This window comes from Triturus cristatus, chromosome 1_2, assembly GCF_964204655.1.
Source record: "Triturus cristatus chromosome 1_2, aTriCri1.1, whole genome shotgun sequence".
In the NCBI taxonomy this organism is placed as follows: domain Eukaryota; kingdom Metazoa; phylum Chordata; class Amphibia; order Caudata; family Salamandridae; genus Triturus; species Triturus cristatus.
The window spans coordinates 1073573695-1073717873 of NC_140580.1; the positions used below are offsets into that span (position 1 = coordinate 1073573695).

General features: G+C 45.8%; 1 protein-coding gene across 1 annotated transcript; it reads left to right on the forward strand.

The window, feature by feature from the left end:
- Positions 1-10668: 10668 nt before the first annotated feature.
- PIERCE1 (piercer of microtubule wall 1) lies at positions 10669-87618 on the forward strand. The gene is made up of 3 exons (XM_085612846.1): positions 10669-10963; positions 71325-71403; positions 87064-87618. The coding sequence occupies exons 1-3, from the start codon at positions 10827-10829 to the stop codon at positions 87250-87252; spliced, it is 405 nt and encodes a 134-aa protein (XP_085468972.1). The 5' UTR covers positions 10669-10826; the 3' UTR covers positions 87253-87618.
- The last annotated feature ends 56561 nt before the right edge of the window (positions 87619-144179 follow it).

Here is a 144179-nt window from a genome sequence, read left to right on the forward strand (position 1 = left end):
GTCAAATTATTGTGTGGTGCACATGGATTTTTCTTGTATCTAGATGTCATTGTGACTGTGCAGTCAGTATTCACGCTAAATAACCGATGTAGTGTGCTGAGAGACAGCGCATCTTAACCAGCTGCTAACACGGTGCCTGATTTTATATTCGCTGTAGGAAGTGTGCTTCGTATTCAAGGCACACAGCGACAAGATGATGAGCTGTGCACAATATTTACATGCCTTTACTTATCTCAGTAATTTCAGCATCGCATCGATAATATCGGCGAGTGACCTCAACATAGAAGAGGGCATTGCATTGAAACACAGACATAGGCAAGTCAAAGGTGGCAGCTGCTTTTCTTTAAAGATGGTGTTTATTTTAGGGCCACACCCTTGCATTCTCCTCTCGCTACCATTATGGGGATACATTAAATAAAAACAGTACTAGACAAATCACATCTCTCGGGAGAGCAGCATTTTATTAAAGCACTCCAAAGTGTGCCCCTCGTGCACGTTCTTATTAATAAAGTTTTCACCAACTAATGCGAACAGAATTTGAAGCTAGCCTACAAGAAGTGTCTTATGGGCTCCAGGATCATTCCAGGAAAGGTATTACTTCTTTGTCAAGATGAAACCAATTGCTATTGGATACTTCTCCAAGTAACCGGGATCGCGCACTTCTATACGGTGCAGCTTTTTATGCGGCTGTACATTCTGAAGCAGCGCATTGATTCAACAAGATAATCTGCGACCTCCCCCAAAACAGTGGCTTCTATTTCCGCGCTGTGTTCTTTATCTCGCAAGTACTGCTACCTCGCTGAGGCCGGCAATCAAATATGTAATCACACAAATATGCGAAATCTATAGCAATTTTACACTGATTCACTTCCTGTGGCCTGCCACTACAAAATGATATAAATAGAACATCATGCTGCAGTAAGGAGAAGAGCCTGAGGCCAGATCACATTCATCACTTAAGAGGCATTGATTGGCACAGGTACCGTACAGTAGCAGAAATCACGCAGTCTCGTAGAAATAACACCGGCCTTCCGCATTGAAGTTTCTACCTAACTTTTCAAAACATTCCCATTACAGTTTGCATTGCATTGCCTGCTCAACAATCTTGTTGCTATCTCTGAATAATTGTAATACTGATCTGTTGAGAATGGGACCAGATTTACCATACCACACTAAATGTCCACCACTGTGACCCCTCATCCCCCATGGCACAAGATCACTAAATTGTACTGATAAAGGAGATAATTGTATGTTATGGTTACAAGGCCAGTGTCATATGTTGAAATCCCCCAGTGACGCAATTAAAGCCAGGAAATGCTGGAGAGGAGGGAAAGGAAAGGGGGGAATAATGGAAATTTGGGGGGAGAAACTTGGAGGAGATAACGAGAAAGACGTCCTGTTCACTCATAAGCTTGATAAAGGATCCATTTTGCCCTTTAGGAGCAGGTCCATGTACACCATAGTACCCCCTAGTAATGGTTGCTCACTGCGCTTGCTCGATACACACCATGTGGGGGCTGGTCTCACTTTTACTTCTCTCTGATTTTCTACTTGTGCCTATTTTTGGTGCTCTCTGAAAGAATGTCTATGGGTACATATGACTGGGTGGGTAACCTGGTGCTCTTGAAGGTCATCATCTACTATTTACTGTGGTTTGAAAGTTGATACAATTGATTATGTAATGAAAAATGTGCTGTAAAATTCACAATTTTGGTCAGTTGTTTTTCAAAAATTTATTGGGGGGAGAACCCCCCCAAAACCCCCCTAATAGCGGTCGGGCTCGCTCACTGCGCTCGCTCACTGCGAGCTGGACGGGGGCTGGTCTGCCAAATTTGACGGGGGCTGGTCTGCCAAATTTTGCCAGGGCTGATTTCAGTTCCCAGTCCGGCCCTGGGAGGGAGTGAAGTAGATGAGGATAAGATGTCACAATTGACCATCTCTACATATCTGTTTGTGTCTTTGCACTGGGGGTATTGAGTGATGAGTATGGACTGTCAGTCCTGATGTAAATATTACAACGCAGTTATTTTTGGCATTTTGTAGCCCTGAGGAAGTCGTAAGGGACACACTTCCGCTGGCAGAAGGCTATGAAGAAATAAAAGAGCAAAGAGAAGAACAAGTATTACAGCATTGTTTTTTTGTTTATAAGATAACTACAAACTACAGTTTTGATTGTGCTATGCGTGTGCCTTGAATTGGGTCTATTGTTGTTTCATTCATTTGATTGATAATCGGGAAGGGCGGGGTGTATCTCCCCCTCAAGAGCACCGCACGAATTGAGTGATCAGATAATAAGTGGTGTATTCTACGTACAGCGCCAGAAAACTTGTACACCCACAACAGTAGTATATAGATGAGGATAAGGACAGCGGAGGTCAGAGGTCCGATTAAGGACCACAGTATTTGCAGAGGAGGTGCAGTTTAAGGTCTTTTTTTAAGGCAAGGTAGGAGGGGTTGCAACTCCTTTGGGAGGGCATTCTAGACGATCGGCGCGTATCCAGAAAAGGAGCGAGATTGAGTGATTTCTTTTTGAGTAAGGGGGGATGAGGAGGAAAGTGTTAGTGCTCCTCATCGTTCTGGATCTGCCCACTTTTTTACGTTTGTTTGTGAGGTACAGCAGGGCATTCTGGTGTAGGGCTTTATGTGCGATGTCTACAAAATCTTGGGGGTCATTGAAAAATTGAGTAGTTGTTCATTGGTTTTCAGCAAATACCCACTGTAATATTAGAATCCTCACCCAGGAAAATATTATGCTGAGAAGAGTGAGTTGGGTGGGTAAAATAGTGAAAGCTTGTGAAGGTGACTGTATTGTTGTAAACTTCTGCACCCCCAAAGTGGTAGGTTCCATTTTAGAAGAAATATCAGTAAAAGATACATGGCCATCCGACCGTTTGGGAGAGAGAGTTATTGCAGTCCCCCTTGGTTATTTCTATAGACCAAGAATGGAGCCTCCTTATCCAAGTGGTAGATCTAACCCTAGCATTTCGACACAGATGTTACCCACCACCCGAAATAGATTTGGCCCCTTGGGAAGCTGCAGTGAGGTTGATTGACTGGAGAAAGTTGTGCAACCAATTGAAATTATTAATGTTACCCCCTTAAATAATATTCCTGGTACTAATTTAATTGGCAGTAGCAGTATGTTATATGGTTCATTAAAATGTATGTTCTGGAACATTGCAGGGGTTAAAAACAAGTTACACGAAACAGATTGGCTTAATAGCATTCAAGACTGTACATTGATTTTATTACAAGAAACTTGGCTCACTGAATGTTTTTTTATAAATGTTTTTTAAACTATTTTCACAGAAGCAACTCCTTGGAAGGCGGGGAGAGCTCGAGGAGGCCTAGCAGTATTATCTGCTGGACCTACCCCCGGATTCTAAAGAAGTTCTATACGAAATTACAGGTTTTTCAGTTCTTACTGTTTTCTGTTAATGGGAAGCTGCACGCTATTGTGGTGATTAACTTTTACAATAATATTTTTGATAAAACAAAACATGGGGTGATTGTTAAAATGGAAGAGGAGCTGGATGTTTTCCTGAAGGGGGTAAGGGGGCAGGGCCGGACTGTCTAGCGGGCGTTTTGGCATGCTGCCGAGCTGGGGGCTGATTTTGTTGATTGGGACCTGCGTGTGCTGAACGAAATTCATTTTGTTTTGTTTATTTCGAAGCACACGCAGGTCTCCATCAACGAAATTAGCCCCCACTGCAGTGACATCAGCCTCCAGCTCGGCAGCATGCCAAAACGCCCGGTAGGCAGTCCAGCCCTGTAAGGGGGGTTTACATATTGATCTGGGCAGGGGATTCCAATAGCGAGGTATGTAGTTTTTCAATAGTGGACCAATGTGGACATGGAGAGACCCATAGTGATTGTATCTCCAATTTCCCCCATCACCCCTATGGTGAGGCAATTAACCATGTTATGTACAAACATAACTTGGAAATTATGGAGCTTGTTGAGCACGGGGGCGAATATGTAAACCACTCCTATGAGGGGCTAGATCATCATCATGCACCACATCTTGGTATCAAGGAACTGTAGGCCCTGCGTGGAAAAGTGTTACATACAGGCTAGTTTATATAGTGATCATCATCCTCTGCTTCTAATGTTGACCCTGAATTTATATCATATTGAGAAGGTGTCTGTCACAATTGGAGAAATTAAAACACAAGGCGAAAATGGGATCTCTATTAAGTGGTCAGGTGTGAATCCAACAGCCTTTATGGAGAACATAGTTCTAAATAATAATCACTTTATTAATACATGCTTGGATAAGCCATCCACCAACACAGGGATAGTAAGTGCTTTCCAAAACATTGCTGCTGAAATTTCCAATAATTTGAAATTTAGGAATAAGAACATAAGGACCACCATCCTAGATGATTCAACAAGCAGTGTTCCAAATTAAATGAAGACTTAAAGGAGGCATTAAAGGTAAGACCTAGAAACGCTGACAGCATCTGTACATGCAGAAAACGTTACAAAGAAGCATTGAAATTAAGGAAATTAGAGATTAGGGAGTCCGCTTGGGATAGCCTGATCCAAGCGGCAGAGACTAAGGACTCTGCCCTTTTCTGGAAAACAATTGATCAACCATTATTTAAGGACATTACATCCACTAAAGTTGAAACAGTAGTGAGTCCAGAAGACTGGCTGTCCCATTTTGAGAACATTTTAACCCCATACATGAGAATATTGAGATAGATTAAAACTGCAATATCATATCCCTAAGTGTTGCTAAAATAGAACCCATTATCATCGAGGAGATTAAAACCGCCTTAAAGAATAGTGCCAGCGGTAAAGCCGCAGGCCCAAATGGGGCCTCAATTGATATTTTTAAGTATAATGTTGATTTCTGGTCTCCGATTTTAGTTAACTTTTTTAATGCTATAATTAATGGGATACTGCATATAACGTGGGCAGAAAGTACGATCGTCCCTATTTTTTTTTTTAAACGACAGAGGAAGCGCAAAATGCTACCAACCAATATCCCTTCTGGACTCTGCGTCTAAACTAATGGGTAGAATTATGTTGAATAGATTGGAAGGTTGGGCCGAGGAGAAAAATATTTTAACAGCAGCCCAATTTGGTTTTAAAAGGGGTATTGGCACGGTTGAGCAATGTATCAATCTTGGGATGCTAATTGGGAAATACACAATAGTTAAGGAAGGTCAGCTTCACTTATGTTTTGTTGACCTAACCAGCGCTTTTGATTTGGTGAATCATGCCAAGCTTTGGCAAACGCTGGATGGGATGGGCACCCCACACGATATAATAAGCCTTTTATCACAGCTATATGCCCACTTAACATCAAGGATACGTTACAGCTCGAACAGGGAATGTACCACACATTTTAAAGTTACCCGTGGAATTAGACAAGGCTGCGTCCTAGCGCCTCTTTTATTCTCACTATATATAAATGGTATTGACTCTTTATTACGGAATGTAAGGGCTGATGCCCCAGTTGTTGGTAAACGTATAACCCCACTTTTACTATACGCAGACGATGCAGTCCTAATCTCAAACGGCCTACAAAGTCTGATAGACAACTTTACAGACTTCATGACTGTAAAATACCTAAAAATTTACTTGAGTATAACACTAGTCATGACCTGTGGGAAAAGCAAAACTAAGAATAGAAGACATTATGTTGATGGAGTACCCATCGAACGAACATCTACTTTCTCATATCTGGGGCTTCTTTTTAATAGTAACGGATCATGGAGCGCACATATTAATTCATGCAAACTAAAATTTATAAGATCGAGTGAGGCAATTTTGAGATTTTCTCAAAAAATAGGCAGTAAGCCAGTGTGTGAATTCCTCAAGCTATACGGAAGTAAATGTATAACTGGGGCTTGTTATGGTGGAGCACTATGGGGTAGGACCGACACCACTGTATTACAAACCCATGAAAACTAATTTTTAAGGAGGGTACTAGCAGTACCAAACACAACGGCTACCCTCATTGCTCACAAGGAATTAAACGTTCCTTACATTACTGATCTGATCAGTATGGCTGCGCTCACACTGTGGTTCAGAATACAGTCCAAAGATGAGACGTATTTTACTAAAGAGATAATAAAGGATTGCCTTAATATAGGAAGATACCATGGTTAAAGTACATTTATAGCCTTTTATCAGAGTGTAATGTGGTAATCGATCCTCGCGACCCCAACAATGTTTTGAACTATACTAAAGGGGAGTTAAAAAAGAGATTATTGGAATCCAGAGAATCTGTAAGAGAGGTGGAATCAAGGAAAAAAACACTTGATAGATCTTATTGTGAAGGTCCGATTTCAGCAGGCAGGCAGTGGAGTTTTAACCTACCCAAATGCCCATGTGACGGTAAAACGCCCCAGTCCACTTTGCACTTTTTACTTTTTTGTAAATTTTATAGGGACATCAGAAAAGCAATTTTACGACCTCTTTTTATTGATAACAGATTGTTTACATTTAAATCTGCCTTTTATCATATATGTAATTTGGAAAATGTAACAACATGCAATATGGTTATCATCTTTGTTCAACTGGCTATAAAGCGAAGAAAGGCCCTTGAATATTTGGAATTGTTGAGTTATGAAACTGAATAGTTACTCATTTCGTTGAAATTGTTATGCATTCTCCAATTACTTTATCTTTTGATAGTTCTGTGATGTCAAGTTATGACAATAACTTTGTCTTGTCTGAATTTCTCTTTAAATATTTGTGTACGGAATGCCCTATTTTTAAACATGAAATTAATTTTATGAATCGTTTATTATGATGAATTGTTTTTATGTAGTATGCTTTTATGGATATATTGTATATATTCTGAATAAAGCTGATTTGATTTGATTTTAGTACCAGTGTTTGGCCATGTGTGGTGCTGGACAGACCACAGCTCTGAGCTGGAGTAATTTCCTACTGTTTTAGGTCCTTTTTTGGCTGCAGTAGCTTTAGAAGTGCAGTTTGTGCATAACAATGAACTTACTCTTTTGCGGGTGGGTGTATGTCCCTCTCTAAAGACCTCTATAAGCCTCCATAAACCCCTCTTCACTACCCCTACTGTTAGAATTTGGCCTTTCTGCAGGGTCATCCCCAAACTTTTTGCTTTTCATCCTCCTTTTTTCTGACTTTGTTTTTGTGGTTTAGGGACTCTACGCACTTTACCACTGTTGACCAGAAACTGCTGCGGAATTCCTACAGACAGAGTAAGATAAAAACTCAGCTAGATTCTGTGGAGTTCCGCGAGTGGGCAGAATTCAGCACGTCACTCTGCTCGAACTGAGTTGTAGCGCTGGGAGCTTGCTGCACTCTGTGAAATCAGTGCAAATGGCACACCACGGCGCACCAGAGGGCACGGCTTCTTTCTGCCGCTTGACTAGGTTTTATACTCAAGCTGCCGCTTTTTTAATGCGAATGGCCACGACCAGGGCACAAGTCCTAAAAAAAGAAGTGGGGGGACGCTGTCACCGGAAGTGACGTCACAACAGGAATCTCATGGGTATTCATATGCCTTTAGATGAAAGGTGGTCTGCACCCTACCTCGCGGAGGCTGCGTTTAATCCCGCTGCAGTGAATGCAGGTAGACAGACGTTCTGAATAAACTCTGATCTCGCTCCAGAGAGGCCAAAGAGTGAAGTCCAGCTTTTGGGCAGGGGGGACGGCATCCACCCGGTAAAAACCTGGTAAAATAAGTGGGGGGACGCCGTCCACCTGCGTGGTACCCCGACTCGAGCCCTGGCCACGACCTGCCACGATTGCCTGCGTTTAGAAATCTTGCTGGGAGGCATTCTAGCATCCGAAAATTGCGCTGGGGATGCAAATTCTCATCCGCACTTGACCCAAACACGAGAAAAAATTGCACCCCGCAGTGGTTGGAGTTTTGCCAGAACTCTGCATCCCAAGCAGAATACGGAGTGGGCGAATCTCCGCTGGGGGAGTGTAATTTTTCACCCTCCCCAAGTTATAAATCCCTACCCCCGTCCTCCCCCCCACCCTCCTCTGCCACACTACCTCCCTGAAACTCTTACGGTGCATAGGGGTGCACTTAGCTCAGTTTGCAGCATCCTAGACGGACGGACTCCAGGACACCGGTGGTAAATGGCCCCAACCACCCAGATTAAAGCCCAGTAGCTCCTGCTTGCCCTATGGCACCCTGGAGAGGCAATGACAATGTTGAACAACAAACATCCTGAACAAATCCAATGTGGTTTTCATGTTTGAAGCAATCGTTTAATCAGTCGTTCACAGCACTGTCGAGAGCAGCTTCCAACACCTAATGATTGGTCTAGTGCCCACGGATAGATCGTGCCAATGAACATGGAGGTAGTGCATAGCGAACTGTTGCAAAGAATATATCCTTCAATGCTCTACACGCAAAGCTGTTATTTCACCCTGGAGTCTTGCACTGGTTCTGAGGGGAGGGGAGGGGTGTTTGTCTCGCGCCTACACTGATGCACCGGGGAGGCCCACGCCCCAGAACTACAGGGCGTAGTGTGCACTTTCAGCAAGTCCCAGAAGCACGAGCCGGGTGACGTCACTGACGACTCAGGCTCCTTGGCAAGTTCTTTACCCACCACCCTCCCGCCATTGCAGGGAGAGCATCGCAGGACAGGAAGGGCGGTTTTAAAAGTGACGTCACTCACAATACCAGAGGCCTGTAAGCATGCAAGATATTTAAAACTGCATAACATGTAAATGTGTGAGGTTTGTTCCAATCCTTCGCGTGCGATTTAAAAGAACGTATTACCACGACATAATGGGGCCAAGTGAACTTTCCGTCCTTCTTCCCAAGGTCGGCACATTTGGCACTAATACACCGTGTCATGTTATCAACGGTTATTTTCAGTGCTTGCATACTAAATAGAAGGGCTATGTGAAAATTCCAGTTATTATTATGGGTTTGTTGTTTACTGCTAGGATACAGTAGATACACTGTGTGAGTTTCAGTATAGCGCATTGACACTTGCTGCTGGTAGAGATGTGCTACCTAAATACATTAAAATCTGCAGGTCGCGATTTTGGGTACCTGCAAGGCCAATACAGCCTTCCATCCTTCTGAGGTTGGTAAATTACGTAACATTAGTTTGATTAGCAGTAACCCTTGTTATGTACAGCACTTAGCATTTTTAAAAGTCCAGCATGAAGCGCTATTAGAAGTATGCTACTTAATATAAGAGAAACATGCAGTATTGTCACGTTTCTTCAAAGATTACATCACTAAACTGTTGATTCTCAGTTTTTGAAGAAACAGTAACATGGTGCTGCCCAATAACTGCCACTTTTCATCCATGCGACCACATTAGTTTCGCCCCTACTACTAATTCGACTGTCATTAGCTAGTCGTAAAGGTTTATGCAAACTACGACTAACCAGGTAAATAGCAAATATTTACATTTTAATTAAAAAGTAAAACCAAATTCTAAGGCTCTGGAATTCTTAATTAGTTCGTGTTAATGTGTAACATGTAGTGCTTGCTCTCAATTTAACTTTCGTGTACAATTATGGTGACGTGACCGGTTCCTCTGTTTGGTCCTATTTCTTTAATTTCTTTATTGTATTTTATAATAAATTAATTCATCCCTTTTAAGGGTTTTGGTTATTATTTAGCCTACGGTTCCAATGAAAAATGGAATTAAAATACAAATTAGTTATTCCATTAATTTAAACGCAGAAAGTAGTTTTGCATTAAAATAGTGTTATGTCTATGGTTTACATTTTACAACTTTCAACATTTCATACTATTCAGTTAAAAGTTGCTCGAATAAAGTGAGAACCAGTTGGATTCTGATTCTGGCAGCTATTCTTGAGCCGGAACCAGGATCCCGGCTGGCCCCAGTAAATGTTCCCGACGGTGTGAAGACTTCAGCGATCAGGGAACACATTGTTCGAGGTCTCGCACAATTGGTTCTCCTTTCCATCCAGAGCCGCTGCTTGCAGTGAGAAGAGAGCTCGTATGCTGGTATTTTTCTTCCGGCACAGCGCCAACCCGGCAGTAAATGACCCTCGCTCATTCTTTTTGTATCAGTTAGGTTTCCTACTGGAGTTGGGATTTTGACCCAGCACAGCTGAAACATTTCTCCAAATTCAACAAAATACAAAGGTACGCTGGAGTGTGACTTCACAAGTTCCCAAGAGACAAAAAGAGATGTTTGTTGTAACGTGCAACGTAGATGCCGGATCTGACCTAAAATGTAGTCTATTTGTTGTCAATTTGACAAAAAAGAATAACACTTCTCTATTACCACTTTTTCGTGTTGCAAGTATCTTTGGATGTAAAGGAAAAAAAATTAAAACACATGTAATTAAAAAAACTCATCATGACTCGCCCCCCCCCCCCTTATTTGCCGCCACCCCGTGTCCCAAAATTGCGAGTTCCCAAGTTAGATATTTGCCATTTCCACTACTGACTAAAATATTTAATATCACAAGTAACTCATTCTAGTTTGAGTGTCTGACGTGTCCTTCTTGAACTAAGTAGAATTTCCAAACGTAAGCTGTCTGTCGAAATATATTCATATATCTCATTTAAACCAGTCGTGGACTTAGAAACAGGAATATGTCGACGATGCAAGCTTTTTTGTGGCTGCTGGCGACCGCGCTGTTGCGAGTCTAATGGCTGGATCCCAGCACGTGACTGTGAAACACAAAGAGCGCCCTGCGGTGAAGTTTACCTAGGCGGAAGTGACATTGTTGCAGGATGTGGTTGCTTAGTAACCGTTGCCAGGCTTCCGTGGGCCCAACACACAGGGCTCCTGCTAGCTGCACATGGGCGCTCCCTGACCCTCATAAAGGAGGTTTAACATTTTGCACGTTCCTCTCTCTCCATACCTGGCACAATGTGCGACGCCGAGGAGCCGGGCCAGTGCACAAACCCCAGGGCCGAGCCAGCCCTGCTAAAAACAAGCGACTGCTACCGCGTTAGCGAAGACCTGCCGGAAAGGTTCAACTACCCCAGCAGCTTCAAGGGTTACAGGTGAGGACAGGGTGAGCAGGCGTCCAGGATCTCCTGGGGGGGGGGGGGGGGTAGCAGCGGTTTTTTCAGCTGTATTGGCAAATTTCAATAAAGTTACCTTATGTCCTGACTTCCAGAGAGGGTCGCCTGAGCTGAAAGGAAGACACGTTTCCGTGTGTCCCAATGAATAATTAGTTAGCAGTCTGTAGAACAAAACAATGTAGTCGATAAGGATGATATTGTGCACAACATGTGCATTTAATTTCCTTAAGTGCCACTGCTAAGTCATTAATTATTAATAATTAATAATGATCTTTATTCGGCATAAACATATAGCCATAAAAGAGACCGGTTAAAAAGAAGCATACGACAAATGTATGTATTAACTACAAACAACCCAATGTACAAAATTAGCAAAGGAGTCCATTCTGTCTTATTATCACAGTTAATTTCTTCGGTTCACTAAACTACCAGAAAACATTTATTATGTTAAAACAGGATGAATCAAACCCTGGTCAACGTTTATTAAGCGTAAGAGAACACAGACAATCCTAAAAATCACCGCCAGTTTTGTTAAGGAATACACCGCTCCCGATCCGGTTTCTGGAGGACATTGGGAGAGAAATGTTCTACTGTAAGTAAGTAAGTAATAATAGCTTTATTCGATTTATCTAAAAATCATAAAAGCATACAGATACAATTTATGCAGACAGTTAAAAAACATTTTCCATATAAACAAATTACCAAAATGGATAAAAAACATTACTCGCAAGGGTTAAAAAAAAAGTACAACAGTGATTTGAATTAATCAGTCAAGATTGACATGTGTTAGTTAACTCATAGAGTTTCTAAATTTCATCACAGACATTAAAAAGCGAGAAACAACCCAAATAACATCCACATCTTCTAAAAGCAACATTTTTAGGTATGCCGATTTACATGTTCTTATCCCCCAGCGTTTGAGAAGAGGTAAGAGGAATAATTTCCTCGGACTGGTGTACAAATTACAAAAGAACATGATGTGAATGTTACTTTGTGTGGAATGGTCATCGCATGGACATATTAATTTCAATGAGGCCCAGTCATTCTGTTTCGGGAAAGCAACCAAGCGGAAGAAATTCCCTAGGCGCAGCCTAGTTAGGAGCATGCGGGCATAGGGTGCCTTTTCAGTTCCAAGATAAAATTGTAGGCCTTCAGTAGGGGTAATTTGCTGATAGTTCAGGGTTGTGCCTTTGAGTTTCTCGGTATCCCATCTAGCGCTCTCTAGGTGTGTAAATAATAGCTTTTTGAGGGCCGGTCTAGTCAAGTATTGTAGGGTCTCTGGCTCGTTGTAAAATTCAGGGTGTCCAATGTTAGTAAACATCGCTTGTACGTGTCGCAGCCACTTCATTTTTGCAACACCGTCCAAACCCATGCAGTCTTCTATGAGATTTCTATTCAGATAGCACTCCTCTGTGGTCCAGATCTTATACCAAAGCAGACAAGGTGATATTTTTATAATGTCGCTGAGGTATTTGACGCCGGTCTCAATGTGAGTCATAAAAGTCGACGTGGTTTTGGGCACACCTAGTAAGTAACAAATGAAGATGTTCTCACAGGTTTGTAATACGGACACATTCTCAAAACCCCAGAGACCTGCGCCATATGTGGCCGTTGCTATACACTTTGCGCGGTAGACCTGTAGCATTTCTCTTTTTTTTTTTTTTTTTTTTTTTTTTTTTTTTTTTTAAAAACCTTTATTTGTGCATAGTAAAATAACAAATACGGGCCTACAACCATCCGGCCGGCCACAATACGGTTAAGCACTGAGTCAAACATTACATCCCTTGTGCATTGATGATCAAGCTTAGCTACGATTGACGAGGTATACACTGGAGAGATCTTTGACACCAGGGGAAGGAGAAGTGAAGGTTAATTTTAAGGTTTTTAAAATAATTTTTTCGAGAAAAAAGTCAGTAAAGGATAGAACCAAGGAGATTCGAGTCCGCAAGAGGGCTTCACCACACAGGAGAGCAGCAGCATCATTAAAACGACCATAGAAAATCTCAGACAGTGAGGCGGTGCAGTTAGATAACAGGATAGTCACTTGAGTAAATACGCACCCCTCCAAAGCCGCCCCCACTCAATCCACCCCACACCCGGACCCCGAATCGAAACAAGTATAGCGCAGAGACATAGAAGAAAAAGGCCCATAGAACTAAAAAACAGTGAATTACCCCCCCACCCTACACCAATGCGGAGGCTACGGCCTGCCCCCCCCCAGCATAGTGCCTGTCGCCCAATGAACCCGAAATATAGACAAGAGAGAAAGTAGGAATAGAATGAAGAAAATAAGAAAACAAAGAAGAAAGAAAGCGGGGAGGAGCCCCACGTAACCTCGGAGCGCCCGGGACCACCGGCCAGCCACGCCTCCACATACTGAAAACCCACTATACCCAAAAGCGATCGTGTGAAGATAACGTGTCACAGCAATTTAAATGAAGGCAGACAATTCGCGACGAGTGCGCACAACATATGCAAACAGTTCCAGTCCGAGTCCAGTCCAGCCGTGAAACCATGGTGATATAACTCAACCTAGCCCTGGCCCGATCGCGGGCTTAAGATTAGACCAGCCCCCACATGAAGGCCCCGCATCCCGTGCAGACAAAGACAATATGGCCGCTGGGGAGAAGATGGAGAAGTAGAGTCACAAAATGGCCGCCGATCGGCTATTGAGGTCCCCTTGTGCACCATATAAAATCCAGACCTGGCCTGTAAAGTACACGAGTTCCACATAAAAGAAGCCGTAGGCCACCGTGAACGATTCCTCGAGGACGTCAGGTGTCGCTCAGCTGGATACTCTTGCGGGCGCGGTGGGGCAGGCAACAACAAGGCAGGCCGCGATGAACGGGGAAACAAAGTATCCGCAATTGAGCAGGAGAGCGATTGATCCTGGATGCCGGGAAAGCCAGTTGCAGACACCAGCGTAGCACGGTTATACACAGTCATTGCGGCCCCGCAAGAGGACAGAAGCACCGGCCGACCCATGTCTTGTTGATAACAAACGGGGCGCTCACGACCCGCAGCCGACAGTATGGAGTCGAACCGCTCACTCAGTGTTTGCAAGCCAGCACACAATTGCAGACGAAAGTCCCGCAGGGCAGCCAGAACGGAGCCGCATGTCAGCGGAAGCTGCGCCCCCACATCGGCAGCAATCCGGGACGGCACTGTGGAGCTAGAGTCTGGTAGAGGGAGGGCGAGGCGGGTAGCGGGCGAGACCGGAGCATCCCCCCCCAGCAGCAGGCAGGCAATCAACGCCATGTTTTACCGCTGAACGGTGCAGTGGCCAGGGGGGGGTCGTTACAAGGAGGCAATTCCCATCAGGTCTGCGCCGCAACAGGAGCCAACAGTCGCTTCCCCTCCCTCGGGCTCTCTGTGCCGCCAACTAGGCGATAGAAGAAGGGGGTCTGCAGCCTCCCACAGCGCAGTCCACAGAGCGGGCCAGAAGACCCGCCACACCGGGGCCTACCCTATAGCTCCAGCCCGTCAGGTGCAGGGTGCAGGAGGTGTCCGGGCTTCTCTCCCCCGGCTCATCTGGCGACAGTCCGTGGTGTGAGGCGGGATCGGGACCGCGGGGCTCAGGTTTGCGCCAGCGGGTCCGGTGAATGCGGAGCTTCCAGGGGGCCGGCCAAGGCCACAATAGAGCAGGGGTCCAGTGCGAAGAACAAAGGCACCAAGAACTCCGGCATCCGGGCGGGCTAAGACTCCGGGAAAGCGGCGGCGCGGTCAGCGCATCGTCGCACACGGTGCACCTCGAAAATCGGCGAGGATAGGAATCAGGATGATAGTCCGAGGCCAAGGGCCGACGGAGCCGGGCGCTCAAGCGTCTGCTCCGGTCGCCATCCTGGCTCCTCCCCCCCTGTAGCATTTCTTGAATGGGTTTACCCCCAATTTTAGCTGCAAAGGTTCTTAAAGCACCTATGGCACGGCTAAAGGCGAGTTTCCTAGCTGACACTGCGTGTTTCCATCTTCCCCACCTGTCAAACACAATGCCCAAATAGCAAAAGGTGTCTGTAATAGCAATCTTTTGCTGATCTAAGTATATTGAGCATGATGGTCTATTGTTCTTTTGAGAGCAGGGCATGGAGAAAGTTTTGGAAATATTCACCTTTAAATTTCTTTTATGCATGTAGGATGAAAATTCATTTACTGCTCTCTGCAAACCTATTTTTGTCCTAGACATGATTGCCGCGTCGTCAGCATATAAAAGGATGGGTACAGGGCTACCCTTAACAGCCGGATAATCGCTTGCCAATGTTATTAAGCTTTCCGCGATATAATTTATGTAAAATGAGAAGAGCAAGGGTGCAAGTATGCATCCTTGCCTCACCCCTCTGTTTATAGCAAATTTTTGTGAGCATTGCCCCTGGGTCCCAAATCTTACTCTGGCCCCCGCTTCTCTATATAATTCTTTAATAAATATAAGGATAGCTGTGTCCACCCCGATATCTTCCAGTGTCGACCAGAGCATCGCATGATCCACACAATCAAATGCGGAGCTGAGGTCGACAAAGGTGACAAATAGATCCCCTTTTTTGGCCTGTGTATATTTGGAGACTAATAGGGACAAATTTAAAGATTGCTCCAATGTCCCTAGTCTCTTTCGAAACCCATATTGGAACTCCGAGATAACCTTCTTCTCTTTTTCCCAGTATTGTATCCTCTTGAGGACGATCCTGCCAGCGACTTTCATGAGACCGTCCAATAACGATATAGGACGGTAACAAGCAGGGTCGTCCCTATTTCCTTTTTTAAAAATGGGGACTACAATTGCATCCGACCAGGTGGTGATAAAACCGCATTTATTTCCCATGTTAAGTACGTTGGTTAACAAGGGAACCCAGAAGTCCGGTTCTGATTTATAGAGGTCCACTGGGGTGTGGTCAGGGCCGGGAGCTTTGCCTAAGGGACTTTCTCTAAGGGCATCTTCCACTTCTAGTGTGGTGAATACCAGTTCAATAGGGTAGGGAGGTGCTGGGGAAACAGTAAGATTGCTATCCTGAGTAATGCCATCTGGTGGTAAATTCACATTGCCTGGGTTCGAGGCATTACCCTGTATGTTGCTGGAATAGAGGTTACCAAAATGTTCTGCCCAGAGCTCAGCCGTTATGGCCACTTCTACAGAGAGTTATCTCTGTCTTTTAAGTTATAAACAGACCTTATAACTTTCCAAAAGGCATTACTGTCCTTATTCCCAGCAGCTTCCCCCAGGGCTTCCCAGGCCTCTTGCTTCAATTTCGCCCTCCGCTGTTTAATTGCCAGCTTATAATCATGTCTCGCTCGACGAATTTGAACTCTATCTTTAGGGTCGGCAGACAAAGCTTTCTTTAAGGTTTTCAATGTTGATGTACATCTAGAGTCAAACCAGCCCCGAGTATGCCTCCCCTGGTCTTTGGAGTTCCTAGTCAGTGCATTTTTTATGTGGCACTGAATATTGGAAAAAGCTACCATGATGCTCTTTGGATCAGTATCTTCCTCTAAGCAGGCAAGTATATCCGTGGAGCAGGAGGATAAAAAGTTTTGAAAAAAAGATGTTGCATTTATTTTCTCCCATTTAATTACATACCCGTTGGTCTTAGATAGGGTAACCTCAAATGGATATAAAGCCCTACTAGGTTCCTTTACTTTGCCCTCCATGAGATTTACCCCGAAGATAATAGGGTAATGATCGCTCGTGGGGTCATCACCCGTTTCCCAGAATGTTATAAAATCAGGATAGGTGGGTGATATCAAGGCGAAATCAATTGTAGATTTACAACCTCTTCCATGGTACGTTGGGGCAAAGGGAACCGGGGGCGAGCATACCTGGTTAATAAAGGTGAGGTCAAAGGTAAATATAACATTGTTAAGGAGAGACCCCATATTGGTGTGGGAAAAGTGCAGGGGCCCGTCCTCCCCGGGATCTGCAAGGCCGCACAAACCTAACTCAGAAGACGGACAGACGGGGCAATTGAAGTCACCCACCCACAGCACTATGAGATCCCCCAAGGCTTGATCTCTCAACTTGTGAATGTGATGGATCATAACGTTCAAAGTTGGTTCCACCTCACCAATTAGTAAATTATTGTAAAAATTCACAAGAATCACCTTTTGCGAAGTGCCCCATTTAAATGATATAATTTGGAAGTACTGATTAGATTGAAAATCGTAAACTTTTACGTCCCCTACATTGGATATATATGTACACAAACCCCCCTTGTTGCGACCCTTGGCTGATGGCGCCGCTGGGGTATGCAAGGTTCGATAGCCCAACATATGCGCTTCCTCTATAAGCCAAGTTTCTTGTAGGCATAGGATGCCATACTTCTGCACAATCTCCAACCAAGGCTTGTGGGTGATCTTACTATCGAGGCCTGCGACATTCCAAGAAAGGAGAGAATGCATTGAATTACTAATTTCCTGTGGATGACGGCCCGCGTTCCCAGTAATGCCTATCCGAGCTTGCAGATGTACAGAGTCTGCCGGTAGTTTGCCCTGTGGTACAAGAGGGCGCTGTACAGGGGGGTTTAGATCTATCCCAATATGAGTTGGGACTAGGGGTGTGGACATTGATTTTTCTCTCGGAGCGGTTTCCATTAGGGGATTTTTAGGGTTGGTAGGGATCATAGCAGCACTAATTCCCAGTCAATCCACCTGATCCAGACATTCGAACCTGTTCATGGTGGATGCTCCTTCCCACCAGTTATTAAAAGGTTGCCAACCGTCCCCATGTCCTTTCCGTCTGCGATTATGGACTATTGACCAGGCCCCAGGTAACTCAACCGTCTGTTTTGGGGGATAGAAAAAGGTAAGGGGTCTGGTGACAATAAATTGGGTAGTGTCCTGTAAATCCCAGGTAGTGATATACTGGGCTGTATGAGGGTCTGCAAATGAGACCACTATGCAGTCACCTGGGATAGATTTATGGGTACGCCCCACCCAAGGCACTCTCCTGACCATTAGAACCCTCGTCCTGACGGTGTTGGGGAGCTGCCTGTTGGTATTAAGCCAGTGGATCACCTTATTCTTTAGGGACCATTGGGTCTCCCTAGAAGGTGGGTCAAGTGGTGGTACACCAGCCAGTATAACGACGTAAGGCCCGGCATCAGGAGGAAGATCAATGTAACCCCCACGAAAATTCTGGCGGCCATGGTACTGATTAGTTATGCACGCAGTAGGGGGAACATTAGTCTTATTGGGCTTATATACGGCCTTAGGGATAGGGTTGGATAAGGGCTGATTCTCAGAGCCTGTTACCACTGATATTGGGGTTTTTGGTAATGGGGGAAAGGGAACAGTTGGCTTAAAACAGGGTTTGGATATTGTGATTGGCTTTGGTAGGGGTGGGGACAAGGCCGAAGCTGGAATTTCAGGAGCAAGGGAACTAGCATTAGCATTAGTTTCTGGTACCGGGTGAATGGCATCGTCATTCTCCTGAGAAGTACTCTCAGCAATATGAGGATAAATTGCTTCCAGTTGTTTTAGGCTAAGAGTGGCCAGGGAGACTAAGGTCTTGTCCATCTCGAGGAGATTGTTCTCTATACGAGAAAGCCTAAGTTCCGGAGGTGACAGTAGTTGTTTTAATGTACCCCAGACTATCTTAAAGTCTTCGTCGTCACCCCCCTTGTCTCTGTCCCTCCCTAACTCACTTTGCCCTCCCTGAATAGGATTCTCACCATATGTGGGAAAAGGCCCTTGGATAGGGTCAAGGACTGCGTTAAGGTTGCTATGTTCGCTATCCACCCCTGTTAATTGATTAACCAAATTTGGGGCTTGTGTGATCCCCCCAGTGGTGGGTAGTGTACGCCTATTATTAAAAAACTGTGACCTTGCAATTTTTTGTTTTTTGCGGGCATAGGCAGATCTTGCATTATTTTTCTTTTTAAGAGTTAAACCAATTTTGTTTTTGTTTTGTGCTGCTGGGGGAGAGGGGTCAGGGTGGTGAGGACTATCCGCCAAAACCATGACGGTTCCAGGTCCAATGGGAGTAACTCCCTCGAGAGTTTTTGAGAGGCCAGTTGTTGATGTTGTAGATATTGCGTCCAATGGAAGGGAAGATGGTGGGGAAGCATGATGAACATCTGCCAAAATTATCAATGGGGAAGGACAAGAAGCATGTTGTGGAGATGCAGCAAACGCTATTTTCCCTAGGGAAGATTTTTTAGAGTTAGCAAAAGTCTGGGAAAGCCTACGTGCCGCATCAAGCTCGTCTGACACCCTCTTTTGCATTTTGGTGATTTCAGCATCAATTGCTAAGTTGGTCTTAACAAGGAACTCATCTAGTGTCCCGGTGGGCTTGCTCAGCCCCATTGCAGTTTTACTGCGACTGCCCCGTGTGCTCATAATATGTCAATTACAATGCCCACAATGTACTTACTGATGAAGAAGGGACGAAACAATAAGCGGGAACCAAAAAAGGGGGGGTGGGCCAGGCCAGTCCTCTATGTCCTCGAACGGCCCGCTCTTTGTCCGGTCTTCGTCCCGGACTGCGCCCCGCACGCGTCCCGCGATACGCGTTACAGGGATTGCCTTTATGCTGTGGTTTGTAAATAGGGGCGTGGCACTGGGAGGGGGCGCGACTCGCACGGGAAGAGGACCAGCTGGAGCTGTTGTGTGCTGGTCCTCGCAGTCCCGGGGCCAGTGCCTCTCCCTCCTCTGCGGCTGCGGGATGTCCTGGGGCTTCCTAGCCGGACAGCGGTGCTAATTAGCCTCGAGAGGCTGCTCCTGTGCTTGAAGACTGCTCCGGTCGTGCTCGGAATGAGCTGAGGCTCTTGGCGAGTGTCCGTAGAAAGAGGTAGAGAGCGAGTAGGGAGCGGGAGAAAGGAAACGTCAGGAAGAACGGCAGACTCCGGCCGCTCGTGGTAATTCTCTCACCCGATTTACCTCGCAGCGTCTCTCACCGAGGATGCGGGCCGGGAATGAGAGCGAAAGCTTGTGCTGCAGTATGTCACCCCCGTTGTCCCCACCGCAGCTCACCTCGGTCCGCTATGTGGGGTGGATGCCTCGGATGTCAGGGCCCCTGAGGCAGCGAGTTGCAGCACGTTATGGCAGCAAGCGGTGGATGGCACCTGTCAGCGGCAGCAGCGGTTGACGGGGTGAGCTATGGATCCCCCGCGGCAGCTTTCGCCTCCAGAGCACGGCGCAAAGGTAGGACAAGCGTTTATTCTCCGCATTGATTTTCTCCAAAAGGTAGGAAAAATGTTCATTCCCCGCATTGAGTTTCTCCAACCACTCTTGGTGAGAAGCCTAGAGCTCCCAGAGGCAATGATGTCCAATCCTCGTGCCACTGCCGTCAGCATCCGTGCAAACCAACAAAAGCCAGAAGTAGCATGGCCCTAGGGCAGGGAGAATCTTGTCTTGCGTTAACACCCGCGCCAGTACCAGAGTTTTCTGTTCCTACTATTCTGGCCTGTCCTGTGGTGCTAATGGCGCTATTGACTCCTCGTACTGGTCCCTGGTACTTTCTCAGGCCAGGAGCGGAAGAGGAGAAAAAAAAAAAAGGGAGTGGGCCTGCAGATAGGGAAAAATATAAATCCCTTCCCTCTTTGAAGAATTTTAAGGAACCGCCGGTTGCCGGTTGTCTGCCCGCCTGCTGGAGTGTCAAAAAGAAAAGACCCCGGCTTCTGAGGCTCCGCAGCTCCAGAGCTTCGGCGCTGATGGCACTGCTAAGTCATTCTACGACCTGCTGTCCATGGAAAACAATAGTCCCATTTTCTAGATTGTGGAACGTCTTGTATTTTTGGGGTTTCAAAATCTGCTCGCCCTAGGTGAGGACAATGTAGGGTAAAGAGATGGGGCAATTTCCTCGGAGAATATTTGTATGAAGTAGTGACATGTTGCACTGTTGACACACTATGTGACCTTGTGCATCACAGGGCCTCATTTATTGGAAATGAAGGTGTATGATGGTGGTGATTGCTACAGGATGGCTCAGTGATTTGGGTACTCTCTTCTGGCATCTCCTCTGACCTGATCATTATGAGTTTGAATCCGGGTGGAACCAACTCAGCTTTCCATCCTTCTAAGGGCGATACATTGGATAACTGAGACACTTGTTATCCGAAGTATATCGAAACGGCAACACTTGCCATATTTACACATTATAAACGTGTTATTACGTAGATTTTGTCCTACGTGTTGTCTTGTCCACATTTCAGTGTCGCCTCGTCCTAACTGGCAGATCACCCATCCAAACTGCAGATCTTATGTGCCAAGTCTTTTTGTTATCAAAAGTGTTCCAGTTCATAAAGGTATGGCCTCATAGGTTCATTGGCAGTTTCAACACTTTAAGGGCAAAACTGACTATGTTGCAGTATTGTCAGGTGTTGCTCTAGGGAGGGAGGAATGTTAAACACAGTGCTTTAAATGGAAATATAATCGTGCAGGTACTCACTCTTTAGAGTACCTGTTTTTTCCTGAGAAGTGCCTGCACTCTCATATTGAATGTACTGACAGGTACTCTCCCTTCCAAATGATAGAAGTGCAGGTACTCGGTACCGGACAGTACCTGTCGAAATAAAGCGCTGGTTAAGCATTTGTATTCTGACGTTTCAGCACTCCACACATGAGTAGCTCATCCCAGGTAGGATTTTGTCTTTGATTTTGTAGTGAGATAAACATGACTACAAGCCCCAGAATGCAAAGCGAAAGCACCTGGAAGAGCCACTCTCAAGTGGAATCAAGGGCTCCGTACCCCATGAAAGAACTGAAATTCTAATTTTCATTAAGCGTAAACCATGGGTTAAATGATCTCGCGCAATGTGGACTTTATTGTCTACAAATTGTATAAATTAAGAGTGGTATCGAGTAGTGTCTTCAATTGAAGTGCAAAGTCTGGTAGTCTTTTCAATGTGGTCCAGATTACCTGACATTCAGTCTCTTTCTGTCTGAACATTTGTGCCAAGTTCTACACATGGCTATATTTTTCCATAAACTAATTGAGCCTTTCCATTTGGTCCTCCTAATGTTTGTTATTTTCTCTTGCACATTCATTTTCGTGCAGCTTTTGTAAATATTTGCACACGGCTGGTGACACTAACACATCAGGGTGGCTTGATGGCAGGAATTTATTAACTGTCTATGATAAAATGGTAAAACCAGTTGCATTCTGTCCTCAGAGGAGAGGAGACGGGGGTGAAGGGGGGAGTGTAGTCAAAGGAGGTCAGAGATTCAGCATGATAGAACTGAAAAGTGCAACCACCAAACCAGCTGTTGTATTGTTCTCAGATTTTTGATGGACAATCTTTGATGTGGAAGTGTCTGAGAAGGCTTAACGGTAGACCCAAATGTATTGTTCTGGCTGAACATGTGCCCTGAGGACTGTGACCATTTGAGTTAAGGGTGAATAAGGCAACTCTTCCAGCACAATCACTTAATAATAAAAGCCAACTTTCCATGAGGCTTGAAGGTTCCTCAGATAAGGAAAGGTTTAGTGCAGGCCCCAAAAGCCTAATTCGAAGAAAACAAGAACTCAGTAGAATCTGCGCAGGTTTTGCGGGAGGCTTACAAGACAGTCATAAAAGGGGAAGGACTTTCCCTCATGGTAGGATATAAAAGGGACAAGAGGGTGGCCATGGAGGAGTTGGAGTGAGACATATTGAACCTAGAGAATCAACTGACCGGAAACCACACTGAAGAGCTGCTTCAGGCACTACAGCTCAAGAGACAGGAATATAGAGAATTAGCCCTGGAGGCCGCCAGAGCCAAACTGTCGGCAACAAGAGTTAGAATTTATGAGTATGGCGATAAAGCAGGGAAATTGCTGGCCTGGCTCGAATGGCGTAAAAGGGCAAATAGGTGGGTGCATAAAATTACCCCAGTTCGGGAGTTGCACTTAGCGACCCTCAAGAGATAGCGGAGTCATCAGCGCACTGCTATGCCACGGTATATACAGAAATACCTACCGCCACAGCGGAAGCCTCAAAAGCCATCTTGGCAGACCTGTCCCTACCAGTACTCAAGAAAAAAATGATGACAAAGCTGTTCCTAGGGGAAGGACGCACCATGTAAGGGGAGAACTGTTATGGATATTGGAGCCCTCACACAGCCATCAGGATATTGTGAATCACATACCCTTCAGGATGTAATGTAACATCATCGGGCTGCTCCTACGTCGAGTCGGCTGGTGCAATACCCGACGGGCTCTGGTTTAGAGAGCACTCTTATGGAGATCTTTAATATCCAAGATAGCCGATAGTTCAAATTGAAGGGTGAGGCTCGATGAAAGTGTAGATGAATGTATAAAATAGGGGAGGGAGTACGATCTCAACAATTTTATTATGATGTCTCCTCACCTAATTAAAATATGAGGTAAAAGTGTTAGTGACTCAGATTAATGTTCTGGGTTGCCTACACTGCCTCGTTATGGTCAACATGTTTCTCACTATAACTGAGATGTACTCAAGTGATTCATCAGGACCTTAAAATTCTATATACAAATACATGTACCGATTGGGTAGTTTTGATAGACAATAAGCATTTCATATATATAGCTGGTATTATTACCTGTGACTCGGTCTACCCTATTAACTCCATAGGATAAACCACAGCAGTTCCTGGTAGGCTGCGCAAGGAGTTCCTTGCGTATGACACGCCGAGTCCGTGTCGCCCGTAGACCTACCCCGCACTACCAGTACTCACCCACTAAGCCACCTCCGGCATGGAGAGATATCACAGTTAAAGAAGTAACCTCGGCCAATTGCAGTCTGCAGTCCGGGAAGGCTCTGGTACCAAACTGCCTCCCGATCAAACTATACAAAGCCGTGGCCCCCCAAAGTGGTGCCATATTTGCTTCAAATGTTTTCAGAGTGTAAGGGTTGTGGAGCTGCCTGAGGATCAACGTTTGGTTTCGACAGTGGTTATCCATAAACCTGGTAAACTGGCAGATCATAGCGCCTCATAAACGCCCTATCTCACTCCTTAGCGAAGAAATCAAAATATTGGCCAAGCTTCTTGCCACCAGACTTGTACATCACGTCTCTTACCTGATACACCTGGATCAACCAGGTTTCATGCTGGAGGGAGAAACACAAAACTCAATCTGCGCCGCATCCATGCGATAATGGGCAGGAAAGATACCATACGAGAAGACGCAGTAGTGATGTTGCTGGATGTGCGCATGGCATTCGCTACTGTGGAATGGCTATACTTGTTCGCAGTCCTGGAGAAAATGGGTTTTGTCCCCATGTTCCAGGCATGGATTAGGCTTCTCTACACAGGGCCCACGGTGCAGGTTGTAGTGAATAGGCGTGTCTCAGCCGCGTTTCAGTTGCGGAGAGGGACTCATCAGGGTTGTCCCCTGTCGCCACTCTTATTTGCATTGGTTCTCGAACCACTGGTGGTGTGGATCAGGGGAGACCAGCTGATCAGAGGTCTTAATTGGACAGAAGAATAGGAAGATCGTATTTCACTCTATGCCGATTACGTCCTGCTAGATCTGGCCTCCACTCGACACTCAATAGCCAGAATCATGATTATCCTAGCAAACCTGGGAGAGCAATCAGGATACTCCATCAACTGGTCAAAATCCACAATTTATGTATTAAGTGGCCCAGCCTGGGTCCTACCGACAGGCTGCGAGGCGACGGTGGTATATTCGGGACAGCTGTCCCAGATCTGTTCTATACCCAAAACATACAGGCCCCAGTGACTTGTCTCTGCAGTGATATTTAGCTGTGGAGGAAACTGCAGTTATCATTGTTGGGACGCGCAGCGCTCCTCAAAATGATGACATTGCCTCGTTTTTATATGCTCTACAAAATACCCCGTTCGTAATCCCCTAACCTTTTTTCAGGCTGTTGAGTGTGAGGGACATGATCTATTATGGGATGGGAAGCCCAGAGAATAGCCGTGCAGAAGTTAATACTGGGGTGGTTTGATGGGGGCATTGCACTGCCACATATTGAAAGATATTACTGGGCGGCCCAGCTGGCAGTGATTTATCAATGGGTGCATCGTCCTCATGACAAAGCGGCCTACAGAATGGACAGGTTTCTGATGGGCAAGGGAGGGTACATGAGAGCCTTGTATACCAAACCGGGAGGGAAAGAACTAACAACACCCACTACACATACAATCACCCACCTGGCACAAGGTAACCCAAAGGTTAGGTGGCACGGCATTTCAACTCAAAACACTCCACTCTGGGACAGTGAGATGCTAGGCAGGCTTCACACATGTAAAGGATTCAACAAATGGGACCTTATTGGTATCTCGACAGTGGGAGATTTATATGGAGAAGGGGGAGGTGGTTCACTTTGCGCATTTACAGTCGAAGTTTACACTGGCCCCTACTGAAACCTTCAGGTACTTTCAAGTCAGACACGCCTTATTGGCAGTCTTCCCCAGGGAAGTAGACTCCCTGAAGCCTCACCGCTAGAGGACAGGCTTCTTACAAACTTTATGAAATGTAAGGCAATCTCCCTGACTTATCAAAAATTAATACATAACTCCTCTGATCCCTTGCAAAAACTCCGGGGCCACTGGCACTGTGATTTAGGTGTGCTGGAGGAAGAGGACTAGCAGGAGGCCCTCGGCTCCCCTAGGGAAGTAGCCATATCCATTAAATTATGGCTCATTCACCTTAAAATACTACACAGAGCCTACCTCCCCACAGCTACACTGGTCAAAATGGGTAGCCAGACCACGGTATATTGCCAGCGAGCATGCGGACAGGAAGGTACATTTTATCAACTATTACGGGAATGCCCAGCGATCAGGCAATATTGGAGAGATGTAGTAAACACAATGACCAGTGTCTGCGGGGGAGATTTAGACCTAGAACCGAAACAGTGCCTCCTTATTGTCTGGGACGGGACAGATCTGAGCTGTAAGGACCAGATATGGGTGACAATGGTAATGGTAATAGCAAAACGTAATATAGCTAGGCACTGGTGGGCCCAAGCAGATTTGGGGGAAAGTGGAATGCCCATAGAGGGGGAATATGTACCAGCCCCTCAGAGAGGCAGAGTGAAACAGAGACAATATATAAAAATAGGGGAAATGTGATTGAGGAGGAACTGGAGACAGGCTAAAAAGATAGGGAAGTGTTTGGCATGGAACTTTGAATTGAATGTGAAATGTACGTTGGCTAAGTTGTAACTGTTTGTATTCAAATGAATGTTACTCACAAATAAAAAGATAATTAAAATAAATAAAAGCCAACTTTGACTTTTCTTATTTTGTGTGATCAGTAATAGAATTTAATCAGAAAATACTTTCATATTTCTTAGCGGATGCAGGAATAGTGAGTAGTTCTGGAGCATCAAGCCATAAGCTGGCGTTCGAGGGAGACCGAGGAAAGCCAATGTGTAAGCCCAGTTGTTTGAGCAAAAAAACGATGGATTTAGGCCCAGATCTCTGTACTGGGGTGAATGTATGACATTGTTCTGCATTCTGTCCATCAACTGTTTTTGCATTTGTCACCCCGAGCGGGACGGGTATGCTCAGATGTGGGTCCCGTACTCTCCATGCCACTGGAATCAAGCTATCCTGGTTGAAGAGGGGTGAAACCCCGAAACCGGTCCTAGGATGCTTGTTTCCAGTCCAGGGAGGACCTGGCTTGGCAGTTCGGGCTGGACTGTTCCCATGAGACACAGGGTCAAGACTGATTTGCATATGGCTGGGTTCAAACTGGAATGGCATGGTGAACAAAAAAACTATGGATTTAGGCCCAGATCTCTGTACTGGGGTGAATGTATGACATTGTTCTGCATTCTGTCCATCATATGTTTTTGCATTTGTCACCTCGAGTGGGACGGGTATGCCCAGATGTGGGTCCCGTGCTCTCCATGCCACAGGAATCAAGCTATCCTGGCTGAAGAGGGGTGAAACCCCGAAACTGGTCCTAGGATGCTAGTTTCCAGTCCAGGGAGGACCTGGCTTGGCAGTTCGGGCTGGACTTTTCCCATGAGGCACAGGGTCAAGTCTGATTTGCATATGGCTGTGTTCAAACTGGAATGGCATGGTGAGAAAAAAAAACGATGGATTTAGGCCCGGATCTCTGTACTGGGGTGAATGTATAACATTGTTCTGTATTCTGTCCATCAACTGTTGTTTTTGCAGTTGTTAGACCTGGCACCATTGGCGCGGGTCTCCCTTCCATTTTTTGCTGTTGCCTCCTGTATTTTTGCTATATGTTTTGCTGGTCTAGATGCTTTGGGCACAGTGCCACTGCTATTCAGTGCCACAGTGCAAGTGCTCCTTATTGTAAAGTATTGTATTGGTTTAGTGACTCCATGATTGGCTTATTTGATTTTACTTGTCCGACCCTAGTACAGTTCACCATGTGTGCCCAGGGCCAGTAAATCAAATGCTGCTGGTGGGCTTGCAGCACTGGTTGTGCCACCCACAGAAGCAGCTTGTAAAGTGTGTCTCAGGCCTGCCATTGCAGAGCCTACGTGCAGCCTGGGTCTGCCATGTCGACTTGGCAAGTGCACCCACATGCTAGTCCCTAAACCTTCCTTTTCTACGTATCAGTCACCCCTAAGGTAGGCTCAAGGGCAGGGTGCATTGTATGTAAAAGTTAGGACATGCCCTGATGTGTGTGACATGTGCTGATAGTGAATTACAGCCAATTTCGTTTTTAACTTTGCAAGGCTACCTGCTCCCATAGGCCAGAATTGGCAGTTTGATTATAACATCTTATCATCCTAACTGACCCAGGGAACATGGTAGAAAAACTAATTTAGTATGCATGAATGATAAAATACACCTTTTAGTAAAGTTGGTTTTAACATTCTGTGTTTGAAAATATCACTTTTAGAAGGTAGGTATTTTTTTTGCCTAACCATCCAAACCTGCCTCTGCTAGGTTGTGTATTCCATGTCTGGTTTGTGAGTGACGGGGCTGGGGTTGCTCTAGGAGACGGGGTGAGTCAGCACAAGGCTGAATAGACCTAGCTGTATGAGGGGTGGTGGGAGGAGTAGCACCTGGGCCTGAATAGGGCTGTGCCTGCCTTCCACAATGCTGGCTCCACCTCCTCTGGTGCATCTGATGACCCTGCCCCACACTGGCAAAGGAAGAACTTGAGCACTGGCAGAATGCACCCAGAACTGGTTTGGACTAGGTACAGACACTCTCTGCCTTCAGAGACAAAGGATTTTGGTGTATAAAAGGGGGTACACAGACCCCAGAACTTTAGATCACTTCTGGGAATCAAGACGACCCTTTGCCAAGGGGAGGAACCAAGGAAACTGAAGGAGGAGACTGCCCCTGTGCTGTGCTGTTGGGGTTGGCCTGCAGTGGTTACTTTATTGCCAAGGAAAGGAGAAGAGGAACTTTGTGTGTACTTTTGCAATCTTGCAGAAGAATCTCCAAGGGCTTGAACTTTGCATGCCTCCTGCCTGAAGTATCAGGGATAGAAGACTTCACCACCAGCTCCCCTGAATTCCCTTGCTGTGGAATTCTGCCTGCAGAGAGGTGCCTACTGTTGTTTGGGCCCTCTGAGAAGACTGCGAGACGCTGGGAGCTGGAAGTGCGACGCAACGAAGAGAAGCTTGTCGCCGCCGCAGCAGTTGCCGTCGCATCGCCGAAGAAGCGTGCCGCCGCTGCAGCTGTTCGTCATCGCATCATCAACGAAGCGTGTCGCATCACCGGAGACACGTGTCGCCGCCGTAGAGGGCGCCTTCGCATCACCGGAGAAGCGCGTCACAGGGCCTGTTGCGGCTCAGAAGTTACTGAGTTCGCCACACGGGCGTGCACGCATCTCATCCACGTTGTCGCATCGCATCAAGACGCAATTTACTCGCATCGCACCGGATCATCGCATCGAGGCGCCATCTTGTTGCATCGCACCGGATCACAGTAAGAAACCGACGCATCACCTCCCCTGCACTGCAGTAAGGAACCGACGCATCACTTCCCCCGAAGCAAGGAACCGACACATCACCTTCCCAATGACCCTTTTGTTTGTATTGCGTGACACATGCAAGGTACTTTGAAAGTAAAGTGTCGCATTTTACCACCTACATTGAACTACGCTAGTTCTACCATTTTAAAGTCTATTTTTGATTACAGTATTGTGGATTTTTGTTGTTTGGTCTGGTGTTAAGTCTAGTAACGATTACTTATTTCTCTAAACTGGTGTGGTGTCCATTTGTAGTGTTTTCACTGTATTACTGTATGTGTTCACAAATGTTTTACACACTGCCTCTGAGATAAGCCTGTCTGCTCGTGCCAGGCTACCAAGGGGGTGAGCAGGGGTTATTTTAGAAGTGTACCCCCTTACCCTGACTAGAAGCAAGGGTCCCTATTTGGTCAAAGGTACCTACCTCTGCCAACTAGAGACCCCCAGTTCTAACATTGGTGGTCAGCGGTGAGGATTTGGACTTGCATTTGTGACTCATATACAGTGATTGGTGTACACTACTAATGAGTGCAGACCATAACGTAACCACATACTTGTTGGTAGAATTTTCCTTGGAACTTCTTTTTGCTTTTTGAGAACTGCCAAGTGGTTTTCAGCATGAGCAAAGCAGCATCCAATGCATCTATGGATCTACAGTTTGAAGAAGATAGGGTTGATACCCACACTGTGCCACAGCTTAAAACCTTCTGTAAAAAATGTAAAATCCCTGTGAAAGGCATTGACAAGAAGGAAGAGTTTCAAAAGGCGGTGAGGGGCTGGTTGGAATCTAGAAATGCTTCTGAGCATCTTGAAGAGCCTAGGAATGAGGCAGAGAATGCAGATGGGCAGCTGGAAGGGCCATTGGGCCTGACCGGGGAGAAAGTACCTTCAAGGCCAGGCAGTAGTGTTTCTTCAAAGGGCCTGTCACCAGAGGAGCTGGAGGACAGGGAGGTGGATAAAATGCATAGGATGGAGCTAGCCAAGCTCAAGATGGGTGGTCAGATGGAGTTAGAGAATAAGAAGTTAGCCTTAGAGGAAAAGAGGATGCATTTAGAGCATGAAAGGATGTTGAGGGAGTTGGAATTGAAAGCCAAGAGTTTAGAAATTACTCCCTCTGGTGGCAGCACACCATCCATGCCTGTAGAAACAAGAGTGTTTATTCCCAAGGATGTTATTAAGGAGTTTGATAAGAATGAAGATATTGGGCAATGGTTCAAGGCCTATGAGGTAGCTATGTCCTCCCACTGGGTCCCTGAGAAGGATTGGGGAGCGGGGTTGTGGGGGCGGTTCCTCAGGGATGGGTGGGGCACTTTATTAGATTTGCCTTCTGAAGATCAGAATTCTTATGTACACATGAAAGAGGCCTTAATGTCCAGGTATGGGTTGACCCTTGAGCTTTATAGACAAAGGTTTAGGAATTGTAAGAAACTGGAGTCTTGCATATGTTTCTTCCTTTGGCAGAGCATTGGATGGTTGGGTGAAGGGTAGCAAAGTGAATGATTTTGAAGCGCTCTATAATTTGATGATTGCATGGGAGCACTTTTCAAATAATTGTTTTCCAGAGCTACGCCAGCACCTTATTGATAGCAAGCTGGCTAACCCTAGGAAGCTTGCTGAGGAGGCGGACAGCTGAGTGAATATCCAGGTCCACAAGGGTCATGTGGGAGACTCTTCCATAGGTGGGCAGGGTCCCCAGCAGAAGAGTGGGGGGGACAAGGGTAAACAGAGGGAGTTCCAGAAGGGGCCCCAAAGTAATCCCTAAGGGAACCAAGGGAAGGGTTCCCAGCCTCCCCCTGAGAAGAAGCCCGGGGCCCGACAGGTAAACCTGTCATAGGGGACCCATGAAATGTTTTCAGTGCAGTGAAGTGGGCCACCGGTACTATGATCCCCAGTGCCCACAGAGTGGCAAAACAGCACCCACTGATATCCTTTTGTCCTGGGGACCCCTGCTTCGTAGGCTAACCTGGCTGGAGCTTTGTGACAGCCAGCGTTTGCAGCACTTAGTGAGGCCACCCGGCTGACGGCGTCCTTGGACCTTATCTGCAGACACTGCACCCATTGTGTGGGGTCCCGGGGGGTCGGACCCCTGGAGGGGACTCATCGGACCTTGTGTCGCTGCGCTTGCAACTAGCCCAGCCTCATTCAGCCTTGCGGGAGGACCCCAGGGGCAGCCATGACGAGAGACAAGGGCAGTGGGTCTACTAGACATGGCCCCATTGATAAATTCACTGGTCCAGGAGCGGCGGCTGGTGCTTCCGGGGGTCCGCCGGAGGCCATCCCGGACAACGCGTCCCTCATGGCAGCCATCACCCAATCCAGGGACATGCTTGATGCTAAAATCGGGGCGGTTGGGTCAGATGTCACGCTGCTGTGACAAGATCTACGCAACGCTGTGTCTCGTATCACAGAAGCCGAGACCCGGATCTCTGGAGTGGAGGACGATGTCACCATACTGAAGCAAAAAATGGCGAGCAAGGAAACGATCCAGAAGGGATTGGCGCTCCGTGTGGAGGATGCAGAAGGGCGGGCGCGACGTAACAACCTGCGATTCGCGGGTTTTCCGGAGGGCTGTGAGGCAGGCAACATGGAACGCTTCCTCACGCAGTGGTTGGAAAGCTTGCTCCCGCCGGACGCTATGTCACGATGCTTCGTCGTGGAGCGGGCCTACCGGGCACTTATGCAGAAACCGCCGCCGGGGGCTCGCCCACGGCCAATAATAGCAAAGCTCCTGAACTATCTGGACCGTGATGCCATCTTGAAACAGGCCCAGGCCAAGGAACCTCTGATATATGAAAATGCGCGCATCTTAATTTTTCCCGATTATTCACGACTAGTACAGCAACAGCGCCAATCGTTCAAGGCTGCGAAGGCCCGACTGAGAGACCTTAAACTCCAGTATGCCCTTTTGTTCCCTGCTCGTCTACGAGTGGTGTACCAATCCCGCACATACTTGCGGGAGGAGGTCTTTAAGTGGACTGATGAAACGGTGCGGGTGAGGGTGCACACACCGCCCGGCAGGGAATCAGACTCCTCTTCCGGAGAGATGGCCCAGAAGGGTCCCGAGGGCCAGCAACAGAGGGGTGATAGGCGGTCACGATCCGGAGGCGCTCCTTGTCTAGCGGAGCTTCTGCTGGGGGGGGGGCCCTACGTATGGACGCCGAACTTTGGAACCTTGAAGTTTGGGGCTGGCTTAGCGCTGGGGTAGTCTCTTCTGTTCATTATGTTCTTTGATATATAATTGTCGGGGGAATCTCTGTGTGGGCTGGTTCTCTGCCGGTCTCGTGCTGGTCGAGACCCCGCCCGAGGAACATGGGCTGTAAGTTGGGGATCCATTGGATGGGGCAGTGACTATTCCCCCGTTGGGGTTCGGGTACTCGCCCCGCCGCGACAGATGCTTCAGCCTTTTTGAGGTATGGGGTGGGGGGTTTGTTCTGGGGGAGTTGTTTTAGGTACCGAGTCGCACTTCCGCTCTGGGTCCATTGCACTATTCACACACATGGCCGTGGTGCCCTGTCGGTGATGTGGGTGGGTTCCCTCCCCTATGGCTGCAAGGGATCCGTGAGCCCTGGGTACTCTCCGTATTATAAGCTGGAATGTGCGAGGGGCCCTGGACAAAATTAAGCGGGGAGCAATATTGCATCAGGCAAAGAGGGCTAGATCCGATATCCTCATGTTGCAGGAAAGACACCTCATGGGAACGAAGACACCCTGCTTACAGCGATATGGATATCAACAAATCTTCCGTGCAGGATTTGCATGGGGCTTCAGAGGGGTGGCAATTTTGGTTCATCGTAGGGTCCCGTATATACATGCGCAGCAGTGGGTTGACACTCAGGGACGGTATCTATTTATTCGGGGCATGATTGGGGAGGTCCCCTTGGTTTTCGGCAGTGTATATGCCCCTTCCAGTGGTCTCTTGTAGAGAAGCTACTAGCCCTTTGGGCAGATATACCTGATGTGCTCTCTGTAGTGGGCGGGGACTGGAACAATGTCATGGATTTGGCCAGGGACAGGAGCGGGGGGGAGGGTGGCTTGGGGAGGGGTTGTCCCACGAAATTAAATTCACTTGTGACTAGCCTTGACTGGATCGAGATCTGGCGGTGGGCTCACGGAGACAGGCGGGAGTATACATACCTCTCGGCAGTTCACAAAACTTTCTCAAGGCTCGACTACAGACTAGGGCTGGTAAAGTGGCGCTGACTGAGATCCTACCCTGTGGCCTTTCCGATCACTCCCCAGTGTCCCTTGAGATGCATATGGGCCGGGGGCGACAATCCTTTCGGTGGCGCCTCTCAACATGGCACCCGCAGAATGATGATTACAATACGCATATGAGGGAGGCCATCGCTCAATACTTCACCTCCAACGAGGGGTCGGTGTCTAGCGTTGAGACTTTGTGGGAGGCCTTGAAGCCTACTTTACGAGGCGTGGATATATCTTGGTGTGCGGCAGCTCGCAGTAAGCGCATGGAGGAGTTGACGCGGGCAGAGGCCACCATTTAGGCACTTGAACGCCGGGCTCGGGAGGAAGGGGGAGGGCAGTTGGTGAGGCAATTACTGCAGGCTCAACAGTCTTGTGCTGCCCTCCTAATGGACGAAGCCCTCCAGATTTGGTTGGCGACGCGTAGCAGGATATACCAGTGGCGGGACAAGTCCGGCAAGATGCTCCATCGGCTTTGCCAGGGCGCCTTCCATGCCCAGGCCCTCCCGGGCATCTTGGACGAAGAGGGGGTGCCGATCACCGACCCGCTCGTTATAGCGGAGAGCTTTGCTGCCTATTATGCAGACCTTTATGCCCCCCGGGAATGCCTGCCAGCGGCTACCGTCGATAAATTCTTAGCCGATCTGCCGCCTAAAGCGGTGTCAGATGAAGTGCGTGACCGGCTGGAGCTTCCCTTAACTGATGAGGAGTTGGGTACGGCCCTGGGAGAGCTCAATTCTGGGAAGGCTCCCGGGCCCAATGGGTATTATCGGGTGGTAGTGGAGGAGTCCCGGGAGAAGGACTTGCTCCCCCCAGATTGGAGGCACGCGGAGATGGTGGTGTTTCTTAAGCCCGGCCGGCCACCGGATCAACAGGCCTCGTACCGCCCCATCTCTCTCCTCAACGTGGAGGCTAAGATCTTGGCCAAGGCGTTGGCTAATCTCCTTCTTCCACACATATCGACTCTTATACACCCTGACCAGGCTGGGTTCATGCCCGGAGGGCAACTAGACATAATATACGGCGGGCACATGTGGCAGTGGCGGCTGTTCGACAAACTGGGGAGCAGGCGGCGCTCCTTTTAGCGGACATGGACAGGGCGTTTGACTCCCTGAGCTGGGTATATTTGTTTGCATTACTACACAGACTCAACGTGGGCCCACGCTTCCTCTCCTATCTTATGCTCCTCTATACAGACTTGACAGCGACGGTACGGGTGGCGGGTGCGGCCTCTTCAATCTTTCCGATTCAGAGGGGTACGCAGCAGGGATGTCTCATGTCTCCATATGTATTCGCACTAGCTATGGAGCCATTGGCGGCGTGGGTGCGCATGGATGCACAAGTCCGAGGCTTTGAGTGGGCTCCAGAGTTATCCGTCAGAATCGCGTTATATGCGGATGACGTTCTGTTTTTCCTTACGGCTTTGGATATGTAGGGGCCGCGACTCCTACGGATCATGCAGATCTTTGGGGAGACGTCAGGCCTGTTTATGAACCTTCGCAAATCTACACTGTGGGTTCTGGGAGACCGCTCGAAGATAGGCGCGTGGGTGAACGCAATCCGGTTGGCTACTGGTGGGCTGAAATATCTGGGAGTGTTCCGGTCGGACGTGCCGGCTGTTTCCTGGGAACGTAACCTTGCACCGGTATTTGTGCGGGTCCGCACAGATCTCAAGACCTGGTCTCGTATGCCTTTGACGCTGTATGGCAGATCAGCAATTTTTAAGATGGTGGCGCTTCCTAGGCTGCTCTACCAGCTTCAGAATCACCCGTACCCGATCCCACCTCGATGGTTCCGGCTGGTGAATTCTGTGCTGGGGCAGTTTCTGTGGGAGGGGGGTAAAGTATGCGTGGCCCTTCGAACATGCTTCCTATCCCCTTACTGCGGAGGACTTGCGTCCTCGGATATCCTGTCTTAATACCAGGCCTCGCATCTCCTTGTCCTTAATGAGTGGTGGTATGGCGATAGGAGGTATCCAGCGTACGCATTGGAACGACTGCTTATGGGGTCTAATACATTGCAAACCATCTTGTATTTGACGCCCTTGCGCAGCGGGATGCCGTCGGCCACACAGGTAGTTTTCCTGATATGGCGGCAGGCGTTGCGCCGCATGGGTTGGTGGAAAACCTTGACTGGGGAGACCCCCTTTTGGAACAATGGGCGCTTACCAGAACTGGCTGCCTTAAAGGGCTTCCGAGGATGGGATGATATCGGCATCTCGACCCTGGGGGATGTTATGAGAGGCACGACACTTAAGTCATTCCAGGACCTACAGAGGGAATTTTCTACGCCCCAGTCACAATTTTATAGGTATCTCCAGTTTCGCCATGCCTTGTCCCCTAGCCTGGAAGGCCTGGCATCCTTCCCCGAGTTCAGTCCGCTGGAAGCAAGAGTTTTCATGGGAGACTTAGAGACCAAGAAGATCTCCAGGATCTATCAATCCCTAGTTATACACTGTTCCACAACGCTTCGGAAGCTGCGGGGGGACTGGGAGACCGATGTGGGCGCATTGGAAGAGGAGGACTGGAGGGAGGCCCTGGCGGCTCCTAGAGAAGCGGCCATAGCGATGGACCTGCGCCTCATACAATTTAAATATCTGCATAGGGTCTATTTTACCCAGGTTCGATTGTACCAAGCGGGCTTGATCGCCACTCCGGATTGCCTTAGATGTGGCCGGGAGGAAGGTACATTTATACATACTACCTGGAATTGCCTCTCCCTAGATCGGTTTTGGAGGGGGGTGTTTACCTGTCTGTCGGAGGTTCTGGGTTGGGAGCTTCGGCGAACACCACGGCTGGCGCTGCTACATGTCATGGAGGGCATTGGGGGCAATATTTACAAGCGACACCTCATGCGACTTGGCTTTACACTTGCAAAGCGGTACATCGCCAGGGCATGGAAGGCACCGCAAGCCCTATCGGTAACCACATGGAAAAACGGCCTAGATTTCTGTATGGGGCTGGAACAGCCTATTTTTGTGGCCAGGGGCTGCCCACGCAAACATTATAAAATATGGAAAAGATGGCCAGATTACCGTGGGATATGGCTAGAGCCGCCAGTAGCTGTAGAGGCTCATCCACTGGGATAATTCTTGAGGTTTGCCGAGATGGGGAGCCGCCGGGCGGGAGGGGATCCGGGGGTGTGTGTGTTATTGTGCTAAGACTTTGTTGCAGAGGATTAAGGCTGTGGCAGGGACCGTGTGGATATTGTGCGACGGGCGGGAGAGTGAGGGGGGTGTTGGGGGGGGGGGGGGTTTATTCTGTTCTGCATTTTTACCACTTTCTCGGATGACACATATAAAAGTTGATTGCTTCTGTAACATTGTGCAATATGTTTAAAAAAAAAAAATAGCACCCACTGGTGCACCACCCAAACAGATGGCTAGTGTAGGACTGGGGGAGGAGCTGGGTGCCGAAGGTGGGTGGGGACCCACAGAGATATCCCTTGTCTCTTTAGGAGACTGTGAGGTGGTCCCCAGGACCCAGCTGCCTGATAACACTGAAAAGTACAGGCAGTGGGTGACCATCAATGGCCATAGAGGGGAGGCTCTTAGAGACCCCGGAGCCAGTGTGACAGCTGTCAGTTGTCGCCTGGTGTCTGAAGAGCAGGTGGTCCCCAATGCATTTTACCCAGTTGTTGCACTAACAACACAGAGAGCCACTGCAAGGTGGCTCAGGTTCCCTTTGAGTTGGGGGGGGGGTCTCTGGTACTCTTCAAGTAGCTGTGAGGCCAGCAATACCTGTTGACTGTCTGTTGGGTAACGATTTAGAGAGCTCCCCTTGGGCTAAGGTGGAGCGAAGTGCTCATTTGGAGATGTTGGGTGTGCCTGAGTGGGCGTGTGTGACCACACAGTCCATGGCAGCCAGTAAGGGTGTTAATGAGGACCTGGAGCCTGAAAGAGTGGCCCAGGTACCTGCCTTAAAGAGAAGAGGCAGAGGGTGTGGGAAACCCGCCCCCACAGTTCCCACAGTCCAGGAGGAGGCAGACATTGAAGGGGATGCCCTGGAACCTACAGGGGAGCAGGTAGCTGAACTGGGGGACCTGCCTGAGCTGACCCATTGGCAGCAGGAAGGAGAACCCTCCAGGGAAGAGTTCTGCGAGGAGACGAAGAAGTGCCCTTCTCTTGTGGGTTTGCGGCAACAGGCTGTAAACCAGGCAGCAAGTGATCACTCTGGATCACATTGGATCTACTGGGAGAATGGTCTCCTGTATAGTGAGCCTAAGGTTGCTGAGCCTGGGTCAGCCCGTGTGCTGGTGGTACCCCAGCGCTTCAAAGCCTTCCTACTGGGGCTGGCTCATGATGTGCCTTTAGCAGGACATTTGGGGCAGGACACGACCTTTGAAAGGCTTGTCACCCACTTTTATTGTCCCCAAATGCGCAAGAGTTCAGACACTCATTGCAGGACCTGTCAGACTTGCCAGGAAAGTGGAAAGAGAAGGGAGGAAGCACAAGGCTCCTCTCCAGCAATTCCCTGTGGTCAGCACCCCCTTTGAAAGGGTGGGCATTGACATTTTGGGGCCTCTGGATCCCAAGACAGCCATGGGCAACAGGTTCATCCTGGTCTTGGTGGACCATGCCACCCAGTATCCGGAAGCCATCCCTCTCAGGACAGTGACGGCCCCCATGGTGGGATGTGCACTGATGGGGATTTTCTCCCATGTGGGGTTCCCCAGAGAGGTGGTGTCAGACCGTGATACAAACTTCATTTCCACGTATATGAAGTCCATGTGGCAGGAGTGTGGGGTAACTTATAAGCTCACCACTCCTTACCACCCCCAAGGCAATGGGCTGGTTGAGAGATTCAACCAGACCCTCACAGGCATGATTCTGGGTCTTGAGGAACCCATGAGGCATATGTGCTTACAGAGAGGTGCCACAGAAGTTCTTAGGGTTCAACCCCTTTGAACTGCTCAATGGTCACCCTGTAAGAGGACCTCCGAGTTTGGTAAAGGAAGGCTGGGAGAAAGCTCCCAGGAAACCTCCCCAGTATGTTTATAGTTACATGCTGGCCTTCAGAAACCAAACCCGGCGTTTCAGGCAACTCGCCCAGGCGAATCTGGAAGCCAGCCAGGAAGAGATGAAGCATTGGTATGATCAGAATGCCACTCTGATTGAGCTTCAGCCTTGTCAGAAAGTTTGGGTCATGGCCCCCGTGGAGCCCTGTGTACTCCAGGATAAGTGGACCGGACCATTTGAGGTGGTGGAGCGCAAGAGTGATGTCACCTCCTTGGTGGACTTGCGGTTTCCAAGGAACCCTTTGCGGGTCCTACATGTCAACCGCCTGAAGCCCCACTTAGAAAGGTCCGAAGTGGGCATGCTCCTAGCGACAGATGATGGAATGGAGGAGGAGTCTGAGCCTCTTTCCAACCTCCTGTCTGCAACAGAGCAAGATGGGTCAGTGGATGGTGTTAACCTCTCTTCCACCCTGACCCCTGAGCAGCAGAATGACTGTTGCCAGTTGTTGGGACAGTTTTCTGATTTGTTCTCCCTGATTCCCAGTGTCACTGATTGGTGTGTCCATGATGTAGGCACTGGTGTGTCCATGATGTAGACACTGGAGGCAGAACTCCTGTTAAGCACAAAACTTACAGAGTGACTGACCGGGTGAGAGCTTGCATCAAGGAGGAGGTCTCCAAGATGCTTGCCTTATGGGTGATTGAGTTCTCTAACAGTCCTTGGGCCAGCCCAGTGATCCCTAGCGCCGGGACACCTCTGTTTGAGGCAGCAGTTCGCGCTCTCATAAATGCCGTTATTATTATTAGTTCCAAAGGCTGCCGCACCGGGTGCCACACCAGAACTCCGGTTCTGTGTGGACCACCGAAGGCTCAATTCAGTCACCAGGACGGATGCGCACCCCATCCCCAGAGCTGATGAGCTCATTGATCGGTTAGGGGCTGCCCGGTACCTCAGCACGTTTGATCTAACGTCTCGGTACTGGCAGATCGCCTTAACTGATGAGGCAAGAGAGAGGTCAGCATTCTCCACACCAGATGGGCACTACCAATTCCGGGTTATGCTCTTTGGGATGAAGAATGCCCCTGTCACCTTTCAGAGGTTGGTCAACCAGGTGTTGGCTGGACTGGAAGATTTCAGTGCCGCCTACCTGGATGACATTGCAGTGTTCAGCGCCAGTTGGGAAGAACATCTGCGCCACCTCTGGGAAGTGTTGATGGCGCTGCGGAGAGCAGGCCTCACAATCAAGACGAGTAAGGACCAGATCGGGCAGGGATCTGTGGTGTACTTGGGACACCAGGTTGGGAGCGGCCAGGCGGTGCCCCTACAGCCAATGATTGAGACCATCCTAGCTTGGGAACCCCCAAGACCCTGACAGAGGTGAGAGACTTTTTTTAGGACTCACTGGGTACTACAGGAGGTTTGTCAAGGGGTATGGCAGCATTGTTGCACCCTTGACAGAGCTGACTTCCAGAAAGCAGCCCCAGAAAAAGAACTGGACTGACAACTGTCAGAAAGCTTTTGATGCCCTGAAGACTGCCATGTGCACGGCGCCCATGCTCCTGCCACCCTACTTCTCAAAAGAGTTTATTGTGCAAACAGATGCTTCAGAGCATGGTGTGGGGGCTGTTCTTTCACAGATAAATGAGGAGGGCCTAGACCAACCTGTAACCTTCATCAGTAGAAGGTTACTTCCATGGTAACAGAGGTGGAGTGCAATTGAGCGTGAGTCATTTGCTGTGGTCTGGGCACTGAAGAAGTTGAGACGATACTTGTTTGGGACTCCCTTACGGGTTCAGACAGACCACAGGCCCCTCAGATGGTTGATGCTAATGAGGGGTGAGAATCCAAAGCTGTTGAGGTGGTCCATTTCCCTACAGGGGGTGGACTTCATGGTGGAACACTGCCCTGGTACAGAACACGCCAATGCTGATGGTCTGTCCAGATTTTTCTGCCATAGTGAAGAGAACTCCCAAGGGGTGGGTAGTTCTCCCCACATTTCAGCTGGAGGGGACACGTGTTAGACCTGGCACCATTGGCGTGGGTCTCCCTTCCATTTTTTGCTGTTGCCTCCTGTATTTTTGCTATATGCTTTGCTGGTCTAGATGCTTTGGGCATTGTGCCACTGCTATTCAGTGCCACAGTGCAAGTGCTCCCTATTGTAAAGTATTGTATTGGATTAGTGACTCTATGATTGGCTTATTTGATTTACTTGTCAGACCCTAGCACAGTGCACCATGTGTGCCCAGGGCCTGTAAATCAAATGCTGCTGGTGGGTTTGCAGCACTGGTTGTGCCACCCACAGAAGCAGCTTGTAAAGTGTGTCTCAGGCCTGCCATTGCAGAGCCAGTGTGCAGCCTGCGGCTGCCATGTCGACTTGGCAAGTGCACCCACTTGCCTGTCCCTAAACCTTCCCTTTTCTACATATCAGTCCCCCGTAAGGTAGGCCCAGGGCAGGGTGCATTGTATGTAAAAGGTAGGACATGCCCTGATGTGTGTGGCATGTCCTGATAGTGAATTATAGCCAATTTAGTTATTCGCTATTGCAAGGCTACATGCTCCCATAGGCCAGAATGGGCAGTTTGATTATAACATCTTCTAATCCTAACTGACCCCGGGAACATGGTAGAAAAATGAATTTAGTATGCCTGAACTCAGAATGATAAAATACATCTTTTAGTAAAGTTGGTTTTAACATTCTGTGTTTGAAAATACCACTTTTAGAAAGTAGGTATTTTCTTGCCTAACCCTCCAAGCCTGCCTCTGCTAGGTTGTGTATTCCAAGTCTGGTTTGTGAATGACGTGGGCTGGGGTTGCTCCAGGAGACAGGGTGAGTCAGCACAAGGCTGAATAGACCTATCTGCATGAGGAGTGGTGGGAGGAGTAGCACCTGGGCCTGAATAGGGCTGTGCCTGCCTTCCACAATGCTGGCTCCACCTCCTGTGGCCCACACTGACAAAGGAAGAACTTGTGCATTGGCAGAATGCACCCAGAACCGGTTTGGACTAGGTACAGACACTCTTTGCCTTCAGAGAAAAAGATTTTGGATCACTTCTGGGAATCAAGACGACCCTTTTCCAAGGAGAAGAACCACGGAAGCTGAAGGAGGAGACTGCCCCTGTGCTGTTGGGGTTGGCCTGCAGTGGTTACTTTATTGCCAAGGAAAGGATAAAAGGAACTTTGTGTGTACTTTTGCAATCTGAAAGAAGAATCTCCAAGGGCTTGAACTTTACTTGCCTCCTGCCTGAAGTCTCAGGGATACAAGACTTCACCACCAGCTCCCCTGAATTCCCCTTGCTGTGGAATGCTGCCTACAGAGAGGTGCCGACTGTAGTTTGGGCCCTCTGAAAAGACTGCGAATCGCTGGGAGCTGGAAGCGCAACGCAACGAGGAGAAGTGTGTCGCCGCCACAGCAGTTGCCATCGCATCGCCGAAGAAGCGTGCCGCCACTGCAGCGGTTTGCCATCGCATCATCGACGAAGCGCGTCGCATCACCGATGAAGCGCGTTGCATCACAGGAGAAGCGTCTCGCCACCGCAGAGGTCGGCGTCGCATCGCCGGAGAAGCGTGTCGCAAAGCTTGTCGTGGCTCAGAAGTTACCGAGTTCGCTGCACGGTCGTCGGGCGTGCACGCATCACATCCATGTTGTCACATCGCATCAAGAAGCCATTTTCGCGCATCGCACCGGATCGTCGCATCGCATCGAGGCGCCATCTTATCGCATCGCACCGAATCACAGTAAGAAACCGGCACATCACCTCCTCTCCGGTAAGGAACCAACGCATCACCTCCCCTGCACTGCAGTAAGGAACTGACGCATCACCTCCCCCGAAGCAAGGAACCAACGCATCACCTTCCCTGCGACCCTTTTGTTTGTAATGCGTGACGCATCCAAGGTACTTTGAGAGTAAAGTGTCGCATTTACCATCTACATTGAACTAACCTAGTTCTACCATTTTAAAGTCTATATTTGATTACAGTAGTGTGGATTTTTGTCGTTTGGTCTTGTGTTGAGTCTAATAAAGATTACTTATTTTTCTAAACTAGTGTGGTGTCCATTTGCAGTGTTTTCACTGTATTACTGTATGTGTTCACAAATGCTTTACACACTGCCTCTGAGATAAGCCTGTCTGATTGTGCCAAGCTGCCAAGGGGGTGAACAGGGGTTATTTTATAAGTGTACCCAATTATCCTGACTAGAAGCAAGGGTCCCTATTTGGTCAAAGGTACCTACCTCTGCCAACTAGAGACCCCTAGTTCTAACACCAGTTTTCTCAGGATTAATTTACAACTGTTAGAGAATAGCTGAGCCCACAGACTTTGACATCTGAGGTAAAGGAAGTGCTTAATTTGAGCCTTGGCTTCCAGTGCTCGGCACCGGCACATAATTATCAATATCGGCGCTTGAGACAGTCTGCCACAAGGTGGCGCTGTCTGTCTAATTTAGAGATGACCACAACAACAGTTAAGTATTAATTCAATATACATTAAAAATAACTATTACCTGCAGCCCAAGACATTCTTATAGCTTTGGGGGCCTGAAATAGTTTGCATTGTCACACTTGTAGGAGTGTGATTGTTAATAGTTGTGTTGGTACTATAACTGGCAACACAGCAGGGACCATGTGTGGTGCAAGCTGCAGTCGCCTCCTGACGAGAGCCCTGGCAGTCTTTTTCTCCAAATTAAGCTTGATCATTTAGTGGTGTATGATCAGCATAAATCAAGAGCCTCTGATAAAATTGGATGTGAGAAACATATATACATTAGACAGGAGCAGTGAGAGAGCCCATCAAACTACACTAGTAGATCCATAGCTGAGCATTGAAATGGTGGAATGGTGATGACAAAAGACCAGCGATATATAAAAAGATTTCAGCCATTCTCAATGTCCATTCCCTGACATTTGCCCATTTGCAAGAAATTTGTTTTGTGAATTTTGAAGTGCAGACACTGAATTGCAATCACCAGCAATTATTCATCTAAATTCAGGCACATAATGAGTCTTGTTCATAAATAAAAGTAATTGGAAAAGTTTGTAATTAAATAAAATGCCCAGGAGTACAATACTCTAGCACCTCTTCTTAATACAGCATTCACAGTAACCTGTATCCTGCTGATAGTGCAAATGACCTTGCTGAGATATGGAAACAAATTCTCTGATCTATAAGAAGAAACCGATTCTCTTATCTATAAGAAGTAACTCCGTCTCAAGAGGAGACTTTAACATTCCTACAGATCACTAACTAACCAGAAACTGGTTGTCTCCTATAATATCTTCAAAACAATGCAAATCTGGATTGTTTTAAGCTAATTCTACAGTGTTTTATATTGTATGTTTTTTTAGGCAGCTGACAAAATCAAGATAATTGTTGTTGAGAATATTTAATGAGGCAGTTTACCATGGAACAGTCTTAAAGACGAGCTAGATTTATAGACATCTGGATATTGGAGGATTAGGCTACAAGAGGGTGCACCTATCTTTTACCTACACACAGAACTCTCTAGAGTTGACTTCTTCAGTCATTATCTCCTAAAATGAATGCAATCTGCAATAACTCTTGGCACATCTCAGTTCCAACTTTCAAAGATATATGATTCTCATTCGAGACAGTACATGGATATTACTCAAGGACAAGGTAAGAAGTGATATAACTAATTTTGTAGCAAACAACCCAGGCAGCATGATTCATATCCGCATCATTTGGCTCAAAAGCTTACAGGCACAATATTTGCATACCTCACCCAAGTGAACAAAACTATTCAGATGACAGAAGATAAGTAAACAACCCGTACAAACAGGCCTTGCAACGTAATTTGTCTAGCACCTGGAAGCATGCCCAAGAAGCATGTCAAGAAATGAAATGGACCAAATATAACATACATGATATTCACACAAAGAAGTTGGAATTAGCTGTTTGCAAATTCGCTGTGACGGTTTGAGAAATGGTTCTAGGGGTGGGTAAACTGTTTACATACCAATTGAGAAAGCTTGGCAGTAGTAGAGTGAGAAATAAATGGTCTGGATGGCTTCCAAGTCAAAGACGTAGGCAAAAAAGAAACTTCTGTATTCAATGAATCAACCATTCTTTTTACTAATTAATCTGTATTCCCTGCCAGGATAAACTTCTGAAGTTATCACAAGGACATCATGAGGTGGAAAGTAAACAAATCACAGTCACCCCAATGACATATTCCATGGCGTCCATGAATTTGTCTAGGTCCTCTGGTGTAGATAGGCATGAAAGAAGTGTATAATATTTACAGCCTAATTTAGAGGTGAGCATTAATGTGTCACCCGATGGTGGTCTTCTTGATGGCAGAGCCACTGCTGGCTCTGCTGTCTGTTGCACAAAGTAGGTTCCAATTGAAATAGCTTTGAAGCCACGTCTGTTTCTTCCTATCCAAGCCCATCAGGTGCCCTTACGAAGAATGAAGGATACATAGACCTCGTAGGCCCCAGATTTCTTTAAGATTTAGAACACAACGAGTTGGCACTACACTGCTTTTTTGAGGACTTTGATGTGTGCTTCTGGTTATGAAATACAGCTGCACTTCCCCCCTGTCGCTTTTGGACTTATTCCATCTGGATTGTTGAAGGCATTTGGATTTCCGGTCGTTTTCCTCACCCCTGTCCTGAGGAGGCCTAGATGTCTCTTTTGGCCGAAACGCGCTCACGTCGACAGATTTTGTTAAGAATAGTCTGACAAGAAATGATTTGATTTGTCTTATGAATAATCGACGCACAATTTTTTGATTAGGGTTCTGTAGACTCTTGAGAGCCATTTGTGCAAATAAGACTTCCTCCAAGTATATTACCTATAGGTTATAGGTGAACACTTTTCTTTCAACGATTTGGGTGTAAGGAATTGGACAAATTTAGTTATATGTATGTGTGTATATATATGTTTTTGATATGTTATGAATTTTTTTTTTCTAAATCATGATGAAATAATCCCTGATTACTTTAATTAAATTATGTAATCATTGGACCTTTGGTATGTGGTTGTTTCCTGTGTTGAAATGTATGTTTATGAAGAATAGGACTATGCACTACCAACGGAGGAATATTTAGCCTCCTATTGAGAATTCATTTTTTATATATATATTTTTTCCTCCTGGCCATTTTTCTATTTCCTCATCAGGTGAACAATGACAGTACCTTTTTTTTTTTTTTTTTTCTTTTTTTTTTTTTATTCCTCATATACCAAGGTGGGCATTCCAGATGGAGAAACCCGCCCCCTCTCCTCTTCCCGCGTTATTCCAATCTCGATGTTTAGGGGTCTGAGGAGAGATGGGAAGGAAATACCCCTCTAGTAGCAACTGTTTTCTTATTCCACTCCATTCCATTCAGGCCATTTGACCCAATGTTTTGAAGGCAAAGAACCAACAGTGCCCAGGTGAAATCATTGGAATATGCTCATCTATTCCGCCATGCCACAAGGGCCGCCCAGATCTTATCTTGGCTGGTACTATCACAGGCCATATCAAATTCGCTTATATATATAAGGTACTTCAGGCAGTCTGCAAAGTTTGGGGCATTTTCACTCTTCCAGGCTTTACATATTTCTCGTCGCGCTAGGATGATGACATAAAAGATAAATTTAGAAGCCAGATCATTCTGTTCAATGTGCGATGTTACTCCAAACATGATCATCCTAGTAGTTACTACTAATTGTCTGCCTAGAACCTCAGCCAGGAACCCTTGTACTTTAAGCCAGTAATTTGTTAACATTGGGCACTCTACAAACATGTGCAAATCGTCTGCGGCTAACAGTTTGCATCTCGGGCAATAGTAATCTAAACTTGTTATTTTGACTAATTTTTTAGGTGAGATGTATACTCTATACAAGGTAAAAAGGTGATTTCTTTTTAGGGGGGCAGACTTAACCACCGTATAAAGCATTGCAAATGAGTCCACCCACAGATCCCGCAGATTAACGCCTGTACCAATAACATTGCCCCACAGCTTTTGGAGTTCAGGCTCGGTAACATCCTCCACTTCTATCAACGCCCAATACCAGTAAGAAAGTTCTTTTGGCCATCTGCCCTTTTTATTGACCAGATCAAACTTTGGGTTTGGGATGTTAATATTCCATGGAAAGGTGGCCCACCACCCCGAAAGCTGATAATATTTAAATCTTGTAAGTGTTCCCCCTGTCAGACTCGACAGAGAATTCCAATCCAGGAGCTCCGAATCTCTCTGTAGATCCCTCCAAAATACTAATCCTGCTGTTTTAAGTGGAGATGAAAGGGTGTCTTTAAGACAGTCCGGAGTCCCTGGTGAGTCCCATATCGGGGCGTTAGGGGCATAATAGGGGATACTCAATCTTTTCCTAATAAACATCCAGTTTTTTAAAGCCGTGTTTAGAATTTTTAGTCTCACCCTCTTGTAGTATTTTGGATCTCCAAATTTGAACAGAAAATATTCCTGTCCTTGTGGGATACCATGGAGAAGTGCCCGAAACAGAAGACCCAAAGAGGAGGCATCTGTCTCATCAGCCAGGAGTCTGAAGTTTTTAAAATGAAAGGAGTGGCAATATATGAGTAAATCTGGTAAAGCTAACCCACCCATTTTCAGGGTTCTCCTCATTTTCTTCCAAGAAATTCTTGAAGTCTTCGTATTCCAAATGAAGGAGCCTATTTTCCCCTGAAGTTTGGCTAAATCTGGTGAGTTAAACATTAGTGGGATGGAATTGAATAGGAAAGTGATTTTGGGCAGTATAATCATTTTAATTAAATTTACTCTCCCAAATATGTTCAGCTGAAGGCCTGACCACCGTGATAGAAGGTTGCACACCTCCTTATGGACTCTACTGAGATTTACTTTCGATATCTCCATAATATCTTGAGCTAAATGAATGCCAAGATATCTCATGCGGAGTTTTACATCAGGAGCTGCCACCTCCTGATTCCATTGCATTATCTCGGTCTTTTCCCTATTGATCTTATATCCCGAGATCTTCCCAAAAGACTCTGCCTGAGCGAATAACCTAGGAATGGCTTCAGCCGGATTAGATGTAAACAATAAAAGATCATCAGCATATAAGGCCAATTTTAACGTAAAGTCCGCTATATTGAAGGGTTTAATTGCCTGGTCGCCTCTCAGCTGACAAGCAAAAGGCTCGATATAAAGATTGAACAACAGGGGAGAAAGGGGGCACCCCTGTCTTGTTCCACGTAAAATGTAAACCCAATCCGTAAGTGACCCATTTATCAGAATTTTTGCCCTGGGAGAGAGATACAGTGATCTAACTGCTGTTACATAATTTTTCGGGATTCCAAACCTGGACAGAGCCAACCATAAGTATGACCAATTCACTTGGTCAAAAGCCTTGGCAGCATCGATTGCCACAATAGTCAGGGGGGATTTTTTATCTGTAGCTACATCTATAGCGGCGATGGCCTGGAATGTTAGTTCGTTTAGCTGTCTTCCGGGGATAAAACCTCTCTGGTCTCTATGTACTATGGATTTTATAACTTTAGCCATTCTAGCTGCCAGGACCCCTGCAAAAATCTTATAGTCCACGTTCAATAATGAGATTGGCCTATATGACTCAACCCTTGCAGGGTCCTTATCGGGTTTTAAGATCAGCGTGACTGTTGCCTCTGACCAGGTTTGTGGAATTGCCTCGCCCGATATCAGTATCTTATTAAACAGTGTAGTAAGAATCGGGGCAACCTTATCCAATCCCAGATGGTAGATCTCTACAGGGAGTCCATCCGGCCCCGCTGCTTTCCCTTTTTTCATTTTTTTAATCTGAGTACAGACTTCGCCCTCTTGTATTTCAGAGCTCAGATATCTTCTGTCAGCCTCTGACAATTGTGGCAGTTCCAGCTGATTTAACCATTGCTCGGCATCGTGTATTGAGGTGCCGCTCTCTTCAGTATATAGGTCCTGCATAAACCGTTTTGCCTCCCCGGAGATTATATCATTGTCATGGGAGATGGCCCCAGTGTCACCTATGGTTAACCCCTTAATCACATTCCTAGCCCGGTCTGATCTAGCCTTCCAGGCGAGTAATCGGCCACATTTCTCCCCATACGAAAAGTTTTGTAAGTTACTAGCGTCCCATCTGTCTTTGACTATTTTGTCCAACCTTGCCTGATATTCAGCTTTCAGAGCATCAAATTCATTCTGTATAGTGGCTAGATTAGGCTGGAGGTCTAGTGAAGCCTTCTGCAACTGTTGTTCTTTTAATTTAATTTTTGTGAGATGATCTTCTTCCTCTCTTCTTCGTGACTTATTTTTCCTAATCATAAAGGAGGTTAAATACCCTCTCAGCCACGCCTTAAAGGTTTCCCAGACCAATTGATCTGTTGCGGTACCACTATTTGCCTTAAAGAACTCAGCGACTTCGACCACCAACTCCATTCTCATTTCCTCTTTTAAAAGTATTGACCTGTCTAAGGTCCACCTCCTCACTTGGTCTTCTTGCCCAAGCTTAACCTTTAGCTCAACCATGGAGTGGTCTGAAAGTATGGCAGGAATATAGGATACGGTGACGACCCCCGATATTAATGTTTGATCTAACAAAAAGAAATCTATCCTAGAGTAATGTCTATACCTATGACTATAGAACGAGTACTCTCTACTGCTGCCATTTCTGACCCTCCAAATATCGTGTAAATTCAAATCCTTCATAATATTTTTAAGCTCTGTTTGTGTTTTACGTGGGGGGGTGAATTTAACTCTAGAGGTACGATCCAGATCTTCATTGAGGATCAGATTAAAATCCCCTCCTAAGATAACAGGTGTTTCGTAATTTAAAAGACTCATTTTTAAACTAGATAGAGCCCCTGGAGAATCAGAATTGGGACCGTAATATACTGCGCAAGTGAATCGTGACCTATCTACCACAAAGGATGCGGTCAGCCATCTACCTGAGCAATCAGTTTCAGACTTCTCCACCCTAATCCCACTATTTGCTCGTACTAAGATTGCAACTCCCCTAGTGTTCCCACTCTGGTTGGAACAAAGAAGTTCCTGTATCCATCCTTGTCCCCTGAATGCTATCCTACATTCCTGTCGCTCTAGATGGGTTTCTTCTAAAAGGCATATGTCTGCCTTTGATTTGTTTAAAAATTCACAGATCCTAAATAGTTTCCTCCTTTCCCTTAATCCATTTACATTCAGGTTTACTATTTTTAATATTTTTCTAGCCAAATCCGTCATGTCGGATAAAATTCTTGGGTAAGAGGGTCATATACGGCCCATAACTTTTTACTACCGAGGAGTTGTTCCATAAGCCGAGGTTATATGAGGAATGTTTTTTATTTTTTTCCACCCCCCCCCTTGCCCTCTCCCCCCACCCTTGAGGAACCCTCCCTTGTAGACCTTGGCGATCATATCGCCGTTTAGGAGCCCAAGTCCCATACGCGTGCTCTACCTCTAAACATTCAAAGTGAGAGTGGGAGTGGGAGATAGATAGCTAAACTAAAAATTAAGCTTTTCCGTCAGCTTTCTGTAGCCCCCATGTGTACATGTGCTCTTTTTTATTTATTTATTTATTTATTTATTTATTTTTTTTTTTTTTTTTTCCCCTTTCCCTTCTCCTCCCTCCTACCTTTCTCTTCCCAAATAAAGACACACTCTTCATCACAGCATTCATCTAAAAAAAGGCTATCACTGGGACTTCTTCATACCAGCCAAAAACGTATCTACCTCCTGAGGTGAAGTGAAGTTGTACGTTTTATTTCTCCAGACCACCCTCAGTGCCGCTGGAAATTTCATTGCTACCTGCCCTCCTAAAACTTCTTATATCGGCCATTCGCGATCCCAGTTCCCACTGTCTCTGTGATGTAACTCTGCCAACATCGGAGCGTACAAGGTACTTGGTGGACTCTATCTGCAAGGATGTATCTGTAAGTGCCCTACTCAATATCAGCTCCTTCACTGCGTAAGTCTGGAAGTTCACCAATATCCTTCTAGGCGCTTTCCTGTCTGGGTGCTGTCTAAACGGGTCTCTATGTGCTCGCTGTATTTCTCTCTCAATATCTAACTCAGGCATATCTTTCAATACTCCCTCTCTCAATAATCTACATATTAGAGACTTTACATCACCGTTTTCCGCCCCCTCAGGGATTTTTAAGAATCTTAAGTTGTTCCGCCTGGCATGAATCTCCAATCTTTCCATATCCATCTGTAGAGACCTGTTCTGAGCTCTCAACTCCGATATGTCCCTTTTTTGATCCTGGGAAGCTTGAGTAAGAACAGCAACTTCTCCCTCCAAGGCCTCAGTACGAGAGCAGATATCGTCTAATTTACTCTCCAGGTTAGAACATTTTTCATTGATCTCTCTCTGGTTAGCCTCCGAGATTTCAAATCTAGGCAATAGTTTTGAAAGAAGATCTTCCCGTAAGGACAGAAGGAGCAGCTCGAGCTGGGATTGGGATTGACTGGTTCCTTCTTCCACACCATGAGTCTCTCGGACAGCTGATAATGGAACATCCGGGGCTAGGCTGGCCCCTAGCATTATACTTGAGCCCTCTGCTGCTGCGGACGGAGACTCTATTTCTATTGCACCAAGGTCTGTCTCTGGGTCTGAGAGCAGTGGGGAAAATCTATTTTGCGTGGCGACCTGAGTACCCGGGGGCTGAGTTAGGGGCTGAGTTACGGAAGGGAGAGTCTGGTTGCCTATCTTGGCGACCTTACTTCTGCAAGCAGCAGTGTTGGGATTGAGATTGATGTTGGGATTGGGATTGGGATTGGTGTTTGCAGGGGTCTTCAAAGCCGTCATTTTTTCCATTATCCTGAAATACGATTTAAGCGACGGTGTGGGCTTAGCTGTACTCAAACAGACTTTCGATCTCTTTACCTCGCCTGTCTTGCTCTTTTCACTCTTTTGACTCTTTTTCTGACGAGGAATAATAGGGATAGGGATAGGTCTCCCTGAGAGAGGGTTTAGCAAGTCCTTCTCAGGTTGGGAACGAAGTGAGTATCTATTTCTTGCTTCTAATGGAGCTGCTCGGGGAGGGGGTGGCTGTTTCTGTACATTGCCTGTGCAGCCTCCTTCCCCAAACTCATCCACTGTCTCTCCCAAGAGCGGTATATGTTCCACGAAATGCTCTTTTGGGGAGATCAATTGGGACTGATCTGTCAGCAAGTCCATTCCTCTGCCTCCCTGCTTTCTCTCTCTCACCCCTCCAGGCCTCCTCCCGGACCTATTCAGCACATCAGACACATCAGACACATCAGACGAAAAAATGTTACCTCCTCGGCAGTCTCCTCTCCCCTCTCTGAAGACAGCTATCTCCTCCCCCCTCCGCACCAACCTTAATTCTGTTGTCTGTAATCCCAGCTCCCATCCAGCACTAGCACTAGGTTCGAGACGTCTTACAGCACCGCACCGAAAACGAAAATCAAACCTCCTCACAGCTGTGCGGGCTCTACCCCAGAGCCTTGCCCCTCGCCTACTGCAGACACCGACTCCTGGGCTTGCTCCAAACCAGTCCTCTTTCGCTGGCAACGGCCGGATCACAACACCCATCAAAAAAAAAAACGCTCCTAGACCCTCTGACCTCCGTCCTCTAATCTCCGGTCTCCGGTCTCCAGGCTCCAGGCTCCACGCTCAGCGGCGAAACCACCAGGGAAAGGTTAAAAGCGTCGCGGAGGTTCTCCGGAGAAAGAAAAAAGATACCAAAGTAAGCGCATAGTTTTGCTTAATTTTTTGATGTAAAAAGCTCCGTGCTCTCACCGCATCATTGTGCTTCACGCTTCACGCGGTCCGGGACAGCGCTCCTGCAGCCGGCGCCGCCATGTTCCTCCTTCACCTAACAATGACAGTACCGAAAGAAAAAGTACACAATTGTTCCCCATGCCCTGGGAGAAAACTCAAACCATATTGGGGACATGTGTCTTACATTTTCAATAGGAAGACCACCTAGTTTGGGAATCTGTCTCAGTGAAAAACTTTCTGCAGGTTCTCCTTGCTGCCATGGTAAGGCTGCAGTCGCTATTCTTGTACTCACAGGGGCTGCAGTCGCTATTCTTGTACTCACAGGGGCTGCAGTTGCTATTCTTGTACTCACAGGTGGTTCTGGCATCATTTAGTGGTGAGTGGTAAAGAAAAGGCCATTTCTTGAATTCGCTGCCTAGTGGTGGTTTTGCTGACACCAGATCCTCTGCCAGCTCTGCGTCGACTACCTGGAACAGCATCAGGTGGAAATAGCTTTGGAAGCCATGTCCACTGCTTTTCTTTTGTCAGAGCTTGCCACGCGAAACATGGACACTTGTACTACTAAATATCAATACCAATAATATTGTGATACAAGAATATTGAGGACAGAATATGGAGGGATACAAAGTCAAAAGGTAAGTGCATACAGGGAAGTATAGATTTACTATATCTAACTCCACATCGACATACCGTAAACATATATGTACAGCATAGGTACATATAGGTATAGAAAATCTAGAATTACCTGTCAACATTTTATTTTCGATATTCCGTCTTCGATATTGTGTCCCATCGATAATGTGGTTTTGATATTCAAGGTGCACACCACCATGGTCAGGAAAAGTACTTTAATGTCTCCCATGCTCTGGGAGAAAATGTCCAGCGTATGTGGATACATTAATTTTAATTTTACCTTTTTAAGAGTCCCTCCTGGGGAAAAAGAAGTGCCAACAAGAGGTTTGTCCGAGGATAAAAATTGACACCAGGTGCCCTGTGACATCTTCCCCCTCCTTCAGCCCTATGCCTTCCTCCTTCACCAGGTGGCTCCCACCTTGGAGACAGGAGCCTTTCTGGAGGGGGAAAACGCCACCAGATGTCTGGCTAATTCTAAATGTGGTGGGCTAGCTGTGGTAGAAATGGCAGCGGTGGTGCCTTATCCACCCAGGTGTACAGTGGTCTGCCTGCTAAACTTAATATGAGTCCTTGGGTCTTTTGCCTAAATAGTAGACTTTCTCTATAATAAAGAAAGATGCTAAGATTCTCACAAAAATGTGGGCAACATGTCTTGAGGAGTTTATACAATAATAGTATTCAGAGGTAAGACCACTTTAATAAATTAGTCTATTTTCACATTTGTGTCTTCCGGCTAATTAAAATCACAAGAAACCATAAATCAAGAGATGTACAAAAAAAATCATGATGTGGAAATATTCTCTGATTATGTTATTTGGAACTAATTATTCAATTCCTTTACTAGAAAAAAAGCTGTTGAATGATTTTGCCATATTATAAAAAACACTCCTCAAATTCCAAAGCTTTTTTATTTTTTACACATTAGGAGATCTTATAATTATCTAAAAATCAAGATAGATATTTCTAGCGCACAAAGGAATGGAGTGCTAGGCGAAGGTGGGGGGTAATCTGAGGGGTTTGAGTAGGGAAAGTATATAAGAATCAGCAGGGGTGTTCGGGTGAAAAATTAGTGCGGACCTCTCTTTAGAGCTGTTCCAGCATCCGGGGAGGGATTTGTAGTATCAAGCATTGCTTGAAGAGAAGGGTCTTCTGATCCTTTCATAAGCGAATGAAGAAGGAAACTTGTGAGATCTGGAAAGGAATGGAGGTCCAGATCCTAGGTGCCTCGCAGGTGTCTTGCCATCCTTCAATTTATAGTTTTGAGCCTGGCTACCTTTTGACTAGGTTACTGCTATAAAGATACCACAAAAATGCAGTGCTTCTGTTGTGAATGCTACGTTACCCACCAGAATTCTTCATTTTACTTGCACGGTGCAGGGTGTGTTTGAGTTTAAACTTGGAAGCTGCTGGCAGGCTACTATAATTGTTTAACTATGTCTTTTCAAATTTTGATGTTGTTTTCCTAGTGAAAGGTAAAATAACAGGCATCAAATCAATAAGATTTTGACAGCCATGCAGCCCAATTCAATGCACCTTTCCTTAAGTCAGACTCAGATATTGACGGTAACTATCACAGTACCATTGTCCGTCCTCAAATCAAAATTTCTTTTGAATCCCATATTGCATTAACTTTTACCTAAAAATTGATCAAAAAAGTAGTCCCCATAAAACTACAAAATGTTGTGGAAAATAATTATTTATCTTCACGACTCTCTCAGGCTGGCTTCAGACTGCAGAAAGGTACAGAGTCAGTGATCACCTCAGTTATAGATGACCTAAGAATCATGGTTACAAAAGGTGTGGAGGTATTCTAATACTATTAGACCTCACTGTGACCTTTGACACTATTGAGTACACCATGGTACTTAAGTGGCTTGCAACTTTTTCAATAGGGTCCCCAGTCCTGCTTGAATGTCCTTTTTTTCTTTCTGGTCATTCACAAATCATCCAGATAGATTTATTTGAATCCAAACCCCCATGTTGGGAGTGTGCCACAGGGGGCTATAGTATCTCCTCTACTGTTCAACACATACTTAGCCCTGTTCTCATTTTTATTATACAAATACAGTGTCAAAGCATATTTTACGCAGATGCCACAAAGCTGGCTTGTCACCTTCCGTGTTCATCTAGCTCTTCAAACTACCTATTTTTTTAACAACTCAAGTGTGGATGTAAACAAAGTTCTTAAAGTTAAACCCAGAGCAACAAAAATCCTCTCCATCTACAATAAAATCAACAAATGGAACCAATCTTTATGGCCCACATCACTAGGATCCCCTCCCAATCTAGTTAACGCAGCTTGTAACCGGGGAGTCATCCTAGATTCAAAATTAGCTTTAGATTTCTGGACCTCAATGGTTGTTAAATCCTGCCATATCCAGTTAAAAACCACAAGGATGACTCTTCGATTCCTCTTATTCCCATATAAAGTTACTGTGGCCAAACCTCTTATTTCATCTTGGCTTGATCTTGGCAACTGTGCCTATCTGGGCCTACTTCAAACCAGTCTTAAAAGACTGCAATATCTTCTAAATACAGCCATAATTTTCAGCATTAGAAAATTTGAACAAGTCACTGCTCAAAGAAAGTCTCACCACTGGTTTCCTGCTCATGAGTAAAGCATACTACGGCTCCCTCCCCACCTTTCTAGAAAATAAATTCAAGATATATTGCTCAGCCCAGAAAGTAAGATCTGCTAACTCCCACTCATCAGAATCCCCAGATACACTCTACAGACTTGGGGATGTAGCGATTTCCTTATATAGGGTCCACATCTGCCACAGTGATCAATTAAAGCGCTGCGAGGCCTCCGGGTAGTCTATGCGCTATATAAATATAATTTTTCATTTCATTTCATCTGTGGAACTCCTTACCTTTCACCATAAGAAAAGAACATTACCTACTCAAATTCATTAAAGCCCATAAAACATGGCTTTTCACTCAATATGCTGTCTTTATATGTCTACACCATCTTCTCTGTTTTCAAATAAAGCATTTAGAGACTATCACATGTGATTCCAGGCTCTGTAAACAATTATATAATAATCATAATAATAATCATAATAACATTAATAATAAGCAAATAATTCAAACTTCTGTTCGCAGGCATTGTGTGCATATCTCTTTTGGTCATGAGTCACCTCAATTGCAGCTCGCCTGTATGTGGTGTAATTTTTGTCTCTTTTTTTGTGCTGGATATAATGTTATTGGGTACAAATGCAAACTCTTCTGCTTAACCAGATCTACTTTCTTAAGACGTTTAACAATCGAAATTTGTGTTTCCTGCAAATAAGCTCAAGTATTTGTCACTACAAATATGGAGGGCCTGATTTACAAACTGTATTATGTAGTACTACAACAGGATTACTCACATACCACAAAATGCAATTTACAAAACTACATCCAGGGATCTCTACCTCTCTTGTCTTTTCTCTACTGACATCCCTGCCACGGTGGCAGAACTCTCCATGCACGTAGGAGTTGGCCTCACGGCTAGGGCGCTCGACCTCGAATTTGGGGAACCAGGTTCGAGTCTCAGCAAGGACGCTGAACATCCTGTGACCTGGGCAAATCACCTAATCTCCCCGTGCCCCCCCAAAAAATTAATCTGTTACTCATGTAATGCAACATGTGTTATGTAAAGCACTCTGATACCCTATTCGGGTCTAATTCGCGCTATATAAAACTCTGTAAAAAAAATCTTTTTTTTTTTTTTATTTACCTTTTAGTATAACATTTGGAATGGACCTGGGGAGTGATGTGAAAATAGGTAACCTCTATTACTAAATAAGAGAGGTTTAGGGAAATTTAAGCATTAAATTATGGAGGCACAGAATAATACAAACGTACGTCCACAAAAAGAGTAAGACCCTTGCTATTCACAAACCACTCTTCGAAAATTACTAAAACCCTAATGATGTCACAATAGGTGTAAATGTACTCCAATCCAGTGTTTGAGTATGCCAGGCATCACACCTGGTCAATTACTGGTAAAGCAACACACTTTCATAGAAAATAATGAAGCAGGGAACTAAAATCACACCCCATAGGAATTAATGTTAAGAAAATGTAATTATTTCAAAATATATACATGTATACTTTAAAAAGTAATAATTATCTTAATTTGGGAAATAAAATAAACATTTAACGTTTAAAAAAATACATTGATACATAACTTTTAACAAACTATAGCAAATAATAAAACATACATAAATGTTGGTGAAGGTGGGTATTTTTCTTTTTCATAACTGTTTATGTATTATTTATAAAGTAAAATTATATATTTAAATGTATTATTTAACACACATTTAATTTGATTTGTTAATGTGATGTAACGTTTTAGTTTATTAGTTCTAGGTTAAATTAATATTGTGTATTTTATGCATCACCATATAAAAAAAAAAAAATTAAAAGTCTCTCAGCTGGATTAAACTTCACCAGTCTATTTCGGCCAAAAGCAGTGTCCATGTAATGGATGCTTTAAGTAACTTCCCTCAGAAAACTCCCTTGGCGCATTTGTTAAGCTCTGCAAATACTGACTTTGGGCCAATTCAAAGACATGTCTAAGGCCATTTAAAGATTAAAGGCTTTCATTCTAACAGTAGCATTTGTTATACACGAATCGGAAGCCATTATTTGTTTTAAGGCGAGGAGCTGGCTAACCCTTGGACACCATGAATCATACACCCAGAAGCTGCTTTTTATCACAGTGGTGCTCGCTCCAGTAACACAGCTCACAAGTTATGTGTTAATGCTGACTGGTGGTTATCTGCGATTAATTGATAGTCCTAAATGCACCAGCTCGCTGCAGATGGCTTTCCTTCTATACAAATATGAATTGTGAGTTGAATGCGCCCACTGTATAAATGATTGCTTCTTATTTCTTCTGTAAAAATCCGTTCCTATTAATCATCTAAGAAAACAATGAAAAGCAGTACTTTTTACTTGCTTCTCATGTCAAATTTGAATGGTTACATATGATATTTCCAATACTTTCTTGGGCTGTATATGTCACATACTACTTTTTGACTGTTAACTTTTTTTAATTTCTCTAAAAACATTTTAGCCTACATATTTTGCTCGTTGCAAGGAAGTTCTCCCTCTTCCTTTGAATTTTTTGGATCTATATTGTTAGGTGACTCCCAAAAATAGATAAGCATGCACAATGAACGCCATTTCTCACAGTGGAAACTGACCTGAGTGCAGACGCTGGCAATATTTTAATTAAAATCTGTTTCTGTTTATCAACTCCCTTTTATTTGCAACTTGTGTTTTTATTTTTCCCTAAACTGTATTTTTAAATCACAAATCACAAACTGTAATTGCCTGACAATCTTGAAAAAGTACACTGGAGAACTTGCTCACAAGGTGTGAAACACGTGTTGAATGGAAAGTTTAATAAAGAACTGAAAATGTGCGATGTATGACTACCTACAATATTTGGGGTTACCCTGCTTTTTTTGTTTCTATTGCTTCGTCCTATAGTTAGTATTTTCCAAGTGGGTATGGCCCTATCGCAAGCCACACGATTAGTCTATTGTGTTTTTTGCCTGTCAGTGTTGTGTAGCTGGTCATTAATTCCATGGTCTGTTAATGTCCATCATTTGAGATCCACCACGGCTTCTCATAAATCCTTGTTATTCCTCCTGATTTGTTGCATGAGTGTCTTGGGTGTCTTGCTTCCTTTTATTTCTCATATGTTTGCTCATGGTCTCTCCAGGGTTCCAAAAATCTATCAGCATGGATGATCTGATCGCCTATGCATCTCTTACCTGTTGTACTGAAAACACCCTGCTCCACATAATTCACCAGCCGTGACTCAAGCATAACTTCTGAGTCCAGCACGAGCCACAGAGCCTGCCATCTTGCTTCCGTCCACCTGCAAGTTCTCACGGGAAGCTTCCTAGTGACCACTAGTGCAGACAGTAGACCACTAAGGTCCTCATTATAAATGGCACGTAAATTTCAAATGGGTCTGGCCCACAGGAGTTACTGGGCACATTTTTGTTTTTTTACTCTGAGATTTTAACTGCATTCACCATAAAACAATGGTGCAAAACCTGCTGAAATCAGTGTATAAACACAGATTCCCACAGGTTAGTACTTAAAAATAAATAATCCCTGTTATCTTCCCACTCACATAAAAAATTTGAGCTATTACCAACTTAAACATTATTTGAAAGTATTGATGAGAAATAGATCTATGGAAAATGATGTCAGATTATGTGGTAAAAAGCAGAGGTTATGTGAAGTCGTTTGGTTCTGTCCAGTTGCACTACCACAACCGTACCTAAACTGGAATTTGGATCACAGAGCGCGTAGATGCATATTATTATGCAGGCTAAACTGTTTGCCTCTTACTAGTATGACTGATGCTTGGCGGCATGTGATAATGGGAGGACAGATTATGCACTTTATGTAATGAAGCTGTACAAACGCTAGAGAATGTTTTGTGTGTCCTGCCCTAAAATCTTACCAACATAATCTTTTAAAACCACTTTTAATTTTTTTTTTTTAAATGGGGCTAAATCAACAAAAGCGGCAATTCAACTACTGTATTATCCAGTAAATGAATTGATGTGTTGTAAATTCCTTAAATGTTTTAACTTTTTTTTTTTTTGTTTTTTTTTTTATAACCAGCATTTGTAATGCAATAAGTCTCGCATTTGCGAGAGTTTAAGCTATTTGCATTGTAAATGACAATGCCTTTTATTTGTCTGTTTTGATAATTAACACATAAATAAAAGGCACTGTCATTTACAATGCCAATAGCTCAAACTCTTGTAAATGCAAGACCTATGTCATTTCAAAGAAGCGTCCGCCACAGTCCAGGGCTGCTTGGAAAGTCAAAGCGCACAAGGCGCGCTGAATGTTGCAGGAAAGCATGTCGTGCCTGCAGTAGGAGAAACTCATTCAAGAAAATAGTGCTTACAGATTAAATAAGACATACTGTGTAACAACAGAAGTAAAAGGGCCAGTCCTTATGGGAGGTTATAAATTAAGACAAGGCGGTACTAAGGAGGGACTAACAAGCCTAATAACGAATCAGAAGCCAGCATTTACAAAGGACAACGACACAAGCCAATGAGAAATATGGGCAGACCTTCAAGTCCATACTCGAATACTGCATGCCTCGCAGAGCAGCGCATGCGCTGCCCAAGCTCAACCTAAAAATGTATCAAGAGGTGAAATTAGTTTTGTAAGTAAATGGGGCGCTGCAAAATGTTAAACTTTTCTTTCTCTTAAACATATCAAGTGATGACATGCCTGTGTCCTCTTATTGTTGATCTCATTGTAGATCTAAATCTTTAATAAAACTTAAACTTTCCACCCACAAAATTCCCAGTGCCTCTTGTAACACTAATTCCGGGGCAGGGAAATTAGGAGGATTTTAATGGGCCACTCACAATTAAGGCCTGGTTCAGCTGATCCTTCATTGCTCAGGTTATTTTTCTATAAAGTATAGATACAAACAGCACAGTACAAAATGTTTTTGTGTTACTGGTTAAGGACAGTATTTATTTGCAAAGTTTTATATAGCGCTACTAGACCTGGAGGTATCAGAGCACTTTACATGAGGAAGTATGAAGACCTTATGTGAGCTGTCTGCAAAGCAGTTGAAATTTACAAAAACACCTCTTATTTTTGAAGGCTTTCTTCATCTGTGGTGGCCGGTAAACTTTGAAAGTGGTGAGAATACATTTGTGCCTCAAACTGTTCCAAGCAAGTGAGCACATCATGGGAGCTAGACTTTCTTTGGGAGATTTGGGCAAAATAGTGCATTTTACAGCACTGATGTGTTTTTTAACTAAAATTGCTTTAGATGCAGAGTTTCTGAAGCGGCGGTCTTGACGTTTTGCAATTTTTTTGTGATGTGCTCAGCAAACCTTGTCCTCCACGGATGAGGGGCTCGCTATCACCAGGACTCGTCTAAAAAACGCGAAGGCATGGATAAAAGTCTACCTGTCATGCAGTTAAATGATCTGATTATAAAATGTCATATGGCCTCTCCTTTCTCAAAGTGAATACAGCCTCTTTCATTACTTTATTTCCACCCTGCTTCTTGTAAGCAGATTCTTTATCATGGCATGACGGATGATCTACATGAAAGGGTCAGGGTGGAAAAAAGTTACACGTATCTCCCAATCACAGTTGAAAGACAGCAGAGCTGGGGAAGCCCCACAGACTCGCTCAGCAGAGCTGGGGAGTCCCACAGACTCGCTCAGCAGAGCTGGGGAGTCCCACAGACTCGCTCAGCAGAGCTGGGGCAGTCCCACAGACTCGCTCAGCAGAGCTGGGGAGTCCCACAGACTCGCTCAGCAGAGCTGGGGAGTCCCACAGACTCGCTCAGCAGAGCTGGGGAGTCCCACAGACTCGCTCAGCAGAGCTGGGGCAGTCCCACAGACTCGCTCAGCAGAGCTGGGGAGTCCCACAGACTCGCTCAGCAGAGCTGGGGCAGTCCCACAGACTCGCTCAGCAGAGCTGGGGAGTCCCACAGACTCGCTCAGCAGAGCTGGGGAGTCCCACAGACTCGCTCAGCAGAGCTGGGGCAGTCCCACAGACTCGCTCAGCAGAGCTGGGGAGTCCCACAGACTCGCTCAGCAGAGCTGGGGAGTCCCACAGACTCGCTCAGCAGAGCTGGGGAGTCCCACAGACTCGCTCAGCAGAGCTGGGGCAGTCCCACAGACTCGCTCAGCAGAGCTGGGGCAGTCCCACAGACTCGCTCAGCAGAGCTGGGGAGTCCCACAGACTCGCTCAGCAGAGCTGGGGCAGTCCCACAGACTCGCTCAGCAGAGCTGGGGAGTCCCACAGACTCGCTCAGCAGAGCTGGGGCAGTCCCACAGACTCGCTCAGCAGAGCTGGGAAGTCCCACAGACTCGCTCAGCAGAGCTTATGGTATTGAACGTGTTACAGTATCAGGCAGCAAACATATGACATCAATCGGACATGCTCAGGCATAGACAACAGTAACAATAACATCATGGAAAGCAGTAAAGTGATAATGTTCTTTCAAACAAGAAAGAAGTAACAGCCATAAAATTGCCACCTGGAACCATAAAAACAAAATCGGCAACAGTCCTGCTGATGGCTCCATGAATTAGCCCTATAATATAAGCTTCAGTTATTATTTTTAAAAAAACAATCATTTAGTCAGAAACATCAGTGGCTGTTTTGGGACTCCATGTTGCACCCTTCAGGACCCCATGCTGCACCCATGTGCAGAAATCTGAGGGGGCATCTGTTTTAAACAGGATTGTGCATTTTTATAGTGCATACAGTCAGAGCAATTTAGTTCAAAATGAGCACAAGGACTGAGTGCCTAACAGAATCATGATACAACCCCAACTTGCCAGTTTCACTAGTTTTGGCCAAAATGCCATATTTCTCTTGTTATTAAATAAAACATCAGCTTTTCACTTGTGCCAAGCACCCCTGTGTACGCCTGTCACACATGGACACAGTATGCCTTTCATGTCCATTGATTACCATCTGTACTCCATCATGGCTCCAAAGGCCCCTTCCCTGGGGACGGACATGCTCTCCACTAACACACAACGTTATGTCGTCAGCAAATACAGGAAGGGCTTTCCCCCAAAAGTGTGCAACGGATGTCCAGGATTGTGCAAAGAACCCCTCACAATTCACCAGGCCTGGGCCACTGTTATACCATTGATTGCCAACATGTTGAACAGAATGGCTACAATATGACACAGATGGGCCAGTAATATACCAAAGATAGTCACAATGATGGCACAGATGCCAGCAATATGTCGAGAATGTCCCCCGCTCGTGTTCTGGATAGCCAACACCTCACACAGAATGCCCATTAAACGACACAAATGGGCCACTCTTATGCAAGAGATAGCCAGAATGACCCAAAGCATGCCTGCCATCTGTTACTATTAAGCCAAGCCTCTTCGGAATATCTGCAAACATTTTAAATGTAGATCAGGAATGGCACACTGTCATGCTGGGGAGGGCCAGGATGCTACCGAGAAAGCCCACAATATCTCAGAGTCACAGATGTGCCACTATAAATCTAGGGATAACTGTATGCCATTTACAAAGCACAAAAGATGTGGTGTGGGCAGTTCCCAGTTCTGCTCAAGCACAACCCACCACGACTCTCTCTCTCCTCTCTCCTCTCTCCCTCTCCCTCTCCCTCTCCCTCTCCCTCTCCCTCTCCCTCTCCCTCTCCCTCTCCCTCTCTCTCTCTCTCTCTCTCTCTCTCTCTCTCTCTCTCTCTCTCTCTCTCTCTCTCTCTCTCTCTCTCTCTCTCTCTCTCTCTCTCTCTCTCTCTCTCTCTCTCTCTCTCTCTCTCTCTCTCTCTCTCTCTCTCTCTCTCTCTCTCTCTCTCTCTCCCTCTCTCTCCCTCTCCCTCTCCCTCTCCCTCTCCCTCTCCCTCTCCCTCTCCCTCTCCCTCTCCCTCTCCCTCTCCCTCTCCCTCTCCCTCTCCCTCTCCCTCTCCCTCTCCCTCTCCCTCTCCCTCTCCCTCTCCCTCTCCCTCTCCCTCTCCCTCTCCCTCTCCCTCTCCCTCTCCCTCTCCCTCTCCCTCTCCCTCTCCCTCTCCCTCTCCCTCTCCCTCTCCCTCTCTCTCTCTCTCTCTCTCTCTCCCTCTCCCTCTCCCTCTCCTCTCTCTCTCTCTCTCTCTCTCCCTCCCTCCCTCCCTCCCTCTCCCCCTCCCTCCCAGAGGTCTTTCACTCATGCTGCCTCATCTTAGCGGCCTCATCCTTAAAGTCCCAGGACCCGTGCAGGCAATCCTCCGTGGCTCAGTTTAGCAGTGGAAACAGGTGGCTTTAGAGAATGGCGGAAGCTGTAAGAACTGACAGCTTCCGCTTGCCTCATTCAGGTCCCTGCCTCTTCTGCCAATCACCAGAGGGGAAAGGGGGATGGTTTTGCCTGAATAAGGGAAGGCCGTGTTCTAGCCATTATTACTCAGGCGTGGATATTGAATGAGGAGGGCTGTGGCTCAGCCGCCTTCTTCCTACATGGAGTGCAAGGGAATCATTAGCCAAGCTCATGTCTCATGTTCAAGCCTTCAGTTTGGCTGATTTCTTTCAAGGGGTGGCTGGAAAGTGATGCTCAAATGACTTTTTAGCCACTAGATGTTTGTGCTGACAAAAGCTAAAGGCAGCCAAGCACAGCACACCAGAATGATGCTATGACTTCTGAGAGATTATATTTGCAGAAATGAAGAGCCAAAGAATGCATTAGAAACATCTTGATAAATGTTCACGCACACCCGTTTATGTGACCCTTTCAATGAATCAAGCAAATATACTTTTCGCTCATGAGCTACTCTTGGCTTTTGGGAAAACTCTTGCGTCACAGATAGCAATCCATGCCGGCTTCTCGCACTGTATACCAGTGTCAGCTTTTCACAGCGCCACCCAGTGGGCAAACTATCTATTAGCCCTTCGATGGCTAATGTCGGATCGGCTGAATTCTTTAAAAAGCCCTCCCTGCTGGTTTAGTGCTGCTTAACTGCAGGCGATCACATTTCGTAGTAACGTCACTAAAGGTAAACGTATTTCTAATGCTGTGTTGTGCATCACTTCTTCTATGGTTCTTCCCCTTCCGTCCAGACTCCATGTAAAACAAGCTCTGGCAAAGCCAGTAGGTCTGGCCTTGGTTACTGTGCAGTCTTTTTTTAGGTCTCGCCTACGCAGCGCGCATGCGCTGCATAGGAGGAGACCTTTAGCCATCGGTTCCCTTTTTCGCCCAAAAACGTGCATGCGCTCCATTGCCTTTAATGGCAACGAGTGCACGTCTGGCGATTTCCTTGCGGGAGCGAGCGGCAGCGCCACATGGTATCAATTATCGCAGCGCCAGCCGCTCGCTCCCGCAAGGGAATCCCCCCCCCCCCCCCCTCCTCTCTCCCTGCTGCCGCGTCAATCAATTAACTGCCAATCAAGCGAAATACTGAGAGGCGACTGAATCTGAACAAACAAATTGCACTTATCTCACTTGTATTCTCTGTAATAACGCTCTGATGCCCTCCGGATTATGTCAGCGCTATAAAAAAAAGATGAAATAAATACAAGAGCATTAATTTATGCGTATCCTGCAGCCTGAAGTCTTGTGAGATAGTCAGCTGCAGCTAATCACTCTACCCCGTGTCACACGGGGCTTCTCGTCCCAAGTGACAGTGGGAAAACACAATGCCCAATACTCATCCTGCCTCTTCCGTGCAAAATAAAAAGTATGGCACAGGTCTGTTCTTTTATTTCTTTAAAGCATCCAACAAGCTCTGGCACAAGTTTTTTAAGGCCCCCATGTAGCATTGCAATTTGGCTCTTCGCCACTTGCTTTTTCTTAGCATCAATGCCTTTATTAATGTCATCAGATACACTTTCTTGGCATTTCGGTGCCCTCCTAAGGAATCTTATTGTTGTGGGGCTGGCCATATATCACGCATGCAAGTCTTATTTTATCAATAGCATCATACAGGGCTTCAGGAAGTACAATGACCGTGACATAAGGCTTGAACCCATGTTTATAGAGGGTGTCACACTGGCTTTTACCATGGCTGCCCAACCTGGGAACTAGAGGGCCGAATCCATTCTGGCATTTTAATATGTGAACGAGTTCCATTTAGAGTCCCTATTTATCTTTTATGGACACCCTGAAAATATGGCCCAGGTGGGTCACTCCTCGACCTACTGTGGACGTCGCTGCTTTATGGAGAGGTCTGACCTGTATTCACACGGTGCTTTTCGCAGTCTCCGTGCTTTGCATAGAGGGCATCAAACAAGCCTCTGTGCTAGCCTCAAATCTGTCTGCTGAGCTCACCCTGTGCTAACAGACACTCAGAGAGACAAACCAGACACCCCTCCCTCTCATGGACTCTCATGGACAGCGGACCTCAATACCTGCACTCCGTGAATGACCCCTTTTTTAAAGCAGCCCATACACCTTAAAGAGAGATTTAAAAAAAAAAATGTTTAAGTTGACATATGGAAGGAAATCGAGGGGTGAATGTAATAGTCCCGTGTACCTCTGCATGGTCCTCCCAAGATCGCCCCACAGTTCTCAAAGGGGAAGCTGTCTTACCAGTAGAGCTTCTCTTTTTCGAATAATTTACTACCCAAGACTGGTGTGGGTAACTGATCAATGTTTTCCAACCACAATTGTGGTCTCAAACCTTTATCACATTTAGATCTGTATTACAAATTGGAGTCAGACGCCCCTTACATGCCAATTTCTAGTTGCAAGTCAGAATGTGTCTGCAAGGCCATTTTGCGAGTTGGATAGACATTTCTGACCCCTAAAGTAGCTGTTATACATAGTGAGAAACCCGTTTGCTGTTGTAAAGCAAGTGATTTTGTGAATCGCAGTCTTGGAGACCTCAAAAGCCTTTTGTACATCGGGCCCATCGGGCCCTCAATGAGTTCAGTTCACAACACAGGATGGAATGATACAGCAATGTTTGGCTTGATTCTTAGGAGAAGAAACTCGCATTCTTACAAATCTTAATGCTCCCACCCTCAGGCGCCTCAGGACAAACCTAACAAGCATTGGCATAGCCAATAGGTCTTGCCTTTGGAACATTATAAGTGTTTAGCCATGCAACAGTTGATGTTGCACCAAAGATATTGTGCTGCATAATAAAATACTTATAAGGTCCCAAAGGCGAGACCTATTGGCTATGCCAATGCTTGTTTTGCAAGCAAAGGCAATATGCACAAAACCTGGCAAAAATATAAGAATAAAGCAGTTGCCCAGCAGCCCAGAGGCACCAGCCCTGAAACTGAAGTGCACTCCTTTTTAGGCCGCTGTGCGCACATACGAATAGGAAAGATGTCATTAGTGACAGTGCAAGACAGCCAATGGCGGATTTGGGCTGACCCGTTGCCCCATGCTGTATGCTGTGGATGGGGGCAGGGAAATGTGAGGGGCATTTGGAAAGATAAATGGAAGAGGCCTAACTGAAAGCGCCCTTGTCTTAAGATGTATGTATCTTAGTATGATTTGTTCTGGAAAACGTTAGGGTGGTGAGACCGCTCAAGCTGCCCCAAGGCGGGATCTACAAATGATGGCAATAAACGCAAAGTCTACACATTCCATGTCACAGTGTGAAGGTTAGTGCCAGCTCCTCGCACTATGCACTCAGGGCACCTCCTTACACCATTCACTTGGGCCAGCTTCTAATACTGTCTACCTGCTAGTTCCTGACACCATGCCATGGGCCCTTACATTAATTACCAGCGTCAGCTCCTCACTTTGCCCATCAGGGACTGTACCTTACACTATCCACTCAAGCCATCTCCTTACACTTCCTTGCAGTGCCAGTCATTAACTTTTCCCATCAGTGCCAGGTGCACGTGGTCCCCCAGGGCTAGCTTTTCATGTTGCCCACCTATGCCACTTCTCTTTCACCAGTGGTCTGCTCACGGATCCTTCCATTCACTCACACTTGCCCCTCACAGCTCTCCTGTGCGAATCATCCTGCTCAGAAGGCTTAACTCTGCCCACCAGTGCCAGGCGCACGTGGTCCCCCAGGGCTAGCTTTTCATGTTGCCCACCTATGCCACTTCTCTTTCACCAGTGCTCTGCTCACGGATCCTTCCATTCACTCACACTTGCCCCTCACAGCCCTCCTGTGTGCATCATCCGGATCGGAGGCCTGAAGAAGAGTTTTCGCTCAAGGACTGGTCAGTACTTGGTGTCTCTGCTGCAGTGTCAGTCCCTATTCATATTTTCACGTCTCCTTTCTATAACATTATCTGCCTCACTCCCCTTGTGCTGTTTCCATGCCTCTCTCTCTGTGTCATTATCCTCCACAAACACCTGCTCATCCTTTACATTTATCACCAGTTTCATTCTCACATTCGTGTAGTTCTCAATCCATCCTTATTGTTCGCACTCCCTTCCACCTCCACCTCCTCTTTCTCCTTTCTTTGTCTCTTGTGCTTTTCCATCTCCCTTTCTCTGCACCTCTACTCGATGCAGTACATGCACCTCTCTTAGGGGTGACTTCTCTAGGGGTGAACTTGGTAGCCCTGGTATTCGTTCAAGGCTCCCGGGGCTCCATCATTTAGGGTCCAAATTCATTTTACCCGCAATCCTCCTGTGAAGAAGGTCATTTCCTTGCCAAATGTTAATCCTGTCACATCGGTGAAAAGTTTGAGTTTAAATCGTTATCAGTCTTTGAGATCGTTGTTACATTTATTAAAAAACACATCTACAGCCAGCCATTTCTTACTTTAATCCTACGGAATTGGGCCACTTGAGCAAAAAGCATGGCTGCCACGGTACAGGATTTTAGAGAAAATGCTAGAGACACCATAAACAAGTTCTGCCTTTTCTGGTAACATAACCAGAAAAGGCAGAACTTGTTTATGGTGTTCATCTGAAAAAATGATTTTACTGTGGTTCTAACTAATAATTCTATACTCAGTTCCTTATCGAAAAGATGTTAAGCCTTTTAACCATATTTTTAGGTCTCGCCTGAACCAGCGCATGCGCTGGTCTGGCGAGACTTATTGAGAGGGCTCCAAAAGGTGCTACCAGGCCAGCCTAGAGCTACAGTGCATGTGTGCGGGCGCGCGCGCCTCGCTTTACTGCGATTACTTTAATTTTCGTGGCCACACGGCCGCTTTGCTGTTTGATCGCGATCACTTTCACGGCCGTATGGCCGCTTGGCATAGCCAATAGGTCTCGCTTTTGGGACCTTATAAGTATTTAGTTATGCAACTGTTGCATGGCTAAACACTTATAAGGTCCCAAAGGCGAGACCTATTGGCTATGCCAATGCTTGTTTATAGTAACTGCTGACCCAAAGGAAATGAGTTGCTCCAAAATTGTCAGCATGTGCTTCAGTGTGACTTTGAAGCCACCCTGTCGTGGTCAGATCCTTGGCAAACTGAAAGTTAGCTGTTGGAAACTGGGTTACTGGTTGATGGGGGTGGAACCCTACCCAGGCAGAAACTATAATTCCTGTCAAGGTGAAGTCACAAGCAAACCCCAAATTAACCTGTGCTCAACCCTCTGGTAACTTGGCACAAAAGCAGCCATCTCTTAACTTAGTGGCAAAGTGTAAAGTATTTGTGCAGCACTTCAAACAGTAATAAAGTGAAATCACAACACACCAATTTAGAAAAATAGAGTAAAAGTTAATACATTATTTGAGACCAAAACAACAAAATTCCAGTCAGTAAAACCAGAGGTATGAAATTTCAAAGATTTAAGTGAAAATAGTGCCTAAAAGCACAAAGCGCCAATTGAGGTTATCCGAGTGCGCCGGACCGGAATAAAGTCACAAGTTCAGGCCGAACGCGATGGAGCGTGGGTCGGGTATATGGACATAGTTAGGCCTGCAGGACAAAGTACCCTAAATCCTGTTTGCAGTTTGTTGCGAGATCTTGCATTGAGGATGCGTCACGCAGCAGTTGTGCTGTCTTGCGTTGTCTCAAAGGATGCCATAGACGGAGGCTTGCTATGCGAATTCCCGTATTGAAGCTGCGTTGCACCGCGGAGCTTCCAATAGGCTGCGGGCTTTGATGGGAGGTTCTATGTCGGGGATGCATCATGCAGCATGGGTTCTGCCCAACAGACCACAGCTGGACTGGAAGAGCACATTCAGGCCCCCTTCCAGGGGTCCAGTACTGGATGGCACCACTTGGGGGAAAGGCTCATGTCAGGCTCAGTCCAGGTACTGGGTTCAAGGTGGTTAGAGCCTTTTCTGTCCCTAGGGCTCTGATCAGGAGGCCAGCCAATTAGCCGGTGGAGTGACTCTGGTGGTCCTGGGTTCAAGATGCAGGTCCAGTCCATTTTACTTCAGCAGCCGGGCAGAAGAGTGCTGGGTTCAAGGTGGTAGGAGCTTTTTCTGTCCCTGAGGATCTGATCAGGAGGCCAGCCAATTAGTCCTTGGAGTCTCTCTGGTAGTCCTGGATTCAAGATGCAGGTTCAGCCCTTTTAACTCAGACAGCAGAGTAGCAGCCCTTCTTGCAGCAGAGCAGCACAGTAGTCCTTCTGAGTCTTCCACAGGTACATAAGAATACTGAAGAGTTGGGTCTGAGGTGCCAGCTTTGAAGTAGGAGAAGGTTCTGAAAGCCTCCACTTCCAGAGGTGTTTGGAATTTCCTGCCTCCAAGTCCAGGCCTCAGCTTGTCTAGGGGCACAATAGACTGGGTGTGAAACCCTTTGTGAGTGTGCTGAGGCAGAGCCTTTCTAATGTGCAAATGTGATAAAGAACAGCGATTCCCTCTTATTAAGTCAGAGGTAGCCCGTCCTGCCAGCACCTTTTCCCCCTTTGTCTCACTGTCTGGGAACAATACACAAAGACCAACTGCTAGCTACATCCAGTCGTGACTTAGTACAAGAAAATTCCAACTTTATAAAAATTGTATTTCAAGAATTGTGACTTAAAACCTGATTTTACCATTAAAGAGGCTTTTAAATGACAATTCTTTATACACCAAACTCAACATTCCTTCCAGCTCCCAATTAAAGTTAGCATTTACTTAATGTAATAAGGAAACCCAATGTTATCCTATAGGAGATAACGGTCTTGCAGTAGTAAAAAACGAATGAAAGAGCTTTTCACTAACAGCACTTGTAGAAGTTTAACGTACATGTTCAACGTTTTAAATACACTGCACCCTGCCCTATGGGTGGTTTAGGGCCTACACTAGGTGAACTTACATGTATTAAAAAAGGAAGGTTTAGGCCTTGGAAAGTGTTTAACTTGTCTTGTCGAAATGGCATTTTAAAACTTCACACACAGGTTGCCATGGCAGGCCTGAGACATATATGCATTGGCTACTTAAGTCGGTGGCACAATCAGTGCTGCAGGCCCACGAGTAGCATTTGATTTACAGGCTGTGGGTACAGGCAGTACCACTTTATTAGAGACCTATAAGTAATTTAAATGTACCAGCTGGATTTAAGCCAATTTTACCATGTTTTAAGGAGCAAGCACACTCACTTTAGCACTGGTTAAGTGCACAGTTTCCTAAGGCCAACAAAAACAAGATATGCAAAAATGGAGGAGTAAGGCAAAATGTTTGGTGAAAGACCACCATACGGCTGACAGGTCTAACACTAACTTATGGTATTTGATTGTGCACATTCCTTCAGAAATATCAGACAACAGACCACAAGTACAGAATGCAGTTGTACATTAATCGATATCTTAAGATCGTAGAATCCTCACTAGTTCCCCGTTAGGAAAGTAGAACATTTTAAATCATTACCTGATGTTTGCAAGTACTTACTTGCTTAACCATAAATGCTCCCAACACGTTTCTACTTGACATTTGCAACCCTTGGACCAATGTCTGCTCATAGACCTGGTCTAAATTTGTGTTTGAGGGGGTGTTTTCTGTACCGTGTGCCTAAATTCTGAAACACTTTCCATATTTGAAATTATTTTGCAGGCAGTTTATCTCTGGTTATTTAGTCACTTCCCTATTTTAACTATGATATAATCTGGTAGTGGTGACTGGTGGTGAGATTGTTGATATTTATTCTAGAATCTGCTTCTAATTAAATCTGTTGTTGCTCTCCTAGCTGCTGCATTTTGATTGATGCGTTATATTAATAGTTCTCTTGGTTTTTATTCATATCTTTTTAGGTTATTTCGTTATGTGCTTTTGTGTATTTTTATAACTGCTAGATGTTTATTTAATGATGGCATTTCACCTGCACTTGACACCCAGGAGACTTTATTTTGTAGTCAATCGGAATCATAAATGTTCCCTGTTTTCGAAAGATTGACAGTTCATGCATAAACAAGCTTGACACAGATTGTACCCAAACCAATTTGACCTAAATAAGGCAATTGGTCTAAATCAGGCTACAGTAACACAACACAAATTGTTTTCACTAAAGACACAAACTATTGACTTTCAGTGTCCAGAGCTGAGATGCAAAGTGTCTGTTTGCTGCATTACACTTCACGTACTCTTATGCAGTTGTTTTGCTCCATAAAACCTATATTTGTGTTTATGCACTGCTCAAGGACATTGGTATGTTAAAACACAAGACGCATCAATGAAACTTGCTTCTAGTCTTCGAGTTGCAAATGTGTATCTTCTTCTTTGACTTTTTCAGCACAAAACAAGTTCATCCTCTGTACAAGACAAGCAACCAGACCTATGGAAGCCGACCACCGACAGTCCACGAAATGCCTGTAAGTTCGATTTGTTACTGTTTTGCCTCCCCTCCTATACTCTCCGGCGGAACATCAATCAATAGAGGGTATGAGGCCTAGTGACGAAAATTTTGATTGTGGTACCAGAAATCTCTGTTCCTTAACCAATACAAATTAGTCACCTTTATCTAATTGTATTCCTGCAAAAAAGTGTAAGTTTCAATGAACAAACCAATCCGTAATCGTATGTCTTATTAAAAATAACGTGACACATAAGAATAAACACAAGATGTTTTTATAATTTAATGGAAGCAAGAATATTCCTGTGGTCACTACATACATGAGTCAAGACAGAGACAATTGAAAAAGCGGAGATAATATTCAGAAAGATGCACAAGGAACTGCTGACCAGAGGAATCTGATGGGAGCACACACGTTTATGTGGTGTGAGGAACTGGTGTTTGGCTTGAAGCGCTTTTGCTGAAGAGTTACCTAAGCCCAAAACATATTACGGCGAGGGTACTAGACAAAGAGATGGAGGATATGAGTGAAGTGTCTTAATTACTAATCTAGTCCATACTTGTGGCAAGAATGGTGAATTCAATAGCGACTTAAAAAAAGAAGCTTCTTTCATCAGTAATAGTCTAGATAAATCATTTAGAAAATCGTAAATTCTATAAAGTAGAGTAAGGAAATCAGAAAGCGAAAATGATTGACCTCTTTATATGTAAATTTTGTTTAGAAGAAATACTATTAAATTCTGCCCAGAACAAAAGTTATCAAAACGTAAAAATAAATGCAGTTTTTGAATTGTATTTTCACATGGCACAAAATCAAATAATGACTTATAAATACAATATAATGACTTGTACAACCCAATCACCACACCGGTATAATTTTTTTTTAATATTACTGACATTTGCAGTCACTGGAATCTATCTCTGGGATATCATGGCTTGTAAGACTCTTTAAAGAGAAATGTTTTCAATATATTTTTGAAGTGGAGGAGGTGGGATTTGTTCTGAGGGTGACGGGGCTGTGTTCCACACCCCGAGTGTGTAGATGGAGAACGGCAGCACAGAACCCGTCGCTCATCTGAAGGGTGGCCAGTCTTTGGTCCAAGTTTACTATCTTAAATACCTCTTTTAGGAAATGGCATTTGCATCTCCGCTGCCAACGGCTACTACTGAGGCCCCGGCACCTTTTTCAAAATGAAGGAAGCGGGATGTCCCAGGTCAGAAGGCGCTGGTTGTCCCGCTTCGGCATGTGTTCTGGGACCCTGTCTCTCAAGGCTTTGCACCTGGATGATGGAATCTTGCTTTTGATTCTTACATTTATTGAGACACAGTAGAGTGTCTTGGAGGTGCGTTTAATGTGGTCACCTTTCTTCCAGTTGCCGGCTACCCCTCCTTCTCATTCTATAACGCATCGAGTCTGCCAGTTAGCTCTGTTTGAAAGGCAATGTAGGGCACGGCTAGTGATTAGGGGTGGATGAAATTTACAAACGATTTTAAAAACAAGATACATGTGCTGTTATTTCTCAACTGCAGAATGGATTCAGCGTTGCTCAGTAGGTAAAAAAATTAAATAAACCCAAATCTCCATTAAGTAGCTTTTAGATGCACTCTCGGCAAGGCAATACAATAGACTTAATAGTATTTGTGTTAAGATGATTAAATTTCCCAGACAGCTGGCAGTGGTCTTGAAAAGAGGCTTCCCAACAGATGCCATGTGTGCGGTGCCTGGCACTTTAATGCACAGGCCCCCTGCTGAGGAAGACGCTTTCAAGCACTCTCAGGGGCCAGGCAGTACAGCTGCCCTAAAGGAATTACTATTAAGCTAATTATGTTTCCCTGCCCGTGACACTGCTCGGCCACACAAGTGTGCCTTGTTCGTCGCTCTGAGAAATGCACACACGCTTCACCTTTCTCGCAGCAAAGAAAAGTAATACACGTGCTGCAGACCGTCACACCTGTATTCTGCCTTTAAAATAAAACACATGGGGCAGGTTGAAGCGAAAACAGGCAAAATTGTGTAAGGTTTTGAATCTGCTCACCATGCGTCACAAGAAAAAATTGCAGCGGGGTGCGTTTCATGCCTGACTACCTGTGAACGTGAGCAAGCATCACCCATGAACTGTATCTGACACCAGGCCAGTGCTTAATTTGTAAAAAAAAAAAAAACATATGTTCCAGGGCCCTCGTCAAGGAGCCCACAGCATTGTGCACCAACCATTGTCCCATCTTGCGCTGCTAGCGACAGTCCACACACCCCTACTAACGCCACACTCCCCCTATAAGTGTGCCACCCCAGACTATTCCAAGCCCCCAAAACTAGAAGAACGTCTTGGGTGGCAAGTATTGGCCATTTTAGTGTATATTGAATTAATGAATAACTGTTGTGCTCATCTCTAAATAAAACAAAGAGTGCCACCATGTGGCAGACTGTCATAAGTGCTGGTGTTGGCAATTTAGTGCCGGTGCTGAGCCCCGGAAACCACTGTCACAAATTTAGCACTGCACCAGGTCCCTACTGGGGATTAACAGCAGAGTGTAGAAAAGAATGCAACATCGCCCTAATCTCCTCTGCAGGAAGCCGAAAATATGAAAGGCTGTGATGACGCATGTGCTTACACATATCACCTGCGTGCCCTGACAAATTGTCAGTGAACCAAGGCAGCACCAGCTCAGCTGTTCCAATTGGTTGTTTAATCACCATCAAATTGCGTGGCACCGATACCTGGAACCTCTGTCAGCTCTTGCTTGGGGAGCAAACAACCTCTTCCACGAGGTGAAAAGGTTTTGGCTCTTTTAAGGCAAGACTATTCACAGCAGCATCTTAAAAGCAAAATAGATAGACAGGCCTTTTTATTCTCTTGTACTCTCACAGGTGTCGCAGAAGGTGTCGCAGAAGGAGACAGGGTTGCTGTGACAGTCCCTAGGGCAATGGTAGGACCTGCAACTGCAGAGACGAAGATTGTTGGTGTGGCTTCAGCATGTGTAGGGTGGTAGTGAGACGGTGATGCAAATAGGAATGCCAACAAGGGGAAGTGTCAGTGTAGATAGTACATGGCTTTCAGAAGAGCAGGCCCATAATATTTACATGCATTAACTTCATGAACATCCATGAAAATCCTTCAAAACCATAGAAAAATATACATAAAGCTTGCTGTGAGACAGGGTGGGCTGCAAAACCTGAATATTCCAGTGTTTCTTAAGCCTATTACATTCTGGTAATATTCCTTCTTTTTCCTTAAAACCAACAGAGATCTTCATGCTGAGGCAGGATTTGATTTTGAAGAATGTGTCTTTTCTCTTTATTTTTATCTTGGACTCCTCCTTTTCCAACCGCCTCATCCTCATCCTTGTTCAAGAAGTATGTGAATAAGGAGTCCTTGATCCTCTAAGACAGAGTAAATCTAGAAGAACACGCCACACAGTAAACTGGGACAGCGGTGGACTAAAATGCCAGGAGATAACACAACTACCCCAACTACTTACCAGACGTGGAAATCCAAACTTTACTACTTCTCTACATAACTCCTACTTGCTCCATCACAAATAAGGAAGAACTCTCTATTCTTACAGTCCTCATCAACCCAAACAGAACATCCCAACCGAATCACAGAACAATAAACCCGAATAACCTTCAAACAATAACCCCTACCTCTGAAAATCACGAGCCTTCTTTAGAGAATGCCTCAAACCAGATCTCCTGCCTCCTACTAAACTGCCGCTCAGCCCTAAAACACACCTCTGACATCGCCGACCTCATTCTAAACCTGAAAATGGACATAACTATCCTCACGGAAACTTGGCTCGCAGCATCATCCTCGCCATGCCTAGACCTTCTAGTCCCCCCCAAACTACAACATCATAAGACTAGACAGACCTAACAAAAAGGGCGGAGGCATCGCCTGTATACATCGATCCGACATCACTATCTCGAAGTTTCACTCCGAACCCCTGGGTTCTTGTGAATATCTAGGGATTTCCCTAAAGTCCTCAGATAACCACTCCCACAAACTACATATACTCTACCATCCCCCAGGTAAGAACGCAGTATTCACAGACCAGCTTATGGAAATAATTACTACTAACTCCACCCCTCGTTCCAATGACATATATTCCTTAGCGACTTCAATCCCCTTTGGGAAGGCCCCTAGGCAAGCAGGTGAACGCTATCAAAATCTTCCCAGCAGACCATTGCCTGATCCAAGCCATCTCAAAGCCCACTCACTCCAAAGGTGCTACACTTGACTGAATCATCTCTAAAGATAACATGATTGAATCTATCTCGATCACCCCTTGTAATTGGTCAGACCATCACATTATTACCTTCCAAATTCCCTCCGCTAGAAAGAAAACGTACTCACAGCAATTCAAGCCTAAACACTGGATAAGAGACACGAAAAACCTAAACTGGAACAACCTAGCTTCCCATTGTGAGAGAGTTCTCTCTCCTCCCAATAACATGTCAGACGTCAATGACCTCACTGCTCACTACAACTCCATGATGACCAAAGTCTTAGACCAAGTAGCCCCACCAAAACTCAAAAGAATACCGGACAAAGACAAAAACCCATGGTTCAAAGGAGCCTTGAATGAAGAGAGATGTAAACTAAGATTAACTGAACGGAAATGAAGACAACATCCCTCCTCCCTCCAACTCAAAATACTTAGGAAATCTAGAAACTCCTATAACAAACGTATTCTACAATAAAATAAAAGACTTCTTCAGATCAGAACTGGACAATGCCAAAAACCGAAGAAACTCTTTGAAATGCTAAAACAACAATCTAACAAATTGGCCAAAACCGCACTCTTGAAATCACAGCTTATTAGTGAAGAATTTTCTTCATTCTTCACAGCAAAAAACAAGTCCCTTCAACTCGAGCTAAGGACGGCAGCAATTAATTAAGCTACCCTAAAGACCTCACAAGCTGAAAATCCTAAACAACTTGATCTACCTTTGCCTAAAAATAACGCTCATTGGTCTACCTTCAAACTTTACGATCTCAGTGACATCACCAAAACCTTAGCAACTATCAAACCCAATAACCACTTCAATGACCCTGTCCCCTCAAACTGCCTACCCCACATCTATCATATCATCTCCCCTATCTGGGCTAAAATCATCAATGCCTCGTTAGTGCAAGGTCACATCCCGAATAGCCTAAAAATTGATCAAGTCACCCTTATCCTAAAAAAACCGACAGCAAATACCTCCGACCATAATAACTTCCGAACTATTACAAACATTCCCGTGCTAGCCAAGGTCCTGGAAAAATGTGTTCAGCAAAAACTGAACCAACACATCACGGATTTCAACCTACTGAACGCGTGCCATTAGGGTTTCAGACCCGGGCATAGCAGAGAAACAGCGATTCTGCATATAGTAGACTACGCCCTCCTCGCTCTTGACCATAAATGAAACCTTCCTACTAGACCTTCTCGACCTCTCTTCAGCCTTCGACAAGTCAATCACGACAAAAGTCTAAGAAGACTGGAAAACAGGATGGGTTTATCCAGCACAGTCCTTCAGTGGTTTAAATCCTTTCTGGAAAACAGAACGCAATTGTTCATGGTGAATAAAAATCTTTCTCCCTCTTCACCCAACCTACTAGGAGTACCACAAGGCTCAACCCTATCCCCTGCACTATTCAACCTTTATGTCGAACCACTAACCGAACTACTACAGCAGGCGAATATCTCCTATTACATGTACGCTGACAACACTCAACTTTACATCAAGATCACTTCCATTGAAGAGATAAAGATGATAAATCAAGCTCTACAAAAGACCATCCACTGACTAACGGCCAACTTCCTCAAGCTAAACTCACAAAAAACTGAATTTCTCTTAATCTCCCCCCCTAAAAACTCTCTGGAGATAAAGGAATGGACCAAGATGATCACTGCTCTAAATTGCACGCCGCTTCTGGTGGACCCCACCAAATCGCTAGGAGTTACACTGGATAAGAACCTTAACATGTAGACATACATCAACCTGTTGGCTGAAAATGCCCGCTTTCACCTCAGCTATCTCAGAAAAATGAAACCATTCATTGAGAACCCTGACCTCAAAACTGCAGTTCAGGCTTTAGTCATCTCGAGGTTGGAGTACGGATGTACTACCCTCTCGGGGCTTTCCAAAATCTCAACAGCCCCTTTAAAAGCCTGTCTCAATGCAGCCGCAAGACTCCTAACAGGATCTAGGAAATTTGACCACATATCGCCACACCTGAAGGCGCTCAACTGGCTACCCTACGAAGCTAGGTTCCACCTAAAGATTGCCTGCATCACTCATAATGCTCTACACCAAGAAACTTACTTTATCTAGAGGAAACAGACACTCTAGGAGCTCCGACAATCTACTCCTGAAACCCTCTCGCTCCAGCAAGAAAAAAACTTTTGACAGAGCATTCTCCGGAGCGGCACCAAGATTATGGAACTCGCTACCTCCTTGCACCGGAAAAATCTCTTCTACACCACTATTCAAAAGGGAAGCAAATTCCTCCCTTAATTCCGCACATGGCTCACTGTATGGGGCCCTACCATCACACCAGCTATTTCACTGACTTGCAAGGCACTGAACCAGTCTACTACTTCAAACTGGTCTCTACACTCCCCTTAATGACACCCTCGCCTCTATGAATTACTCGTACCCGAACTTGTTCCTACTGATCCGAACAAATCCTCTCTATTATCGCTTCTGCTACCTGCCGAACCTTGTTAAAAATGTTTTGATACTTTTTCTGCTCCGTTTTTGCAAAATGTTCTATACTTACTCTGTGATTCTGTGTTCACCTAAAAATACACCGGACACCATTCACCAACAATCTGTAGTGCTGACTGCATGAGGAGTAGCCTCATGCAGACCGAAACCGGTCCTAGGATGCTTGTTTCCAGTCCAGGGAGGACCTGGCTTGGCAATTCAGGCTGGACTGTTCCCATGAGGCACAGGGTCAAGACTGATTTGCATATGGCTGGGTTCAAACTGGAACGGCATGGTGAGGAAAAAACGATGGATTTAGGCCCAGATCTCTGTACTGGGATGAATGTATGACATTGTTCTGCATTCTGTCCATCAACTGTTGTTTTTTCATTTCTAAAAGTGGCATTTTCAAACCCACTATTTAAAAAACATCTTTACGAAAAGATGTGTCATTACATTCTGAGTTCAGAGAGCCTAAACTTTATTCCTATATTTTGTCCCAATGGGAAGTTATAATGGTAAAATGTTACAAAATATCTCCCATGCTATCCTGTGGGACAGATAGCCTTTCAATAGTGAAAAACGAAATTGGCAGTATTTATCAGGACAAGTCACACCCACCAGTACATGCCCTACCTTTTACATACACTGCGCCCTGCCCATAAGGGTACATTGGGCCTACCTAACACGTGTCTTACATGTAACAAAAGGGAAGGTTAGGGCCTGGCAAGTGGGTGCACTTGCCAGGTCGACATGACAGTTTAAAACTGCGCACAACACTGCAGTGACAGGTCTCAGATACCTTTTCAGTGCTACTCATGTGGGTGGCACAATCAGTGCTAAAGGCCCACTAGTAGCATTCAATTTACAGGCCCTGACACACTAAGCGCACTTTACTAGGGACTTACCAGTAAATCAAATATGCTAATCAGGGAGAACCAATTGTAATAACAATTTACACAGGGAGCACTTGCACTTTGACACTGATCAGCAGTGGTAAAGTGCCCAAAGCATCTAAGCCAGCAAAAACAAACTCCAGCACAGCATCAACAATACAGGAGGTAGAGGCAAAAAGTCAGAGTAACCCACGCCAAAGATGCCAAGTTTAACACTCAGTCTGCATTTATTCCGTACACTGAATGACCATGCACTTCACTTGGAGAGCGACCCTGTTCCTTCAGAACTTTGAGTACGCAAATAAGAACCAAACGAGAAGGAGGATTCTATCTTTTACCGAATACCCAGATATTAGAAAAGGCAAATCTTTTGTACAAAAAGAGGCTGTCATTGTTGGATAAATGGACAAGGTGCAGGACAAAATTAAGAGGTAAAGCAACCTACTGTTACTTCAGATCGGGAAAGAAATATGACAGACTAGCCTCTTCCAAGTGGATTTGAAAAGTCCAAACAGGATTGACCTCTCACTCCTATCCTGTAGCCCAAAGTGATTGCCACTTTTCAGAGGGCCACTGGGTACGCAGGGGTTAATGGGCCCAACCGTGGTCGTTTAGGACTTTTACTCCTGATGTCCCAGGGTCTGACCTACTATGGATTCTGAGCAAGTGAGCTAAGTACCGCTTCTGCACTTGACTCTTGATGGTAGTTGCGCTCCCTTGGGGTGAGAGAAGTGTGAATACAGATTTGTGAACATGACTCCTAACTCAAATGCGCACAGCAGTATCAATAAATCAATGACCAGTCAAATTCTTATCCTTAAAATAAAAAGAAGTATTTTATTTCTAATACTACACATTCAAAGGCAGGTTACGCAATTATATAGACAGCAACACATTATCCCTTTAAGTTCGGGGGATCTAGTGTTTTACTGGCAAATTCCTGTCCCACCCGCTCCCTGCAGTGTGGTCAGGGTTATTCCCCATTCACTGGTGGCCCCATCCAGGGAATGCTTACTCGTAAGCCTTAACTCAAGAGTCCATCCGTGGACACTAGTAAGGTTGAGTTCCTGTACGATCAGTCGACTGCATGTGGGAAGCGTGGCAGTACAGGGAAAGCGCATAAGGTCTCCACTGAGCCTATGCTGTCATCTCCGGCAGCGACAGGAGAAGTCCTGCTCTCCACTTGCACAGTAAGTTCTGTGCTCTGCAAAGTGGGGGGAGGGGGAGGCAAGAGTTTGTTCGAAAGCTTCTGAGCTGGGTCCTGGTGATGTGGCGATGCATTTACAGCGTCCTTACTAAGTTCACAGGATCGGGTCCGGTGCAATCCTTGATGCTCTTTATGACCGACGGGGCATCACGGTTGCATATTTCTCAGGCTTCTGCCCAAATCTCACAGCATTATTTCTGGTAGTCCCTCCTGGCATATGGGGTTGTCGCACCACAGCCTCTAAAGTGCCGGGCCCCACAGCACGGCAATCTGTACCACAGCGGCACCTCGTGGCACAACGGGCTGCTGCTACGATCCAGCACAGGCTTCGACCTTGGTGATCAGGCAGGAACTGGTGACCTCTCCTGGAATATGGGTTCGCCCCAAACATGCTGCACCGGTTTGGCTCACGCCACATCTTACATGGATAACTTCACGGCAGCCTTCTCCTGGCATAGAGGGGTTGCCAACTTGAATCGGCACATGGGCAATGACCCAATCATTGCAGCAGCCGTCTCCTCACACCTTGCTCCAGAAGTTCACTCAACAGAGCTCCCCACTGGACCTCGTTCCCTCAAATGCTCTCCTCACAGGCCGCACTGGTCTTTACAAGCAGGCAGGTGCTGGTGCTCCAGGTTCAAGAGCAGGTGGTCTTGGTTTGCTTTGATAATGCTCTCTCACCCAACAGGGAGACTAGCAGGCTTTGGCACCCAGTCCTGGTCACAGGCAGAAGTCTTGCAGAGCTTCCCCTCCTCACACAGCCCATCTGGCTGATTGACAGGAGATCATTTTTGGGGTATCAACCTCCCCTTCTTATATCCTTTCCAGAGATCTAATGTGATTTAGGGTCTGTGTCTTTGAAGTTGTAATCTCTTTCTGAATCTAAGAACACCCTTTTAAAGTGTACAAGTGGATTCTCTCTCTCCGTTCTCCAGTGTGTCCCACCCAGCTCACAGGAATGGAGCAATACACAAATCTGTCTAGGGTTATTCCTGCAACGCCATTGCAGGCACACTTGCACATACTGTATGTACACAACACCCACCCTATCCAGTACTGTTACCTCCATACATTATGCCATCACAGACACACATACCCTCAGCACACACCTAAAGTCTGTGCGCAGTTTTCAATTCTGTAGTCTTTCTGCATTGTGCCACTTTCAGGTAGACGTACAGCCAGCACACACACACTTACCATGCGCACACTGTAACCTTCTGTATTGTGCTTTTTGCAAGCACGCATAAATTCAGCACATACACTTAACATCTATGCACTGTACAGCATTTCGCCCTTCATGTACTGCGCCACTCACCGGCACACAAACTCAGCATCTGCATTTACCATTCATGCACTGCCTAGTGCTACATCCTTCATGTACTGTACCACTCGCCGGTACACATACACCCAACACATGCATTCACCATGCACACACTCAGGAGCGGCTGGTGACCTTTTAAAATGGTAAGGCAAGCGGAGTGCCTCACCGCCTCCAAAAAACACAAAAGCACATTTTCTCTCTCTACAAAAGCCCAAATAAAAAGAAAAACCTTCCTCAAAAGCCCAAATAAAAACAAGCCCTCCTTCAAAAATAAAACAAACAGTAAAGCATTATATAAAAATAAATTGTACTTTTTTCGGGCTCTGCGTCCTCATTGCTGTCTTTCCGAAGCCTGTGGAATGAAGAACCCCCCAAATCAATCCAGACGCTGCTCTCATGCTGCATGAGAGCAGCGCCAGGATTGAATGGAGCGGGTGGGCCTAACACTCCTTCTGGCCATAGAGGCCTGTGCTTGGTCTCCACTCAGCTGTCTAAGACAGCTGGGTGGAGAGCTTCAAAGTGCACGTTACTTTGGTCTGCGCAAGACCGCCAGCCAGGCCAAAGTGACAGGCGCACTTTGAAGTGAGTGGACACCACTATGCCAGTCCTCCTGCTGCAAATCAGGAGCAGAGGACAGCCAGGACACGCTCTCCTGGTTCGGGGGCAGGCTGACGGCTGCGGCTCCCCTTGGTTAAAAATAAAATGGCAATGAAATCATTTCATTGCAATTTTATTTTAATATTGTGCGGCTTGCAACAGGCAGGGGGGTGAAGCTCCCCTGCCCTCATAAAGAAACCACACAGTGTCCTAGTGTGTGCATGGTGAATGCATTGCACCCTTCCCAGGCACCACTCCTGCGCTCTGCAGCACTTCACATCCAACAGATGGAGGCCAATGGGTGAGTTAAGCACACAGCAGCAGAACTTTAAAAAGTGAGTGAGCCAGGCCTCACTCCAGTGATACAGGTTAAAAAAGACCTGTTCACTCCTACTGATCACTACACAATATGCTGCCACCATTGTGCTTGTGCTGCTTAACTCCTGTTCATGGCGGTAGCCTTCCACCACTAAGAGGGTAGCGCTTGGGCACTCCTGGTCGAACAAGACTGCAATCCATGAAACAGGCCTATGTCATGGCACACACGCATGATCTGTGTTTGCCTATTTTTTTTTTAACAAAGTTTATTGTGTTTCAAGGTGATGAAATACAACAAGCAGTCATATCAAATACAATAAACTCCCCCTTGTATATATTTTCAATGACTTAATAGCATCTGTAGTAACTTTTCAATCTCACCCCACAGTACCCGCCTACCTCCCCCAGTCGTGCCCCTTAATCATCACAGCTTATGTTGGTGTTTCAGTTTAAACCCTCTCCGTGCAATCAGAACCAAATAAGCATCAATCAGAGCTTTTGGTTCAGTAGTGGTCTATCATAACATAACATAACATACCATAACATGTGTGTTTGTAAAGCGCACGTTCACCGATTGGTCTCTTGGCGCTGAATAACAGATGTTTATTGTTACCCAACTCAATGGTACTCAGTTTATCGACCACAGATGGATGAAAGGCTGTGTGGACCCGCCGGAATTTGAACCTGTGATCATGAGGTCGAACACAGGCCCCTGCAGTGGATGCACTAGTTCACTGACCCACCAGACCCGGCAGAGCAGAGCATCTGCTCCAGCAGCCTCTGTCTTAAGGAAGTTAGACGTACAAAGAATGAGTCCCTTCAAGGGTGCTGGGGGATCTGGGTCTTTCATGCAATCTACTAGTGCCTCCACGGTTTTGGCCATATCTAATGACCCCGTCCATATCTAGCCTCTTGGAGCAGGATTGCACTTTCAGAGCCCACCCATCTTTCTAGTTCCCTTTGCCATACCACCACAAGAGGGCCCCCTGGAGCCTACTAATACTTTGTGGTTTCCCGCTTTGCAAGAATAAAAGCTAGGTCCTGAAATTTACTTGTGGACTTGGCCTTAGCACTGTGTGGAGACCAGCTCAATGAGCAATGTCCTGGAGTGCATGGGACTTCTCTCTCAATGATATCTGCGACCATGCTTGTGACTTCTTCCCAGAAGGCAGCGAGCATCGGAAAAATTTCAGAACATATGTATAAACTCTAGCCCCTCCTCCCAGCACCTTGGGCACGTCGCACTCACTGCATGAAAACCCCCTCCTCCCCCACGTCGCACTCACTGCATGAAAATATCTATTTATTTTTCCAGGAGTGAGGTATGCCCTGTGTAGAACATAGAAATGAATTAGCTAAAAATGGGCGTTCCTCAATATTTTGGGTACCCTTTCTAATATATTCGCCCAATCTCTCCTGTAAGGGGTTCCACAGGTCTTCTTCCCATCGGGTTCGGAGGGCGGTCAGGGACAGCATCATGTCCTCCCTGATCTTCTTATATGAGCAGGTGGCAGCTTTAAAAGTTCCTGAAGGCGTGACTATATAATGACAGCTCTTGTGGTGTGGCTTATCTGACATGCCTGCACCCTAGTGTCTGCGGATTGCCGTGGTCCTGGTGCTAGGGAGCAGAAAGTGGCCTGGGGGTAAATCATACCTCAGTCGGACCTGCTCGAACGGGAGGAGTACCTCGGCCACGAACAAGTGACCCAGTATTGACTCCCTTGCAGCCACCCACTCCTCCATACCCCGCCAGTCTCTCCTATATGGCATGATCTGTGTTTGCCTAGGACAATAAAAATCCGCTTAGGAATCCAAACATCAGTACAGGTGAGCACTCAGGGCAGGTGTACATGTCCATTACCATGCAGAGGACTTTTCTGTTCCAACACACTACGAAAAACTACTTGGGAGGACAAGAACATCAGTGGCATTACCTATAGGTTTTTAATGTGTGAAGAATGCAGAACCAGGATCGGCTACTGTAAATCCCACAGGATCACTGACCACCAGTCAAATCAAGGATCACTGATCCAAACTGTTTTTAAACAGATACACCCATCACTAGTCAAACAAAAGTACAATAAACAACCACAGGCCTAGAGATGAAAACTTCTGAATAGTATGCGTGAGACCCATGCTGTGTGTAGACGTTAGTGGTTAAGTTTAGACTTTTCAACACACAATGCAACCATCTTAAGCAGTACTTTCATCCATCTTCTAGTCATACGTCAGCAGATCCAACAATCAAGGAAATGCATGGAGGATCCTCATATGGCATACATGATGTGTTCCCGGTTAATTGATTGGTAATGATTTTGCGCCAATAGATATCTTTAGGAAAATCTCAGACCCAGGTGTTTCCAAGCCGCAACCATTCTTCTGTACGATTGCTGAGAAGCTTCTCCTGTGAAAGAAGACGTGTTGTTTCTCACCCTTCTCTCACCCTGACCACCGCTTTCCCAGCACATGGCTGTCTCTGAGGTGGGATATGATCATTTAACTCTGGGAGCACCCATTCAGAGAGATTGCGGGACTAATCTTTGAATCCAATGCCCCCACTTTCCCTCTGGGAATGGTGTTATTCCTATCACTTAATATAAAACAGAAGATTCCCACTTCGTGAGTTGAGTGATGCATTTGGCTTTCTACTGTTAGTTGCAGATGATTCTAAGACCCAGGCTTTAAGCGGGGGAAAGTGGTTGTCTGGGTTTATCGGAAAGAAAGACATATTTACCTCCCACCCTTCCTCTGGATGTAGACACCCATGAGGAGCTGTTAGATGCACATGAACTGTTGGCCTTGGATCCTGAAGACAATAGTATCATCTCGTTCCCTGCCTACCTCTTGACAAGTGTTTCTAAGTGATTCTCTAAATGCTTGGACCCAAGGGACTGAACACGCCAAGAGATTATTTTGCACAATATCGCATTCAGAAGTGATATCTGGCAGCGATAGGGGGACCTGATGTTGTCCAAAACATAGCCATAAAATATTATGTTAGTTAAGAAACGAACCTTTTGGTCTAACACTCGAAGAAGGAAAGAACAGGCCTCCCTTCTTCTGGCATCAAGATATACAGTTTTGCACCCTTACATATTAAAAGCCGTTTGCATCTTAACAAGCGGCACCAAGAGCGAAGGCCAAAAGGGAAAGCTCCAAAGAGATTCAAGAGAGCTGATTATTCAGGAAATGGGCCTGTGATCTCTGGAACTCCTTGCATGAGATCTAAGAAGACCCATTCCCCTTGTTGGCTTTTTGAAATTATTAAAGACTTGGCAGTTCAGATCTCCATTATTAATAGCATCATATTATAATGCTCTGTCTGGGTTAGTTAGCAGATAACACGATAGTGATATTTAAATCTTTTAATAGCCACTGTGCTGTTATGTGTAAGATGATTTCATGGCGAAGTTCATAGCTGTGAAACACTGGTTTCTCACAGCTTCCATTTTCCTTTCCGCGGGGGTATGTGGGTGCATATTCTTCGGAGGTTCATGAAGCAGGTTTAAGCCATGGTAGCAAGAAACCGCACAACCCTAAATACGGTGAAAAATTCAATGTCAATTTTTTCAAGAGGACACCGTTTGTCCAAATCTGCATGGCAAAGAGGTAGAGGGGTTGCTTCAGGATGGCAGTATTGACGGAAACGATAAACTTGCAGTGCCAGCTTCATAGCCATGAGAAAGTCTCAATTACCGACGCTTAAAGGTTGGCTTCAGACAGCAGCTGAATGTGTTAGTCACAAACTCTTCCTCACTAGGTGTGGGGACATAACCGCTCCGATGGCTTGGTTGATGTCTTTTACCAAGTGTGTGCCTTGTGTAGTGTTCAGTTTAAATATCCTGATCTAAAGCCAACATTTTGACGTCCTATAAAGTTTAAAGAGCACATCATAGTTTGCCTTCCAGAATCTGGTGGTTGCCAATGTAGCTGTCAACGTATACAAGTCTAGAACCCTGCGACACATAAGCAGGACCCCTTATATGGTCATTGTCTGCCATTGTGCATGCTGCCTCAGCACAACCATGTGGAACGTAGAGGCCTTACATACGAGCAGAGGTCCAACACGCCGCTGACCGACTGAAACAGGACTCCAAGAACCTGAAGGGAAGTAATGATACAAGACCATAATAGAAACCATAGCAATACAACTGGCCCTTGGCATGCTGGGGGGTCCTGTGAGAATTCACATGGAGAAAGACAAAAACAAAGGTGCATGTGAATCCAGTGGAATTTGATATGGTCCAGAAAAGAAGACTGAGTAAAAACGAAGGCAAGAAATGTTTTGTTTAAATTCGCAACCACTTTACCCGCTTAAAAAGCAAGGACTGTGACCAGGAAGCAGGGTGATGCGATAGCTTGATGTAGGAACTTCAGTAATTTTGAAACAACTGTGCCCACAAACTGGTGATATTGCTGTCAAACAAAACAGAGTTGGGTTTAATGCGCATGACTAGCATGATTCTTGTGCTCTTGTGCTACTGATATTAAAGAAATAAAACTGCACGTGGTAAAACACTGAAAAAGTAAAACGCAATGTTTTTGATGTGACTAAAAAGACCTATTAATGGTTTTAAAAATCTTTGAAAACAAAATATATTACAAAATATTTAAAAATAATGTTTTTTTCCCCCCCACTCCAGACATGTTTCAACAGCAAATCCAACGAATTTTCCAACCGTCTTGCCAAAAGTGGAATGTTCCGAAACAATGGCTTAAACACCGGCATGGATACGAGTTATGTGACAGGCCCTGACAACCTCATCACTCTGTACGACAGGCTCAACTTCCACAAAAGCTACAACATGGGTGGCCCTTCCGAGTCTGGATAGCACTCCTGTGGGATGCAATAAATGGGGCTTGGAAAACCGAACGAGATCATGAATGGCTTCTGATTTTCAAAAGATGCACAACAAATTCAAATCCACTAATGCCTTAAGGAGCTGAACTGTGCCTTATCTTATCCATCGTGATAGTCTGCACTCCACTTGAGATGCCAAATATGGCTGATTAAAAACTCTACATATACATGCCGTGAAAACAGAACCCCAGACAAGCTCCTTAAAGTTTCATCTGACAGTGTTGTATGCATCACCAACATCTGGGGAAGAAGACCCACATTCTGTGCATGTGGTGACGTATAACGAAGGCTTCTTGATATTGTAGAAGGATGGTGAAATAAAGTCTTTTGGATTAAATTTTCCGCGTTCATGGGTTTTGTGGAAATTTCTATTTCAAACTGTTACAGCATGGGCCAGAACAATAAAATACAAAAAAAGCAGACATCAATGTGCATACTTACATTTTTGTATGGACTTGGCATGATCTAGTGGTAGCAATTCCGTAGCTACTCAAAAGATGGACCACTAAAAGCATATATTAGAAATTTAGAACAAACCTGAAAGACTATTGTCGTGCAAGAATGCAGTTGAATAAATGCATGGTTGAGAATCTGTTATCACGAGGTCATTTGGTGCATAGATGCCCCAGGGATATGGCCATTTGGAAATGCAAATTTGGTTGTGTCAAAAAAGGGAAACGCATCAGTCTAACTATCTGACTGGTATGGAGCTGATTTGATGAGGTGGATCCTTGCCGCATCTCCGTGTCAGTATTTATCTTTCTTGGTAATTTTTAATACTGCCATGTTGCATGTTGAACAATAGTACTGTGCTCAGTTGGTGCCAGGCCAGTCAGCCCCTACCCAATAGCGGCGCTCCTGGCTTGCAATTTGACTTGGTGCCCACTGGAGAGGGAATCCAGCTCAGCAGTGCTCAGAGAGAAGGTAAAGCCTAGTGTCAGCCGTTAGCACCCTGCAGACTTACGTGTGCTCTGGTCCTGATGCTGGAAGAACCCAGGGTTTTGATCATCACTTTCAAAAGATGAAGAGTGATAGAGGAAATGTGCAGGAGAGAGAAACTGAGTGAGTCAGAGATGGATGAAGAAAGAGGGTGACAAACAGTAAGACAAATCACGTCAAATTGCTGATTATAGAAAGAGTTAAATGACTGTGGGGAGTTAAATGAGGTTGGAGGATGTGTAGAGAAGGCAGAGGCAAAGACAAAGGTAGTAAATTATGGTGTAGCAGAACTGGCGAACCACCAAAAATCGTCACTTCTCCATCCCCTTCCCCAAAACCTAGGGTGCGCTGCTAATTTAGTACCAATGATGAATCAAAGGTGGTGGCCTGCACACACAGGGCTTCCAACTTTCATGGAGAGGGAGTTCACTACTTATTTTCCTTGCCCAGGTCCACCATGCTCAAAATGTTGGACCTGGGCAGGGAAGACTAGTAATGGCCTCAATACTCAAGGAGAAAACTCGCTGCGTCCCCAGGGTCATTGGTTTATTATTCCAATTTTTGGTTTTGTTTCTGAAAAGCAAAAATAATGATGTGCAGGAAGTATCAATATGACGCCCGCTTGGCATTCACCGTACTGGAAGGATGTTCGTCAGGGATCCACACAAGAAAGGTGATATTTTCTTAATAAGGCAGACAGTCTGCCAGCAGGGGGCAGAGGTGAGGGCTGCTGTTGCTCCAGTGGGCTGCCCACCAATCAATCAATGATGTGCAAAGAGGCTGTAAAGAGAAAGGGAGGGAGAGCGGGTGCTGAGTCGGGGAAAGAGCACCTGCTTCACAAAAATACAGTGAGAGAGTTTCTGAAAGAGACTAAAGGTTATGGAGACTCAGATAAATAAATCCCTCAAAAGAGACTCACACTGAAAGGGTTACAATAGAACTCGCAAAACCTAAATGGAAAATAGACCCATGGAAACCATAAAAGACAGATACACATATGAAGAGAGGGTAAGAGAGTCACACATAAGGAAATGAAGAAAATTAAACTCAGAAAGAGCAAATAAGGTAAAGGAGTGATTCATAGACTGGGTTAAGAAAAGAAGCAGAAAAAGAGAAAGGCTCCAAAATAGAAGCTAAGAGGGAGAATTGCAGGTAGGGTAAAAGAAATACCCACACAATAAAAAGACACTCACTCAAAGGTTTAACTAAAGCTCCTTAGAAGAAGAAATAGTACAAGAGACACACAGAAAAGGTAAAAGACAGATGTCGAAATGGAGGCAACAGTTGAGACTCGCAGAAGGAATGAAAGGGCAGCTAAATTAGTAAACTAGCGATCTAAGGAAAAAAGAATACAAGATAGAACCTCAAGACAAGCAAATGAGAAGTTGTGAGATAGGGTAAATGTGAAACCAAAGTGTTATGGGTATGCCCAGATTGGGTCCCATGCACACTGTCACTCAAACCAAGCTATACCTAGCTGATGAGCCCTAAGTAGGTCGAAACCGTCCTGGGTTGCTTGTGTTTTATTTCAGGGAGGACCTTACTTGGCAGTTCGGGCTGGAGCAGGGTGAAGACTGATTGCATATGGATGGATCCACACTGAGGTGGCATGGTGTGCAAAATAACTATGGACTGGAATGCAGCCCGTTTAATTTCCAGTGGCTGAGATTAATTCAGGCATTCCAACCATCACTTTTTGTATGCTTTAGTGCTTCAGTTACTGGGACATATGCTAGGGCAATTATTTTTTTAGTTTCATATGCAAATCCAGATGTTGTACCAGTCTGTTTCTGTGATACCAAGACCAAGTTCTTTCAGACAGATTTAGATTTATCCAATCTGTGAAGTCTATCATCGGTTATGGTCATGAACATTTTTGATGCTTAAATATTACTATTATCGGTGTAGAGACGTGACTAAACCAAATTATGCCTTAATGGGATTTGAGAGTGGGATGAACACAGAAAGTAGCAAGACATTTTAAACACTAATTTGGACTCCAAAACTTTTATCTTTCAACCGAGTTATAATATAGCCAGCTGCCAAGGGCAATACCTGTTGTGAAAGGGCCTGAACCCGAGCGCGGCTCGGGCCTATAACCAGGGAGATGGCTTTTAACATTAGGTATAGCTTGAGGCAGAAGGGCTATAAGAAAATTCAAACCACTGCGGGTAAATTGTTTTAAATTAAAAATGGGGAAACAGAGAGACAAACATTGTAATGTTGCAACTCTGGGCTTATACCAGCCTTTATAAGACCAGACCTTTTCTATTGACTTCAAACGAGCACTCAACTTTCCAATGTTCTACTATAGCCTTTTAGCCCGCAATAGTGGGCTATACCGGCTATTAAAGGCCGGCTCCAGCCTTAAAGGCCCCAGCCTGAGTTTTCTTTGAGCGGGCCTTTAATAGCCGGTATAGCCCTGCTACAGAGGGCTATAAGGCTATTAGAGAATTGGCCCGTAGTAGACAACACCTTTCACATAAAATGAAAACAATATAGTTGCAGCTCGGTTTGCACATGGTGCACACTCAGTAAAATAAATAAACCTACCTTTGTTTTTATGGTGGACTATGGGGGCTGCTGTTATGTCAAATACCGCACTCCGACTCCACTGCCTGAAGGTACTGCAGAGGACACATTTAATATTGTCTGCAATTACTTTCCAATCTTCTCTTGACCTAATCAGGATGCCGCTGACAGGGCATTCATAAAATTAACGTCAAGAATGCCAGGCAAAGGAAAGGTGGTTTCCGTTTTTAGTGACCGGTATTGGTGTCTTTTCTGCGCATGCGCTTTGTATGAAGTGGATATTTTGTAAATAACCAAGAGCCCACCCCATGTTGTTTAACTCCGAAAGCTGGAAAGCGCACCGGTTTTATTTAAATGAGGTAAGTGAGGCCCACATTTTAGAGTAATAAAGAGGCTTGTTAAAGTTTCTGCCTCGTTTTGAAAACATAATTGTATATTGTCGTACACGCGCCCGTACATGTGGAGTCTTGATAAAATAGTCATTCAGTTCATTAAAATTCAGCTTCGCAGCTGCCTGCACTCATTTTATTCGCCTCTCACTGAGTTTGTTGTTATCCCTAAAAATTGTGTTTATCGAGGACAGAATCTACTTTCAACGCAGCAATTATGTCAATAGCATTTCTCCACCAAACTTACCTCCCGGTTAAATAGAATATGTATTTTACTAAACGCAATACTTCTTCTATATGGGTAACTGCTTTAAAATGCTAAGATTCTAGAGTCATTGCCCCCCCCCCCCCCACAATCTGTTGCATTGATCTGCTATTTGCCACTGTGTCCCTGCCAAAAAAAGGCCTGCCTATTGAAAACATTTTACAATTAGCCAATGCCTGGTAAGAATCGAAATAGGAAATAGCTTGTTTGCTGGGCATGAAGTAAGAATCAATGACATATTCTGAGTGCTATTGATGTCTGTTTCAGCTGATTATTTTGTTTTTCTTAAGTTCATTGCATTATTTTCACAAGGGTTCCTTGTGTATTTATGGCAGCGCAGCTGAAATGTGGAACCATTACTACTTTCTGAGACTATAGGAAATAAGATCATTTGTTTTGTTTTCGATCTGCTTTCAAAATAAAGTACCACCTGTAAAAGGGCTGCTAATTTGGGTTCTCACATCTAGCCTAATTTAGGAACGGTTAAGCATCGGTGATTTCTCAATTGGGGAGAGGATGTGGCCTTCCGTCTAGAGCGGTCAACCTCGACCCTAGGGCACCAGGTTCGAGTCTCAGCTGGAACGCGCAACATCCTGTGATTCTGGGCAAATCACTTAATCTCTCCAGTGCCTAACAAAAATGAATGTGTCCGTCTGTAATGCAACTAGTGCTAATGTAAAGCGCTCTGGTCCAGTTCGCGCTGTATAAAACTCTGGGGGAAAAAAATGCCAAATGCAGGGCTTTAAGTGGGTCGGGTCCTGCCGGTGCTCACTGGCAGTTCTGAAGAGCAGGTGCCGAGACGGGTCTCTTTCAGGCTCTCCATTTTTGCCCTCACCGTCAGGGTGAAAAAAATCTTAATTCTGCAGCAGTACCACCCTTCACTGACATTGATATAACTTCAAAAATACTCGTTATGTTTCTTTGACAGTCTCATCATGTCACAACTGAAGCATTTTCAATATTATAAACAATGAAGCCTTAGTTGTTGCTTATTTATCTTATGCAACTAACAAGCATTGACAAAGCCAAAAGTCCTGGCTTGTTGTAGGTGTGATGTTACTTGTTGTATTATATATCTGGATGTAATGGCAGAAGCAGCAAAATACCATTAGGGCGGCACACTAAGCTAAGCACAGAATTGAGAGAGCGCCCAGTTTTTTCATCCCACTTAAACCCCTGGCCAAATGTGCTGCTAGTTGCCAGCGTGATGTTTTAGCTCCATCAGCCTGGAAATTATGTTCACCTTTGCCACAAACTGACAGCACTGGGTATATGGGTTAGTTTTCCCATCCAACCCAATGGCTATTCTGATATTGGAAAAAACCAAAGGGAATGATGGACGGAGTGTTGAACATTGCAAGCACTCACCCCCAGTCAACTGATCTGGGTTTAATCCATCACCGTTCTTTAGCCTACTCTGCCACCCCAGTTCAGACATGGCCATATGCAAATCAGTCTGACCATGTGCCTCATGGGAACAGTCCAGCCCGAACTGCCATGCCATGTCTTCCCTGGACCGGAAACAAGCTTCCTAGGACCGGTTTCTGGCATTTCAGCCGTCTTCAGCCAGGCTTGCTTGAATCCAGTGGCAAAGTGAGCAAGGGACTCACGTCTGAGCATACCCTGCCAACTTATCAGTTGGCAGGGTATGCTCAGACGTGAGTCCCTTGCTCACTACGCCACTGGAGTCAAGCTATCCTGGCTGATGACGGCTGATAGCCAGAAACCGGTCCTAGGATGCTTGATTCCAGGGATGGCTAATGCAACACATACTTTTCTACATACATCGTGGCATAGGCGTACTCGCCGTCGCCACTACATTTACCACAGTTCCTTGGGGCAACTTGCTGGTGTGACGAGCAGAGTGCGACCAACTTTTGATTAATTTATTACGGCTCCCTTGAGCCAACGGGCTGACGAGGCTTGGACCTGCACCTGCGCGCCATGAGAGGTACTTCACCTGTTTTAATTACATTTTGGCAGTCCACGCGGCACCCCTTTACACTGACCTGCTCCCTGCTGACGAGAGGCAACTACCTCGAAACACGTGTCCAGGGATGGCTAATGCAACACATACTTTTCTACATACATCGTGGCATAGGCGTACTCGCCGTCGCCACTACATTTACCACAGTTCCTTGGGGCAACTTGCTGGTGTGACGAGCAGAGTGCGACCAACTTTTGATTAATTTATTACGGCTCCCTTGAGCCAACGGGCTGACGAGCCTTGGACCTGCACCTGCGCGCCATGAGAGGTACTTCACCTGTTTTAATTACATTTTGGCAGTACACGCGGCACCCCTTTACACTGACCTGCTCCCTGCTGACGAGAGGCAACTACCTCGAAACACGTGTCCAGGGATGGCTAATGCAACACATACTTTTCTACATACATCGTGGCATAGGCGTACTCGCCGTCGCCACTACATTTACCACAGTTCCTTGGGGCAACTTGCTGGTGTGACGAGCAGAGTGCGACCAACTTTTGATTAATTTATTACGGCTCCCTTGAGCCAACGGGCTGACGAGCCTTGGACCTGCACCTGCGCGCCATGAGAGGTACTTCACCTGTTTTAATTACATTTTGGCAGTCCACGCGGCACCCTTTTACACTGACCTGCTCCCTGCTGACGAGAGGCAACTACCTCGAAACACGTGTCCAGGGATGGCTAATGCAACACATACTTTTCTATATACATCGTGGCATAGGCGTACTCGCCGTCGCCACTACATTTACCACAGTTCCTTGGGGCAACTTGCTGGTGTGACGAGCAGAGTGCGACCAACTTTTGATTAATTTCCGTCCATCATTTGTTTGTTGTAACGCTTTTCGCCCTAAGTGGGATGGGTATTCCCAGACGTGGGACCCGTGCTCACTACGCCACTGGAGTCAAGCTATCCTGGCTGATGACGGCTCATAGCCAGAAACCGGTCCTAGGATGCTTGATTCCGGTCCAGGGAAGACATGGCTTGGCAGTTCGGGCTGGACTGTTCCCATGAGGCACAGGGTCAAGACTGATTTGCATATGGCCATGTCTGAACTGGGGTGGCGTAGTGGGCAAAAGAACGATGGATTTAACCCAGATCTCTTGACTGGGGGAGAATGTCTGCATTGTCAGCATTCCGTCCATCATTTGTTTGTTGTAACGCTTTTCGCCCTAAGTGGGATGGGTATTCCCAGACGTGGGACCCGTGCTCACTACGCCACTGGAGTCAAGCTATCCTGGCTGATGACGGCTGATCGCCAGAAACCGGTCCTAGGATGCTTGATTCCGGTCCAGGGAAGACATGGCTTGGCAGTTCGGGCTGGACTGTTCCCATGAGGCACAGGGTCAAGACTGATTTGCATATGGCCATGTCTGAACTGGGGTGGCGTAGTGGGCAAAAGAACGATGGATTTAACCCAGATCTCTTGACTGGGGGAGAATGTCTGCATTGTCAGCATTCCGTCCATCATTTGTTTGTTGTAATGCTTTTCGCCCTAAGTGGGATGGGTATTCCCAGACGTGGGACCCGTGCTCACTACGCCACTGGAGTCAAGCTATCCTGGCTGATGACGGCTGATAGCCAGAAACCGGTCCTAGGAGGCTTGATTCCGGTCCAGGGAAGACATGGTTTGGCAGTTCGGGCTGGACTGTTCCCATGAGGCACAGGGTCAAGACTGATTTGCATATGGCCATGTCTGAACTGGGGTGGCGTAGTGGGCAAAAGAACGATGGATTTAACCCAGATCTCTTGACTGGGGGAGAATGTCTGCATTGTCAGCATTCCGTCCATCATTTGTTTGTTGTAACGCTTCCAGAAAGATGACGACAGGAACCAATCTACAGAACATTAGAAACCTAAAGAACGAAGCTACAGAAGCCAAAGGTGTCAGAGCCAGGAGAAAATGAAACGAGACTGAAAACCTAGCAGTGAGTGTGAACGGGGAAGGTGATAGCTGGACCACTTGAACAGTTAGGCCCTTATGAACTGGTTGGAAGAGGGGTGGTATTTCCTGCACCTAGAAAAACGAATTACCCCTAGGTAAGGTCATTAACTAATAAATACTTCCTATTCAGAGTTGTGAGCTTGAAAATGAGGTACAACATGCAGAATTTGTATTAGGTGCAGCGTTTACCAGAGAACTTGGAATTTCGATCCCTGTGCCAAGTCATGTTTCTAGAGGGATCACGTTTATCCTACAAAAGTAGAAGAGATTCTCTGGTTCATTAATGTTGGGACAAATGGTATCCACTTAGGTTTGGGTCTTGTTGACTCCCACCTTATGAGAAGCACGATGTAGCAGACTGATTCTCAACTGGGGGGAACAATAGTGAGAATCACAGCAACATACATTGATCTCATCACATGAGAAAAGAAATGGGATTCCTTATGCGGAGACTGAAAGATGAACCAGACCAAAAATTGACAGTAGAAGATCAGATGGATGGCCTAAACATCTGCAGATGATGGCATTCGGGCTCAGTGGTGGCTCTCACAGGTAACGCTGTGGGGCGGGGCTGGGTGGGGGGTAGTGGAGTGTGGCATAGGACGGGAAAGTCAAGAGTAAGGAAATAAATAAATAAAAGCACTTACTTTGCGCTCGCAGCATCACCGAGTCGGTGTTGCTGCGAGCACAAAGTAAGTGCTTTTATTTATTTATTTCCTAACTCTCGACTTTCCCGTCATATGTCACACTCTACTACCCCCCGACTGAGCCGCGCCCCGCCCCACAGCGTTACCTGTGCGAGCGGCCACTGTTCAGGCTAAAAATTGTGATTGTAGCGTAAGAGATGACTTAACAACTGATCACTGGACTACCAAAAAAGATAGAGAAGAAACACTATGCGATGTTACAGGAAAACGTCACTGCAACCAATAGCAGCCTAGATTTGTAACTTGTCCCAGAAGTTTAAAGAGAAAACAGAGTTGCGCTGTCTAACCCAGTCAGACAAGATTCACCTCTAACATTCATCATGTGCCTTCTGAGATATGTTCTGTTATATTGATTTGTATATTGCACTTACCACCCGAGAGGTTATCCAGGCGCTTGGGCAGGTGTGTAAGTGTGAGGTGCCCAAGGTGCTTATATGAAGAGTCAAGTCTTTAGCTTCTTGCGGAACTGAAGAAGCAAAGAGGAAGCTCTGATGTGTTGAGGGAGGTTGTTCCATGTCTTGGGTACGATGTAGAAGCATGAGCAACCTCCAGTTTTGATTTTGTGGATGCTGGCAATGTGTACAATTGAGAATGAGGCAGAACGTAGGTGTCTGGTGGGTTGGTGTAAGTGTATGTGGCTGTTCAGGAATTCAGGTCCTGTGTTGTGTAGGGCACTGTATGTCTGTTTGAGAAGTTTGAATTGGCTGCACTTGTGAATGGGGACCCCGTGAAGCTTCCCGATGTTAGGTGTGATGTGGGTGCCGCATAACAGGTTGAGTAAGAGTCATGCAGCGGTGTTAAGGATGGTCTGTGTAGAAGTTGATTGGAGATTTCAGCTTAGAGAGTGTTGCGTAGTCCAGCCTGCTGGTGAGGAGTGCTTGTGTGACGGTCCTTCTAGTGTTCTGAGGTGACCATTTAAAGTTTTTTTGTAGCATGCGTAGGATGTGGAAGCAGGAGGTGCACACTATGTTAACTTGAGCCGTCATCTTGAGGTTGTTGCCGAGGATGATCCCTAGGTTTCTTGCATGGTCTGTGTGTGGTGGTCCTAGGTCTGAAGGCAACCAGGTGGAGTCCCATGGGGCGGTCTTGTTGCCAAAGACCAGTACTTCTGTCTTGTCGGAGATGAGCTGCAGGCAGTTGGTTCGCATCTAGTCTGCTACCCTAGTCATGCAGCTGGTTAAGTTGGTCCTGGTGGTGGTTGTCTTGTCTGTCAGTGAGGGGATGAGTTGGGTGTCATAGACGTAGGAGATAATGGTGATGTCTTGTGATCAGATGATGTTGGTGAGCCGTATCATGTATATGTGAGCTGAGGGACGATCCCTGTGGGACTCCGCTTATCAATCTCTTGGTCTCTGATGGAAAGGGTGACAGCCTGACGCTTTGGTTCTTCCCATGAGGAAAAAAACAGATCCATCCGAGAGCAGATCCTTGTATACCAATCACCTGGAGACTTCTGATGACAGTGTTATGGAAAACGGTGTTGAAGGCTGCAGAGGTGTCGAGCAGGATGAGGGCCACTGTTTCTCCTCAGTCCAGGATGTTTCAAATGTCGTCAGTGGCTGCGATGAATGTAGTCTAGAAGATGGTGAAGTTTGAGGTGGGTTGTGAGTTGCTTCTTGATGTCCTTCTCAATCCCTTTGGCTGGATAGGGGAGCAGAGCGATGGTTTGGAAGTTGCTCAGTTGATTTTGGTTGGCTATGGGCTTCTTGAGGATGGCATTGATTTCTGCAAGTTTCCATTTATCTGGAAAAGTGGCGGACGTGATGGAGGTGTTGATGTGAGTTAGGGTGGTGCTGTTTGGTGATGTTGCCAGGTAGTAGATGTAGTGGGGGCATGGATCTGTTGGGGCCCCTGAGTGGGTGGTTTGCATGATTGCTGCTGTGTTTTTTCTAGTCAAGGTTGTCCATTCGGTAAGGTGGCCATCTTGGTGGAGGTGGAGGTGGGTAGGTTAGCAACAAGTTATCTGGGTTTAGGTTAGTGTGCAAAGTTGCTCTAGATGTATACACTTTTCCTGTGGAAGAAGTTGGATAGGTTGTCGCGTGTCAGTAATGATGACCGTGACTAAGGGTGAAGTGGAATCCTTAACGATTGAAAAAATCTCCTTGCAGCTGTTGGAGCATAATTCGATGCAGTCCACTGGTGTTAAGTGTCTCTTATTTGCTGGTGATAGCGTCTGAGTGAAGCCTTGTAGGTGGTTCTGTCTGTGGTGTTGCAGCTGGCTCTCCATTTCCTTTCTAGCGATTTAGACTGTTGTTTGGTGTCTCAAAAGTCTTCTATGTATCAGCTGGCATGCTTGTTTGATCTACTATGCTTGTTGGGTTTGATGACCATGAGGCAGTCTGCGCAGGTTTTGATCCAGATGCCGATGTCCTTGTCAAGGTAGTCTGTAGGGTTACGTTGATCCATGCTAAGGGTGCTGAGCCAGTCTGCTTCTTTGATTTTGCCCCAGCTGTGACTTGGAATGCTGAACCTGGGCAGGGTATTGATTTGAGGTTTTTTGATTTGGAATCGGAATTTGGAGCTGTCGGACCATGTGAGAGGTGTAGTGGAGTTGTAATTGATGCCGTAGCTTGTGGTGAAGATGGGGTCTAGTGTGTGTCCTGATTCTGTGTACAGAAAAGTTGAATGACATTACGAGCAGTGAAGAAATGTAACCCTTTTCTGGATGAAGACAGCAAAGCCTACATATTGGTGTTTTTTTCAAAGTAATCCATGACAAAGAGGAAGACTTTCTTTAAACTTAAAAACGACATTCAAGAAACTGGACTATAACTGTTAAAGCAAGTAATAATGATTCCACCCAAAGTTGGCAAAACAACGAAATTCACTGAATATCTTTGTGAAAAAACAGGAAGCAGAGCCTATGGACACTTTGGCACAGAAGGATATGTTCCAGGAGAAACTTGTTCCTAAAAAAAGAAGGAAAGTGGATAAAACCAGATGTTATATTATGTTAATTTGACTTAATTTAGCGCACAATTCATCCTGGCGCTGTTGCATAACAAAATCAGGAGGCAGAGAGGGAAATAAAAATAAGTGGGCTTTGAGAAGTTTCCATTAAAACTGGTCAAGATTGGGTATAGCTAACAGAGCCTCACCCTATCAAATGGCAGCAAACTCCTCAGGGAATTCAATAAGATACCGATCTTAAGGATGCATCATTTACAAATATTTGATGCCCATAGTCCTCATACACCTGGATATTAAAGAAGCAGTGAAGGTCCTTGAAATATGCTTCATTGCCCAACAGACACATGATTCACAATTGGGTTTCCTCCCCGTTAGGATAGCCAAAGATACAATTCACACACTATTGCTTCATCTGTGGCACGAAATATACACTCGACCCCGAAATGGCATTATTAAAAGATGTGCAAAATACCTTTGACACGACTGTGTGGGAAAAGCTGCTTGGGGTGGATCCAGATTTGGACCGGGGTACTAATCCTTTGCATAAAGTACAATTAACATAAGTTTGTAAAAATACCAAGAGGCACATGCCGGTATTCGTGCAGTCCTGTTGTTGAGTCTACTGTTCTTTGAACCACTGTCCACAGTTATTAGAAGCAAAGGAAAGATTAAATGAATAAATACTGTAGCAGCTAGGACATATTCAAGTTATACTGAGAATATATATGTTGCTTTCTATGGATTCAACGTGCTCCAACAGAGAGATGATGGGCATGTTGCTTTCCCAGACACAAAACGAACTGGACAGAATGTGGGGCACTACCACCATTAGACATGGTGGGAGATAAAATGTGGATTATCAAACAAGTTGATAAGGGATAAGATATCTACGAGTAAGAAAGAACAGAGGTGGCTGACACGCTAGAAAATTATAGCCATACACTGTTGGAGATGACACACCAAAAAATGGGAAATTTGACCCAATCACAACTGTCAATCTGGTGAGGAGATGGGCGGTCAAGAGTGTAAAAATAACAAAACTTAATTACATCTTTGGAATGCCAGTACATAATGTAGAACAACAAATCCATGGACCTAATGACAAAGGGTTTTAGAATATTTGTGTTGGGGGCGAGAATCCACAACATAAGATGGTGAACTGTTTTTAATTATTTAATGTTCGTAATATTTTCCAAAACAATAGTAAAACCCTAATGGCGACCCCTCGCAAAGACCTTATGAAATGCTTCCAAACAAGGTGCTGGAAGCTCAACCAGCAATCTAGTACTTACACATTTAATACAAGACGACAGGTTAGTGTCATCTGAACCATTGCCATCTGCTTTTGAATTAAGTAAAATACGTTCCTTGAAACAAATGCAGTTGCAATGCTGTCTCAATATATTGGAAGGGCTAAGAGGAACTCCTCCAATTTATGCCTAACACACTCTTTAGAAAAATGGGGGAATTACAATTACAGAAGAATTAGATACATCTTCTGTTGGACACTGCTACGAAGCCTCTATCTTGAACAACTAGATCGAACTCCGGTTATTCACTGGAGAGAGTGGTCAATCAAAGTGGTTTGTTCCGCCGCTTTGCCAGGGTCTCCAAAGACCTGAGCACAGTGGCAGAATGGCAGTCTCACCCACTTTCTTCTACTTCTCCCTGTCTTTGGAGAGAGGTGAGAGACTCCCAGTCTCCACAGCCTGGAGGAAGGCGAGAGAATGTAGGAGGCATTTTACCTGTGCCAACAACTTTCTCCACTGTCAGCATGGGTCTCTGCAATCCTGCACTAACAGGAGAAAACATTCACGCTGATAAGCGGTTATCACAGGGTCCCTGATAGCCGAGTGTGAGCTGGGGGGTGGCGAGATACAGAAGGTAGTGAGGGTGACCAGAGACCAGGTATTTATTTTTCTGTTTGTTAGTGAGGGAAGGAGGCTACGTATTATTTTTCAATTTTGGGGAGAAGCAGAACATATGTCAAAGGTAAGGATGGGTGACAGGAGACAAGGTATTCATAATTAATATTTGCATTTGAGCAAAGGGTGGGCAATTTTTTGAGGGTGTTGGGGTGCATGGCAGGAGGCCTGGTGTTTGGGGGAGAGTGGAAGGAGGCTAGATTTGTTTTAACATTTGGAGGCAGGCCATTTTTTATATGCCTCCCCTATTACTCCACTGCCCCTGCGTATATGTTGAAAGGATGGAGGCATACACAACATAAAATTATAGATAACTTAAACGTTTCTAATGGGGATGTTTTTCACCTCAGAGTTCTGAGTAGTATCATGGACAACATAGCTTGTGCTCTGGCCCATTTTATGTCACTCAGAGCCCCTTGATGAAAGCCATCCCTGTTCTCCACTGTTATCTGTCGATAATTCTACATATGTTGAAAAGATCTTATCAGGTTCACAGAAACCTGGTCTAGGTGAGAATGTAAACATAATCTCTCAGACATCCTGTAGGCAACATGGCGTCAGAGTGAGCGGTCGCAGCGGCGGTGCTCTGGGATACTGGGCTGCTCTAATTGGAAAAATGCTATCTACAATCTAACCAAGTGATCGAGACCCTCATCGAGACTCCCATTGAGACCCCCGTCCTACATCCTACATCTCCCGTTCTACATCCCACATCCCACATCCAGCAGTCAGCATCTAGCATCTTTTGAAAAACTACCGAAGTATCGAGGGACCGATTTCATTCGCTGGGATTGCGCTTGGATTGAGTCAGCCTTATTTTTGAGATAGTTTTGTCTTGGGACACAGTGATCCGATATATATATATATATATATATATATAAAAGGCTATTTTCTCAGAATCTACTGAACAGATTTACACCAAACCTACAAAAGGCACTTCCTTGACATAGGGACTACCTCTCTGCCAAATTTCTAGTAATTCTGTTCAGCCGTTCGGGCTGTAGCTCGTTCTAAAGGTCCTATGGAAAAATGCATGGGAAAAACGCGTTTTGGGACCCCCCTTTTATCTCAGCCCCCGCTTGACGTATCCCCCCCGAGACTTTCAGGGTAGGAGCGGAGCGTAGCGCCCCACCTATTTTGAGAAATTCGCGAGGATTCATCGACCGGCGCCAAAGTTATTCAAAATAGAATGTTGCGGATTTCCTATGGAAAAGGGGTCCTAACTATAACTACCTACTGGCGACCGCCAATAGGTAATATATATATATATATATATATATATATATATATATATATATATCGCAACGTCAGGAACTGCAGGAGTTAAAAGAAAGCTGAAGACGTTAATCTGTGCTGAACTATGTGCTGAGCTATGCGGCGCTCCATAGGAATACCGCCACGAATATCGTATATCCAAGGTCGTATACTGAACGGAAGTCCCGACTTGATTCAACCTCGACCTCAGCAGCAAGTTGCTTTACATTTGCTTCACATTTGCTATTTGTTATTTGGCCCTTTTTTTTTTTGCTATTGCTATTGACTATTGCTACTGACTACTGACTATTGACTATTTCGCTGGTTTCACTGATTACCGCAGTGCTGGCCTATCCTCAATTGTTCTATTGTTCTAATGTTCGGAGCTATCCTCCTTTGTGCGATAGTGAGCCTAATCTTTCTCTCCTTCTTGAAAAAGCCTGACCATCAAACTAAAAATCCATTACAGCAACGTACCCGTATTTCTTCCTATCGTCCATCTCTACCCGGGCCGGAGCTTCTCCCCGTCAGCTTCCTTCGGCTCCCAGACGTCATCTGCAGACGGGAGGATAATGGCCTTTTAACCTCACGCGCACAGCGTGTTTCAGCGCGCCCCACGTGACCTGTTGCCAGGGAGACGCCCTGCTATGGGTAAAAAAAAGAGGCTGGAAAGGAAAGGTAATTGTAATGGTGCTTAGGAGTGGAAGCAGCATTAGAAACAGATTAAAAACTGGATTGGAGCTGGTACCTGGGCCTCTCCATCTATCTCATCTGTTTCACCTGATTTACCTACCTCATCGTTTTTATCAGGGACTGGGACGGTGATTAATACTGTCTCTGTACTTGTATATGTGGAAATACCTCTATCTGGCATACAGGTAAAATCCCAAGTGAAATTTCAAATAGGGGAGAGTTATCCTTTCAATACTGGCTCCTCACAGAAAGAGCTGAAAACTTGTCTAAAGGAATTTAGGGGCACGAAAAACCAGAAAAGACGTAATACTGTCCTGAAAGAGCTCTATTGCAGATACAAGAGATACAGATACAAGAGAAAGTTCCAGGGAGGAAATTGGTGGGGTACACTGACGCCAGTAATCTATCAAAAACGGATTGTGACGCCCTCTAAGCCCTTTAAAACCTCAGATATGGAAAGGAATACCAGAGAGAACCAGAAGGATAGGGAGGACAGAGGGGAAAGGCCCACTATGGAAAAAGAACAAAAAGGCCAGAAAATACAAACAGGGGCAGCAAATAACGCCGCTTTTAACAAGGAAAGGGGGGACGAAACAGGTGAACTTTTACAGGGAGAGATACTGAATCTACAAGACTTTGAGAATGCAGAAATTAAGCGGATACCTGCCCAACATACAACCAATAGACATAGAGGCCCTGAAACCAGAGGAACCAAAACAAAGGAGAAAGACCTGGCAAAAGACTTGGCAAGAGATGAAGCTCAAGAAAAAGGGAAAATTAAAGATAAAAATATGGAAAAAAAACTGGAAAAAGAAAGAGGGGAAACATTAAACGAAGGGAGAGAGAGAAAGAGAAAGAGAATGAGAAAGAAAAGGAAAAAGAGGTTGCCAACAGGAAGGAGAAAGGGAGGGTAACAGAGGAAGATGCTAAATTGGAACTAATGGCTAAAAAAGCAGAGATTACAGACGATAAAAAATTTAAAGGCAACTGCAAAAAATACTGGCATAATTGAATCATCGCAACCAAGAATCTCCAATATCTACATAAGGATCGCCTGAGTGATGCAACAAACAATGGGGAAAATATACAGAGTCTAATGCAGATTAAGAACCCGGAGGAATGGAATGGAAGCTGCAATGATGTTCAAAGCATACCCCCCACCAATTTGGAGGAAAATCGAACTATAGTCACCGGCGAAGGAATTTGGAATGCTGAATTAAATGTGACCCAGGAAGAGACTAGGACATCTATAGAGATAGACACAGTGACATTAAATCAGAGAGAGCAAATGGAGCAATTGGATAAAAAAAATGAACCAGGAAATGAAGGAGCTGATCCCCCTTCACTACTCTCCTAATTTGCAAGATCTTCCAGGGGGGGAAGAAGTATATTTAGCTAATCACTCTCCCTCGGACGTAGATTCTGAATCAGAGATATACGAAACAGGGATGTCTATCTCTAGTGACTCAAGTCAATCGAGCAATTCAAGAGAATCAAGTCCAAGTGCACGAAGGGGAGCTGTATCTCTGGAGATCTATGGCTCCAATGATTCAAGACTATCTAGCGAAATCAACATCAGGAAAAAAAGGAGCGGAGGGAAATGAAGGTCAAAACACAAAAGAGAACAAAATGTGTTGAATGAGGAAACCACAGACCCTGGTAATAACATGGACTATGTCTACAGCAGATCCAATCCCCCCCGAAGAAGCCCAAGGATTAAATCATCAGAAGACACACCACGTCAAAATCCGGGCGTACAAGGAAACAAAGAAAGACACCAAAAAAAAAAAACACGGAACCCTCATTGAGTCAGGTGCTTTGCTCAATAAAAAACTTCCATGAGGATGTGAAAAAGGAGAGCCAAAAGAACCGCATGGCTATTGAAAAACTACAAGGTGCTGTGAAGAAAGTGGGAAGTATCTGCTCCGAGATCTCTGAAAGAATGGTCAGGGTGGAAACTCGTACCGAGAATCTTGAGACCGATGTCGTGACACTTCAAAAAAAGGAATCAGAACAAGACGGAATAATAAGGGATCTCATGGCCAAAGTGGAGGATCATGAAAACAGATCCAGAAGAAATAATCTAAGGTTTCTTGGAATTCCGGAGAATTTTGAGGGAAGCGATGCCAGAGGGGCAATGATCAACCTACTCAAAACATCATTTCCGGAACTGGTAGCCTGGGATATGGAAAGGGAAATCCAGCGGGCACACCTTTTTCCCCTAATGCTATCAAAAAATTTTAACAAGCAAAATCAATATCCTAGGGGAATGCTGGTCTGCTTTGGGAATTTTATCCTCCGGGAAAAAATCTACGACCTTGCAAGACCGACTACCCAAAGAGAGTATAAGGGGTTAAAATTTTTCGCCAGACAGACTTCGCTCACGCCACTGTGGAGCGAAGATGGAAAATGCGTCAGCTATTTGGACCGTTTGAAAAAATTGGAGCAAAAGTATTCCTGCAAAATCCGGCACGCCTGAAAATTATTTTTAAAGGTGCAACAAGAAGCTTTAATAGTGAAATACTGGCGGAAGACTATCTTCGGGAAATCTCAGAGACAGCCTCTTGAAATCCAGGGAGATAATCTAAATTAGATATATGATTCGTAGTAAAGTGATTATAACAGATTAACTATCTATTGCAATTTGAATCTAGGAGTAGGTATACCATGGGGAAGCGTGGACTATTAGCGGAATGACTGAACGGATTGGGAAATTTAAATGTTTAAAAAATTTTGAGTTTGGGTCAACTATAAAAGATAAAGATATTATTTATACTAAACTAGTCTAGCTCGCAGGGCCCGCTTGCGCAGATGTCGCACCCCTGGTCCAGACAGGCCCAGGTAACCTTCAAAAGTGGTGATGGGTGGGGGGGGGGAAGGGGAGGGGGGAAGGCCGGACAGGTTAGACATAAAGGGTAGCAATCTATGCCAAAAAGGGAAAGGAAAATACTTACAGGGATCACAGAAAACCAGAACGTCGGGGATATAAAATATGGCACCTTTTTATTAGTAGTATGGCTGGGATAAAAATATTATCTCTGAATATTTGTGGTCTGAACGATCTTAAGAAAAGGCAAATGGTTACAATTGGGCTACAAAATTGGGGAGCTAATGTTGTATGTATGCAGGAGACGCATATTGAAGGGTCCCAGAGCCAGCTGTTAAATACACTAGGGTATAAATTGGTGTGTGCTACTACACAAGGTGTTAAAATTCAGGGGGTTGCAATTTTGGCTAAAGGGAGTGGGTTGGTGTTTAATAATTCTAAAACTGATAAATTTGGCCGCTGGGCTATCACTGAATGCAGTTATCAAACAGGGCAAAAAATGACAATTTGGGCTATTTATGGGAGCAATACAGACGACCCCGTGGTTTTCGATGAGGTCTCTAATGAACTGTCACACTGGCCTCTTCCGGTTTTTGTCTGTGGGGACTTCAATATAAACCTCCCGATCAACTGGTCCTTGAATGATGACTGGGTATATAAAGGACGTAAACCTAAAGTATTCCGCTCTCTTAAAGATCTGTGTCTTATACATGGTCTTGTGGATAGCTGGCAGACTTCAACATTTAGGATCATATCGTCCAATAACTCTTATAAATGCTGACTCTAAAATATATTCCAAAATCTTGGCAAATCGAATTGCACCCATAATACATAATGTTATTGTCAAAAGCCAGCACGGTTTTGTTCCTGGAAGATCAACGATAAATCATATCTAGAGGGTTATTACACTTATGGACGGAACAGAAACTACAGGAGACCCTATGGCCTTAATCCTTCTGGACGCAGAGAAGACCTTTGATAGGGTCTCCTGGCAGTTTCTCTGGAAAGCAATGGCGATGATGGGATTTCGAATCAAGCTTATTCAGGCAATTCAAAAAATGTATAATAATCCTAGGGCTGTTGTATCTGTTAATGGAAGCCTAACTAAGGAAATCGCCGTCTCCAGGGGTACTCGTCAGGGATGCCCTTGTTCGCCATTGCTTTTCGCAATATATATATAGATCCTTTTATTCGCTACTTGGAGAAAAACAATCATATAACTCCTATTATATCACAGGGGTATACAACAAAAACATTAGCATATGCTGATGATATTGCTATAGTTACTGCCGACCCCATAATAGCAATACTGACCATTGAGGCCGAGGCCAGGAAATTTGGGCTGGTCTCTGGATACGCGCTAAATCAAGGAAAGACAATTGTTTTAAATCAAAAAATTGTGATGGATGATCCTAGAGTGGTGAAGGGAGCGACATATCTGGGTGTTACAATCTCTTCCAAATTATAGGAAGTTGTGGAAATAAATCTTAAGCCAATGTTGAACACGATACAAAAGGATCTACGACGGCTAGACAATCTCCACCTGTCCATTATTGGAAGAGCAAACGCAATTAAAATGGTGTACTTTCCCAAGATATTATATTTATTTAGGACAGTTTGCCTAGAGTTTTCTATCCAGTGGTTTACAGCAATAGAACGTACCTTTTCTAGATTCATATGGTCATATGCTCAACCCCGTCGTGCATATAAATTTCTTACCCTTCCTAAGGACAGAGGGGGGTTAGCACTTCCCAATTTAAGGAGATATTATTGGTCATGTGTACTACTTTACAGCAAGGAATTATTGCAAGGGGGGAATAATACAGAGATACATACCGCCTCAATCTTTCAGCTATTGGTGGGGAATTCCTGCTATGGCTACTTTTGGAGGCACTTACACGACAGTTACCACAAAAAGGTCAAATTTAAGACTCTTTATAGCTGTTTTAAGGTATGGAAGGAGGTTAAAAAAGTGCTAGGAATAAGACGATTCTCATACTACACTCCAGTATTAAATAACCCAACTCTTCCACCAACTATTTTCAAAGATAACTGCGTTAATAAATGGTATATATAAGGAGCCTAGCGCTTGACCAAGATGGCCGCGTGAGCTTTGAGCTCCCGAGACCCTCGTGCCCTCCGTCGACTATCCTGTCTCTAATCCTGTTTGCATGCATGGCATCGTGCAGATGACTTGTCAGGGAGGCGATTGATGCTACCCGCGGTCGGATCGCCCACCGGGAACCGGAGGTATGCATGGCGGAAGATTGAGGCCTATCTCCGAGGGATGCCAGGGGCTAGAGTTGGCAGGATGCCCGACCTCTAATTGAACAACAGCGGCCAGGCGAGGTGTGAACTACCGGACGGAGGTCCCCATCCTTTCACTTTCACTTTCTCGCCCTTTGTTTGCCCTGCCCAGGGAGTGCTCTCGGCTGCTTTATTATCATTTGGACGCTCTGCACGCTACTCTGGCGGCCCATCGCAGGACTGAGCACTCCTGACTCCTTTCGCTGAGAGAGGGTCGTCCTGTTTGAACCGACCTGCTTGAGCCAACCATGTCGGGCAAAGCAGAGGTGGATCGGCTGAAGCCTAAGGCCACCAGGCGGGGAGCCTATACTCAGGCCAATAATATGGACCGCTATGCCCAGCAGAAGGGGTCACCGGGTGGACCGAGCCAGTCGCCGGATGCACAGAAGACTGCCTCACCCTTGGCCCCGGAGCTCTCGCTCCAGGATGTCATGGGCGCGCTCGAAGGGCTGCAGACTTCGATTGGGAGACAGTTTGATGCCCTGGCGCACAAAGTGGATACCATCTTGGTGGACGTTAATCTGATCCGTGCGGATTTGGGCAAAACAAATGAACGAGTTAAAACCCTGGACCTCAAGACCACGGGCCTCGCTGATGATGTCTCGGAACTACAGACCGAGGTCCGTAAGTTGCGGACCGAGAGTGATCTCGCCGCCCGTCGGCTGGAGGACTTTGAGAGCCGGGCCAGGTGCAACAACGTGCGCGTTATCGGGGTCCCGGAGTCCTCGGACGAGACTTCTGTAGACCTGCTTTGGGAGGACTTGGTGCTTAACCATCTGCAGCCTAAGGGTCTTGGGAAGTTTTTCGCAGTTGAGAGGGCCCATAGAGTGCCGGGTGGTAGGCCCAAGGTGGGAGCCCCACCGAGGCCGATTGTCGCCCGGCTCTTTCATTTTCGAGATCGGGACGCTATCCTGCAAGCATCGAGGGTGACGGGCCCGGTCCCCCTCCAGAACGCGTCGGTGAATTTCTATCATGACTTCACCCAGCAGGTGCAGAGGCAGGGCTTCCTGGGGGTGAAGAGGCGGCTTCGGGAGAGGGAACTGAAATATGCCATGCTCTTCCCTGCCAGACTACGTGTGGTGTACGAAGACCGAACATTCTTCTTTGAGTCGCCTGTCATGGCCGATGAATGGCTGGACGCTCTGCCCCGACGACGGACGGGAGAGGACACTGCCGCAGACGGGGACAGTGGCCGGGATGAACAAGGTTGATGTCTTCGGAACCGGACTGACTCGATTTGACTCTAGCTAATGACTTGAACAGAATGCAGTAAATACGGAGGGTTGTGGGAGGACGAGGGGAGCTCTTTCCTCCCTTAGGGTACTTTTTGTAGATTTTGGGTTTGGTAGGGCGACAGGCACACTGCAAGTTGGGGGGGCTTTGTAAGCTGCAGCAGGGGTGCAGGGTGGGGGGGATAGTTGGGATTTTGGGTTTGTTGTTGGGGGGTTCGTTTCTGCAAGGCGTATTGAGTATTTTCAGGACTGTTCCATGGTGGCTCTTCGGGTGTGGGGTGGGCCTCCTTACGTTTGGGAATGGGGGGTAGGGGTTTAAGTGTTATTAGCTGGAATGTTAATGGTTTGGGGGATCGCATTAAGCGCGGGATTGTTTTGCAATTCTTGAAACGGTCATTGCCGGATGTCGCCCTACTGCAGGAGACGCACCTTATAGGTAACACGTGCTATGCTCTTAATAGGAAGGGTTATAAATTCATAGCTCATTCGGGATTCTCCTCTGGGTCCAGGGGTGTGGGCATCCTAGTCAGAGCCTCGCTACCATTTGAGGTGGACTCCACCATTGTTGACGATAGGGGGAGGTTTGTGGCGGTGGCGGGAAGGAAGAACTTTGGTTTTAGTTTCGGTTTATGTCCCGCCGGCCCTGCAGGCCTCCACGTTTACAGATCTGGGTAGGGCCTTGCTGGATCTCCCGGGGGGTATGCTTGTGGTGGGGGGTGATTTCAATGCTGTCGGCTCTGGGCTGCTGGATAGATACCCGCCCAGAGACACAGGGGGGGCTCAGAAGTGGCTTCCAGACTTTCTAGACACACTTGGCCTGATAGACTGCTGGAGGCTCCGGCACCCCACACAGAGCCAATACACCTTCCACTCCGGAGCGCATGGTAGCCTCTCTAGGATTGATTACCTGCTCACTCTGGCTGCGCACGCCTCAATGGTGTCCGAGGCCAGGCACATGGCGCGTGGTATATCGGACCATTCGCCAGTGTGGGTCAGGCTGGATGTCGGCCGTGAGGGAGGGGGAAGGGTGGCTCCTATTAACCCTTGGTACTTTCGAGACCCCAAGATGCGCAGCGCACTGGTGAAGACAGTTGATAATTTTTTCAAGGACAATCAGGGATCCGTGGACTCGGCAGTGTCGCTGTGGGAAGCATTTAAGACCGTGCTGCGAGGGGAGGCCCTCTCCCTTGTAGTGGCGGCCAAGCGGCGGAGAGATGGCGAGGTTATGCAGGTTGAGGAGGAGATCGTGGCTTTGGAGGGAGCGCTAGAGGAGGAGGTTACAGAGGCCTCACTGCATGAGCTGAGCTTGAAGCAAGCCGAGTATAAGGACCTGGTGACGAATGCCGCTAAGACCCTCAGTAGGGAACAGCAGGGCCGCCTGTATGATGTTGGTGACAAGGCCGGGAAACTTCTAGCTTGGCTGGACAAAAAAGAACGGGTTAATACAGTAGTGCCGGAGTTGACGGGAGAGGGGGGAGAGGTGATTGTGGAACCTGAGAGGATTGTACAGTGCTTCACGGACTATTTCCGTATGGTTTATGCCTCAGTGTCAGATAGGCCGCCCGAGGACTCGCGTGACCTCTTGCGTGATATCGCTTTGCCCTGTCTTTCTGACGTAGATAGGGATGATCTGGATGGAGACATAACGGTCGATGAGGTGGCGGGAGCTATCCGCGCGTTGAACTCGGGCAAGGCCTCGGGCCCGAATGGCTTGACAATTGACCTGTATAAGCTGTTTCCGGATAGGGTTGCCCCTCACCTGCGCGCCATGTTCGTGGAGGCGCGGGGGAGTGGGACCCTCCCGTTGGATCAGCGACTGGCGACAATTGTTGTTATACACAAAGATGGTAAACCCCGAGATAAGTGTGCCTCATATAGGCCTATCTCACTCCTTAACGCCGAGCCGAAGATTCTGGCTAAAATCCTTGCGGCCCGATTGATCAGGGTACTTGGAGACCTGATCCACCCGGATCAATCCGGTTTTATTCCGCATCGTAACACTGCGTTAAACCTTCGGCGCCTTCATGGTGTAATCGCCAGGGCGGGCACGCTGCGTGAACCAGCTGTTGTGGCGTCTCTCGATGCCACGATGGCCTTTGATACGGTGGAATGGGCATATTTGTGGGCTGTGCTGGCCAAGTTCGGCTTTGGCCATGGTTTTGTGAGCTGGGTGAGGTTGCTGTATGAGGGACCCCTTGCGAGTGTGGTGGTAAATGGCCGGGCATCGACTCCGTTTCAGCTTGGGAGGGGCACTCGACAAGGTTGCCCCCTGTCGCCATTGTTGTTCGCCCTCGCCCTTGAGCCGCTGGCAGCGTGGATACGCTGGCACCCGGATATACGGGGACTTAGATAGTCGCCCGAACACGAGGACCGCATTTCGCTATATGCTGATGACATCCTGTTGTATCTTGCCTCGCCCAAGAAATCACTTATAGTGGTCTGTGACGTTCTTACATCTTTCGGTAGGAATTCGGGTCTCGTCATCAACTGGAGTAAATCGTATTTATATGTTCTGAGTGGCGAGGTTCCACCGATCCCGCGAACTTGTTCGATCCAGATCGCTCAGCAGGGCTTCGTGTATCTGGGGATCTTTATCTCCACGGACTCCGCTTTGCGGTATGAGAGGAACCTGCTCCCCCCCCTAGTGCGCCTGCGGCGGGATGTAGAGGGCTGGCGGAGGCTGCCGCTCTCCCTCGTTGGGCGCGCTGCCTTGTTCAAAATGATGTCTCTTCCCCGGTTCCTCTACGCATTGCAGAATACTCTAGATTGGGTACCGGCCAACTACTTTCGGGAGGTCGAAAGCCTCCAACGAACGTTGTTGTGGGATGGGCGGCCGCGAATAGCAATTGCTAAGTTGACGCTTCCATGGTATGATGGGGGTATTGCGCTTCCAGACATCCGACGCTACTATTGGGCCACCCAGCTGAGCGCGATTAATCATGGTCTCTATGGCCCTGCCCTCAGCCCTGGTTATGCCATGGATAGGTGGTTGCTGCGTGGTGGTAACTATCACAGGGCGTTGTACTCGCGGTCCCTGGACTCGTCCCTCACGGGGCCCACTGGGGTGGCGGTGCGTGTGTGGAAGATGGCAACTGACTCGCTGGGCTGGAAGGATAGGCTCACCCTCGCTACCCCGCTGTTTGAATCTGAAAGATTGGGTAGGCTTTGGCATACAAAAGGTTTTGATAAATGGGACTTGATCGGCATCTCCAGGGTCGGAGATGTGCTGATTAGGGGGAGGGTGAAGTCCTTTGAAGAGTTGCAGAAGGAGTATGAGCTGGGGACATCCGAGTTTTTCCGCTATGTTCAGGTGCGTCATGCCCTCCGGTCAGTCCTCGTGGAGGGTGAGAAGGTGCCTGAGTCCTCTCCTTTGGAGGACCGGATCCTTGATGGCCATATGCCTGAGAGCACGATCTCGCTCATCTACAAGAAATTGATAAATGTCCGGGCGGATATGCTTCTGGGGCTGCGGGACCAGTGGACTAGGGATGGACTCGAGTTGGATGACGAGGATTGGCAGTCTGCTGTTTCCTCTCCCAAGGAGGTTGCGATCCCGTCGCGTCTGAGGCTGGTGCAGCTCAAAATACTGCATCGAGTGTATGTGACGGGGCCAAGGCTGGTTCATATGGGATTCTCTGAGGAAGGCCTATGTAGGAGGGGATGTGGTATGGTGGGTACTTTCCTGCATATCATTTGGGAATGTGGTGTCATCACGGAATTCTGGAGGAGAGTCCATGCAGTGATGGGGGAGGTGACGGGCATTGCTATGCAGCCGGAAGCGCGGTGTTGTCTCCTGAATGTCTGGGGGCTCACTGATCACGATGAGGCACAGACCCAATGGGTGACTCTGGGTAACATGGTCGCTAAGAGAGATATCGCGCGATTGTGGGGCTCCGTGGGGCCCCCCACATTGACCGCGTGGAAAGAAAATATGGACTGGAGTATGCTCAGGGAAAAGACAGTATATTGCGCTAGAGGCCGCCCTCGGAAGTGGCACGCCATCTGGGGGCGGTGGAATCAATACAGGGGGGGAATATGTCTTGCCCCTGATTTGGATCCCCCCCGAGGAACAGCTTTCTTCTTGACATTCTTCCAGCTCAGTATATAAGATGTGATGGTTAATTGACTTCTTGGGCCTCTGCTGTCCCCCTTCTTCCTCTTATCACAATACTGTGACTGTTAGATGATTGGGGTCCGGCCTCCCCTGGGGGGCTATCACCATGGGCATTCAGTGTTCTTGCCTTGCTGGGGTTTGTTGTGTGTTTGTGTTTATTTAAAAATGGAATCTTTTCACTGCTCCTTTAATGCAATGTGGACGCTTCTTTGTCCTTCTCTATCGAAGCTGCCGAACCTTCGGGTTGTCGGCTGAATAGCTGTGTCCAGACTCTTGAAGAAATAAAGGTTTAAAAAAAAAATATATATAAATAAATAAATAAATGGTATAATTTAGGAATTACTCAATTAGGCGATTTTTATACTAATCTGGGGGTTAAATCTTTTGAAGTTTTGAAGGGAGAATTTGGTTTAGACTGGCGGGATTTTTTTTAAATATCTTCAGATTAGGGACTTCTTAACTCATAAATCTGGAGTAAGAACACTCTGGGAAAAATCTATTGTAGTAGAGACAATTATACATTCTAAGAAACATTCGATAGGTGGAGTCTATGTGCTATTGTTGGACAAGTTCCCTGACGATTTAGACAAAACGGCTATGAGGTGGCAAAGCAAACTCGAGATTTCGAAAGAAGGATTTTTATACTCCTATCAGCTAGCCCAAACCATTCTTATTTCTACCAAACTTCAGGCACAATTTTATAAAACCTGTTTTTTTCTCTATTATACACCTGATAAGATTGCAAAACGGGGAACTGGTAATGGGACTTGCTGCCCGAGATGCAATCTATTTAAAGCAGACTCCATCCATATCTGTGCCTCTTGCCCAGTGTTAATGCCTCTGATACAAGATATAGAGAAGTTCTTAACCTCTGTTCTTCACAGAAAGGTTGTCTTGTCACCAGAGGCAATGGTACTTGGGGTGGAAGACTCAGATAATCTTGAGAACGGTCACTAATTTATATTTGTTGCTATGGCTGTTTGGCGGCTATGTCTAGCCTCGGCTTGGCTAGATCCGCTACCACCCATATTTCAACAGTGGCTAGCTAGGTTTTTAGCGGTGCATAATATTGAGACAGCTATATACAAGCGGAAAGGTAGAAGACGACGTGAAAGGGGCTTGAAAATATGGACTCCTCTCACACTCTGGCGAGATCTACAAATCTGACTTATTATCAATGCTGTCATGGATTTTTTTCTATAGCTTTAATTGGTTTTTTTGTGAAGCATAGTATATATTTTGCAAAAATTTCCTTTAATGTTTATTTAAATATGTTAACCACAATGTAATGTTCTTGATATTAATGTACATTATGTCTACCTTTCTGGGGGGGGGGGGGGGGGGGGGGGGGGGGGAATAAACATGCAAAAAATTAATAAAAATATATATTTTTTTTTAAAAGACATCCTGTAGGCAATTAGTAAGCACAAGTACTTGTGAAGGCCACCTTCAATTAGTCCAGTCCTAGGTCATTCATGAGTGGCACTGGATAAATAATGGAATGCAAAAGCAGGGCTGAGTGGCGATGCCCAACGCCGAGGTGTCAGAACCTAAAACCGGTTTAGAACATATCCTTTCATAATGCCTGGAATTAGAAAAAGGGTCGCCCAGAGAAAATGGAGAGCACCTATTAATCAATATAAAGCATAATAATCCATGCCCGGGAGTAGCAGCAGGAGATAATCAAGTAGAAATCTTCCAGTTGGGAATTCATCATGACCACTTTAAAGGGAGGAGAGGGTCTCAAAACGGACTTGAGAACTCTACTCTCTACAATAATCCCTGGAGAACAACATTGTTGGGATAGGGATGTCTTTGAAGGGGCAACATTAATCTAGAAGGTATTGGGTAGAATGAAGAGAAAGAGAGAGGAGCTCCGTATTAGCATTTGAGACATTTTCTAGGTTGTTCAATTTAGCTAGTGCAAGGGACCCTCGGAAATAGGGAGCCACCATGCCCAATCTGGGTGCAGGACTTAAAGACACATTTTAGACCCATTATTCTAATGGAATTATGTTTTTTCCAAAACTTTCCCATCATAAGAACAATTGTTACTTACCTGTAAACAGGTGGTTCTCCAGTATTGGTGTCTTTCATAGATTCACATGCTTGAATATTCCCCGTCGTCGGAGTGGGAGTCCCACGGTAAATAAAATAGCAATATATACATATATATATGTAGTAAAATATATACATAAGTAATCATATAATTAGTGCATATAGGTGTAAAACACACATAGTGTACCTATAAGAGAAAAACTCCATAGGAATACAATGGAGAGAGACAAAAGACCTTTGTAGTCTATCTCTGTCATTATGTAAGTCCGAACTCCAGCCAATCAGGCGTCAGCCCCTCTCTAGAACCTTCTCCTCAGAGCTTCTCACCTCAGATTTTCGTAGCACAAGAGTGACTGTAAAGTGCATGAGGAGAAGAGAGCCTCTGAAGGGAGGAGGGAGGGTCGCATGTGAATCTATGAAAGACACCAATACTGGAGAACCACCTGTTTACAGGTAAGTAACAATTGTTCTTCTCCAGTATTAGGGTGTCTTTCATAGATTCACATGCTTGAATATAGAATAGCTAGCAGTAACAATCACCATTGTTTCCATGCCAAATAGATTCAACATATATAGATAATCAATCTTCTTATGCATAAAAACAGTATTGAACAACTGTAACATTGTAAATGCATAATATATATGGAAACAATATGGAGGCGGGAGGAAGAGGCTCACCTTACTTAAAAAGATTGCGCAGCACTGCCTGTCCCACCGCAGCATCCTCCTCGCTTAAAGTTGCTAAGCAGTAGTGCTTAGTAAACGTGTGTCTGGTCGACCACGTAGCTGCTCTGCAGATGTGTTGCAAAGATACTCCAGCAAATAAGGCAGTAGATGATGACACTGCCCTAGTGGAGTGTGCCCTCACTGGAGACTGCAGAGGTTTATTTGCCCTTTGGTGGCAGAAGACAATAGCTGCCGAGATCCAGCGTGCAATCGTTGGTTTAGTAACCTGACGTCCTTTATGACAGCGTCCATAAGCTATAAAAAGTTGATCGGATTTCCTGAAAGAAGCTGTCTTACTGATGTAGAACTTAAGACACCGCTTGACGTCCAAAGAATGTAATCTTTGTTCTGCAGGTGTCTGAGGATTGGCAAAAAAGGTCTTTAATATTACTGGCTCATTAATGTGAAAGTCAGTAGGCACCTTGGGTAGAAATGATGGATTGGTGCGTAACACTGCAGCATCCGGTTTGAACTGCAGGAACGGAGGTTTGATGGTAAAAGCATGGATGTCACTGACACGACGAGAAGACGTTAGTGCCAGAAGTAGAGCTACTTTCCAAGTGAGATATTTTAGGTCGGCCTTGTGAATGGGCTCAAACGGAGGTCTCATCAATTGTGCCAACACAACGTTGAGGTGCCACAACGGAGGAGGACGCCGAACTGGCGGAAATTTCCGGAATAGGCCCTTAAAGAATTGGCGGATTATTCTTGAGGAACAAAGGGAACTTGATCCATCTTGCCGGAAACGGGAAATGGCTGCTAGAAAAACCCTTAGGGTTGCATGCGACAGTCCAGAACTGGCTAGGTGCAAGAAGAATGGTAGCAATTGCTCTGCCGTGGAATGTATCGGATGAACTCCGTTAGCAGCACACCAATGGCAGAATCGTTTCCATTTAAACTTGTACGTTCTGATTGTAGAAGGTGCTCTAGCCTGGGCCAAAATATCCCTACAATCCTGGGGGATGTCTAGGTGGGCGAACTCATGGTGTTCAGGTTCCATGCTGATAAGCTCAGTGAGGAGGGATTTGGATGACAAATTCTCCCTTCGCTCATGGTAAGCAGATCCGTCCGATGTTGCAGGAGGATTGGCTGGCATTGGGACAGGAGGAGCAGTTCTGAGAACCACGCTTGCCGTGGCCAGCGCGGGGCTATTAGGATCAGGTGGCAAGGCTGTCTCCTCATCTTCCAAAGAACCCGAGGTATGAGGGGTATTGGAGGAAAGGCGTACGCAAATAGATTGCACCAGTTTATCAAAAGGGCATTCCCTTGTGATTGCTTGTGGGGATGCCAGCTTGCGTAATTTCGGCATTTCCGGTTCTCCGGCGTGGCAAAGAGATCGAGTTGCGGACGGCCCCATAGTTGGAATATCCTCTCTAGAGTGGGTTGGTGTAACTCCCACTCGTGGGTCGACGAGGAGGACCTGCTCAGGGAATCCGCTAGGACATTGGATACTCCTGGCAGGTGGACTGCCGTAAGCAAGATCTGATGACTGAGAGACCAGTCCCAAATTCTTTGAGCTAGCCTGGAGAGACTTGGGGATCTTGTTCCGCCCTGTTTGTTGACATAGTGCATACAGGTTGTGTTGTCTGTCTGTATTAGCACTGACTCTCCTTGGAGCAAAGGCAGAAACGATTTTAGAGCCAGAAAAATCGCCATGAGCTCCAACCTGTTGATGTGCCAAGATCTTTGATGTGTGGACCATCTTCCCTTCACAGAGAGATCCTCCAAATGAGCGCCCCATCCTTCCAATGAGGCGTCTGTTGTGAGTGTTCTGTCCGGTGGCAGCGACAGAAAGGACATGCCTTCCGTCAAGTTGGCTGGAATTGCCCACCATGCGAGTGCTGACTTTATCTGATCTGTGACACATATCATGTCGTGGAAAGATCCCGTTACCTGACGCCACTGAGCATCCAGAGCTTCCTGGATAGGACGTGTCCTCAGCCGGCAATGAGGGATCAAGGCAATGGATGATGACGCCATCCCCAGAAATGATTTCAATAGTCTCACAGAAACTGACTCTCTTGATCTGATCAGAGCCACCAGTCGCAGCATCTTTTTGAGACGCTCCTGGGAGAGGAATGCCTTCGCCGACACAGTCTCCAGAGTTGCGCCCAGGAAATCTCTTTGTTGGTACGGATGAAGTTGGGATTTTTCCACATTTACGGACAGGCCTAAAGAGCGAAACACGTTCTGGCACAGAAGAGTGTGTTGTCGCAGGTGAGTGCTTGACTGAGATTTCAGGAGAAAATCGTCCAGGTATGGAAATATTTGCACTCCCTGGAGGCGCAAATACGCTATTACTGGAGCCAGTACCTTCGTGAACACTCGAGGGGCTGAGCGCAGGCCAAATGGTAACACCTTGAATTGGTAATCGTGTTGACCCACTCGAAAACGCAGGAACTTTCGATGCCGCTGTAAAATAGGGATATGAAAATAGGCATCCTGGAGATCTATAGTCGCCAGAAAATCTTCCTGCAAGAGTAAGCGCAAGATGTCTACCAGCGTCATCATACGGAAGGATTGGCTCTTTATATATTTGTTTAGTGCTCTTAGATCGAGGATGGGCCTCCACTCTCCGTTTTTCTTTGTGATCAAAAAGAACCGGGAATAAAAACCTTTTCCCTTCTGAGACACTGGTACCAGTTCTACAGCTCCTTTTTGCCTTAAAAGTCGGACTTGATGCAACAGTTCTTTCATGTGAGCTGGTGGCGGTCCGGAGGGTGGAGTGGGAGGAGGGAATTTGGTGAATTCTAAGGCGTGTCCCTTCTTCACAATGTCCAAAACCCAACGGTCCTTTGAGATGGAGGACCATTGGGAAAAGAACAGAGAGATTCGACCTCCAACCTTGTCTGTCCGGGAAGAGTCACTGTCTCTTTGATGCGGATCCTCTGTATGAGGATTTTCCTCTATATGACTTGGAGGTTTGCTGCCGTGATGTTTGCTGTTGCTGTCCATAAGAGTAACGGTTGGACCCTTGATTGTAAGGTTTGTATTGTTTATTGTCTTTTCGAAAACTTGAGGAGGTGCCGCGTCCGCGTGCACCACGAAAATTACTCCGCTGAAATTGAAGGTTTCCTAGTGATCTAGCTGTTTCAGTGTCTTTCTTTATGGACTGTAGAGCTTCATCGACGTGGCTCCCAAATAAAGACTCGCCGTCATATGCCATGTTTAAGATCATAGACTGAACCTCCTGACGAAAGGATGTAGATTTTAACCATCCTTGCCTACGCAGAACAGCCGCTCCGGCAAGCTGACGGAAACCCATGCAGGCGATGTCCACTGCACAATCGATTATTTCCGCCGATGCCGCTTCTCCCTCTTGGAGCAACTTCATTGCCTCCAGTTTAGATGGCTCTGGTAACTCCTGAACCACATCCGAGATATCAGCCCAAACTTGTCTGTCATATCGTCCCAGGATGGCCAAGGCATTAGCTGCTCTAACCACCGTAGAGGCCATAGAAGAGAATTTACGCCCTATGGCATCCATCCGACGTCCGTCACGATCCGGAGGCGAGGTGATAGAAGATGCCGGATTTTTCGCCTTACGTTGCGCTGCCTGCGTAACGACCGACTCAGGTTTAGCCTGACCCGTGAGGCATGCTGGGGTTCCTATCGGTGCCTTATATTTCTTTTCCAATCGAGGCACCTGAGCTGGCAAGGTATTCGGTGTCTGCATTAATTTCTTGCCTTCTTCCCAGATAAACTCAACTATGGGAATAGCATGAGTCTGTTTGTAGGGTTGATTCTTGAAATCATAAAGGAAGCAATCTTCCTCCCTGCGCTCCGTTGTTAACTTAAAACGGTGTGATGCCCTTTCCATCAGTTGGTGAAAATTGGCTATGTCCACTGGAGGTGAATCCCCTGTTACTATTTGTGAGGGGGATGGTGTTTGTGCCTGGTAATTGTCCCACTCCGCCATATCATCATCATTGTCATCTACATCCCCATCATCATCTGGGATTTCACCCTCTTCTGGGTCCTGAGGGCCTTCCTCTACAGGCTCATAATGAGGCAACACCCTTTCCGGAACCTGTCGTGGAGGTACAGGCGGCATCTGTGGAGCAGGATTTACAATAGGTACCGGTGGAATAATTGCTGGAATCACCGGGGTTGACGGAACCTCTGAACGTTGAGGGGATAGAGGGAACCGTTGGTTGTAGTCGTCCAACATGCGTTGGAGATTAGTAATGAGCGACAGAGGAAGAGTCGCCGTTTTATGCTTCGGAGGGGCCTGGTGTATAAATACCGGATCCTCATCCTCACTACTGACATCCTGGCACTTAATAACCAAGTCGGATGGACTTTGTGCCGTTCCGAAAGACTCCGGTAACCCCTCGGATTCCTGATCCGAATCTGTAGCAAATAATGGTGAGGGAGGCTGTGCAACTCCCAAAGGAATATTATGTTCCTGGCTCTCCAAGCCCACAGTAGGAGGTAATGGTGTCCAAGAAACTCCTTCCCTTCTTGTTTTCTGGGTAGTCGCCACACCGCGTATTCGTACCCTTACGAATGTCTGTGGGGATGTACTCGTCGACGGAGCCGTCGTCGAAGGAATGATGGTCGACGGAATTATCGTCGACGACGTCTGTGGCAACAAGATTGCCGTCGTCGGATTCGCCGTCGACGAGGTCGCCGTCGACGAGGTCGCCGTCGACGGAGCCGCCGTCGACGGAGCCACCGTCGACGGAGCCGCTGCCGACGGAGCCGTCGTCGAGGTCTTCGTAGACAAGGCTTTCGTCGACGGAACCACCGTCGACAGTGTCGTCGTCGGGATCTTCTTTTTCTTCGCCGACGGAATGGGCGTCGACGAGCTCGACGACGTCTTCGTCGACGACACAGTCTTCGTCGACGGAACCTTTACCTTCTTCGTCGACGTCGAAGTAATGGGCACAACAGAAGTCACTGCCCTTGAAGAAGTGATGGTAATCGTCGACGAGGATAACGTCGACATAACGCTCGTCGATGACGAAGCAGCTGACGTCGTCGTCGGGGTCACCGTCGACGAGGTAGAAACAGCAGATCTCGTCGTCGGGAGCATCGTCGACGAGGCTGACAAAGTTTTCCCCGAGGAATAGGAAGTAGACGCCTCAGCAGCCTGAGAACAGTGTCCCATAGGCGACAAAGCAGTAGGTGAAACCACAAAGGTGGCAGTTGTCAGAGGCAAAGCCAGCTTCTTTTTCTTCAGGAAAGGAGATGGTAACTCCTGCACACTACTGCGCTTAGAGGCTGGTTGAGAACGACCAGAAAAGAGACTTTCCACATCAGAGGGAGAGTTATCCTTGTCCTTCAGTCTCTGTAGCCATAAAAGCAGGCGGCCTTCTCTGTCCTTTAGAGTTTTTGTAGAAAAAGTTCTACAAAACTTACATTTTGCCACCTCATGGTCAGGATATAAACAGTAAATACACTTACTGTGTGGGTCCTCAGAGAACAAACGCAGTTTTCCACATGAAGAGCATGGTCTAAACAAAGATTTCTTACTAGAAGACATCCTCACTGACAAAACTGAGCAGAGCTCAGGGAGACTCCCTGTCACACGACGTGCGGTAGAAAATCTGAGGTGAGAAGCTCTGAGGAGAAGGTTCTAGAGAGGGGCTGACGCCTGATTGGCTGGAGTTCGGACTTACATAATGACAGAGATAGACTACAAAGGTCTTTTGTCTCTCTCCATTGTATTCCTATGGAGTTTTTCTCTTATAGGTACACTATGTGTGTTTTACACCTATATGCACTAATTATATGATTACTTATGTATATATTTTACTACATATATATATGTATATATTGCTATTTTATTTACCGTGGGACTCCCACTCCGACGACGGGGAATATTCAAGCATGTGAATCTATGAAAGACACCCTAATACTGGAGAACTTTTGGTCTTCTGCACTATGTTTACTCACTTTTGTTTGGTCACGTCTGATACAGAGCATGCACTGTTACTTGCAAAATCTTTTTTTTCTTAGAAAAATCTCAAAAGGGCTTAGATTTAGGCTTATTTAACATTGGTTGGCTTCATTGTCACTCATTTCCCTGCTTCTCATTGGTAGCGCATGTCGGTTTCACTTTCTTCTTCATGTCTGTGTCCCTTCGATGGAGAAGGGACCAAGGACAGATTAATTGCATGAATAGTGTCTGTCTGCTGCTCGAATTCAGGAACTTTTTTTCTTGCTTCCCCGTCATTGCGACATGCTCCCGCCTACCTTCAGTCACTTTTGTTGGCTCCCTTCCCGTAATTGTGGTTTGCTTCCGCTTCTGTTGTTATTGCTTACCTCCCCTTCCTTGCCCTCCTCTAATTGTTGATTGCACCAGTCGGCCTCCTGTTGTTGTTTTTGCCTATGCCGCCATTATCTATTAGCCATTCTGATGTAAGTATGTGGCACCTAACATAACACAGCTCCACCCTCTTTTCTCCTCTCTCCTATCCCTAAAGATCCCGTATGTGACTCAGAACTTTGCACAGGACCTTGTGAAACCAACTTCTCTTCAGATGTCAGGCTTCTCCTGGGAACAATAACAGCATTTCTGGTTTAAACATAATCGCTGGGTTTCAATGCAATAATTTTGTCATCCACCGCACCTCCCACCTGATCATTCACGCCAAAGCAGCCAGCAACCGTTGTCAAAGGGCTCAAGCATGACTGCTACTCAAAGCACTGCCCATGGTCAGAGGCAGCTTACATGTCATGATTTTCCAACCATGCCTGCACAGTTTACATGTTTCTTAGGTCTACTGAATCGGTTATGCTGCCCCACTCAGTGACGTAGGAAGGGGGGTGCGGTGGGTGCGGGCCGCCCCGGGTGTCATCACTGAGGGTGGTGACAAAATGGCAGAAATATGTGTATCTATCTTTTTTTCTTTATTTTAATAATTTGAATGTGGGCGGGGGGTGACAAGAAATTTTCTGCACCGGGTACCACCTGACCTTGCTACGCCACTGGCCCCACTGCACAATCAGTGAGACGAAGGGAGTTTCATAAGGTACATTTTGTGTGGATAAGTGCCAGTGTGCTGGAGGCCGGTAAGGTTGTGGGCAGCAGTTGGCTGCACCGAGGACCACCTTGGGTTTAGCTGGGAGGTTGGGGGTCAAAGGAGCGGGTGCGGCAGACAGGTACAGCTATACGAGTCCGTTAATCATACGTTCAGACTCCCAGTGGAGATGCTTTCCTGTGTTAATGGCATAATGTGTTCATCACTCACTGAGACAAAAACTGTTCTCTTTGTCACCTGTCACACCCTTGGAGTGATGAGCTGGCAGCAACCAGGATGACATTGGCAGCACCGAGAAGATGGCATTGGTGTTTCCCCACATACTTAATCCCCTCTCCTGTGAGAAAAAAAAACGATAAGGCCAGCGCTGGCATTGGTAAAGCCAACAGGTCTTGCATATGCGAGATACCTTGACAATGTCACTGTTTTTTTGCCATGCTGTACAGCAGCATGGTTAAAACTAAGGAAAAAAGAAAGCAATATGACACAGCCATAGTGCTTTTTCTTTTTATTGGAACCAGTATTTTGCATCCAGTGCTTCATACATCTGACCCAAGTTTTTTTCGTGTTTCATTTTTATTTCAGACTTTTTACCAGGAGCTTCATCTCTAGAAGCACATTGCTTCATCCATGCATGCAAGACCTCTACTTCCTATTAATTTATTAACAATATTTGAGATTAAATTGTCCTGCAGGAAACTGAAAAAGTGTGTATGAAAGACTTCGAAGGCAAAACACACTGCAGCATTTCATCATGGAAAAACACTTTATTTTCTCATCTACAGCCTTGCACTAGGTATTCAATTCTCTGATTAGCGAAACTACCAACTACTTTTTTTTCCTTTTCCTATGCACAAAGACAAAGCGAGCTGGTGGTGGTGTTCCAATGTATACAGCTATTTGAGAGGACTTTTCAATCTGAACATTTTAAAGAAAATATTGGGTAAAAACACAGTTAATGTTATGATGTCATATGGCCATCAGGCAATTCAGCAATAAATCATAACAAGGAGTCTAGAGAACGTTTAGTATTCAACAGACTATAAATGTGCCAAAACCGCATGCAAAGTACTGGGACAGCATTATCAAACTACAAACTATCTAGCAGAAAAGAACACATTCTCTATCTTAAATCAATGAGAATTTTAAGGCTCTCAGTTCAACAGCAAATTCTTCAATAAAAAAAGTATGCAGAACAAAGCATATTGCACTGCCATCAGGCGATGGCGAACGGTGTAGCAGTGGCTTCTGATGAGTGTCTGTGTTGTGCCCACATGTGGTCCCATTGCAATGTTCATTCACAGTATGGGTTTAATTTTACCACAATGGATTCTCCAAGGCTATAAAACGCCTGAAACTGGCTAACGAAGCCTTAAATATTATTGTTTTGTCTATGAAGACACCGACCTTGAGTGTGCTGACTTTCTAAAGGAACAGTGATAACGCACCTCAAGCTAATAGGCTTTGTGCCACATTCACATAGGGTTTGGGTTGATGCACTTGAATGGACTTACAACATAGTGTGTCACCAAATATTGGGTTCTTTGATACTTGGTTATTGGTGAAGCCGCACATTTCAGTAAAGTTGTACAAACTGGGGCATACATAACTAGGATGCTATCACAAAGAACGATGTGTATCACAAACAAGTATTTTCCCCATAAAGCAGAACTGCCTCAGGACTGGTATGACAAAATCATGCATGGAACATGGTAGCGTTGACAAAGTATTCTGGAAAACAGCACATAAGCACAAAATGATTCAGATGAGCCAAAAAACGCAGCGAGGGCAAAGTAAGTTAAACTCTGAAAAGTTGCAGCTTTCTTTCTTGTCAAATTTGGTTGAATCAATCTCATAAGATGATATGGATATTAGAGTTGAGGAGTTTGACAAGTGCAAATGAATGCCTTTGAAAGGAGCCAACATCCCTGGGCAGAACACACGTTCTGTATTTTTTGTTTTCAGGATCACAGTTTCAGCATAATGTTCCACTTTTTCTTCTCCACTTTTCCCTGAAATGAATATAAAAAAATGTTAAATATCACAGACATTTGAAATTAGAGTCTGTTTTCTTAAGGCAGCTTCTGCATTGATTTTTTATAATGAAATATTTTGTTTGTGTGAACTGTTTCCACTGGATGTTACTCTTGTGAAAATATTAATGGAATACTCTTATGAGAACTAATCCAAACCAGCAAAATATTATGTGCATAGAAGCTTCTGTATCACTCACTTAACAAAGAAATTCTATATAATAACTAAAATACCAGAATAATCACAGAAATGACCTTCTCCATATTGAGAATTGAATTGGGAACCTTTTTATCGTTCGTTAACTCTTCCTTAGAGTCAGTTCTTTTCTCCTTCACGTCAATCTTAACCTTGTTTTCAGTCGTTGCCGGATTCCCACTTAATGAATAGCAACTCCCCCACACTAAGTACATTATTTAAATCACTGAGGGTACTGTTTCACAAAGGTAAACGTACACTTTTTTATAAGTTTACGATGGTTTACTATTCACAAAGGTATTTTACAAGTAGTATCTTTACGACTGGGGAGTCTCCACACATAAAAAGATAGGACTGTCCGCAGTAACACACCTTTGTGAATGAACAGCAAACAGTAGTGAACTTACACAATAGTGTAAGTTCACCTTTGTGAATCAGGCCCTGAGTTTCACTCATCTCACAACATACAGTCATCGCTCAATGTAAAGCTCTGTAAAGCACTATATCCAGTGTAAACACTTAAGGTCAGTTGCTTGGGCATTCTTCCTTTCAGACGTACACGGAGGAACCATCTAGTTGAAACCCTGGACGAACCTGCTCTGCAGCCATGGCTGCAATTCTATTTATATGTGGATGACAAGCAGAGTTTTCCGAAAGTGAGTGGTGCTTAGGATACGTTTTATGATTCGGCCAAAAAGATTCATTAGTTGCAAAAGGCAGGAGTTTTAACGTGCTTAGCCTCAGAGGAGGTAAGACAGGGGTTCACACATTTGAATAATCCACCAAATCTGCTCAAACCACCCAGTTTCTTTAGACAACAAATTGCCTTTGCAAATTTTGGGCTCAACAAGGATATAAATAACCATGATTAATCTATTAGTTAGATTGAGGTGTTGCAGCAGTTGAAGAGAGTGGTAGACACGAATCATTAAAGATATAAAGGCAAGCACTGTCCTTTCCAACCCTTCTTGCAACTCGCATTCTCTGTAACATCCAGAGGAAATAGTTCACACAAAAACGCAATATCTTACAGCAACACTCTTAACTCCGCCAACTACAGCAACATTGTTCAAATGTAGGTGGAGCCATACCGGGGCAAGTGTTCGCTTCCTTTGTGCATGAGGCTTGCTTTGTTTTGGTAAGTGCATAATGGGAACAGTGCAAATACATTTTAAATGTAAATGTATTTATATAGCTCTTACTACCCCTGATGAGGTGTCAAAGCGCTTTTGGCGAGTAGCACGCTACTCCAGAACCCAAAAATGATTAGTGGTGATTTAGTATAGGGTAATATGAAATGTATTTGAGCGGTAGACATGTGAGTCTGTTATTTGGGTTGAAAAGAATAGTGGAGGGATAGAAAAGGGAGGAGTTTGAATTTATATAGCGCTTGGTACCCCTGATGAGGCATCAAAGCACTTTTAGAGGAGTAGCATGCTACTCCGGAACCCAAACAGGATTAGTGGTGAATTAGTACAGGGAAATATTAAATTCTTTTGAGCGGTGGACATGTAAGTCTGTTAGTTGGATTGAAAATGATAGTGGAGGGTTAGACGAGGGAAGGGTCTAGAAAGTGTTTTTTTTTAGATCTTAGCAGTAGGGGGATGTTTGGGATGAGTAGAGGGGAGGGGGAAGAGTTGGAGGGAAGGGTTTAGAAAGGCTTGTTAGGGATAATTAAATAGTAAAAGAGGTTTGAGATGATGCAACGGAGGGGTAGAGGAGGGAAGAGTCTAGAAAACAAAAGATAAAACAGCACTTGCTTTCGTCCTTCTGAATAAAATGGCATACCCATTGCCATGTAATATATGTAACTGTTTTGCCAAATGATTGTATTGCTTTGTATAGACAGTGCGTATGCCTGGTTCAGCACAGATCTCTAATAACAGGCCAGAAGCTGGCTCATGTTAAGTATCAAATGTTATAGAAATCTCCACATCAAGTTGTCTTTATGAAGGTATTTCACCGGATATCTGATAGTAGAAGCCTACTTTTATCCTTCAAACTAAGCAGCGAGGATTGTATCTCGTTTCTTAAAGGCCAGGTCATTCGATATCCATCTTAATTCCAGTGGAAGAGAATTACAGTATTTTGCTGCCAAGAAGGCAAAGGAGCTGCCCCCACTAAGTACTTTCCTTATTTTGGGGATTTGAAGAAGGAAGGCAGAGCAGGACCTTACATTTATTTTGGGAATGTATCAGGGAGACCATTGGCAGAGGAATGTTGGGACAGAGAAGTGCAAAGCCTGGAAGCAAATGCACAAACTATTAAAAAGAATGTGTTTATAAAAGGGAAGTCAGTGGAAAGTACTTAGATGTCAAGAGTTAGGCTCTATCTTTAGACATTTGAGCAGACATTGTGCTGCTTCGTTGTGGAGCAGCTTCAGCAAGTGAATGGTATAGGCTGGAAGTGTTATGTATAGGGCTTTAGTATAATCCAGTCGAGAGACGATCACAGCCCGCAAAATGGGATAGTATTATCTTCTAGATATGGAAGGCTAGGGTGCAGAATCAATACATGATAAAAGGAAGCAAAACACTGGCTGCAGTCAGAAATAACTATTCTTACCCCTCCCAGCCTGTTGAAAAGTATGACACATTACACAATGTTTTGATGGCTGCGGAAAGGTTTGAAAGGTTGAAGGGTCCAAAACCAACCGCAGTTCATTTTCAACAGTGACAAACACTACCTCAGTGCCAAGAGAGGCACAAAACTAGGCTTGTAGTGGGTTGAAAAGAAAAACTGTATTGATAAACTTGGGTAGGCTGGAAATTCATCACTTTCTCTGTAAAATTCGCACAGAAGGATAGGAGAGAGGGTGATAGATACTAAAGATAGCGGTGTCTGGAGATGACTTCTTCTAAAGAGGCGACACATGCATCTAAAGTCCGCTGGGAGAGAACTAGGTGCAAAGTAAGAGACTCACTAATCTGGAGGGCGAATGAACAATGGTCCTCTTTCCTAAGAGGAAAATAAGGGTCGGGCAAGGATCATTGAGGGAACTAGGCTTAACAGCATCATGATGTTCAGTGTCTACTCTACAGAGGCCAGATTAAACTTGGAGAAAGTCAGCGGAGGAAGAGATGTCGAGTCACACAGAATTAGGTCTGAGGATGGTTAAGTTGTAAAGGTCTGATAGATGTTCACAATTTGGGATTTAAAGAAGTCAAATACCGAACACAGCTTTCAGATTGCGATGTGTGACATTTTCATAGTTTAAGTGTAATTATGAGTGACATTTCAACGACTAGGAGTGACACTTTCTAGAAGCAAAAACAAGCAATGAAGATGAGGGAATCATACAAATCTGAAATTACACCCATTTGAGCAACAAAAAACTAAGAATATCTTAAAACTGCTGCAAAGCATCAGAAATGGAAGGGCACTTATGGGAGACAGACTGCATGACTGCAGTGCTCAGCAACAGAGGGAGGCAGGCACTGCAGCTGCTCAGAAGATGATCTCGGCCGCACTATGCAGATTGTGCGATATGTACACCAGGTTGACTGGTGATGGCGTTTGTCGGAGCAAGTGCTGCTGGAGAAAGCAACATCATATTGTTTAACGGTGCCAGAGAAAGCCCTGTGTCTCTCCCTGCCAGGAGAAACTGGATTTGGCCAGCCAGTTACCTCATTTTCTGTAGTTTCAGTAAGTTGTTTTAGTTGGGGTGTGGCTGCACTGGTTTCGGGCTGGCATGGGCATAGCTGATACGTTTCCAGTTTGCTCATGTGTGACATTTATAGGTTTTCAGGGTATTTATAAGTAGCGCTTCACTGCCTTATGTTTGGCGCTTTGTAACAAATTAAAGACAGCTCTCAATAGCTATTTAATTGTAAGTTTCATATTTTCATAACTTCTTGTAACCAGCCCGTTTCATAACCAACAGACTGCAGCGCAAAGTGAGAACGCTCTTGGAGGGCCTTGTTTACATGCTTCTCTAATACTTTGGAGAGGGCCGTAAGACGGGAGATTGGCCTGTAGTTGGCAGGCTTTGCCAGTTTGGCTTTAGCCTTTTTTATCAGTGGAAGAATCTTGGCATTCTTCCATAATTTCGGCATGCTGCCCGAGGAGAGGGAAGCATTAAAGAGCTGGTTTACTGTGGGTTTATGGTGGGAGCTAATAGGTTCAGGATATTCGCTGGACATGGGTCGGTAGGAGAGCCAAACTTAGGGGCAGATTTAAGTTAACTGGCGCATCCCTGCATATCAGCAGGGATGCGCCAATTATTATGCGCCACAGCTGCGCCACCATGGATGCGCCGCATTTATAATGCGGCGCACCATGGGGCAAAAACGGCACAGATGCGTGACGCATCTGTGCCGTAAAAGTGGCGCATTGCTGGAGTTGCATCGCAAGCGCGACGCAGCTCCAGCAATGCTCTGGGGGGCCCTATCTGCACAATGCTGCGTCAATCCTTACGCCTGCTTCAGGCAGGTGCAGGGTTTTGACGCAGCATGGGCCTAAAAGTGACTGAGTGAAATCTTGTAGATTTCACTCAGCCACTTTTAGGAGGCGTTCCTGTGCCGGAACGCCCCCCCTGCGCAGGAACGCCTACATGTGGCGCAGGGCTTTACAACGTGACGCATCTGCCAGATGCGTCACGTTGTAAATACCCCGCACCATGGCGCAGGATTTGCGCCGCCGCTTCGTCACAGAAGTGACGCAACGGCGGCGCAAATGTGGCGCAAGTGCAACATAAATCTGCCCATTAATGCTTTGGAGAAGGGTCAGTGACTCTTCAAGCTGAAACTCAGGGAAAGTTAGTAAAGATGGAGGATCCAAGAGGTGAAATTGGCTATTAGAACTAAGGTAGAAGATCAGTTCTTCCTCTGAGATGTTAGTAAAGGCTTGTTGGATCACAGAGATCTTTTTGTGGAAGAATTGAGCTATTTGCTTAGAATATTCTTCCGTGCATGGCCCTTCCTTTGTGCTGGCTTTCGGGGCGGTAAAGGATTTAACTATGCTAAAGATTTCCTTACTCTTACTTAAGCATTTTCTGTCTTGGTTTGAAAGAAGTTTTTCTTGGCTGCCTTCACGAGAATGTAATGAGCTTTTAAGGTGTCTTTATACAGCTTCCTGTTCTCAGGTAGATAGGATTTACGCCATTTCCGTTCCATTTTTCTACAATTTCTTTTGCTAGATCTGAGGGAATTATTAAAGCATGGAGCTGGTGGGGCCAACCTCTTTGAGGAGCGGGAAACAACCAGTACCGCTGCATCAATGTTGGTTCAGAGCCATGAATCTATTGAGAGGGCGTCCGAGTCAGGGCAGCCAGACAGCTCCGGTGAGGAACGACCGAGGGCATCTGCTAACATCGGGATGGATATTTTATGGAACGTTCTGTAATTAGGGACCCTCTGCCCTGCGTTAGCCCGAGGGGCTGTGTCAGAGTTGGGAATGATGAATTTTAATAGAAGGTGGTCAGACCAGGTAATGGGAAGAGGTAGGCTTACTGATATGTCTAAGTTGTGAAAGATTTGGTCTAGGGTATGGTCCTTCTCCTGGGTGGCCGAAAAATAGATGAAAACATGTTGCAGGTCTGCTGCGTCGCCATCAAGGAAATTGTTTGAGGGCATTTTCCATTGTCCATATGTATATTGAAATCTCCCAGAATAAGGCAGTAATTGTACTTTAAGTCCAGGGAGGTGGTGGCTGTATTAAGCGTGGTACTAAAATTTCCATTTGCACCGGGAGGTCTGTAAATCAGAAAAATAGCTATGCTATGATGGGGGAATAAGGTACAGCGGAAGCGTAAGGACTCTGCGCCCTCGAAGTTTTCCATCGGGATGGGAGAGCAGTCTAGTTCTTGATTGTAAATTATTATGACACCGCCCCCCCTTCCCACTCGGTCGGTCCCTCCTAAGGATTTTATAATTCATAGTGATTGCCGAGGTGATAGTAGGGTTGGAGGCTTCAGACAGCCATGTCTCAGTAAGAAATGAAACATCAGGCTGTTCGTCTAAAAGTAGGTCATAAATGTGTGGTTCATGCTTTTGCATAGAGTGACAATTTAAAAGGGTGGCCTTTAAGTCCTCTGTTTTCTTATTTTTTTTACACTTAGTGTTGCGTGGGAGGTTCTTGGGTGCGAGTTTCCTGTGCTGGAGGAGAGACCAGTTGCACTTATTGCATCGAAAGTCTTCCTCCAAGCTCGGATCAGCAGCTGTACACTGACATAATGGTAGCCGCCTAAGGCTAAGCAGTATTTCCCTATTGTAATATAGTGGAAGAAGCTCACCGGAGGGGAGCTGGGCAGCATGGCTGGCGCCGGACGCTCACGGGACACTGACGGGAGCAGACAGGCTTGCCTTTGGCGCGCCAGAAGCGCAGCCGCTGGTCGCATCCGTTTGCATCGGGAATATATAGGCTAATGCCTATGATGCAAACTGGATCGCTAACGCAGCTGAGGAAGCGGAAACTGCGTGGCGGAAGTGAGGAGCCTGATAGTAGCCCCAGCCCTCCACACAATCGGCGTATCAGCCGCGGCGGACCAGGACTGGAGGAAAAGTGAGATGCGAATCGAAGCAGCTAAGGAGGTGTAGGCAAACAGAATAAAGTAAAGTGCAAGTGCGCATAGGTAGGAGAAATTGTTAATTCTCAGACTCCACGAACTGTTGGTGCGGTAGCTACTTGACCCTTTCCCCAAAGTGGCTGGACTCTTGGCAGTTGTTTCTTTTGTGTGACGACTGCTCTTTCCCCCCCTCTCTTCTCCCCTGCCCCTGATCTCCCTCTTGCCCCTTCTCCCTTGTCCTCCCTAGCAATATCGGATGCAAATGTCACTTGGCACACTTTACCAAGATATAATAAGGTTTCATCACAACGGCAACTTGTTGTTTTGAGTTCGGTTTCAAGGGGTGGATTGGAGTGGGTGGGTTAAAATGGGTATCGGACATAATACCCTTCAGGCATTCACCACATAAGTTCATTACCCAATGGAAATAAACTTGACTCCTTCTGGGGTTTGAATATGGATACTATGTAAAGTTTAAACATACGCAGTCATCAACATCAGATTATGCACTGTCACAGCTGTACCTCGGACATCACTTCTTATCTAATTAGTAATTACCACCTGTTTAAATATGCAATTATCCATGTAATATTTTATCTGAAATGCCTAATAAAATTTGTGTTAAAAAAATGGTAGGAGAAATTGTCAAAAAGTACAGAGTAATTCAGCCACACGTATACTATTTAAAAAGTATTAAAAACGTAGTAGCAGGGCAGGAAACACTAAATCCTACCGCAGTCAGCTGCGCATGTCCGTTTACATCAATATATAGGCTAATGCCTATGATGTGAAATGGATTGCTAACGCAGCTGAGGAAGCGGAAACGGCGTGGAAAACAGGAGCACAAATTGGACCATAAATTCAAAGCTGTTCTGAACAGGGGCCCCCAAAATATTTTTGGCCCAGGGCCCCCAAAATCCTTAAGATGTCCCTGTTTGGAGGGCCTTGTTTACATGCTTCTCTAATACTTTGGAGAGGGCCGTAAGACGGGAGATTGGCCTGTAGTTGGCAGGCTTTGCCAGTTTGGCTTTAGCCTTTTTTATCAGTGGAAGAATCTTGGCATTCTTCCATAATTTCGGCATGCTGCCCGAGGAGAGGGAAGCATTAAAGAGCTGGTTTACTGTGGGTTTATGGTGGGAGCTAATAGGTTCAGGATATTCGCTGGACATGGGTCGGTAGGAGAGCCAAACTTAGGGGCAGATTTAAGTTAACTGGCGCATCCCTGCATATCAGCAGGGATGCGCCAATTATTATGCGCCACAGCTGCGCCACCATGGATGCGCCGCATTTATAATGCGGCGCACCATGGGGCAAAAACGGCACAGATGCGTGACGCATCTGTGCCGTAAAAGTGGCGCATTGCTGGAGTTGCATCGCAAGCGCGACGCAGCTCCAGCAATGCTCTGGGGGGCCCTATCTGCACAATGCTGCGTCAATCCTTACGCCTGCTTCAGGCAGGTGCAGGGTTTTGACGCAGCATGGGCCTAAAAGTGACTGAGTGAAATCTTGTAGATTTCACTCAGCCACTTTTAGGAGGCGTTCCTGTGCCGGAACGCCCCCCCTGCGCAGGAACGCCTACATGTGGCACAGGGCTTTACAACGTGACGCATCTGCCAGATGCGTCACGTTGTAAATACCCCGCACCATGGCGCAGGATTTGCGCCGCCGCTTCGTCACAGAAGTGACGCAACGGCGGCGCAAATGTGGCGCAAGTGCAACATAAATCTGCCCATTAATGCTTTGGAGAAGGGTCAGTGACTCTTCAAGCTGAAACTCAGGGAAAGTTAGTAAAGATGGAGGATCCAAGAGGTGAAATTGGCTATTAGAACTAAGGTAGAAGATCAGTTCTTCCTCTGAGATGTTAGTAAAGGCTTGTTGGATCACAGAGATCTTTTTGTGGAAGAATTGAGCTATTTGCTTAGAATATTCTTCCGTGCATGGCCCTTCCTTTGTGCTGGCTTTCGGGGCGGTAAAGGATTTAACTATGCTAAAGATTTCCTTACTCTTACTTAAGCATTTTCTGTCTTGGTTTGAAAGAAGTTTTTCTTGGCTGCCTTCACGAGAATGTAATGAGCTTTTAAGGTGTCTTTATACAGCTTCCTGTTCTCAGGTAGATAGGATTTACGCCATTTCCGTTCCATTTTTCTACAATTTCTTTTGCTAGATCTGAGGGAATTATTAAAGCATGGAGCTGGTGGGGCCAACCTCTTTGAGGAGCGGGAAACAACCAGTACCGCTGCATCAATGTTGGTTCAGAGCCATGAATCTATTGAGAGGGCGTCCGAGTCAGGGCAGCCAGACAGCTCCGGTGAGGAACGACCGAGGGCATCTGCTAACATCGGGATGGATATTTTATGGAACGTTCTGTAATTAGGGACCCTCTGCCCTGCGTTAGCCCGAGGGGCTGTGTCAGAGTTGGGAATGATGAATTTTAATAGAAGGTGGTCAGACCAGGTAATGGGAAGAGGTAGGCTTACTGATATGTCTAAGTTGTGAAAGATTTGGTCTAGGGTATGGTCCTTCTCCTGGGTGGCCGAAAAATAGATGAAAACATGTTGCAGGTCTGCTGCGTCGCCATCAAGGAAATTGTTTGAGGGCATTTTCCATTGTCCATATGTATATTGAAATCTCCAAGAATAAGGCAGTAATTGTACTTTAAGTCCAGGGAGGTGGTGGCTGTATTAAGCGTGGTACTAAAATTTCCATTTGCACCGGGAGGTCTGTAAATCAGAAAAATAGCTATGCTATGATGGGGGAATAAGGTACAGCGGAAGCGTAAGGACTCTGCGCCCTCGAAGTTTTCCATCGGGATGGGAGAGCAGTCTAGTTCTTGATTGTAAATTATTATGACACCGCCCCCCCTTCCCACTCGGTCGGTCCCTCCTAAGGATTTTATAATTCATAGTGATTGCCGAGGTGATAGTAGGGTTGGAGGCTTCAGACAGCCATGTCTCAGTAAGAAATGAAACATCAGGCTGTTCGTCTAAAAGTAGGTCATAAATGTGTGGTTCATGCTTTTGCATAGAGTGACAATTTAAAAGGGTGGCCTTTAAGTCCTCTGTTTTCTTATTTTTTTTACACTTAGTGTTGCGTGGGAGGTTCTTGGGTGCGAGTTTCCTGTGCTGGAGGAGAGACCAGTTGCACTTATTGCATCGAAAGTCTTCCTCCAAGCTCGGATCAGCAGCTGTACACTGACATAATGGTAGCCGCCTAAGGCTAAGCAGTATTTCCCTATTGTAATATAGTGGAAGAAGCTCACCGGAGGGGAGCTGGGCAGCATGGCTGGCGCCGGACGCTCACGGGACACTGACGGGAGCAGACAGGCTTGCCTTTGGCGCGCCAGAAGCGCAGCCGCTGGTCGCATCCGTTTGCATCGGGAATATATAGGCTAATGCCTATGATGCAAACTGGATCGCTAACGCAGCTGAGGAAGCGGAAACTGCGTGGCGGAAGTGAGGAGCCTGATAGTAGCCCCAGCCCTCCACACAATCGGCGTATCAGCCGCGGCGGACCAGGACTGGAGGAAAAGTGAGATGCGAATCGAAGCAGCTAAGGAGGTGTAGGCAAACAGAATAAAGTAAAGTGCAAGTGCGCATAGGTAGGAGAAATTGTTAATTCTCAGACTCCACGAACTGTTGGTGCGGTAGCTACTTGACCCTTTCCCCAAAGTGGCTGGACTCTTGGCAGTTGTTTCTTTTGTGTGACGACTGCTCTTTCCCCCCTCTCTTCTCCCCTGCCCCTGATCTCCCTCTTGCCCCTTCTCCCTTGTCCTCCCTAGCAATATCGGATGCAAATGTCACTTGGCACACTTTACCAAGATATAATAAGGTTTCATCACAACGGCAACTTGTTGTTTTGAGTTCGGTTTCAAGGGGTGGATTGGAGTGGGTGGGTTAAAATGGGTATCGGACATAATACCCTTCAGGCATTCACCACATAAGTTCATTACCCAATGGAAATAAACTTGACTCCTTCTGGGGTTTGAATATGGATACTATGTAAAGTTTAAACATACGCAGTCATCAACATCAGATTATGCACTGTCACAGCTGTACCTCGGACATCACTTCTTATCTAATTAGTAATTACCACCTGTTTAAATATGCAATTATCCATGTAATATTTTATCTGAAATGCCTAATAAAATTTGTGTTAAAAAAATGGTAGGAGAAATTGTCAAAAAGTACAGAGTAATTCAGCCACACGTATACTATTTAAAAAGTATTAAAAACGTAGTAGCAGGGCAGGAAACACTAAATCCTACCGCAGTCAGCTGCGCATGTCCGTTTACATCAATATATAGGCTAATGCCTATGATGTGAAATGGATTGCTAACGCAGCTGAGGAAGCGGAAACGGCGTGGAAAACAGGAGCACAAATTGGACCATAAATTCAAAGCTGTTCTGAACAGGGGCCCCCAAAATATTTTTGGCCCAGGGCCCCCAAAATCCTTAAGATGTCCCTGTTTGGAGGGCCTTGTTTACATGCTTCTCTAATACTTTGGAGAGGGCCGTAAGACGGGAGATTGGCCTGTAGTTGGCAGGCTTTGCCAGTTTGGCTTTAGCCTTTTTTATCAGTGGAAGAATCTTGGCATTCTTCCATAATTTCGGCATGCTGCCCGAGGAGAGGGAAGCATTAAAGAGCTGGTTTACTGTGGGTTTATGGTGGGAGCTAATAGGTTCAGGATATTCGCTGGACATGGGTCGGTAGGAGAGCCAAACTTAGGGGCAGATTTAAGTTAACTGGCGCATCCCTGCATATCAGCAGGGATGCGCCAATTATTATGCGCCACAGCTGCGCCACCATGGATGCGCCGCATTTATAATGCGGCGCACCATGGGGCAAAAACGGCACAGATGCGTGACGCATCTGTGCCGTAAAAGTGGCGCATTGCTGGAGTTGCATCGCAAGCGCGACGCAGCTCCAGCAATGCTCTGGGGGGCCCTATCTGCACAATGCTGCGTCAATCCTTACGCCTGCTTCAGGCAGGTGCAGGGTTTTGACGCAGCATGGGCCTAAAAGTGACTGAGTGAAATCTTGTAGATTTCACTCAGCCACTTTTAGGAGGCGTTCCTGTGCCGGAACGCCCCCCCTGCGCAGGAACGCCTACATGTGGCGCAGGGCTTTACAACGTGACGCATCTGCCAGATGCGTCACGTTGTAAATACCCCGCACCATGGCGCAGGATTTGCGCCGCCGCTTTGTCACAGAAGTGACGCAACGGCGGCGCAAATGTGGCGCAAGTGCAACATAAATCTGCCCATTAATGCTTTGGAGAAGGGTCAGTGACTCTTCAAGCTGAAACTCAGGGAAAGTTAGTAAAGATGGAGGATCCAAGAGGTGAAATTGGCTATTAGAACTAAGGTAGAAGATCAGTTCTTCCTCTGAGATGTTAGTAAAGGCTTGTTGGATCACAGAGATCTTTTTGTGGAAGAATTGAGCTATTTGCTTAGAATATTCTTCCGTGCATGGCCCTTCCTTTGTGCTGGCTTTCGGGGCGGTAAAGGATTTAACTATGCTAAAGATTTCCTTACTCTTACTTAAGCATTTTCTGTCTTGGTTTGAAAGAAGTTTTTCTTGGCTGCCTTCACGAGAATGTAATGAGCTTTTAAGGTGTCTTTATACAGCTTCCTGTTCTCAGGTAGATAGGATTTACGCCATTTCCGTTCCATTTTTCTACAATTTCTTTTGCTAGATCTGAGGGAATTATTAAAGCATGGAGCTGGTGGGGCCAACCTCTTTGAGGAGCGGGAAACAACCAGTACCGCTGCATCAATGTTGGTTCAGAGCCATGAATCTATTGAGAGGGCGTCCGAGTCAGGGCAGCCAGACAGCTCCGGTGAGGAACGACCGAGGGCATCTGCTAACATCGGGATGGATATTTTATGGAACGTTCTGTAATTAGGGACCCTCTGCCCTGCGTTAGCCCGAGGGGCTGTGTCAGAGTTGGGAATGATGAATTTTAATAGAAGGTGGTCAGACCAGGTAATGGGAAGAGGTAGGCTTACTGATATGTCTAAGTTGTGAAAGATTTGGTCTAGGGTATGGTCCTTCTCCTGGGTGGCCGAAAAATAGATGAAAACATGTTGCAGGTCTGCTGCGTCGCCATCAAGGAAATTGTTTGAGGGCATTTTCCATTGTCCATATGTATATTGAAATCTCCAAGAATAAGGCAGTAATTGTACTTTAAGTCCAGGGAGGTGGTGGCTGTATTAAGCGTGGTACTAAAATTTCCATTTGCACCGGGAGGTCTGTAAATCAGAAAAATAGCTATGCTATGATGGGGGAATAAGGTACAGCGGAAGCGTAAGGACTCTGCGCCCTCGAAGTTTTCCATCGGGATGGGAGAGCAGTCTAGTTCTTGATTGTAAATTATTATGACACCGCCCCCCCTTCCCACTCGGTCGGTCCCTCCTAAGGATTTTATAATTCATAGTGATTGCCGAGGTGATAGTAGGGTTGGAGGCTTCAGACAGCCATGTCTCAGTAAGAAATGAAACATCAGGCTGTTCGTCTAAAAGTAGGTCATAAATGTGTGGTTCATGCTTTTGCATAGAGTGACAATTTAAAAGGGTGGCCTTTAAGTCCTCTGTTTTCTTATTTTTTTTACACTTAGTGTTGCGTGGGAGGTTCTTGGGTGCGAGTTTCCTGTGCTGGAGGAGAGACCAGTTGCACTTATTGCATCGAAAGTCTTCCTCCAAGCTCGGATCAGCAGCTGTACACTGACATAATGGTAGCCGCCTAAGGCTAAGCAGTATTTCCCTATTGTAATATAGTGGAAGAAGCTCACCGGAGGGGAGCTGGGCAGCATGGCTGGCGCCGGACGCTCACGGGACACTGACGGGAGCAGACAGGCTTGCCTTTGGCGCGCCAGAAGCGCAGCCGCTGGTCGCATCCGTTTGCATCGGGAATATATAGGCTAATGCCTATGATGCAAACTGGATCGCTAACGCAGCTGAGGAAGCGGAAACTGCGTGGCGGAAGTGAGGAGCCTGATAGTAGCCCCAGCCCTCCACACAATCGGCGTATCAGCCGCGGCGGACCAGGACTGGAGGAAAAGTGAGATGCGAATCGAAGCAGCTAAGGAGGTGTAGGCAAACAGAATAAAGTAAAGTGCAAGTGCGCATAGGTAGGAGAAATTGTTAATTCTCAGACTCCACGAACTGTTGGTGCGGTAGCTACTTGACCCTTTCCCCAAAGTGGCTGGACTCTTGGCAGTTGTTTCTTTTGTGTGACGACTGCTCTTTCCCCCCTCTCTTCTCCCCTGCCCCTGATCTCCCTCTTGCCCCTTCTCCCTTGTCCTCCCTAGCAATATCGGATGCAAATGTCACTTGGCACACTTTACCAAGATATAATAAGGTTTCATCACAACGGCAACTTGTTGTTTTGAGTTCGGTTTCAAGGGGTGGATTGGAGTGGGTGGGTTAAAATGGGTATCGGACATAATACCCTTCAGGCATTCACCACATAAGTTCATTACCCAATGGAAATAAACTTGACTCCTTCTGGGGTTTGAATATGGATACTATGTAAAGTTTAAACATACGCAGTCATCAACATCAGATTATGCACTGTCACAGCTGTACCTCGGACATCACTTCTTATCTAATTAGTAATTACCACCTGTTTAAATATGCAATTATCCATGTAATATTTTATCTGAAATGCCTAATAAAATTTGTGTTAAAAAAATGGTAGGAGAAATTGTCAAAAAGTACAGAGTAATTCAGCCACACGTATACTATTTAAAAAGTATTAAAAACGTAGTAGCAGGGCAGGAAACACTAAATCCTACCGCAGTCAGCTGCGCATGTCCGTTTACATCAATATATAGGCTAATGCCTATGATGTGAAATGGATTGCTAACGCAGCTGAGGAAGCGGAAACGGCGTGGAAAACAGGAGCACAAATTGGACCATAAATTCAAAGCTGTTCTGAACAGGGGCCCCCAAAATATTTTTGGCCCAGGGCCCCCAAAATCCTTAAGATGTCCCTGTCTTGACAATAGCTTTCACCAATATTCCTTCTCCTTTACAGACCGAAAACGTGTTAACTTTCTTAATGGCTGCAGATGTAGTTACCAATTTAAATCAGTGCTACTCATTAAGACCGAGAATATAACTCAATTCGGATAATAATATCATTAGAGGTAAATATTTGGTCAAAGGGCTAAAAATATACCTCAAAACAAATGCACAGTGCTTTGGGACATGATTATTTTTTACTGACCTTTTCATTATTACGGTCCCCGGATGGCAGCTGTTGCCAGAGCTGCAGCAGGGCTCTCGTTTGCTGCTGACGACATAGTACAGAGGGTGGACAAAGTTGAACTTTTATCCATTAAGGAAATCTGTAAGCGGTATGTACATGAGGCCTCTCGGCTCCTTGGATAGGAAAAATATAATGGGAGGGCAGACAGCAGCATCGTTTTATTTTTCATTTGCCGGGTCTGAGCCAGCGCTGTAGGGAGGGGCGGGGCCAGGGCCTGGGATAGGAAGGAGGAGTGCTATGTGCACTTCTAAGTGCGTATGTGTTTTGGCCTGCTGTCTCAGGCCGGCCAAACACACATGCGCACTTAGGTTTCTCCAACCAGGCTGTATTGAACAGCTGGGCTGGAGAAACAGCACAGACTCCCTGTCCTGAGCAAAGCATCTTTTCAGCCCGCTCAGGCAAATCCCTGCGCTGCTCTCATAGCACGAAAGCAGCGCGGGGATTGCACAGGGAGTCTGATGCTTCCCCAGTGCCTGCTGGTACAAGGAAGACCGAGGTGCGACGCTGGAAGCAGCCGGCAGCTCCAGGTAAGTGTTTTCTTTTAAATTATTAACCCCCCATGCTCCCCCTCCACCTGCTCCACAACCTCTTCATTGTGTGGGCCGCCAATGGTTAGAGACAATCATTACGTTCCAGGAGCATGAGAGCCATGTTAAGCTCTTGCCTGATTTCCCTGTGGTGCCCGCCAGACCAAATACAAAAACACCCAGGATCTTGCACCATAGCGTGCCCACTTCGCTACCCAGGGGCTGCGAGGCACTCCAGCTGCAACTTTTACAAGCGGACAGGAGTAGGCCCATGGAAACCAGCTACCACTTAGTTTGGCCAGGTGAACTCTTGCACCCCAACCTGGATAAACAACAAAACGCCCGTTCGGACTACATGAGAGCTCCAACGGGCTTGCTGGAGATGTGCGAAGCTGCAGAATTCACATGGTTGAATGGCAAAGTGCCCAAGTCCAAGTGACCTGCTGTTGGGCGGACTAGGAACTATTACAAAAATATATATCATCAGTGCAAGCGCCAGGCAGATAAATCCCACCATGTAACTGCTTGTGCTACTTCGGCCATGTACAAGTCAAAGGCGTCGCCTTCGGGGACCACTAAGAACAGCCTGTGGTACTGCACATTTAAATACTTGGACCAGAACCTGCCTCTATGAGCCTCTAGAAACAGCCTGCGCTACTGTAGTCTTGCACAGTCGGTGAAGACGCCAGACTGCAGGGACTTTGAAATACTGCACTGGTATGTGGATCCAGAGCTCACTAGTAACAGGCTTTACATCTACAGCCTTTTACCCTCAGCACTGGCGCCTGATTTCAGGGTCTAGTGGTCGGTACTGCTGTATCTGTTTACGCCTAGCGTTGCTGGCATGCCCTGAGGACTTGTCGTACCTGGTAGCGCAGCAGTGTTTTACATCTTGAGTACGAAGGCAGGCTTAATGCAGCGCTGAGGCTGGAAATGTATGTACTTGGCACCTATATAGGGCTCCAAAACAGATTGTGCCCCAATCTGTAAATGATTGGACTGACATTACAGCTAACGCAGCTGAAAGAATGAAGTTGTTATTTGGATGGATAATATTACTTTGGTAATGTTAATAAAAAGGCAAAAAAATTAAACTGGGTGGCTACCTGAATCGCTGCTGTGCTCCGGCAATCATGGAAGTAAAAAGGTTTGCTCAACTTCTCTGGAGACAGAATGATGCAAGGCTGCATTGCAAATCCAGGATCGATGGCAGAGCTAAACGAGGAGCTGCAAAACCAAACACATGAAATAATTATAAGGTATGCATAATCCAAACCACATCGATGACTAATTATACATTAAAACCGAAGCATGCTAGACAGATTATACAGAAAACATTTGTGAAGGGTGTAAGGAATGTGTGGACCATTGGTTGATTTTCTGAACTGACGAATGAAAGAATGAATTCTATCCTCAACTTGGATTGTTACTCACCAGGGTGGCCCTTGGACTAGCATTGTTTGGGGTTAAAGACAAATATAAGAGGGCGAAACGCTAGGAATCCTGGAGGAAAACACGCAAGTTAATCATCCTGAGTAAGAGTGGAGTCTACTGGTAAGAACCCTTGTTGACATATGCCAATCTACAGTGACAAAGCCATGGAGAACAACGTCCTGGGAACCCTGGAACAGTGAGGCCAAAAGTCATCTTTGGAGCCTGGTAAGACGTCAGGATCTAGTAAGAGGTGAACAATTTTGCAGATAGCAATCAAGAATAGACTAACCATACACCACATTGAAGAAGTGCATTTATAAGAACTAAAATAAACAAGGGTGTGAGAATAGAAGATTAAACAGGCAAAGATACAAAGGTCATGAGGTGGTAATTCTTTATAAACTCTCTGTTGGAGGCCCATAGAGAAAGACAATTAATGTAGGGATGTAAAGCTAGCTACAGAACAAGATGGCTCATCCCTGAATCAGCTCGCTCAAATTGGGTGGCCATAGGGCATGCAGATGAAGTTTCTGATGGAAATAACTAGCTCAGAAAGAGGCTATCACCGGATCAGGCTCTGCTGATGCAATTGATCCGGATGCTGTGCCAGGAAGATGCGGGCGTGGCAGAATACACCCCGAAAGACAGGCCTACAGAAGAGACCTGCATCATCAGAACAGTGGAGAGGGAGACAATTGCCTCAGGGAGAGGGCCCACTTCTCTTCAACGCGGAAGGGAAATAAGCAACTTTGTTGGTCCAAGAATGGAAAGGAAAACGTTCAGAGTAAGACTTGGTAACCAAATCAGAGAATCAGGCTGGATAAGAGTAGGAGATCAGCTGAGACAAAAGGAGGCCCAGCGCACTAGATCTGTGATCAGAAATGAAGGGGGTATGATTGTGACACACCTAGAGGATATAGCTCAGACATTTGTAAGATTCTATGAGAACCTGAGCAACTCGGTAGGACAGGAGAAATCATTAGCTGAGATAAATGTATACGTTTGCTACGACTACCCAGACTGAGCGACATAGGCAGGGTCATCGTTTGGGGAGGGGCGGGGGGTCAGGGGGGCTTCATTCCTGCCCAGGGAAGGAAAGGACCACCTGGAAAATGGAATTTACAGGCCCTTATCACTCACAGATGTAGATATTAAGATCTTACTCAAAATAATGTCACAAATTTATAAGGTGATACAGTCCACCCCTGATTACATGCAGGTGGGCTTTGTACGCGGGAGAACCTCTAGAAACCACCTACAACTTCTTAGCACCTGGGATATAAAAGACAGTATAGAAGATTCGCTTGCCATTTCACTAAAGGCGGAAAAAGCTTTTGACCTAGTAGAATGGGGATCATTTTCCAAACTCTCGAGATGTTTGGAATGGGTGAGGATTTTATAATGAAATTCAAATTGCTTTATCAGTTCCCATTGGCATGCATAAACTCTGGAGAGTTTCTGTCTATTATGGAAAATATTTAAAGGGGCACAAGAGAAGGGTGGTCATTATCTCCACTGCTAAGCATGAAAACATTAGAGCTCCCTGGTCACAGTGATATGATCCTCGGAAAATATCTAGGAGATCAGGCTCACGCAGGCCCAGTAAAAGCCCTGCAGTCCGTGAGGCACTGCCTATGTTTAAAATCACGACATGAGCAAACACAGCAGGATTACTCATAAGAAGGAAAAAGCAAGGACTGACATTCCGTTGGATAAAGCTGAACATGGGATGGCAAAATAAGCCTGTAGATATTCTGCGTCTGCTGATAACGAAGTCCAGAACTGACTTTGAATGATAATCACCATTACAATTATCTGATATCAAGTCCCTTGAATTGGGAGATGGGAAACCGTAGTGGAAAATCAGCAAACCATCTGCACATTCTGAATCTGGGATCTTGCGTCGAACGTGCACAACTTTGTACAATATGGTACATCACTGGTTAAACTTGATAAACATGGCACCCATAATGGCTCATATGCCTTTAAGGATGCAGATACAGGAAAGGCTAGTGGGGCTCTGGAAGGCCTAGCTGGGCTACACAGATCTCCTGGGAATATTACTGATAATCCGATAATCTTAGACATTTGCTGTTGTTGGAAAACAGTAAATAACTGAGCATAAATAGATCCC

Coding starts and splice junctions, on each gene's coding strand:
- PIERCE1 (XM_085612846.1), top strand. CDS start 10,827: ATGTGCGACGCCGAGGAGCCGGGCCAGTGCACAAACCCCAGGGCCGAG. Junction 10,964..71,324: donor AGCAGCTTCAAGGGTTACAG/GTGAGGACAGGG, acceptor TGACTTTTTCAG/CACAAAACAAGTTCATCCTC. Junction 71,404..87,063: donor CGACAGTCCACGAAATGCCT/GTAAGTTCGATT, acceptor CCCCCACTCCAG/ACATGTTTCAACAGCAAATC.